The sequence below is a fragment of the Sitophilus oryzae genome, unplaced genomic scaffold (assembly GCF_002938485.1).
Source record: "Sitophilus oryzae breed Bouriz unplaced genomic scaffold, Soryzae_2.0 scaffold_1498_pilon_pilon, whole genome shotgun sequence".
In the NCBI taxonomy this organism is placed as follows: domain Eukaryota; kingdom Metazoa; phylum Arthropoda; class Insecta; order Coleoptera; family Curculionidae; genus Sitophilus; species Sitophilus oryzae.
In genome coordinates this window covers 2,881,483-3,017,330 of record NW_022146167.1, presented here as the reverse complement: position 1 = coordinate 3,017,330, position 135,848 = coordinate 2,881,483, and the positions used below count along the sequence as shown (strand labels likewise).

Genomic DNA, 135,848 nt, shown 5'->3' with positions numbered 1-135,848 from the left:
TGAAGTTACGTATTGTTTATTGGTTGACTTACTAAGTCCAAGTACCTACACTTTGACCGTGTCAACCAGGCTTTAAAGGCGGGGTCTGATCAGTATTCTCAGCTGTCAGTTTCATTGAAGCTAAAATTCATGAAAATTTTATTCTACGGTGATGTATATGAACTACTAATTTCAAATATAATTTGCTTTTTGCCATTTAAATTAAAGTTCTTTTTTATGAGCAGGAATACTGCCAATAGGTATATATTTACAAAGGCTAATGCGAATTGAGGTCGCGTTAACGAAGGTTAACAAGAAAAGTTAAATATAATAATTGGCACAAAAATTGGAGCAGCGCTTTAACAATTTCGCTTTAAAACCTGCAGCTGCGTTTAACTGATAAACGGTTTTCTTTTTCATTGTATGGTACTACGTACTTTTTTATAATGTCGTTTTGGGGTAATTTTACTGGTTGGAGTTAATAAGCCGCCACGGGTAATTTTTTGGGTTGTACTTATGCAGGTCAGAATTAGCATTTTATCTTAAATAAAATTGACTAATTGTATTAGAGTAAGGATGTAAATATATCGATGATTGCAACAGAAGCGATTATTTTGCTAACTATATTATATACTGGTATTTGCTACTTTTATATATAAGTAGGGTGAGTTTCCTACGATGTTCTCTATGGGTATCTTGGAAACTACTGAGATGAGAGTCGGTTAAATGGGGAAAGAATTGCAGTTTTGTGGGTCATAAACATGCCTTTCAGATTTATGAAAAGTTCATGTATTTACTAGATATTTTGAAAAAAACAAATTTCGGCTATTTTAAAATTGTCCTAATTCCATTATAATTTATTTTAGACAAAAAGTTTTCCGATAAAAGTTATAGATAATCACATCCTTAATGAGATCGTGTCCTCTGTTTTTTTCTAAAGCCTGTCATTTTTGACATATCACACAAAATTAGATATGTTTTTAATGAATCCATAGTTGGCTATGACTTCATAAAAGCGGCATTTTTAAGTTTTAGCGATATAAGTTATAATATGTTTTCTTCGAAAAAATTACTGAGTTATAGCCAAACCAAATCTTATCATTTTTAAACACTTTCACTTAGTTAGCCATGGAAACAAGTTCAATCAAGCCGTTACTCTCGCAGAAATGTGAAGCTGTCATGACTGAACTTTATAAATTAAAATAAACAAAAATTGTAAATATGAATTTTCAAATGAAGAAAAGCGTGTAGATACTTGCGCATCAATAGAGTGTTTCAAAAATGACTTTCATTATGCTCTCCCTCCCCTGCATAATGAAAGAAAATGTTAAAAATTATTGATATCATAATAATATAAACTCAGGGATAGAAGAGGTGGACCAATTAAATGGGCCTCCTCGATCACCTGACTTATCCATTTTAGATTTTTTTTATGCGGTATGGTTAAAAATAAGGTTTGCAAAAGAACTCTATGAATTACGAGAGAGGTTGCACTTGAAGTGGCGGTACGAGAGAAGCTTAATTAAGTCAACCGGTCCTTTTGTGAGAATAGGTAATAATTCAGTTTTTAAAAGATGTAACTCAAAACCATGGAATTTTTGAACATTTTTTTTTTTTTATTAAAAAAAAGTGTATGCAGTGACTCGACTGCAGCGATATTATTTTTTTTAAGTTTTAGTTTGTGTAATGTAAATTTAAAGAACCGTTTAGTACTATTCTTGACTTTTATAAGTTATAAATCACAAAGAATAAAAATGCTATGCAATCTAAGTGAAATTAGTCAAGAGAAATAACACCCGAACTTGGTAAAACTAAATTTAACTTTTCAACGAGTCTTGAAAATTGTTCTCTAAAAACATAACATTCACCGGTCAACGTATCCTCAAAAATGTATGGTCAAGAAAAGTTGAACCAATAATCTTACACGCTTTTCTTCATTTTGAAAAATTCATATTGAATTTTTGTTTATTTTAATTTCATAAAAGTTTGATGTGGCAGTTTACACATTTATAAGAGCAAAGACGATTGTTTCCATGGCTAACTAAGTGAAATTATTTAAAAATGATAAGGATTGGCTATAACTCGATAATTTTTCGAAGAAAACATATTATAGCTTATGTCGCTGAAAAGCTTAAAAATGGCAATTTTTATAAAGTCATGGCTAACTATGGTTTCCATTTAAAAAAACATATGTTTGTGTCAAATGTCAAAATGACAGGTTTTAGAAAAAGACGGAGGACACAATCTCATTAAGGATGTGATTATCTACAATTTTATCTGAAAACTTTTTTGTCTAAAATAGCTTATAATTGAATTAGGGACAATTTTTAAACAGTCGAAATTTTTTTTCTACTATCTAGTAAGCCATGAACTTCTTCAAAAATCTGAAAGGCGCATATTTATGACCCCACAAACCGCAATTCTTTCCCCATTTAACCGACTCCTCATCTCCAGCAGTTTCCGATATACCCATAGAGAACATCGGAGGAAACTCACCCTGTATATACAGGGTTGTTCACCACATACGACACGGAGTATTGTAGCTAAACGATTAGATTTTTACAAATTGTAAGTTTTTGGGGTTCGTTGAAGGACTATTAGGAGCTACAATTTAAAAATTATTTCAAAAGGTACAGAGTGTCCCAAATAAATAATAAATATCAAAGTTGGTTTTTTTTAAATGGAAAAACACCCCGTATATTATAACATTTTTTTTTTTTCTATTTTGAAATAAAGGTAATTTGATTAAGGTTTATTACACTTAAACCTTACTGTTTTTGAAATATGTTCTTCAATTTTAGAATTTGCAGTCAAAATTTAACCATCTCTCCTGCGTAACTGCCAATCAACAAACACACACAATATTTTTCCATGACATTAAAAAAAACAATAAACTCTTTTTCATAGGTGTGTTTATGAAGACCACAAGCAAAAGCATGTTGTTCATAGATTGTATAATAGACAGATCTCAAATAATGTAGCTACAAATTGCTTAAAAAATCACCAAAATCGACTCACTAGAGCAACATATATTGAACATTAAATTACCTGAAAATTTTAAGGTATCGGTCGGTGTATTGTCAGTATTATCACTTTCTAAAATATCTACTCATTTAACTTACATGTTATATAATATTCCATATGCTTTTTTTATTGCAACGAATACTGCAAGTGCAGTAACCTTTGTATCGACAATTAGCTGGAAGCTATATGGTTGTAAAAGTGCAGCCGTGCCATTCATTGCCGTTTCATACGAAACAAGAAAGTGACGACAGATTGAGAATGGCAATGAGTTAGTTCTTCGATATGTTTTACGTAGTTTTCCTCATAGATATTCATAGGACGTCCCTAGATCAGACATAGATCGACTAAGGTTTTAAAAATGAGCTTAAGTATCCGCAGGATATTGCCATTTTTAAGAAAAACGCAAACTTATGGCTTTAATTCCTGTTGATGTGGAGGTGTATAGTTAATAGTTATAAATAAGACATTATACTAAATCATTTTATATTAGACCTCGTATGAGATTAAATGCCGTATAAGCGAAAAAATGTTCCGTCATCACAGTTGGCCTTTGAAAAAAAGGAACCAAGCAAAAATCACTCTGTAAGCCTGCCTGGCAATCTTAATGCTTTTACCTGTCAGTCTTGGGGTGCCGTCATCACCCCAGAGTGCCATTTTCTATCAACAAAGTAAAAATATACGGAGGGTGCCATTTAAAAATTAAAAGTTATCATTTCCGGTAAACAGGAAGCAAATCTAAAAAACAATTGAATACTACCAAACCATAAATACAATATTGTAGTAAAATTTCATCTTTTTTCTTTTCAATCTCCCTGAACCAATGACTAAAGAATACAAGGACTAATAATACCCGAGATCCAAATTGTTACCATACCTCCAAACAGTACCGTGGCACATATTTTTCTTAACATAGCTGTATTAACAAAAAAACGTATTAAAATGTTAACAAAAGGTTCAAAACTAGTATCGACGTACTATCAAGTTACATATAATAATATCAGAAAAATATATCATTTTACGTTGGTTTTCTTCAAAGAATACTTCTTATGAACCAAAACATGTTATGCATGTTTCTTTTTGAAATAGAATAATTTAATTGAAATTTGTAATCTTTATTAGTGTTAGTAATATAATAAATACTAATTAACTTATTAATTCCAGAATATTGATAAATGTAAATAAGTAAAGAATGTAATAGCCACACTCAAATAATAATAATTTTCAGAAATTTGACTAAAATAAATAAGTAATTTCAATGATATTACTCATCAGAATTCAAGAGATGATTATTAAAAAAAGGTGTTTGGATACTGATTCCTAAAATGTGCTTAATTAATAAAATATACAGATTGGTTTCTTATTATCAAATAATTTGTAGCTAATTTGTAATCATACAAAACGATAACACATATTTATTGTAAGTAATTGTTAAAGATCATCTTGATATAAGTACACAGAATGATTGAGAAAATTGATACTAAAAGAAACATTTTCATGCCAACGCAACTTAAACTAAAAATACCTTTTAAATATTTTTATAAACTATTAAGTTCATAACATCACAGTCTTTATGATTAATCAAATCATAATTAACTTTCGACGTTTCGTGCTCTACGAAACCCCTTCATCAATTAATCAAATCAAAATATCGTCCGATTTAAATAAATTCTTTTGTACAAGCGATAGATGGGACTATTAAGGGCAAAAGTTTCCATGCAAAGTTTTTCTAAAAATGTAATGGGAAACATTTATTCATCAGGAATCAGTACCCTATGATCGCGGATACAAGCCACAAGACGCAAAACACACGGTATGTTAGAGCGTCTCTATTCTCTATGCTTTTTTATTTCTTTGAGCTTGAAGAAGCAGTTTAACGGTTTTAGACGCGTCTGTTTTTGAATTTTGGCACAGTTTTGACTATTTCCGCATCTCTGAAAATTGTAAATGTTAATATTGTTTGCTTTTCAGCTAAATAACTTAAAGAATTGAAATAATAATAATAGAATACCAAATCATGATCGGTAAAAAGTTGAAGATCTGCTGAATTGTTTTGATGGCTTTTCACCGCAAAAACCGAGTGCGCTATTTTCCCAGAGCAAAATAACCGCAACTTCCACCGCACACGGTACTTACCGTTATAATTGTCGTACGCCGTGGGTACGTATTCGTTAGGAAAACTATCGTTGCTGTAGGACACTGCCAGAGAAGTTTTTCCCACCTGTTTGTCGCCGACGATCACGCACTTGATCCTGTTTTTCCGCTTTTTCCGTTCGGTTTTCTGCAGTTTCTTCGTCGTCGACGAATTCAGCACCACCACCTGATTGTTTTGCGGCAGAAGCGGCTGTTTCGTGTAATGCAACACCGGATTGCATTGCGGTGTCATCTTCATCAAGATTACCGTGATGTTTTCGTTTCAGTAACGGTCGCGATTCTTTTGTTTCGATCTGTCATTAATCAATTATGGACGATTCTAATTTATTCTGTAGCTAAACCAAAAATCGCGGCATTTTTAAGGGATGAATTTATTAGCGAACGAAAAAACGCGAAACAATAAACTGAAAGCGCGGAAGGACGGGAAAAACGAGATCTGCTCGCGTCGATAGGCTTAAATGTAACTGGACTGAGTCATTTCGAAGTTCGCGGCCGCAGACTGAATCGAGACGAGCGGTCGACAGAGAGAGGGATATACAGATTACGAATTACTTTTACCTATGGCTTTTACCCGTCGGTTATGCACGGGCATTGCGGCCATCGACGGTGGAATTTCGGTGGGATCGTGCACTTCACCTGCAATTTTTCTTTTGAAGTGATTTTTGGCGCGTAAAGGAGTAAAAATTCAAGGCCTTGTCACACGAGCTAGCGAGTAGTGATGGGCGTACCGTGATGGGCATTACGATTCTTTTTAGTGAATCGAATCAATGATTCAATTTCACATAATGAATCGACTCTTACGATTCGTTCATTTGTCTTTTTCAACGAATAACATGCACAATTTACGTTTCATAAAAAACAAGAATCTAACTGGCACTACCGGAGACCAGAAAAAGAAATATGCAGTTCTCTCATTTGTTCAAAGACTTCTTAAATTCTTAATATTTAATTTTTTTTTGAGTAATATTTTAATTCCGATTTAGTAATCATAATAAATAGTATATAATAAACCGTATGATCGAGAAAAACGGCGTCAGCGATGGCTATGGAACGAAGATCGCTGTCATTTTATATGTAAATTTGGTAAATGCCATTGATGTTCATTTCCCAGCCAATTCTGACGCTGATCTACATGGTACTAAAAAAACCAAAAACCGCAGATAAATACCGCATGATCGAAAAAATAGCGTTCAGTTGGCTTGGAAATGAACAACATCGATGACATTCCCCCATATGATTTTACATATAACATGACAGCGATCTTCATTTCCATAACCATCGCTGACGCCGTTTTTTTTTTATCATATTGAGCAGAGGCCAACAATATTATTTATTTGGAGTTGTATAAAAACTCGATTTCGTCTTTTAGTCCAACGACAGCTTAATTGTTTATAGTCGGTAATATAATTTAAAACATCCAGTATATAGAAGCCTCCCGAAACACAAAATCATAACCAAACCGGACTTTTAGAATAACTGAAATGAGCTACATGAAAACGTGTTCCTATTTTACGTTCCTAAACACTTTCTTGTGTAGTATGAACTTAACCTAGTAGATACTGTAATTTAGACATTAAAATCGTACTGAGAAAAAACGAAAATTAAGAAAAATGACCATCAAACCAAATCAAATAAAAAATACCTCACCAAAGCAATCAAAACACGTTGTAAGCTAAAACACGTCTGTTTACGAATTCCAATTGCCGAGCACTGTTCAAATCTTGCTATATTTTTACATAAACATTTTATCAGTAAATGAAAATGGTACACTTTGCAAGAAGTTTTTTTGCCTGTCTATGTTTAAAAAATTTCTAGAATGAAAACAGAAACGTTGTTTTCATCTAACTGGTTTCAGCTCTTCTAAAGTTGAAAAACTACGTGACATACTATCTTAAAGGCTTTAAATACTAAATAAACAAATATCTCTTACATAACTAATTTCAATTAAACGAAACTTGAGCCGTAAGAAGATTTACTTCAAAAGCACACAATTTTTTTTATTATAAAAGGTGTGCGACGTCCAACCAAATTTTTACACTCGATGGATGCAACTTTATCTCTCGTCCTTGTTTTCAGTACTTATATTCAATATAAGTTCAAATATTTTATTATTTTATAAAGTTTGTTTTGAAATCGTATTTGCGGATATCTGATATCTACGTCAACAGTTTTAATAATCACTTATTAGCTCTAACTCAATGGCGCTAAAAGGTAAAATTTCAGAAAATAATATTATATTTTTTGAATTTTTAAATTTATGGGTATAAACTTCTATATTATGCAGGTGCCAAGCAAGACTTTATACAGAAAATATTTTTCTATCTTACTAGCTCCTGTGTTCTAATAAAATAATAAACATGTTTTTTTTTTTTTAAAACTAATAAAATAATTTAAATAAATTGAAATTTAAATTTCAAATTCTTATTCTATACCATAGGCAACTAAATATACACCAAAAGGTACAGGGCCGTATTGATAGATTTGGGAGTTTTCAATTTATGAACTTTTTATTAGAAGGCAGAAAAATACTTTTGCCTTTCTATAGCATAGAATTTTTAGGTAATTTAATCATCGTACCAAATATTATTATTACTCGCACTTTCCTCTTTTATTTTTACTCATTTTATTTTACCTATAAAACTTCTTTGTAAGAAAGTAGGTATTTAACCTGGATGACCTTTATTGATTACGATTCTGTTTCGCTTTCCTGCTCTAAATTAGAAAGAGAACAAAATATAACGAGTAAACAAATCAACAAATCGAAAGAATCCTTTTAAAGAGCGTTGTCTTCTGTGGTTTTTATGCAGAGTTTTTATGTCTGTTTTATTTTAAAAAAATAAAAGATCTTTGTTTTGCAAAAAGAACTTCCTTAAAAGATTTACGAACCATGGGCCCTGTTTGTGAAGTTAAAACAAAGTAACAGTCTGAAGATATTTGATAAAATACAGTTTAATACATTAATTCTGCTTGTTGCATCGATTTTTTGTCAATATGAAGTGGTAAATGTTAAATAATTGAATATTTATGCTTAAGTATCTTTGTAACTGGTACAGGGATTATATAACTATATAATATCCAGTACAAAGATGTGAATTTCAAGTGTGGGTATTTTGTAGAAGAGAAAGGTGAGTAAATTATATGTGGCAAATGTTTTTAATAAAGGTAAATAATATGGGTAGAAATTGTTCTTTCATTTTGATGTTATAACAGCTAATTGTGCACTTTGTTATTAACAGTCTGTAAGACCTTTTGTATGGAGTCAGAGAAGAATAATATGAACAATTTTGTATATAGAGTAGGTTTTACAGCATGGAGAAAGAAAACCACAATTCTAGTCGGTGCAGGTCTTTTAACCCTGATCCTCTTTGGATTACAATTCTCTGTGATCGACCATAGACCCATTAATTTACAACCAGATGAAAAAGTAACATAAATATATATATAAAGCTGGCGAATAAGAAGTATTAAACTAATTTTTCTGTGATGAAGCTTTTTCTACAAAGTATTAAAGTAAAATTTATCGAAGCTGCCAATCTGAATAGTAAGGATAGAGGGAATAACATTATTCCTCACGCCCAGGCATTTAAGGATAATGACATGGATAGATTAAGGCATTTAGATCAGCCAAGTAGAGATGAAATAGCTAAAAGGCAAATGCAAAAATCTATAGAAGGTATTTATTTTAGTTTTGTCGAATTTATCTAAAGGTTTTTCGTTTTTGTAATATTAGAAACGGACGAGCAACTAGGAATCCCCTATGTAAATGACAATTCGAAAAAGCCATACGTTCCAAATCATAGAATAGTTCATTTTGATTTAAAAGGAGCACCGCCTACCATAATGTACTTTAAGAAAATAATGTCTTTGGCCAAAAATGTCGGTGCTACAGGACTTTTGATAGGTATGTAACAATAATTATTACAGGGTGACCCAGGAAAGACCAGAAAATCTGGTATGTTCACTCTGACTGTGTGTCAGGCATCTGTAGTTCCTATATTTAAAAACTTAGGAATTTTGTTAAAGAATGTACTAGGATGTGTTTCAGGAAAATATTTTAACTTCTACAGAGTGGCTCAAAAAAGTGTGTTTGGATGGGGATGTTTTTTTAAATCAAACAAAAGGATGTTTTTTCTGATCACTGATTTACTCACACTTTAAGTATCTATGCACTTAAATATAATTTCTAAATTCGTTTTTATAGGACCTACATTCCCGACAGACTGTTGTAGGACCCTGTATAAATGTACTTATTAAATATTTTTACAGAATATGAAGATATGTTTCCGTATATAGGGATTTTAAAACCTTTATCAGCCAAAAATGCTTACACTGTTGAAGAAGTAAAGGACATATTAAAATATGCTCAAAATCTCAAATTAGAAGTAATACCTCTTATACAAACTTTTGGGCATATGGAATTTGCCCTTAAACATAAAGAATTTGCTAACATAAGGTAACATGAACATGTTTTATTATTTTTTTATTTATTTAAAATTATTTTAGGGAAGTTCCAGGTAGTCCTCAAGCATTATGTCCTAGCAGGAATGCTTCTTTTGATTTAATTAGAGAATTAATAAACCAGGTTTATTAAATTCATATTTCTAATTGTTTTTATTAGCTTAAAATATTTTTTTAGGTAGTTGATATGCACCCTACAAGCAAATACCTCCACATTGGATGCGACGAAGTGTTTGAAATGGGTGAATGTGAAGTTTGCAGGATGGAGCTACATGAAACGTTGTTTTTGAGACATGTACAAAACGTTGCCAATATTGTTAATGAGAAGAAACCCAATCTCAAGGTATGTATTTTCTAAAAAAATATATTTTCGATATTTTAAAGCGTTTTTTTTAGATAATCATTTGGGATGATATGTTAAGGCATATCTCGTCACAAAACCTTCAGGCTGCCAATTTAGGTGATCTAGTACAACCGATGGTTTGGGTGTATGCTGAGGATATTTATAGATTTGTTCAGCCACCTATTTGGGATAAATATGCTGCAGTGTTTAAAACAGCATGGACTGCATCAGCTTTTAAAGGTATTATAGTTTTTCTCATGTAACTTTTCCAAGTTTTGATATTTGACATTATGTATGTCAGTGTATAATAGGGCTTTGGCTCAAATGAAAAATACTTTATTATAAGTATTTCAGAATATTTTTGTTTTTAAGATATAAGATATATTAATATTTTATTATTTAATCTATTATTACACTTTGTAGTATATACATTTTAACAACATTTAAAAGAGCAAATTTAATTTTAATTATTTACACAATATACAGGGTGGCCCGAATTGTATTTATTTTTTGTCAATGATGACATGTATTCATTATTTCTATTCCATATATCTCGAGAACCATTATTCCTAGCGATTTTTACCAAGAGACCTTTTTTATATAAGAAACGTCGTAAATGTATATTTTTTTACTCAGTAGTTTTATACAGGTACGGACGAAAAGTTATTACTCTTCAATATGTAGGTGGCGCCCTCTGCAAGTAGGAGTCATATTGACATCAAAATCAAATTTCACATGTCAAAAAACTCCCAGATACCAATTTTTATCCAAATATTGACATTAGTTCAGAAATTATTTGGAAAAAATCGAAATAAAAATGAAACTTCTACCCCTTGTATCTCCGAAACTAAGCATTTAAGGACATAGATTTATACGAAATTTTTATCTGGAGAATATGCTGCCAAAGTTTCCGGAATAAAGTTCGGACCACCCTGTATTCAAAGTGGGACATTTGAACTACTTTTCGTTTTGGCTCCAAAATCATAAAAAATTTGATTTTTTTTAACTTTATACTGGTTTACAGAGATTATTGAGAATATTCTTATCATTACAGGTGCTTTTGGAGAGACTCTATACATACCAAACGCTAAGCGACATCTTGAAAATAACATGAGGTGGTTAGAAGTGATGTCAACTCAGTCGACAATATTTAAGCACAATCTAGGAGGGATAGTTTTAACAGGTGATTTTTTTAAGACTTTTTTTAAGTTAGTTAAAGTTAAAAAATATAAATTTACTTATAGGTTGGCAAAGGTATGATCATTTCGCCGTCCTTTGTGAACTTTTACCTGCAGCCATACCATCATTAGTTCTTAATTTACTAGCAACAAGCAACGGGTTTTTCAACGCCACTTTAAAGGTAAATTAGTAATACTAATTTTAAACTATTAAAATGAATATTATAGAGAAACTGTTACTAAAATGGATTTCTAAAAAAAGTTAAAAAAAAGACAGCACGGTCGGCTTTATGTTGGTAGTCATGGCAAATGTTGGGCGTTATCATAAGATTTGTCTTTTAAATCTGACATTTATCATTTTTAAGTATTTTTTGACAACTGCACGTCAACTTTTATTGATTTTCCTATAGGTATCTAAACTGCGCGCCAAATTAAATACCACAGCGATTTTTTTACTAATTTTCAACGAGTTGTAACTTTGAAAAAAATGCACCGATTTTGTTGATTTTTTTAGCATATTAAAGATCGTTTTTCTTAGATTGATCTGATTTTTCTAAATTTTGTATGATATTTAGTTTTCTATGATATACAGGGTGTGAAAAAAAGGAATGTAATTTTTGTGTTGCTGCCATTTTGCCAAAAATAATTAACTAGAATTATAAGTTCTGGGTATAGCTAAGACTAATATCTCGGGACGTATTTGGAATTTTTACGATAAATCATCTGGAATAAAAGATAATCAATTTTTACTCTAACTTATATTTTTTTTTTTTTCTACCTTTCTTAAAAGATATGCTAACAAAACTGAAATTAACTTTAAAATTGTAGGATATTCGTTACTTTTACAATGTGAAATTAAAAAAAAAAATGATTTAACTAACGCAGTTTAACACAGGATCTCTTAAAAATACGACCAGCGAAAAAGTAAAGTTATTTTTTTAATATTCTGAACTTAACAGCCTATAAGGTTAATAAAAGCTCGACACGTATTTGATATTTTTGTAAAAACTCTTTTTGTGTCTAAAAATCTGTAGTTTAGCTGCAACTTAAAGTGCTTAAAACAATTAAAAACAACATTATAAAGTTAATTTCAGTTTTGTTAGCACATCTCTTAATAAAGATAGAAAAAATACAAGTTAGAGTAAAAATTGATTATCTTTTATTCCCGATGAGTTATCGTCAAAATTCCAAATACGTCCCGAGATATTAGTCTTAGCTATACCCAGAACTCTCTCTTATAATTCTAGTTAATTTTTTTTTTGCAAAATGGCAGCAACACAAAATTTCAAAAATTACATTCCTTTTTTTTACACCCTGTATATCATAGAAAACTAAATCTCATACAACATTTAGAAAAATCAGATCAATCTAACAAAAACGGTCTTTAATATGCTAAAAAAATCAACAAAATTGGTCCATTTTTTTCAAAGTTACAATTCGTTGAAAATGAGTAAAAAAATCGCTGTGGTATTTAATTTGACGGGCAGTTCAGTTAAAAAATATCAAATGATGACAAATATTTGTAATTTCTGTTAGCTATTTTTGTATTTATATATTTTTTAATCAACATATTGGACCTTTAGGACCAATTTTTAAGTAATCTAAACTGCCCACAACCGGGAGACAGAAGATCCTCTCCATTTTTAAATCTGGAAGGAGATCCAAGGATGTGGGAAAAACTTTCCAGATGCATGTTTCCAGGGAATGGATTTTTCAAGTGATTATTTTACTTTTAGAAAATTATTTACGTATTTAAATATATTTTATTATAATTTAAGATTGATGTACAGACTTCATAACATAGAAAACGAAGCCAAAGAATACATTGACATGGCTACAAAACATAAGGGTTGGTTGACTGATTACAATGCCAAATACAACTACAGTCTACCGCTGCGTGTGGAAGAACTTACTCAGGACTTGCCCAGGGTTTACCATGGTATGGTATCATTAGCAAGGTAAGAGTATTATAGTAGAAGCTGAAACCTTTGATGTTATAATTATAACAGAAAATAAAATACATTTCACACACTGATTCACCACTATACACTAAAACACGAAGTCAGATTATTTTTGATATAAGTTTTGATATTTGACATTGTGTCTGATAGTGCTTTGGCTCAAATGAAAAATACTTGTTACACTTTGTAGTAAATACATTTTAACAACATTTAAAAAAGCAAATTTAATTTTAATTATTTAGCCAATATACAGGGCAAGGGTGGATGGGCCATATGGGAAAACGGGAAAATTCCCGGTGGGCCGGTGGGCCGGTCCCGATCAGAACTCAAAAAAAGATTGATTTAGCAAAAATTAAATGGTTAATCTTCTAACTAAAATTACGTAAGATTCTAGTGACTGCCTAACTAACTAATCAGTTTGCATCAATATAATGGTTAGTTGCTTTTAAACATAAACATCAATTTTTAAAATAACTAGGTATTGTTAGATGTTTTCCTCTGAGACACTTATAATTTTAATAAACATCTAATAATTTTGTTTGTTGTTCCATTTGAAATGTTTTTTTTTTGTTTGCTTTGTACAAATATTTTCAGGGCTGGTAGATATGAATGAAAAAACATACTATATTCTCTTTGCCGTGTTTCAAATAAGTCCAAAATAACCGAGTTATTAAAGTTTGAATTTAAAAAAACTGATTTTTTTAAAAATTGCCGCCTAAATCTTTCTGTATTTGCATCACTTTTGTGCCGTAATATCAAAGATTAAGAAACTATACCGTGGAAAAATTTGCAGTGAACAGGAAGTTCTAAAAATGTTCTAAAATATACAGGAAAATTTAAAAGAAAAAGGACGATTTTCAACATCTTTTTTTTTTTTACAAAAAAAACTCATAGACGTGTCCTGGCCCCTGGTGGTGATATAATATACCACCCCTGAAAATATTTGCGCTTATTTAAGGCTCATTCTGTATGGTTTTACCAAAAATTCTTTTATTAAAACACATTTATATCCACTGCTTAGGTATTGCCTAGGTTTTTTTCGTTTGAGTCATGCCATTATCATACAAGATGCCAAATGTAGAAACTAGGAAAAGTTACGTGATGAGAATTATACCAAAATTAAGACACGTATACATGACGAGGCTGCTGCTGTACCAGAAAAGAGACGCTTTCTTTCTACAATCTGTAAGAAAATATATACCTGAAAATCTAAAAATAATGTATTTCATAGAGGATTGGGCCAGCTGATGAACTGAATGAATCAGGAAGTCTTAAAGTTTCTCAAAACCGTGATTCAAAATCGTAGCATATTCAAGATCAAATGTTATCGATAATGGAAATAAAACAGTAGAACCCTGTGAAACAGCTATTTTCTAGTAAGAATTCAGATGTCCGACCCGATATTGATCTTTATAAAAATTTGGATCAAGACAATCACCCTGTTATCACCCTTACTTGGGGTGATTTGACCCTTATCTAGGGTGTCCCATAAATAAGTGCAAATATTTTAAGGGGGGTAGATTTGGTCAAAATAAACATTTTTTCTCTTTACCGTTTTTCAAGTAAGCCCAAAATAACTTTTTTAACCAAAATTTTACTTTGAAAATTTAAACAAAAAATGCTTTTTTGCTTAAATTTTGAGAACCACTGGATCTTTTCTGTATTTTCTTTCATGTAAATTTAATCTACTACCTATTGTCAGTTGTCAGATTATCAAGAAATTATGTTCTCTTAACTTAAAACTAAAAAAATTCCAAAAATTTCTTCAAAAAATTCCAAATTTTCGCAAAAAACTGATAGGCGTGTTTCTGAGGCCGAAATATACTACCAGTTAAAATACTTGCACTTATTTCTGGGACACCCTGTATATTAATAAATAAAATATGTTTCTTCGTTATGGTCATTTTGTTTTTGCGGATGCGGGCCGGTTGCCTGTTATTCCCGGGCCGGTTTCCACTTCTCCATCCACCCCTGATACAGGGTGGCCGGAATTGTATTCATTTTTTGTCAATGATAACATGTATTGAATATTTTGATTCCAGATATCTCGAGAACCATTATTCGTAGCAATTTTTACCAAGAGACCTTTTTTACGTAAGAAACGTCGTAAATGTATATTTTTTTACTCGGTAGTTTTATACAGGTACGGACGAAAAGTTATTACTCTTCAAACCAGTTAAAAAATATGTAGGTGGCGCCCTCTACAAAAATCAAATTTCACATGTCAAAAAACTCCCAGAAACCAATTTTCATCGAAATATTGACGTTACTTGAGAAATTATTTGGAAAAAATCGAAATAAAAATGAAACCCTGTATCTCCGAAACTAAGCATTTTAGGACTTAGATTTATACACAATTTTTTACTTAATTTTATCTGGAGAATATGCTGCAAAAAAAATACAGTTCACACACGCAAATTATTTATTATTTTTTTTATTTTACGCGTAGTTTTATACATTTTTCGTTTTATACATACATATTTGTTACACGTAAAACTATTTGTTACACCCAAAAAACTATTTTTTACGTATAAAAAACTATTTATGTCACTTAAAAAACTATTTTTTACGCGTAAAATTGGACTATTTTCACTAACATTATCCAAAAATTGACAGAAAAAAATCTTTTAAGAAAACGACAGACATTAACTGTCACTGTCTAAATTCTTTAATTTTAGAAATGCTGCCGATTCTTTAAATGGTTTAGTAGACAACTACACCATCTCAGAGTGGATAGAGCAAAGGATCTATCCATACATGGTCGAACTAGAAAAGATACAGAACAAAAGTACCAACTTAAAAGGAGTGAACTACTGGCCAGCTAGACCGCTACCGATGCTGAAAGAGTTACAAAAACACGGTATAGCCATTGGTTAAGTTTGTCAAGACTTATATGACTTCATTTGACCAATATAAGTAATGAGGTAGGACTGAATAAGTTGTTTTTGAACATTTTTACCGATACTGGATCTTAAAAGGAATCTTGAATATGCTGTGAATATTTTTTTATTCTCTTTTTGCCATTTATTTTAATTTATGTACTCTATGAATATAAATTACTATAATTAAGCGAATTCACGCATTGTCAGTTACATTTATTTTCAGTTGTTATAAGTATATTTATTTACAAGTGCGGCATACCATCGAAAAAAAAACAGCGTCAATTAGCCTAAAATAACATTGAATGGTGATTTCTGTTGGGTCGATTCCTGTATGCCATTTGTTAAAAAATTGACATATAAACTTCATAATAATTAATATTTGAATGGAAAAAAATCTTAGTTTTATTCTATTTTTTAACCAATGCCTACTACTACTACTAATACGATGTCTAGGAGTTGATTCGACAATAAGACATTGTCATTGGCCATCAATTCAAAGGCTACTCTGACCCTTTTTTCTCTCTATCATTTGGTACTTGTATTTTAAGTCTTGTTTGTTATTTTAGGATATGCCTTACATAAAAGACCAACCAACTGACATAAATATCATTTATTTTGAGTTTTACTATATCAGTCTGACAGCTATTCTTTAGTTATTTGTTCTTGTATTTTATTAATTATTTATGTTTTTTTAAGAATTCGCAATAGACGTAGTCAAACTCAAACTAAAATGATATTTCTGTGGCTACTGTGACAGTATTTTTTTTAATCTCATTATATACTAAATCTGAAAAAAAAATACTTCTGTTTTATCTGTCATTTCTAGAACTCGCTAATTATAATGATTTATGTTCATATTGTAGGTACTTCTTGCGTTTAGTATCGTATCTTTAATGAATTGTTTAGAAATGTAGAAGCACAAATAAAGTCGACTTAATATGAATAGACGAACCTAATTTAGTTGTTTTGAAACCTATGGTAGTTTTACCTAAAATTTCTAAACATTTAGTTCTAAAAAAGCACAAAAATAATGTTTTTTTTTAATGAGACTGATTTATATGTATGTTTTTTACTCTTTTTTTGGTATTTTATTTTACTCTACTGATTTTGATAATTTTATGAAGTTATAAAATATAATAGAATGTAGTTGAAAATATAATTGTAATTCTAGTTTAAACTATGATGAGGTTAGTGCAAAATTATCACATTATTTTGTGAAACATTTTTTCGAGTATATACAGGGTGTTTAAGTGTTTCATGTCGACTTCCGATCGTTCATTGCCATAATTTTTCACTCAATTGCACTGTTTACTTTTAAATATAAATTTATACAAAACTTTTCTTATATTAGGGCTGTGTTTTTTTCTATAATTTCATATCTAGTTATCTCGTAATTATTGGATTGGCTATTTCACATTGAAATACTTTTTTCACGATACGTAGAATGAGAAACTTACGAGTAGTTCAAATGTACCGTCTCGAATACTTTTCGTTTTTCGTCTGGATGTTTTTTGAATAATATACATGTAGTGTAATTAAATGTGGTTATATCATATTCTAAATAGGAAAGAATTGTTGGGGTTTTGATTATATCATTATAAGAGACGATAAAATGTTGAAAATTACAAAATTATATGTTTTCAGTATTAGATGCAAAATACGTACTGTTAGAATCATTAAAAGGTTTACTGTTATTTTTAGAAACATTAACTGTAGCTAACCGTAAATGAATGATTTAAATACAATAAATAATTATCACACGATATGTTTGTTTTATTCGCACAAAGGAAGATAATAATACATTTTTTAAGTGAAATAAAATCTGAATCTATACAGGTTGTCCCAATATTCCGTAGACATAGAACTACTGCGTATTTTTGGAATCAAAATAAGTTCATTGGACATCCTCTATAGAAAAGCGCTTCGTTTGTCCGTTAGAGGGCATCTCTTAAAAAATAAACACACTTAAGATATTTTAAGAACCGATATTCCGATTTGAATGAAATTTGGGGTATATATATTTCGTATGGCGTATTAAGAGTACATATGATATCAATAAAATTAAGGAAAACAAAGCAATACAAAAATACAAACTATTCAAAAATCAACAATCAGATGTGTAAGAGACATATCACAATGTTACAGTAAAAACGAACAACTATAAATTTACACTACAAGATTTCTCTTGTAGTGTAAATTTATAGTCTCTATCCATTCTATAGCATCCAGGTCAGCCTCATGAAAACGATTTAAAGAGAACTGCGCCTTTGTTAATGGGCACTCTGTTGCGATATGAAAAGGAGTGTGTTCAGAATGTCCGCAATCGCAGTTAAGGCTGTCGGTTAGTCCCCATTTGTGTGTCCAGTAGCGGGTTCTGCCATGGTTAGTTCTGAACCGATTGAGTGTTGTCCACGTTTTTCTTGGCAAGTTGAATCCGGGACGGCAGAATACTGGGTCAGTTATCAAGTGATGAAGGTCAGGATTATTTTGTAACCATTCATCTCGCCAGCAGTCTTCAACCCGAAAGTTGGAATTTAGTAACTGCTGTCCTAATACCCATGGGGGTTTTCTGGACTTCAGACGATGCAAGAAATTTTCGCAATCATCATGGATGGGAAGATGAACATTGCTGATGCATTTTTCCACTCTCTGACTAGAACCGCCTGTCTTCTCAAATGAGGGGGAGGAATGTTTGATAATACGGGAAGCCACTGGATCGGAGTGCTTCTAATAGTGCCCGTTATAATTCTCATCGCGCTGTTAAGGCGAGTGTCAATAAGATGGATATGATTGCTATTTATCCAGACAGGGCAGCTGTATTCTGCCACCGAATATGCGAGGGCCATTGCAGTTGTTTTAAGTACCCTGGCGTTTACTCCCCAGCTGCTACCTGCGATCTTGTGCAGTATATAATTTATAGTATTTATTTTTGCAGCCGTCTTGGTGAGGCGTGGCTTGAACGTGAGAGATCGGTCCAATGTGACTCCTAAGTACTTTGGGTGAGAGTTGTATTTTACCAGTTGATCCCCAAATTTGACTTGCGGTACATACTTGGCTTGTAAGTTGTGAAGATGAAAGCACGAAACCTGTCTTAGCAATGTTTGGGCGAAGCCTCCACTTGTGAAAGTGGTCATTTAATTTCTGCAAGTCAACTGATGAGTATTTTCGCCTCTAGTAAAATCAGTTGTTTGACAGGAAAGTGCAATGTCATCTGCGTATATAATTTTTTTGGAGACTGTAGCAGGGAGGTCGGCGGTATAGATATTAAAAAGAATAGGGGCAAGTACCGAGCCTTGCGGGAGTCCATTGTTGATGTTGTACGTACGACTTTTTTCTCCCTTCAAATGCACTTGAATATTTCTGTTCGAGAGCATGTTGTTTATTAAATTGGCCAACTTTTTGCAAGGGAAGATTTTAATGAACTTTGATACCATTCCATCTCTCCAGACCGTATCATAAGCCGAAGTCAGATCGACGAAAACTGTGACAGTTTTGAGACGGGCTTGGAAAGCCTTCTCGATATGCGTAGTGAGCGAGAGCACTTGGTCGTAACAGCTTCTATCCTTTCTAAAGCCAGGTTGTTCGATGGGGACATGCTCATTTACTCGCTCTGAAATACGATTAAGGATTAACCTTTCGAGTATTGTATAGCACACACTCAGCAGCGCGATGGGCCTATAGTCAGAGGCTAGCTTTCCTGTTTTACCCGGTTTTAATACGGCCACGATCTTAGTCTTCTTGAAAGCTTTAGGTAAATTCCCCGATTCTAATATATCATTGAAGAATTTAGTAATCCACTTGACTGTAGCAGGGCCGCAGTGCATAACGAATTCTGGGAATATCCCATCCAGACCCGCTGCCTTTTTTTGGGGTGCCTATGTTTTACTAAGTGCTTTAATAACATTTGACTTTCACAAAAATTAAGAAAAAGTACGGGAAGGGCGAAAACTACCCCCAGGTAGTAGGTACCCCAAATCTCATTCAAATCGGAATAACAGTTCTTAAAATATCTTAAAAATTGTGTTTTTTTTTAAGTTTGATGTCCTCTATCGGACAAACTTTTGTATAGAAGCAAATTGTGTGCAATTAACTTATATAGTTCTATATCCACGAAATATTAGGACATCCTGTATTTACACTTGTATGTTCTAGGTAATGTTATATTACTGTTTCAACAGTAATATAACATTACTTCATGTTACTTCACTGTCTATTGTAACTATTGATTAATAATTCCTTATTAACATTAATGGTAGTTCAAATGTACCGTGTTACAATTGTCTCTTCGTTTTGTTTGAGCAATATATATGTAAGCTAATAAGTATATTTGTATTATACTTTAAATAGGACCGTTGTTAATTATAAATACAGAGTATTCAAGATAATTAGATGCATTGAATTGAAAATTAGATATAGAGTTAGAAAAAAGAAACTTTTCCTAAATCTGCCTTAAACCTCGGGACTGATCAGTGTGCTCATTTAATTTGCATTGAGACATCATATGAACAGTTTTAGTCAAAAAGTGCTTTTGACTAATACTATTTTGCTCTTTCTGTGTGTGCCCTCTACCCAGCCTTATATATACAGGGCGAGTCTTAAATAAGTGCAAATATATTTAGGGGTAATATATTTCGACCCCAAAAACACGATTTTGAGGCTTTTTCGCAAAAAAAAATTGAAAATATGGAATTTTTTGAAATATTTTTGGATTTTTTAGTTTTTAGTTAAAAGACGTAATTTCTTACGGCAACATAGTGAGTAGATTAAAGTTACAAGAAAGAAAACCTAGAAAATATCCAGTGGTTCTCAAAATTTAAGCGAAATACCATTTTTTTTAAATTTTCAGTGTAAAAATATCTTGGTTATTTTGAACTTATTTGAAAAACGGTAAAGAGAAAATAGGTTTCTTTTATCGAGATCTACCAGCCCTGAAAATATTTGCATTTATTTAAGACTCACCCTGTATAGTCTTTCTATTCAATGATTTAAACCTATAACTAATTTTTTAGGGGCCAAGGTTAAAAAGAAACCACAAAAATAATAAATAACTTATTATTTAAAACATTTTCGATCGTATCTGATATTTAAATATTAAAATTCTTCATGTACCTAATTAATTACCTTGGAACATTCAAAAACAAAATAAAAATAGATATATACAAAATAAACGATAACAAAAAAGGGGCGATAATACTTATTTACAAAGTATTGCGAAGGAATTAAGCACATTATGATTTTTTTCTTAAAGAAAATGAACGATTTCGTATGACTTCGATTTAATCCTAATTATCGGAGATATTCTTCCAATACTTTTGGAAATAAGTATGTGTATTGCTTTGAGTGAAGTTAGAAGTTGATGGGCTTTCCAAAAGCGGCGCTCACGTTCGCTTCTCTTAAGGCTTCTGCGCAGGTGGGATGCGCGTGGCATACCCTGGCGACGTCTTCGGATGATGCGCCGTACTCCTTAAAAAAAAGGAATTTTGATGTTGGATGGATCGAAAAATGGAATAATAAAGATACTGACGGCTGCATTACATTTTATTATACTGGGTGCGTCTCAAAAGTGGCCCATCCCCTATAACTTATTTATTTTTTCAGATAAAAAAACGAGATTTGGTATGTTAGTATATGACATAAATTAGGATTGATTGACACATTCAATTGTTTTTGGTCGCTTCCTGTTTCACCGAAAATGACTACAACTTTTGATTTTTAAATGGCACCGTTGGTATATTTTTACTTTATATGATAGAAAATGACACTCTAAATAGAATGACATATCATATGTCAATTTTTGACATTTTCACTTTAAAAATTCGTATTTTAAATTTCAATCTAGAGTGTTATGCTGTGTTAAAAACACTAATTTTTAATCAAGGAGCTTTGGAAAAATAGATTTGATCGTCTAATGTTTTTCGTGTCTTGTCCTGGCCCAAAAGATGCCCAAATTGTATTTTTAAAAATATCTCAAATTTTTCAAATGGAACAAGATTGGCTCATTAGCATATTTGGAAAAAGGATTTTTTTACGAATAATTTGGTACCACACACTTTACTCACTGCACGTTACAACTTCAAATAAACCATATGCGAAAATGTCAAAAGTTGATATATGATATGTCATTCTATTCAGAGTCTCATTTTCTATCGAATAAAGTAAAAAAATACCGAGGGTGTCATTTAAAATCAAAAGTTGTAGTGATTTCCGGTGACACAGGAAGTGACCAAAATCAATTGAACACGTCAATCAATTCTAATTTATGTCATGTACTAATATACTAAATCTCGTTTTTTTTATCTGGAATAAGAAAGTTATAGGGGTGAGCCACTTTTCAGACGCACCCGGTATAATTTATTTTAAAATGTATGTAATTTAAATGCTGGATACAGCGCAGTATTCTTTTAAAATCGAGATTTTCATGTTGCCATTAAAAAAAATGAGGGTATGTATGTATGTATGGCGAAAGAATATATCCTCTCGACAGATAACAACCAAAAATGACAGAAAATAAATATATTTCCGAATCAAAATGACAAAACAACAACTGTCACTGTTATATATTCTTTCAATGGACAGACTATAGAAAGTAGTTCAAATGTACCTGTGCTAGTACGGCTTCGTTAATCAGTTCTCCGGCGCTGGGACCGACGATATGAGTGCCCAAAATTCTGTCTGTAGCTTTGTCTGCCAAGACCTTAACGAAACCGTCAGTTTCGTTGTTGGTTTTCGCTCGAGAGTTGGCCAGGAAGGGGAACTTACCAACCTTATAGTCTACACCTAAATAAATAGAAAAATATTATAAAACTATACAGTATTTTTATAGACAATCGTCACCTACCTTCACTCTTGAGGTCTTCCTCTGATCTACCTACCCAGCCAACTTCAGGATGTGTATAAATGACCGAAGGTACACAGTTGTAATCTATGTGAACTGGACCTCCCAAAATACCTTCTATACAAATGATTCCTAAACAAAAAAGAACAAATTTATTACAGTTTAGTAATTAGTGATGGGCAAAACTGTTATTTTTACAGTTGAAACTGTTATAGTTATAGAAAGATAACAGTTGAAACTGTTATAGTTATTTATAAAAAACAGCTTAACAATAACAGGTTTCTTTATTTTATTGCTAAATATCTGAAAGAGTATGAGGCGGTCACCGCCAGGCGTATTAACGCAGTTGCAAGTTGCAACAATAACGTGCTCGGTGGTAGTATTTCTAGGGTGTCAAAACATTTCTAAATATCGATTATTATCTAAAATACCTCTCTAAAAACGGTGGTTGTTTACAAATAAGAGCTGTTTACAAATTGCTATATAAAAAAAAACAAAAGTCCGCCACTCATCTATACCTATACATTCCGATCTACCTACGCCCTGCCCCTCGATTCGCGTAGATCCTGAATTGCGTAGCAGTGTACAGAGTGCATCTCACTCGACGGGTGAGAAGCTCTTAGGTTTTACCATTTGCGGTCAAAAAATAGCAATATAAGAAAATGTGTAGTATATTCTTCATAAGTAAACCAACTACACACTAGAGTTCGAATTAATTTTACACTTAAACTAGCGTGTACCCGCGACTTCGTGTCGAATTAATAATTGGTAATGGTGGTGATAAAGCAAAGCAAGAATCTCCATTAACATACAAACTGGATAAAATTTTCTCACATTTGCCAGAAATAAGCTTTAAACGTCGAGCAGTTTAAGCAGAATCGTGGTTAATCAATTACTCAACTTTTTGGAACACCCTGTATGATTTTTTAAAAAATTTCAAAATATGTAAAAAAACAAAATAAATTATGCGTGTCCAAGCGTTTTCCCGAAAGACTAACCGTTTTTAAAATAACAAATATTTAATATTTGAGGGGCGTTTTCACCCTCTTGGAATTTGAGATTCGAGAAACCCCTTCTTATCGAACCGCAACCCCATAGTCAATCCGTTTGGCAAAAATCAGATTTAAACGTCAAGCAGTTTAAGCAGAATCGTGATTACTCAATGGTCATATTTTATGAAACACCCTGTATATATTTTTTAAAAATCTTAAAATATGTAAAACAACAAAATAAAAGATACGTGTTTAATTAAGAGTTTTTCCGAAAAACTCACCGGTTTTTAAATAAAAAATATTCTAATATTTGAGGGTGGTTTCACCCCCTTAGAATTCGAGTTACGAAAAATCCCTTCTTATCGAACCTCTACACCCTAAAGTCAATCCGTTTTCCAAAAATCAGCTTTTTACGTCAAGGGGTTTAAGCAATATCGTGATTAATCAATGACCAGATTTTTCAAAACACCCTGTATACATTTTTAATTATTATAATATATTAATTATTATTAATATATAATAATTATTATTCTGAAAGTTTTTCAGAATAAATAAATACCTAAATATTGAAACTTAATAAGTAAGTACTGAAACATACAGGGCCATAATATCTCGACCTCCGCCCGTTATGCTCGTAACAGGTTGAAAAACAATGTATCTAAAACAACCTGTTTCGAACCTCCATCGACAATCGACCGATGCAGCAACGTTACTTTCCCACTCCGATTATCTCGACCGCCGCGCCGCTCTGTTATGCTTAACAGGTTAAAAAACAACGTATCTAAAATGACTGCTTCTCCAACCCGTTGTGAGCCTCCATCGACAATCGACCGATGCAGCAGCGTTCCTTTCCCACTCCTGTTATCTCGACCGCCAGGCGTTATGCCCTCAACTGTTTCAAAAAAGCTGCTTCTTTTATATCCTATTATTTTTAAGCTGTTGCAAGCCCCACACGACCGATGCAGCTACGTTCGCCGCGCCGCCGCGCCTTCCCCACTCCGTTGTCGGTTGTATCTCGCCGCCTGTATCGTTGGTTGTCGAAATAACATGTTTTCCATCCATAATCCATACTAGTTGTTTTTTGGAATTGCTTCGAGCAGCATCGAATTTCGTGGCGGTGCAGATCGCCGACTTCGTTTCACGAACGGCCGATCTCTGCGTATCGTTATTTTATATCTGTTATTTTTTAAAAGTAGTAACGGTTGCGTTATGTTATTTCTAAATAATTGTTATAAAATAACAGATAGTTAAATAACAACTCATCACGTATATTAAAAAAAAGTTTATACCTTCATCTTCAGCTTTGTGAGCCAACATGGGTCCGTGAATGCAGTCACCGATGGCATATATGTTTGGAATGACAGTTTGAAATACAGAGTTTACTGGTACCCTTCCTTTTTGGTCCCTTTCAATACCCATTTCTTCTAATCCCAGGTTCTCAGTGTAGGGTCTCCTTCCAACGCATACCAAAAGAACTTCGCATTCAAGCTATAAATTGATATATTAGAAAAAAAACTTTTCAGATATTACAACACTTACTTCATCAGTTTTGCTGCTGTCTTTTACATCTTGAACACTGACTCTCACTACACCACCTGATTTGGTTGCTCCAGTTACTTTAGTTCCCAGCTTAAAGTTAAGTCCTTGTTTTGTCAAGATTTTCTGTAAAGTTTTTGAAACTTCTTGGTCGATACCGACGCCACCAATTGAGGGAAGGAACTCGATAGCTGTTACTTCTGAGCCTAACCTTGACCACACTGAGCCCTAAAACATTTATTTATAACATTAAATAGATTCTTCAATAGATGAATGTAAAGTGTACTTACCAATTCAACACCAATAACACCAGCCCCAATGACGATAAGTCTTTTGGGGACTTCTTTCAATGACAAGGCTCCAGTTGATGACACAACTTGTTCCTCATCAATCTTAAAAATAAAGTTAAAAATTTTGTATTAATAATGTATACCTACAGGGTGTTTCAAAAAACATTTGCCATTTCTTATGGGTTCATTCATCCTTTCCATGATCTAGGTACGACATATTTTAAAGGTAAAAAAGTGTCGACATATTCACCAGAGACGTGCATATCGGTTATCGCTGGATAATATTTTTAAAAAAAGCATGTACGCTACTGACTGTTTATTCTCTTGTTAGCGAAATAGTGTAAGCAGTTTAATGCCGATTAAAAGTTGTCTCTTGATATTTTGTCGATTTCGGCCTCCTTGATGAGATAAACGCAATTTTGTTAATTTGCTTTGATCCAAGTCTAATAGCAACCTTTTAAAAATTTTAATATCATTAACTTACGAAAGTTTTTTTCAGTCAAAAAACAGGAAAAAAGTTGCTAGAAATACAGGGTGGCGCACCTCATTCGCCTCGGTTGATTATACGAAAACGGAAAGATGTAGAAACAAAATATTTTATGGAAAAATGGCTCTTTACTCAAAATCTGAGCTAGATAGGTATAGGAAACCCTAATATAGTTTGAAACAGCATTTGAACCTGCTTCGATATATTTAAAAAAATATATAGGTTGTTGTATTTGAAATAACAAAGTTTTTATGTAAAATAAATATTTATAATAGACCAGCAATTTTTGATACCCCTGTATACATTAAACAGAGCTATCAAATTTTTCAGTAAAATTTGTTTCTCTGGCTTAAAAGTCAGCACAAGAATTAATTCTGAAAAGCAATGTACAGGGTGTTAATAATCTATTCTATTGTAGCCTGCATTTTCAAATATCTTTAAATATCTCAAAAACCAAAAATTTTAAACATATTTAACCCTTATAATAAATACCTTTTTTTGGGCCCAAGAATCCAAAAATGAAATAAAATACAGGGTGTTCCATAAGAAAAAATATAGCTTTGGTATGTATCTTAGTTCTGAAGCACCCTGTACATTTCAAAATAATTTTAAATTGTGTACATTGCCACCCCATATATACTCATGTAATATTTTGTTTCTGCATCTTTCCGTTTTCGTATAATCAACCGAGGCGAATGAGGTGCGCCACCCTGTATATGTATGGAAATGTATAGTTTTAGAGTTACAGGATGTTAACACTTTTTAAAATTAGGTTTTTTGTAATTATCTTATTATCTTTTGTAATTATCTTATCCATTATTTTTTTATTTGAAATTAGGTAAAATATATAGTTTATTAATTTTATTTTCATTTTATTAATTGTGATTAATAAAATTGCGTTTATCTCATCAAGGAGGCCGAATTCGACAAAATATCAAGAGATAACTTTTAATTGGCATTAAATAACCTACACAATTTTAATATCAAAAGAAAAAGGCAGTTGCGCATATGTTTTTTTCTGAAAAATATTCCAGTGATAACCCATATGCACGTCCCTGGTGAATTTATCGACACTTTTTAGCATTAAAATATGTAGCACTTATAGTTACTTTTACCCTCCAAATTTTATTCGAATCACTAAAAGTACTTGGAAGAAAATTATAACAAATCGAAAAATTATTAAGATTTTAACATCCTGTAGCTACGAAACAAAGCAGAATCGGACCTATGTTGATATGAAAAATAAATCTTATTTCTTCGTGAGGAACCCCCACAAGAGATGGCACGTTTTTTGAAACACCCTGTAGATGGAGCAATTCATTCATAAAATCTGGGAATATATCTAAAATAACTTAAAGATCAAATGTTGAAATGAAATAAAAATGTAAAAAGTTCCCTTTTGGTTAAAACCTACTCTGCATTCCTTATTTTGATTCTTACCTCAATCCCTGGGAAAGGTGTTACTTCTGACCCAGTAGCAATCAAAATGTTTTTAGTGTTCACCACTTCGCTTGAACCATCTTCCTTCAACGCTGTCACCTGATTCACTCCAGTAATCTTACCATGACCTTGAATAAACAAATATTTTTGACACCCTGTATTAAAAGCATAAATAAAAGAAACACCTTTGATCAAGTCCACTTTATTCTTTTTAAACAATTGTGCAATTCCTCCAGTCAATGCAGTCACAGCATGCACCTTTTGTTGCATAAGTGTGTCAAGATTTAATCTTATATTGTCACCTGCAATATAGTTATTAACAAAATTTTATGAAAGAATATATTGCTAAATTTACTTTCTATTCCTCTTTTTGCAAGATCTCCTGAATGGGCCATATGGTAATAGTGAGAATTGTTTAGTAAAGCTTTTGATGGAATACAACCAACGTTTAAACATGTTCCTCCTAACGTAGGGTTCTTTTCTATGCATACTGTCTATTAAAGAGTTAAATTAACATTGTTAATGTATATTTCGTGTATAAATAAACAATTTTACTTTGAGTCCTAGCTGGGCAGCTTTGATAGCGGCCACATAGCCTCCTGGGCCAGATCCAATGACCACAACATCAGCATCGTTCGATGAGGAATAATATCTTTGTAAAAGGCTTGCGTAAACATTTTTTTGTAGTCTTAATGCTGAGGGCTAAAGAAAAAGTTGATTATATACGTTTAAACTTATACATAAACAAATATTTGATAATTTAGAGCCCCATTATGAAATAGTTGTGAAATATATGACATCTAACTTGAAATAGTGATTTTAAACAATTTATCCAGGCTCTAGCATATAAGCAAGGAAAAGAATACGTCTCCTTGAACGAAGATAATGATATAACATTAAAAATTTCGCAAAACTATTTTTAACATTCTTTAAAGAGCCGAATTATAAGGTTAGATTACGTAAACCTCTGTTTTTCGGCAGATTTGTACTAAATTCTAATTAATACCGACCTTCAAAGAATTAGCCATGGTATTCCACACTTGAACCTGCATTTTTCGAAATATAAATTGAAATTGTCACTCACAAATAAACCTTTTAAATAATTTTTTGAGAAAAATTCAAGGATTTTTGACAAGACTCCGATGAAAAAAGGACGACGGAATGACAACTTCAAGGTGACATCTGTCAAATTTTTTAAACACGTGATATTTGGTAATTTTGGATTTGAAATTATTTTATTTATTTAAAATCAATGTTTATGATCTTTTATAAGTTTGCGCAAATGAAAATAAATGTATTTTAAGCTACAAATTCAAAATAAAATGTTACGTATCCTTCAGTCTGTCAGTAAAGAAAGGAATTGGTGTCTGAAATTAATTGGTAAAACAGCTAAAACAAACATTTAAAATTTTATTATATTTATTTAAATTTTCACATTTACATACAATTTCGCTATAACAGCCCCGCAAATATTACAGAAGCCTTAAATAAAAGTACATTTACTAAGTATGTACCGAACAACACACAAGTAAAAGTTTTAAGCAATAATTACATAGAACCCATCAATAATTTTTTAAAATAATGGAATGTTACAATAACAATTTTATAGTGTAATGTTTTTATTCTTTAAGCATATTTGTGATATAATGTAGTCTGTCTCATGGCAATAATTGTTGATATCCATCCATTCAATAAATATTTTTATCTATCCTTTACCACTTTTAAAGCCAAAAGCCATGCTATTGTTAAGTGATTTTACATAAAATCAACACATTATATTAAGTCTTATGAAAATATTCCTACTTTTTACAATATATTTAACATTAACCATATACAATAATATATATTTAAATAAAAATAGTATAGAATTAACCAATGAATTTTAATATTTACTTGAAAAGTTGCGTTTTTCAAGTTTTTCTCTTAAAATTCATCTAACAGTTGATACTAGGCAAACAGTAGCCAAGCTATGAAGATCATTGCTAGCCATAAGAATACTTTTGAGAGAAATTGCTCTTCCATATACATCGGAGTTCCGTGTGTAGCTACATTGGGTCTAGGTTCACCAAAATTAAACGTCGAAGTGAAAAATCCAAAGGGAAAAGCTCCAATTCCAAAGGACATATGGAAACCGCTATCACCAAAACCGAACCCTAATCAAAAACAAATAGAATTATATAGATATTTTTGAAATGAAACTATAAAAATTACCTGAAAAGTTATTTCCTGGTTCGGGTTCAGTTCTCTGCCCGGCAGGTCTGGGTGGAACCTTGTCTCTAGGATCCTCTTGCTTAGTACTGCCTCTTCCATACAATGGAACGACTTTTTCTTTACTTATGGCTGCTTTGCACACAGGACAAACTTGCCGATTGGGTCTTGTTTCTAACCACTGATGTAAGCAAGGCCAGCTAGAAAAAATATCTATTGTTTAGTGGATGGTAGGTACTTTTATATCAATTCTTACCAAAATAAATGCCCACAAAGACTAACTACTGCATCTTTGGCTGTATCTAGGCATATGTTGCACTCAAGGAGATTTTCATCTTTTTTCTCTTCATCCTTGGTATTTTGGGTGTCACCTCCATCTCTTGGCTCGTTTATATCGTGTGAAGTACTTGGCGATGGTGATGCCATATTTCTAATAAAAGAAACTCAATAATAAATTGAAAAAACCAAAGCACTATGTCGCAATGATAAGAAAACTTTAGATATTTACATATATTATTCTGATACCTTGTGGACTACTGACGTGTCCTTTAGTAAAATCACTTTTTTAAAGGAAAAATAAATACAAAATCAATATTGATTTAATATTTCTACCCTTTATACGATTCTAAATACACAGTAATTTTACACACAGTTTGAAAAATTCTAAAATCAAAAATCAGGTGACAGATTCAAAACAAACGTCACTTTTCTGGGGCACAAAATGTCAAAGTTTCAAGTTTCCTAATTTTTTCAGGTTTTTCGAGTTAAAAATCTGAATTATGGAGTCTAAAAAGTTTTTAAGCCCTCCATAATCTGAATATACTCCTTTAATCTGTCGTTTTGCTCTTTTTTTATTTGATAATATGGAACCAGTAATACACAAATGTTTGACATGCCCATCTATTGGAGCTTTGATGAGATTTTTATTAATAATCTGTTAATAATTATAGATATCTGTAAATAAGAGGATTTTTTTTTCAGGAAACAAAATGTTTGCATTTTTTTATTATATATTTAAAAATATCAGTGTATAAAACTATTTTGTAAATTTAATTATCTAACATTCTGTTAATTGAAAATATAATTCCTAATTTTTATTGCAAAGTTCATTACCGAATTATAATTTTAAAACTAATCATTTTTGCAACTAAAACAATTTTAATTAAAAATGGTTACATCAATATATATCCTTGTTTTGCGTAATAGAAAATAAAATAAATATTTTTGATTATTTTTATCAGAAATTACATTATTGCTAGGATTATTGCGTTCTTTGATTTTTAAATTTAAAACGGGTGAGTACGTTGAGTACGTTCACCGGTTGCCTAGATGCTGAAAAACAATTCTGACAGCTGCCATAACCTAAAAGGTGTTTGTATTTTATCGAACCTGGATAGTTTTATTCAATTTTCTGGAAAAGTCCGATTTAAAATGAAACTTGGTGTTGTGGAGTGTCGTCGCGTGTGTACTACTTCCTTTCTGGCACCCAGCTAATCGTCCAAAATGCATCGCAGGCGTAAAATGCGCCAAGTGTGCGTCGTGCCATTGAACTCGAATAGAGTGTAAAAAAACTCTGGAAAACCGTTTTTTCCTGCGATGGCCCTACCAAGTTGGATGCTCCGCACGCAACTAATGGGTACCCAGGGCCGTAGGCTAAATTTTAGGCCAAGTAAGTGTCGCACTTAACCTGTGCCATTATGGGCTCTAAACTGTCCTCTTTTAGGTAACAGAAATAGGGAAGAGGATCTATTTGAGTCGTACCTAAAGCAAGGTGAGGGACAAACATGACTCACGTATTTTGTTGTTTTTGAGTCTATTGATACTAAATTTAGACCGACACATCAAAATGTGTGGGCTTAATTAGGACACAAACAAGTCAATATTTTTTAAAGCACTCCATACCTTATTTTATCAATTTTATTTCATTTTTTTACAAATCAGGACTGTTATTCACCTATTTTATTAATCCTTTTTGATATCTATGTATGATATACATTTTTTAGCACTCAAAACATCACATCGTTTGATAAGCTATGCTTTTTTATCAAGGTTCGTTTTGTAAACTATAAACTATTTTTACAGATTCTCATGAATGCTTTAGAAATATATTAAGTAAGATTTTTGAACAAGAAATCGAAGAAAAAGCTCTTCTTAGTAATTTAAATACTTTTGTAAAGCTCGTACGTCATTATGAGAAGAATTCTATTGAAATAAATTTTAGCAGAAAGGATATTTTATGTTGGTAAGTAAATACTATGAAAGCGTAAAGCTGGCATACCATTGTTGAAAAACATTTTTAGCAAAGTTTACAGTTTTTCTGTAAATTTACACATTTTCTGTAAATTTACAGCTTTCTGTAAATTTACACTTTTTCTGTAAATTTACACATTTTCTGTAAATTTAAATTTTTTCCGCAAATTTACACTTTTTCTGTAAATTGCATGCGAAATACACTACCCTGCAAGACGACGAGAATTTAGAGAAAAGTGTAAATTTACAGAAAAAGTATAAATTTACAGAAAATGTGTAAATTTACAGAAAAACTATAAATTTACAGAAAAAACTACAAATTTACAGAAAATGTGTAAATTTACAGAAAAAGTATAAATTTACAGAAAACTGTAGCTTTACAAAAAATGTCCAAATTAGCAGAAAAAGTGTAAATTTACAGAAAAGCTGTAAATTTATAGAAAATGTGTAAATTTACAGAAAAAGTATAAATTTACAGAAAAAGAATAAATTTACAGAAAACTGTAAATTTACAGAAAATGTCCAAATTTGCAAAAAAAAGTGTAAATTTACAGAAAAGCTGTAAATTTACATAATAATTTTTTACATTTACTTTTTCATGTTGCGATGACTTTTTTTTAATTTATTTTATAAACCAGTTACAAAACTAAACTTGTTATTTTTTAGTTTAAGAATATCTTTATTACACGAATCTACTATAATAAGATCTGCAGGTCTAAGATGTATACGACATACTATTAAGGTTGAAAGTGATGTTATATATGTAAATAAAATTCTAATTCCATTTCTTATAAACAGGTATGTATTTAAAAAGGATAAACTATTTTTTTATGTAATTTTAATACTTACAGGTCACTTGATTTGATACAAAAAAATGATGTGGAGCGTATAGAAGCAATGAAACTGATGAGAAAATTACTGTCATTAGCTCCAAATATTTTTGATATGTCGATGGCCAGAAGTTTAGTGTCGCTTGCTAATGAAGGCACAGAGGGAAAAGATCGTCTGTTAAGGATAAGTTTGGCAACTCTTTCTGAAATAGGTGTGAAAATATACAAAATTAACGTTTTATTATTTTATCTGTTTAATTGTTTAATTCTGTCTATTGTTCAATTTGTCTTCCCTTCACTGACAGAGCTGTTTCAATTTGGTGCTGTAGAAAATTGTTCTTACATCAAAAAAGTGTTGGAGGTTATTTTCAAAAATACAACTATTATATCGTGTATGGTATGGACCCTATAGAAGTACTAAAAATGATTTTTTACTTGTAGGCTTACTAAATTCATCTCTTTTTATCGAGTCCGGTGGTGTGGCAGCTATAACTCGCAATTTAATAGACTGCCAAATACCGAAAATAGCCGAGTCTCTCTGTGGTATCCTGTTGTTGCTCTTAGATCGACCGAGTACTCGCAAAAAAGCAGCGGTAGATTTGCACAGTATAGCAGCACCGTTTTGCGACTTCCATTACAAGCATGGTTGGAAAGACAAACCCAGGTTTTTGTTATAATTATTTTTTTGTCTTGTTTTATCTTTAAATCAATTGTAGGAGAGATGAAAGGGAACTTAGGTTGAATTGTAGCAGGTTGGCTTTATTGACGATTTTAAGAAGCTGGCCTGGAGTGCTGCATTTTTGTAGTCCCAAAGATCAAGGCGGTTTTAAAGCCATCGTGGATGTGTTGTATTTAAATCAGCTTGAAGTTAGAGTGAGTATATGTATATCGAAAGATTGAAAAGAGAAAACATTTAACAGACCATTTTTTTCCAAATTTGAAATCTTAGATTTGAATTTTTTTATAAAATTGGACTAAGATAAAATTACAGGTCATAAAAATGTATGAAGATTGATTATTTATAATTATGAGCATGATATAGTTTAGTTTAGTTTAGTTTATTTATTAGTAATAACATACAAGAGAAGTATTTTTACAAGTCAAAAAAAAATATATATATAAAATTATAAAAATTGATAAAAATTTAGTTTCTACAGTTTTTTTTTGTTGTTTTTACATTGCATCATTAATACACAAATTTTATATAATAAAATGTATACAATTAACCAATAGAAAATCATTAAAACCTTAAAATTAAAACAAATATGTATGTCAAATATATGTTATAAATGAACAGATACAACACACAAACACTAACATAGACAAAACAAATGAAATACAGACTAAAGCTGGAACTGAAGTACTCCTCAAAAGAAAAAAATGCATTAATCACAAGGTAGTTTTTGATTTCTGTTTTGTACTGATTAAAATTAAGAGCCTTAATTCTAGCTGGTACCAGGTTATAAAACTTTATGCTCAAATATCTTGAACCATTCTTGGATCTCTCAAGCCGGCAAAAGTCCGGTACAAGATTGCTATTATTTCTTGTTGGGTAGCTGTGAAAATATTCATGTGACCTGTATAGATCAAGATTTTGCTTGACGAACAACAAACACTGCATAATGTACACACAGGGCAAAGTTAAAATCTTAAATTTTTTAAATAAATTACGACAATCCTCCCTGTAACCCACCCCTGCAATAATACGCACGCACTTCCTCTGCTGCGCAAAAACCTTATTGACATGACAAGAATGACCCCAGCAAAGAATAGCATAAGTCAGATGGGAATGAAAGTTGCCATGATATACTGTGAGAAGAGTTTCTCTTGAGGTTATCTGCACAAGATTTCTAAACAGGAAAAGTTCTTTTGATAATTTTTTTGACAGGTTGACAAGGTGGTTCTCCCAGGTCAGTCCTGTGTCTAAGTGCACCCCAAGAAACTTGGCTTCTGTTGCACAATGATGAAGTACAGGGTGATCAAAATTAATATTGTTTCTTAGAGTAAAGTTCATACTTTGCGATTTAGAGTGATTTAAAGATAGACGGTTAGCTAGAAACCATTGATTTAGGTTTTCTAGTGAAGTGTGATAATCAAGATTGTCAATCTCTAAGGGGTGGTAACTTATGTAAAAGGTTGTGTCATCGGCAAACAAAACAGTGTTGACTCCCCCTCCCTGGCAGTATGCTAGGTCGTTTATATAAATAAGGAACAAGATGGGGCCTAATACAGATCCCTGAGGTACACCATACTTCAGGGGTTGTTTTTCTGAGTTGCATTGGTTGAAATGAACATATTGATCACGGTCAGAGAGATATGACTTTAGTAATTGAACAGCATCGTCCTGAAAGTTGTAGGATATTAATTTTTTTAACAATATGATGTGCATAACACAGTCAAAAGCTTTGGTAAGGTCTAAAAATGATGCAAGAGTATCAAGCCACCTCTCAAACCCTTCCAATATATATAAAAGTATGAGTTCTGAATTTTAATAGGAAGGTCTTACGCCTTTCAATTTTTGTATTTTTTTCTTATTATTAAAAAGAAAAAATATCTCGGTTTCTACTGTTTGGAAAAAATATCTCGTCTTATATGTTTGTAGGAAATTGAATTCTCTACAAAAAAAGGTCTTTTACAATTTTTTTGTAAACCTCACCGTTGGAAAGTTATTAAAGGTTGAAGTTTGATTATTTTAATGCAGTTTTCCTTTTTCGTTTGACGATAAATATCTTTTAAACGGTTAATTTAATCAACTAATCATAAGAAACCATTTTTATAGAGCAGTGAATTTCCTACTAAAACACGAGTTGCGCGTATCATAATGATTTTTTTTCTAAATATTGAAAGGGAAAAGATATAGTAAAGCGTACAAAACAATTTAAAAAAATCATTCATAAACAAAAGATTACTGATTGGTACAAGGTTTTTTTAATAAAATTCTTCATCGTGGACAAAATAAAGTCTTTCTTAAAGTCTATCTTTGCCCAGATAGCTTCTTTGAGGCTATCGGATGGCTGTAATGTTCTACAAGCAGAGGTTTACGCCATAAAGGAAGCGGCTAGATGTATACGAGACTGCTGATAGACCAATAGGGATATAGTGATATACTCTGACAGCTTGGCCGCTTTAAGAAGCATCACCATGCAATCAGTGAGATCGAAAACTGTGATGGAATGCCGAGAAGCACTGTCCTGGCTGCGTCGGAGCGAGGCTACTCTGTGCTGGGTGCCAGGCCACAGCAATGTGGTGGGCAATCAGGAAGCAGACAGACTCGCCAAAGGCGGGGCCAGGGGAGAGGCCCTGACAGATGACCCACCACTTGTGACGATCAACACACTGAAGGGGGCTATAGGAACTACCATCAAAGCCAAGCAGCAAGAGATGTGGCAACACCGTGAGGACTGCGCTCGAAGACTATGGCCAGTGGTAGATAGCAAAAAGACAAAACAACTACTAGAGCACAAAAAGGACCTAGTACACATAATTGTAGGTGTCCTCACTGGAAACTGTCCCACGGGGGTAAACCTCGTAAGATGGAAAGTTTCCGACGACGACTACTGCAGAGAATGCGGAGAGGAAGAAGAAACCATAGAGCACCTGCTGTGCCACTGTCCGGCACTGGAATACCGACGCTTTAAAACTTTAGGGCAAGGTTTTTTGTAGGGACTAGAGGAAGCAGCAGAAGCCAACATCAGCGACATCGGGAACTTTGCAAAGAGCTGGAAGTGCTTTAACGCAAAGAAAGAATGAGAGGAAGGTTTGGTAAAACAATTCAGAGGTATCGCAATGGGCCCAAGGCCTCCGAGTGAGGGATCAAATATGATCCCAAACCCCAGCAACCTAACCTAACCTAACCCTTCTTCAATGGGAGTTATTCGTTTTTTTCAGACTCGCTACTTTAAGCATATGAAAACGTTTAATAAGTTCATAGTCACTAGGTTCCTTAATATCTTTTTCTCTTGCAAGCTTAACTTTTGCTATGACTTCATTATATCTTAAAAATGAAAAACAAGCACTATTATATTCTTGCGAGTGTTTAGTTTATCTTAATTTTTCACAGAAAATTTCTTCCATAGGGAAAATAAGACACAGCACTTTTTACAACGATAACAAAACAATTATACATAACCACAAAAAACAAACCGAATTTACGCCATATGTCTGTCAACGTTGCCAACGTTGAGCCCAATTTAATGTTATCCTTATATTGCTTGTTATTCAACTTATCCTTATTCATTCTTATATTTTACACCATGTGGCAACCGCGCTAACTGAATCTTTCAAACTCACTGCTATCGTCCAGGGAATGCTAGCATTCACTAGTAAAAGTTGGTTTCAAAACTAGCTGTTGAACTTTTTCTGGCGTAGTCTTAGCAAATCAGTGAATGTGAGCTTTTACTAGTCATTGTTAACAATCACTGATTTCCAACTTTTACTGTAACATATATAATAAATAGGATATTATAGGAATATTGTTTATTATTGTAGAAAGCAGTGTTGGATCTATTATACGATCTCCTGGGCTTACAACAACCAGAATGGTCAGACGAACTATCCGTAGCCCTTAGCGCTATCGATCCCTGCGAACCCCAGTCATCCTGGCGACTGAAAGAAGGCTTCGTGGCGGCCGAGGGCCGCGCAGTGTTGCCGCATTTAGCCGGAACAGCTCCGTCTCCTATCGAAATGCATTTAGCTCTACTGCTGCATTCCTTTTTAGAGTGCGGCCTCCTAGGGGCTCTGACCGAAGTTATTATCACTAGTGATACATTTATCAGTGTCAGAGCTACTATATTGTTAGGTAAGATAGTGTAGTTGGTGAGGAAAGGAATATATTTAAAGAATTTGAATGTTTTAGCGGAACTGTTAAGATTGATTCAAGTATTGTTGCCACCGGGATGTTGTAATCTATCGCCTCCTCTTCCTGCTTTGGTGGATTATGCTACAAAGAGCAAGCCTCAAGCGATGGCGGCTATAACGGCTTTGCAACAGTTGCATAAGTATGATTTAGTAGTATTTTTAGTATTGTTGGCTAAGAAAAAAGCTGAAACTCGCGTCGGTTGGGAAAGAAAAAATCATAAAACATTTAATATGGCTATTTCTAACTATTTTGGCACGTCTATAAACCGTTGATTTTCTGATATACTCTCATTGTTATTACATACACAAATTTTACATTAACAGTTAAAAGGTTTACTAAAAAGTTTCAAAGTGTCTATATATGAAATATTACCATTGGAAAAAATTCAGTTTCTACCTTTGAATAAATAGATTAACGAAGGAATATAATGCTATCCATGTATTCATGCATGGTCGGCGGAAAGAGGACTCTAGGCTGGGGATCCTTGACAGTTCTGTTTGACGATTCATTTGACACATTTGAATTTGATTTGAAATTTTGTGGATTTGTCAGTCTTTACTGAACTTATTGTATGTTATTTATTATTCATTCTTCTACTGATAGTTGTTTAAAGGTAGTAAATCTAGAAGGAAATTGTGGCAGAACTTAAATTACCAGTGACACTATTGCGATTTATTGAAAAAGACTGTAAAATAGTTGGTTGTGTAGCGTGCGGTGGATCTCGGTCAAAATCGAGGGAAAAAATGGAATATTTTTCGCTAGTAAGTGACAATATAATATACATACGTGTAGTAAAACGATCATTTATGAAATTCGCTTAAAATTAATTATATATTTTTTTTTCTTGCATTTTTGCTTTTATTTACTACTTGTCAAAGATTAGATGTCAAAGAATTTTGATATGTCAATTTGACTTACCTGCTTCAGTAGCGTATCGGATGTTTGTGTTAATAAATCATTATTATAACTTATCTATTTTTATTAGAATTATATATTTTTATAACAATTTTAATAACTACCAACATTTATTCACAACGTAAAATAAAACAACAAATTATTGAGTCTACCCCATGCGATTGAGTCTACCCTACATCATAGTTTTACACTTTTTAAATAAAATTAGAACGGCACTGATAAACCGGAATTTAAGTCGGCCATATTTGAGTTCCATCGCGGTGGATCTAAAATTTTTGATATGCTCCTTCCCTAATCTTTTTATTCAAAGGTTTATACCAATAACTGTGACATTTGTCGGTGTATGGCATTTTTGGTAATACATTTTTACTTGACTAAAAACTCTGCAATTTGTCTCTTTTTGAATTCAATCTCCAAAAATAAAAAAGTTATAGTCTGCGTAAGACAAAATAAAAAGTATAAAGAGTGTATAATCAAATCTTGTATTCCCACAGACTAATGAAGAAAAGACCAGCGTCTTATAGTCTTCATCTGGATTATATAATAAGAAATAGTTCTAACAAAAGGTCAAGACTTAAACAAGAAAGAAGTTTGAGACATAAAGGGTTTAAGTCCAAGCTACATCAAGTTAAGGTAACTAATTTTGAATTTTGGTTTAGTTGTTATGGATAAATAAATAATCATTAAAACGTCAGCCTTATCTTATGTACTTAATTCTTTTTTTCAATGAAAATATAAAATATTAAATTTTCAATGTTTTTACTACTCATAGAAATAAGTAAACCTAGAGGGTGTTCTAAATTTGTAATCAATAATTTACACTTAGGAGAATCTAAACAACACTTACAGATGTTAAATTAATTGAATTTTCCATTTAATTTACACATAAAACACATTTTACTTGGTTTTCGATTGTATTAACAAATACAGGGTGGTCCGAACTGTATTCCCGAAACTTCGGCAGCATATTCTGCAGATAAAAATAAGTAAAAAAGTTCGTATAAGTGTATGTCCTAAAGTGCTTAGTTTCAGATATACAGGGTGTAGAAGTTTCATTTTTATTTCGATTTTTTCCAAATAATTTCTGAAGTAACGTTAATATTTGGATGAAAATTTGTGTCTAGGAGTTTTTTGACACGAGAAACTTGATTTTGATGTCAATATGACTCCTACTGGTAGAGGGCGCCACCTACATATATTTTAACTGATTTGAAGCGAAATAAATTCTTGTCCGTACCTGTATAAAACTACGGAGGGAAAAAATATACATCTCTGCGACTTTTTACGCAAAAAATATCTCTTAGTAAAAATCGCTACGAGCAACCGTTCTCAAGATATTTAGAATGGAAATAGTCAATACATGTCATTATTGACGAAAAATAAACACGTTGAGTAGATATAGTTATTTCACTGAAATAATAAATTTGGAAAATTTTTATTTTTTAAAATTAATCATAAATTTTTCTGCAAAAAATGATGGTAAAACAGTTTCTGTTGAACTTTTGGCACAAAAACTTTCAAATTTATGATCTCAGTCTAATAACTATTTTAGAATTAGAATTTAGAATGAGTGGGAGGGGGGTTAATCACTTCGACCTTACAGATCCATTGTGTCCCCCTTTCTTGAGTCATAACTCATCATACAGTCCCAGGGCTTTGACAAAAGCCAGTATCTGGGACGGTTTTATAGAGGGTAGTTCTCCATCTCCAATATCAGTCCTACCAAAATTCATGGCACGAATGGTTGTCGTCTCGGCGCACTCAGTGATGAGGTGTACTGGTGTTTCCCCATCTTCCCCACATAATCTGCATTCGCCGTTCGTTTCTTCTTAGTTTCAATCTACTGAGGTGTTCATTGAGGAGACAGTGTCCTGTTAAAAACCCCGTGACAATCCGAAGATTGTTCTTACTCGGACCCAGGAAGATCTGTGATTTTTCTTGATCATAAGCCCTCAGAAACTTCTTCGGGTGTCTTAGACCATTGCAAGATTTCCATTCCAGGTTGCGGATGGAATCTTCCAAGTTCTTGAGTTCCGCCTTGAGTTGGTTACCACTTGGAAAGCAGAACGGTTCTGGTCCAGTTAGTGGAGTGTTCGCTCCTTTCCTAGCTAGATTATTTACTTTTTCATTGCCTTCTATTAATTAATAACTATTTAGTCAACATATGTTTAATTTATGTCAATGATGACAGGACTTGATAATTTTGATTCCAAATATCTCGAAAACCAATACTCGTAGCGATTTTTACCAAGAGACATTTTTTACGTAAAAAACGTCGTTAATGTATATTTTTTTACTCAGTAGATTGATACAGGTACGGACGAAAAGTTATTACTCTTCAAACCAGTTAAAAAATATGTAGATGACGTCCTCTACTAGTAGGAGTCATATTGATATCAAAATCAAATTTCTCATGTCAAAAAACTCCCAGACACCAATTTTCATCCAAATATTGACTTTACTGCAGAAATTATTTGGAAAAAATCGAAATAGAAATGAAACTTCTACACCCTGTATATCCGAAACTAAGCATTTTAGAACATACATTTATACGAACTTTTTTTACTTATTTTGATCTGCAGAATATGCTGCCGAAGTTTCGGGAATACAGTTCCTGTATATTAGAACTCATCTAGGTTTACTTATTTCTCTAAACCTTTAGTGTAATTCTAGAAACGCCACAAGTTTTTTTCTATTTTATTATGTATTTAAATTCTTAGGCTGTTTTAAAAGACGGCGACGATATGGTGAAAGACACAGGCGTTCTATCAACTAACGATGCCTTAGCCTGGAACTGGAACCTTATAAAGATGATATTGAAGGTAGTGTTTACCGAATTTAACCGTAAAATTAAGTGAAACTGATTTATGTTTTATGGTTAGGGCGAGAGAAATCCAAAATTAGATCTGTCAGATTCTTCCCACAAGATTTTCGTGAAGAGACTGTTAGATTTCTTCACTCCTTCTCATAACAAATATTCTCACATGGACCTAGGAACAACGCCTGCGGATTCTTTGGATTTAACCACTAGCGGAATTGAATTGGTGAATTATTTGGTGGAACTTAAACAGCCTGAATTCCAGGTAAGAATATTTTATTATTACAGAGCGTTGGGCCTGTGAATGTGAATTTTACCGTTTATGATCATTTTCGTGTTTAGGTTATGGTATTTTCATGAGGTGATTCTGTTCATATTTAACCTGTGACTTTTTATTTGCTGCTAGTTCATTCACCATTCTCAGTGAAAATACCACGGATAGTGATTTTTTGCCCATCTCTAACCACAGATAAAGATTGTATTCTATGGTATTTTTTATTATTTGATTTTTGTATACTTTTATCAAAATCAAATAAGCGTTTGAAAAGTATACAGGGTGGTCCGATCTGTATTCCGGAAACTTCGGCAGTATATTCTCCAGATAAAAATAAGTAAAAAAGTTCGTATAAATCTATGTCCTAAAATGCTTAGTTTCGGAGATACAGGGTGTAGAAGTGTCATTTTTATTTCGATTTTTTCCAAATCATTTCTAAAGTAATGTCAATATTTGGATGAAAATTAGTGTCTGGGAGTTTTTTGACATGAGAAATTTGATTTTGATGTCAATATGACTCCTACTGGTAAACGGCGCCACCTACATATTTTTTAACTGGTTTGAAGAGTAATAACTTTTCGTCCGTACCTGTATAAAACTACCGAGTAAAAAAATATATATTTACGACGTTTTTTACGTGAAAAAGGCCTCTTGGTAAAAATCGCTACGAGTAATGGTTTTCGAGATATTTGGAATCGAAATGATCAATACTTGTCATTATTGACATATATTAAACATTTTGACTAAATAGTTATTAGACTGAAATCATAAATTTGAAATGTTTTTGTGCCAAAAGTTCAACAGAAACTGTTTTATCATCATTTTTTGCAGAAAAATTTATGATTAATTTAAAAAAAATAAATTATTAATTTTCCAAATTTATTATTTCAGTGAGATAACTATCTACTCAACCTGTTTATTTTTCGTCAATAATGATAAGTATTGTCTTTTTCCATTCTAAATATCTTAAGAAGCTCGTAGCGATTTTTATAAAGAGATATTTTTTACGTGAAAAGTCACAGAGATGTATATTTTTTCGCTCGGTAGTTTTATACAGGTACGGACAAAAAGTTATTACGCTTCAAAACAGTTAAAACACATGTAGGTGGCGCCCTCTACTAGTAGGAGTCATATTGACACCAAAATCAAATTTCTCATGTCAATTCAGACACCAATTTTCATCCAAATATTGACGTTACTTCAGAAATTATTTAGAAAAAATCGAAATAAAAATAAAACTTCTACATCCTGTATCTCAGAAAGTAAGCATTTTTGGACATACATTTATACGAACTTTTTACTTATTTTTATCTGCAGAATATGCTGCCGAAGTTTCCGGAATACAGTTCAGACCACCCTGTATAATTTTCTTCCTATATGTGTTCAGTATTTTTAGACACACTATATATTACCTTTTTAAATATTCCAGTGCATGGTTCTGGACCTGTTCAAAGACATCAAAACGCAAATTCAAGCCATAACCAGCAGCAGAAGCGTTCACGACTGCCTGTTCAGTCCTGCTCACATGGTGAACACTCATTGTCAGAGTTATTTCCTCTTGATTGGTCAATTTTCCAGAAGCGAACCTGGCTTGTGGTTGCTCGACACCATCGACATGTTTTCTATGTACGTATATACAGGGTTGTACATTTTTTGTAGCAGGAGCCGTAGAAATAATAGAAGCAAAAAAAAATAGAAAACATTGAATAAAAAGAATAATGAAGGGGTACTACTATATCAAAAAAATTAGTCAGGCCGATAAGGTACTTTAATATGGCTGACAAATTCAGGTTTATCAGTGGCTTTCTATTTTTTGACTTGTGAACATTTTTACCAAGAGATCTTTTTGATATAAAAAATGACGGAAATGTATATTTATTCACTCAGTAGTTTTATACAGATGTGGACGAAAAGTTATTACTCTTCACTATAGGAATGATTGCACTCTGCATAAGCAACAATTTTTAAAGCCTCTTTGTAAGATTCACTATAATCTCATTGTAATTTAAATCCTAACACGATGTTTTTCCAGATTTATACACCTTGCATAAAACTATTTATGAAATAACAAAAAATAAACATAGTAATGCACATGTTTCAAACTCTAAAAATTCAATTAGTCATCAAGCTTAATGAAACTTAACAAAACCGAGCTTTTCATGACGTTTAGCTTCCATCTCTAATCTATAAACATAAAAATAGTGTGACCCTTTCCTTAGTTCTTATTTATTCAATTATTTATACTTAAAAGGGGAACAAAATATAATATTTCTATCCCATTTTATAGGTTAAAGCAACTTGCAACAACAACTCTTCACGATTCCTACGTCAAATTGATAATATCCAGCCTGGATTATAGTATACCGGGACCGTCTAGGGATATCCTCGAAGCGGTACTTACCTGTGAAGTGGAAAATTCTCGATTGTACGCGACCCAGTTCATGTTAGTTTTGCTCAGAGTGAAAAGTCCCAACTTTGCTAGTTGGGCTATAAGGCTGTTGGTCAGACAGCTGGATGATGAATCAAGGTAATTTTTTTTGTAATACAACTTTAATTGAAGATAAAATAATTTCTTTTTTTACATACATTTGTGTCTCTAGACTAATTTAGGGTGTATTCCGTTGCTTACCTTGGTTATGGTTTAATGTTCCGTTTCTATCGGTTTCCTGAAAGTTTTCTTATTACGGAACACGGTTCCTGAAAAATTCGGTTATAACTGTCATCAAACTAACCAGCGCGAGAAGGCTGGTTTTTCTGGTTTTGTTTGTCAATCAGTGTCATTTATGTGACAGAAATCAAGCAAATATTGGAAGTTTGAGTGAAATTCTCATTTAATTTCTAAAATTTGAAATAATATTTTGTATTTACATCCAAAAGCAATGGAGGTAGGCAGTAAAGGTAAATAAATTTCATTAACTAAATAGAATTACTTTTTAGGACCATTTAAACTTATCATGCAGCCATTGTTTCTTAAAGTCAGGAACATTTAAAGAAAACATGAGAAACAAGACACCAAGTAATCGTGAATGTTTTGTAAGCTATAAAAATATAAATATTGATTAGATTTGTTTATTTATTATTGATCTGTTTTAATATTGGACCTGCAAATCTTCACTTGAGCTGTCTAACGAGTTTAACAGTTTATTAATAAAGTACTTTTCAATATTAAACTCCATTGAAAAGATGAAGCAAACGTAAAAGCAGAGAATGGATACATTAAAAATGCATATTTTATAATAGAAGTATTGAAATTTAGAAAACGTCAATAATTTGACGTTTCCAGTATTTTACCAAACCGTTCCATATCAAACCGATGTTTTTCAGGAACCGCTCTTTACCGTATTTTACCGGTCTGGTTCACCTGGTTTTGCAACGGAATACAGCCTTATTTTCTATTTGCCATTTTTAAAATACATATATGTAAATTGAAAATCTTTCATTTTTTTTTTAATTCTGTTAATATCAAGGTCCTTTTTATTTTAGAAAAGTCAGTTTATCTGCTTTATCCACTCTCCACGAAGCCTGCGAGCTTCCTGATTGCCTAGAAGCTTTAACAGACCTAAATCCAAACCTGAGCGACTTAGGAGAAAAGGGTGAACTCCTTTCTATCAGAATGTTGTCCACCGAGAAAGGGTACAAAAAAGTAGGAAAAGATAAGGTTTGTAATATCATATCGGTAAGTTTAGTGATATTTAAAAGATTCTTTTTAAACAGGTTCTAGAATTAATAACGAAATGGAATACCTACATGAACTTCAGGTATGTCAAGTTAGTTGAGGGAGATATATCTGATTCTCTCACTTTGCATCAGAGGAACGAGGATGGGAAATATGATAGACGCGTGTCTGGAGCGACGGGTAGTAGAACAAACAGGTTAGATGAGTGAAACATACATTTTTTAAGTATATAATCTAATTTTTGTGTTGTGTGATTTCAGGAAAGATATATTTTTACCTCCCCATCTTTACGGACAGCTGAATGAGCATTCTGAAGGTTTTCAGTTACTCATAGCCACTGGTTCCATTAACAGCATGATTGAGGTATGTTCCTATTCTAGATTATATATACTTTCGTAGTTAAAACTATAATCTAGTCTCTGAATAAAATAAAAATTACAAATTTGGAGCGTCTATTTAAGTTAGTTGATTTTTTATAGCGTTTAAAATGTAATTTTTATATTTTTATCAACATCCCCCTACTATAAAGCGATATAAAGTAATGTTTGAGATAAAATTGAATATATTTTAAAATCCATTAACATTATGGCACTAAGTACCTTAGCCATGCAGAAGCGACAGCAAGCGTCGGCTTCTTTGGAGTAAGTGTGGCATTTTTTTTCACCTTGAGAAGTCATTTATTACTTAAAATAAAATTATAAACGTCATTACCAGGGGTTAAAGAACCTATACACATATTAACCAGGGATTTAAGCGCCTGTCCTTTTTTGTGTCGTTTTCGTGTAATTCTTTATTTGGGTATAGAACATATAGTTTGTCCAACGAGTCAGGGAAGATTTCGAGAGACGACATGAAAAAATGACAGAAAATACAATTTGCCTGTGAATTAAAATGACAGACACAACTGTCACTGTCAGGGATCCTCATTTTGGACAAACTATATTTTAAAAATTATATATTAACTCTAAATCATTATTTTTTTTAGCTAATTCAAAAAGGAAATTCAAATACAGAAGACGAAATACTAAAACTAAAATCAGCAATTTGGGCTACCAGTCACATGAGCACCACAAGTCGCGGTATAAGTGTCTTGAATACCTTGGGTTTCGTGGAGAATATGATAAAGTTGGTCACCAGCAACCCTGTCTACGCTATTCGAAGCACTGCTTTTTACGCTCTAGGTCTAGTGGCAACGACACCTGGTGGTGCTGACGAGTTGTATTTGAATGGTTGGCTAGCCACGCGTCACAATAGGTAAGGGAATAATGTGCACTAGTTCAAATGTCCTTTGATTTTATCCATTTATTTGATTTTATATAACAAAGCTACCTAATGCCTTTTCTGTCTTGTATTTTACGGTTATAACACTACCTAGGACTTTGAATAAGAAGACTAAGGAAGGAGCATAATGCTATCCATGTATGCATGCATGGTGGGCGGAAAAAGGACTCTAGGGTAGGGATCCTTGACAATTCTGTTTGACGATTCATTTGACACATTTGAATTTGATTTGAAATTTTGTGGATTTGTCAGTCTTTATGGAGCTTATTTTATGTTATTTATTATTTATTCTACTGCTGATAGTTGTATAAAGGGAGTAAATCTAGATGGAAATTGTGAAACTTAAATTAACAGTGACACTATCGCAATTTATCGAAAAAGACTCTAAAAGAGTTGGTTGTGTAGCGTGCAGTAGATCTCGGCAAAAATCGAGTGAAATAATAGAACAGCTTTTCGCTATTAAGTGACTATATAATATACATACGTGTAGTAAACTGATCATTTATGAAATTCACTTAAATTAACTAATTATATATTTTTTCTTGCATTTTTGCTTTTATTTACTACTTGTCAAAGATTAGATGTCAAAGAATTTAGATACGCGAATTTGACTTACCTGCTTCAGTAGCGTATCGGATGTTTGTGTTAATAAATAATTATTAAAACTTACCTATTTTTGTTATAATAATATGTTTTATAACAATCTTAATAACTACCAACATTTATTCACAACGTAAAAAAAATATTGAGTCTACCCTACATCATAGTTTTACATTTTTTAAATAAAATTAGAACGGCACTGATAAACCGGAATTTAAGTCGGCCATATTTGAGTCCCATCGCGGTGGACCTAAGATTTTTGATATGCTCTTTCCTTAGTCTTCTTATTCAAAGGCCTAGGAGCATTATTTTGTTGCCATAGATTACGTCGAATGTCTAACAGTGAAAAATTCGTAATTTCAGCAGTTTTTATTTTTAAGGAGCTCTTAAAAGTTCCGGTAGTTCAAATATACCAAACTCCTTTTTTGTTTTCTTAGGCACGATCGATGGCCGGTGATTCAGGAAGAGCTGATAGACGCTTATTTCATGTCGTGTTTCGCCGCTTCTTTGGGAGGCCGAGGTAACAATACTACTCTAGGAAGCGACAACTTCGAGTCGCAAGACGACGACATAACATTGAGCGAAGGAGACGAAAAACTGATCGAATACCCGACCTCACCTTCCACCATTCCAGGTTAGATATTATTATTTATTTGTAAAATAGAAAATAAAGACGTTCAAATGCTTATAAGGTTTGTCCAATGAGTCGGAGAAATTTTGACAGACTACATGCAAAAAAAAGGATAATTTACCTGTAAAGTAAAGTGATAATCAACTGTCACTGTCTAATGGAGTGGTCAGAATTAAAATGGATCAAGTCCAATTTCCTACTATTTTAAGATAATCGTCTTTATACTTTTAAAAAATATTGTTTTTTTCCAGTAGATAAATGAATCAAGTCATACTTCACGCATTAAGCAGCTATAGCCTCTTTCTGTTTGGTTTCTGAATATTCTGTTGATTTCTTTCAGAAGTGAACTGGATCAAGTCCATAAAATTTAACGCTGTGCGCGATTTTAACGCACGAGCTAAAGTTTAGAGCTAAAAAAAATATATTTTTTGATAAAATGGATGACATTGAAACCATTTTATCAAAAGTCTGAACCATTTAGACCAAGTGAATCAGATTATCAGCCATCTGAAAGGTCTGATTCTATCGATTCTGAAAGTATACTTTGATTTATCATTATTTTCACTATTACCACTAATAAGTTATGCTGTTTTTCTTACAAATACTTAAATAATTGTACTTATTATAATACTTAGATTGTTGATCTGAATAAAACTGCACGGGGTAGAAAAATATTATTTCATATAGACGTAACGTAACTCACTCTAAAAAGCAACACATGAAACCTATTCTTCCCTTTATCCCACCTATATACCATAATCTTTATAAAAAATCGAAGAAAACACTATTAATAGACAATGCGAAGTCAACAAATCCCTTAATGACGAAGAAGAATGTGCCGACGAACCAATTTATATCTAAAATTTCAAATATTTTCAAAGATAAAATGGTTCAAGTCCAAAAAAGCATAAACAAACGTTCTTAAAAATGACCACAGTTGTATTTTGAGTTACTTTAGTTTGCAATTATACAATTTAACATAAATATAATAAAGCATTGTGTCAAGTTTTCTTCTCCAGCTTGTTTTATTTTAATTAAGTAACATTAAAAAACTTTAACTCTCATTTTCTCCATAATTATTTTCTAGGACTTGATCCAGTTCACTTTTGAACCCCTCATATATCCTCTCGCTGGGCAGATTTTACACGTGTCACAACGTGGCACAATAAAGGAAATATTTCTCATACTTTATTTGTTTAATTGACCAGCCCTCCGAATCTTTCTTTTACATCTTGGCCCCACGTTGGGCACCAAAAAGTAACAGATGTAACACTAGTTGAACAGATTATTCCTAGTCAACTAACTACTGTTAAAATTAACTATTTGGTTGCTGAAATAGATGTTCCTCATTTCAGATGTCCGCAAATTGAAACAGTGGACGTTGCCGGCTAATCGGACCCCGCCAGAAGTGTTCCATAAACGGTCTATGTCGGAATCCAAGACGTTCGACACGAGCAACGGCATAGAAGACCACAGGTATGGTCCGTACGAGCACGTCATCGGTAGACAGAGAAACAGTTCCATGACCGAAAGTACTACCTCCGGTGTTAGTTCCTGCGATTCGTTACAAAATAGGCAAGGGGGAGGGTAAGCACATTCTTTTTGGTTTAATTTCCTCAAATAAATTAAAGCCTTTTTCATAGTATTGCAAAATATATTTTTTTTACGATTTTAAGTCTATGAACTATAAGATTATTTTTCTATTAGAGCCAACTATTTGCAAACTCTGAGCCCCATACCTAGTTCAACTAGTTTAAGTGTACTCAAACTACCTCCGCAAACAAAAAGACATTCTCACAGGGTCTCCTCCAACAGTAAGTAGTTGAAAACGTTAATTAATATCACATTTATCCATAATTGTTATACACGTTTATTTTACCACAATTTTATCTCAATTTTTTCGATACTTATTATACGCTTATCGATAAGTGTTATACGATTATCGATAATTCTTATAAGATTAATGATTATTGTTATACGATTATCGATAATTCTTATACGATTATCGATAAATGTTATACGATTATCGATAAATGTTATACGATTATCGATAATTGTTATACGCTTATCGATAATTGTTATACGCTTATCGATAATTGTTATACGATTATCGAGAATTGTTATACGCTTATCGATAAATGTTATACGATTATCGATAATTATTATACGCTTATCGATAACTGTTATACGATTATCGATAAATGTTATACGATTATCGATAATTGTAATACGATTATCGATAATTGCTATACGATTATCGATAATTGTTATACGCTTATCGACAATAATTTTTATACTCTTATCGATAATTGCTATTTAGGTGCTGGTTCGGAGGCTTCGACTTCCTCTCTGACAGGCAGTACCTCTAATGAACTCAGCGTTCAAAACATGCTGGGTTATCAAACTATAAGGTACATTAGACGGAGAGATTCGCTCAACTTTCATAGAACTGAGAGAGATGATTATTTGTTCAGACCTCCACCACAAACGTAAGTCTTTCAAAAGTATTACAATTAATTTTCTACGCATTTATATCTTTCCAAACATGAAATCACAAATTCACGATTCTTCTTGTATCAAAAATATTCATATTAAAGCTAATGAGCTTGACTGTGTTCATTTTTTTTTATTAGGAGCCGAAAATCACTCACAGAAAGCGTGTACAACGCGGAACCGAGCACCACGGTACACTTTTCCAGTTTTCAAACTCAGAAATTCGAACCCGTTTACGAACCTTCCAGGAACTACAAGCCCAGAGACGCGGTCTACATGGGCATATGCTTGCCCAAAACCGTAGCAGATATTTATCCGCCAGAAGTAGAGGTAAGAAACGGAAAATCCACGTAAAAACTCTATCACAAACCGGATTTTGTTACAGATAAATTACGTGAGGCCGATTATTTTTGATGATGAGCGGAACTTGAACGCTGCGATGGATTCGAAACTTTCTGAGAAGGAGGCGAAAAACTCTCTGAGGGTGTGGCAACATTGCAAGGAAAGCTGTCTGCATTGTAGTCAGTTACAGCTAAGTCCGATGGTGTTGGATTTCGGAAATGGTAAGGAATTTTGGGTTATATTTTAATTTATATCCTTGATATACAGGGTGGTCCGAACTGTATTCTAGAAACTTCGGCAGCATATTCTGCACATAAAATAAGTAAAAAAGTTCTTATAAATGTATGCTCTAAAATGCTTAGTTTCGGAGATACAGGGTGTAGAAGTTTCCTTTTTATTTCGGTGTTCTCCAAATAATTTCTGAAGTAACGTCAATATTTGGATGAAAATTGATATCTGGGAGTTTTTGACAGAAGAAATTTTATTTTGATGTCAATATGACTCCTATTTGTAGGGGGCGCCACCTACATGTGGTTTAACTATTTTGAAGAGCAATAACATTTCGTCCGTACCTGTATAACTGCTCATCGTCATAAAAAACAATTTTCGTACCACGAATTAGGGAAAAGATTTTTATCTGTATACATATAGTATACCTAATTTGTGGTATTATTCTTTGACTAGTTCGAGTTTAGTATGTAACTAAATTCAACATTTCAGATGCGCTCAAAACAGACGTGCTGAAAATTTCGGAACGCCTCTCCAACCCAGTCCTGAGCAAACTCTACAAGAACCAGCTGGTACGACTCAAGCAAAAGGACACAAAACCGTTCAAAGACGTTTGCGTGTACTCGGAAGTGTGTAAACTCTTTTCCGAGACCAGTTATTCCCTCGTCACGCGCCGAATCTTGCACGAACTCTTTTTGGAGGTGAACTACGAAAAACTGTTGGATATACCGCAGAAAATCCTGGGGATGGACCCGAAACAACGTGCTACGGGGGGTAGAAAAAGCACCGGGGATATAGTAGTGAGTCCTACGGAGTTTAAAACTGTGGATTCGCTGAAACTCATTTGCTCGGAGAATAAGTTTCCGATAAGGACTCGGAAAAATACCAACTGAGTTTAGTGTGCTAAGTTTTCAAGGTATTTCTTCTTAAAAAGGTCTGATTAGTGTTGATGTGATGGGTATGCAACTAACAACACTTTCAGTCCTAATAATATTATGTTCTTTCTGTATTTTACGTTTTAATTTCAACCTTAAACATAGTAAATAAAGTAGAGAATGATGTGGTACCAATCTGGAATCTTATCTTTACATAAAACTTTATGTTAGTGTGGAGGCTAGACCCATTGCTATATGAATTATTGGAATCCGGAGTTTAACCATAGTTTTTTTATTGCAAATAATTAATCTTCATACAATTTTATGACAACCCGTATTTTTTTATTTGACTTCAATTTCATCCCATTTTTTTTTAAATTAATCAATATTAAGAATTTCAAATTTACACTTTTGCAATCTCTGACGTCACCTATCAAAAGTGTCACGGTTTGCCGTTAAAATGATCTTCACAGCAAAATCTCGTACTTTGCTGACATATTTTTGTCTTGCCGGTTCAAACCAGGCTCTTCGACGGCTTTCATCCAAAGGAACAGTTATAAAACCTTTTTCTGGAGGGCCTTCAGAGTTATTTAGATAGCCCTTCACAAAACAAACTTTAACACCCTTCATTACAAAAATAATAAAGAGAGTACAATAGAACAAAATTGAAACTCAAAGTATTTTATTGCGCCACACGCAAAATCCACAAAATCCAAATCTAACCTCGAACCCCCGAACGCCTCGAACATCCGAACAACTTTGGTAGTGTTTAGTGCTTCGATAAAAATGGCAGTAACCTGTTAATTATAAAAATTTAAGTTTTAATTTCTAGTAATAAAAAATATAAAAGTAAATTTAATATTGGTGTAATAAGGAATAATCCCACATAAAAACGTATTTTTTAACGATCTTAATAAAAATAGAAAAATCTAACGTGATTTTAAGATACGGTAGCAGAGAACTAGACACGCCATAATATTATTCTTCAGAGGCTCGCGCCCTCTGCCAACTATTCAGTCAAATGCTGATAGGTGACGTCACAATTTTCTACGCGTCATTTGAAACCAGTGAAATTCGTATTGAATTTGATTTATTATTTATTCCTTATTGTAACTTCGTTGCATTTCTTTTTGTATTGAGGGAATACTTTTTAATCACTTCATTTGAATTTTATATTAAAAATAACAAAAATTTACTATGGTTAAACACCGGATTATTGAAATACTTCGAGTATATCAGTTTTGTCCTCTGCGAAAAAGAAAAAACAGAGACGTTAAATATCACTTTGAATTTGTTTTTTACAGAGAAAAAAGTTATAGATTTGTCATAATTACGCAACACAGAAACTTAACAAAATTCTTTTAGTAATTCCATTTATACACTAAGATGCAAAAAAATTGCAACGGAAATTTTTTTATTTTTATGGGAAAACATAACAATATATTTGCAGCCTCATTAACAGTATGAACCGACGTCTACAGACAGGGGAGGCAATACAAAGTATTAAGAGTATTTTTTACAAGTTTTTTGTTTATTTGTACAATTAGTTATTACAGTTATTTTTTTTTTAATATCCTTACTTCTGTTAAGCCCCGTTCTCAGAACTTTGTATTGTCGATTTGCACAAAATTCAAAAAAATTGCCAGCTGTTTGAATTTTGTACAAATCTGATTGGTTTGTTTGAAATGTCAAACTGTGTCGCCAGCGACACGACGTCGTTCTGAGAACGGTGCTTTAGTGTTACTAATATTTATTAAATCCAAGCCTGTATCGCTACTTTTTAACGGTTTTTAAATTTTAATGTAGAGTTCTAATCATTGTCGATATGACATTACGACAATAGTCACCAAAGCCACCTCGTGATTTTGAAAAATACCATCATAAAGTAACAAGACCTGAAAAAATTGCAAATTGTTGGTGGCAAGTTTATTTCGCTCTTAAAAATTAACCAAAGCAAGTGTTGACATATAAGTCAAAAAACAAAATGCTCACGAGACATGGTTCTGATCGAAAAATAATGTTTTAGGAAAAGTTACTTACGAAATTATTGCACAGGGTATTTAAAGTAAATGATAAAAAACAACCCTTCAATTAACCCTGTATGATAAGCCAAATACTAAAGTTTATATAAAACTGAGTTTATGAATTGAAGTTGATAGATTTCTATACAGTTGGCTAAAAAAATCATGGAAATAGGGCTAAAAGTAAATTAATATAACACTTTAAACTTGAACAAATTTTCCGTTGCGTTTTTTTGCATCTGATTGTGTATGGATTAGCCTCAAGCCTGTCTTAATGCTTTAAAAATATATATTTTAAAATATTGAGATCATTTCATTTTATTCTAACACTGCAATAATTTTAATTAGTGATTTCAAGGAAGAATATCTCTTGTGAGACAACAGAACATAGATTTTAACTGAAGAATACATAATAGGCCAGTCGTCTTAATCGAAATAGGGTAGGAATCTCGGAATTCAAGCTAACCGGCTGTAAACTCGTATAAACCTTTATTTTAACATCCTAAAATATGTCTCAAAACCTACATATGTTAGCGTGTGCGTGACTTGTAGATAATTGAGGCCAAAGGTCAAAAAATCGATTTTTTGCAAATATCTCGTTCCCTTTCACATTTACGCTATTTGTATTCATTATAAATATTGTAGAGGATAAAATTCTCTACAACTTTTGTTTCAAAAAATTTTTTGTACCTCAAACCGTTTTTGAGATAGAGGGCGGTGAGCGCGCAGTCTTTCATTATGTACGGTATCATTCAAGTTCAACCTGTAGTCTCGGTCAAAAACACGCCGTATAAAGCCTGTTAATTATTGAAAAATATATAATTAATTATAAATAATTTACATTTTTTCATAAAAGATCATATTGAATATAATAATTTTTTTCATAAATTAAGTGTATCTTCATTTAATAAATACTTACTAGAGGTGGGAATTCTAGTTCCTTGGGAGGAACTAGTTCCTTAGTTCTAGTTCCTCTAAAGGAATAGTTCTTTGAATTAGGTCTTTAGTTCACAATAGCTCCCGACTAATTGACATCCCCCTTGCTTGCTAATGCGTTTCGTTGTCAGTCAGAACTATTCACAATATGATCTGTATAATTTTTATAATGTACGGAGATATAACGAGACGTGTAATTGTGTATGTTAGAAACATATAGGTAAGTTTTATTGCAGATAAAAAAAAATAAAAAAACTCAAATCATAATTTAAAAAACTATATCTCAAATCAATTGGAGCAAATATTAAAAATTTTACTAATAGGTCCTGAGGAACTAGTTCTTTGAGAAACCAGGAACTAGTTCCTTTCATTCCGGGGTCGGAATAGTTCGTTGGAACTAGTTCGTTCACGAACTACACACCTCTAACACTTACCTCTTTGTACAATTAGAAAATTATTAACAGAAATACTTTAATTAGATTTTAATTATAGTTGGATTTATACTAATTACATTTTAATTAAATAAAAAAACAAGAAATATATTTTTAATTTATATGTTTATTAAAAAATACTATTTCATACATTTCTCATGGTTGAAATTAAAAAAATTGAATAAAAATAAAAAGAACTCCATGTTCTTATTTTTAGTTTTCTTCTTCTTCATCATCATCGTCGTTTGGTCGTTGTGGAATTTCAAATTCTTCTTCATTTTCATCTTCAACGACATTTGTCTCCAAGTCTTCTAGGATTTCGGGGTCAAATGTATCATCTTCATTGACATCACTCTGATAGGGTGAAACATTGAGACAAGCTTGCCCATTACACTGGCCACAAGCTAAAGAGCACGGCAACCCTGATTTCCTGCAACCACATCGCGAACCACAACCATTCTTGCAGTTGCAGAATATTGTGTTCAGCAAAATTATTATATTCAATATGATCTTTTATGAAAAAATGTAAATTATTTATAATTATATATTTTTCAATAATTAACGGACTTTATACGGCGTGTTTTTGACCGAGACTACAGGTTGAACTTGAATGATACCGTACATAATGAAAGACTGCGCGCTCACCGCCCTCTATCTCAAAAACGGTTTGAGGTACAAAAAATTTTTTGAAACAAAAGTTGTAGAGAATTTTATCCTCTACAATATTTATAATAAATACAAATAGCGTAAATGTGAAAGGGAACGAGATATTTGCAAAAAATCGATTTTTTGACCTTTGGCCTCAATTATCTACAAGTCACGCACACGCTAACATATGTAGGTTTTGAGACATGTTTCAGGATGTTAAAATAAAGGTTTATACGAGTTTACAGGCGGTTATCTCGAATTCCAAGGTGAAACCCCTAAGATGACTGGACTATAAGAGCTGTGTTAAGAATGTATGTTTCTTGTGATGTTGGTTGCATATTTATCAGTCACACTAATCACTCCTACTAAAAAAACCTGCAGATAATGTGAGTTGTTAATTCTTTGGTTCTACTAGTTAAGCAATGTATTAGAAAATTTCTTGTTTTATCGGTATTGATAATTATGAAAATTAAAAAGGAGAAACCGTTTAGATATATAATTATTACTATTTGAAATAAATTAAATTGTATTTTTAATGTTTTATCAAATAAATATAAAAAATTGCCAAATATTTATTAAAGAAATATTGAATCCTGCACTTTTTACAATTCCTAATGTTCTACAAATATAACGTTTAAAGTTTTACATTTTAAGGTAAGAAACGAAAAGCTAATATAACGTAGGACAGTGTATATTTTACTTTTTATTTTTGTTCCAGCGAGATTTCTAAGTAACTTATTTATAGAAAAAAATAAAACTATATATAATTTGTTAAATCGTTTTATTTTTGTAAGACAACGGGTAACAAAAATGCTTAGTTCAATTTCGGATTGCTGGTGATACATTTTTCACAAATATATAGGGTGGGATCGAATAAAAACGACGTCACGGTAGGCATAGAAAGTATCATTTGTGTTGGAGCTCTGCACAATCTAATTTCTGATAGTTATATTCTAGTTTTATTGTTATATCAGCTGTCAAGAAATTCACATACAGGATCGAAGCACAGTTTAAAGAATATAAATATATCTAAATATAGAATATAGATATCAGTTGGCCCACTCTAAGGAATTCTTTTGTTATTTTGACTTCAAAGGCGGCCCTTCGAGGTGACAAAAAATTTGTACGTTTACCGGGTACAGCGGAAGTGCTATTTTACTTCAGTCAGAACCGCTGGCCGTATACGAGGGATCAACTAAAAATACTAAGGAATTTTAATATAGCAAGTAGAAAAATAAAAATACAGTACTAGTTTTATTGATTAACAGTTTTGGGCGTCTTTAATAATTGATCAATATTTATTAGTATTTTTTTAATATATATAATAATAATTTGCATATTTCTTAAATTATAGCATGTTTTGCTTTATAGATGTTTGCATTTTACTTTAATTACCTACTCGGAAAGCGCAAATTTTATCGTAAGTTAATAAAAGTACCTTTGCATACAACTTGTGTTGCCATTGTCAATTTTTTTGGAATTTTTTCTAAATTTTATGATTATCATGAACAGTAATTATGACTGTTAGTAGTTAATTGTGTAATAAATTTTACTGTTCGATAAAATTTAGTAAAAACTGAAAAAAAAATTGACTATGGCAAGACAAGTTGTATCCAAGTGCTTTTTATTACCTATTAATAAAAAGGTAGATAATTCAAGTTAAATGCAAACAGCTAAAAAGCAAAACATGCTATAATTTAAGAAATATGCAAATATAATTTATTACAGTATTTACTACTAATGGAAGAGCACACGGGAAAAATAAAGTACCAAAAAGCTACACCTTTTGGTACCTAAATAAACGGGAATATCGATCACGGCCACATAGAAACAGGCATTTAAAAATGGGAAAAACGATATAAACTCGGATATGAAAGTCCATGCGTAATTTCAATTAAAAAAAACCGGTTTCCTGAACATTTGGATACTCATCGTTTTTCCCATGTGCTCGTCAATTGTTATATTTACTGTTACATAAAATTTAGTAAAAACTCTAAAAAACTTGTCAATAGCAGAAGAAGTTGTATGCACGTATTTTTATTACCTGACGATAAAATTTGGACTTTCCAGGTAGGTAGTTAAAGTTAAATACAAACATCTAAAAAGTAAAACATGCTATTTAAAAAAATGCAAATATCTTAAATAATAATTTAATATGCACTTTGCAAACCGGTAAATACTGCAAAATCCAAAACATAATAGTAAAGTATCTACTACTACTCTAAAATATCTACTAAAATAATAAACTAATTGTTAAAAATAAATATTTTGTGCATATTTCGAGTAAAATCTTTTCTTAATTTATATGTATATTTTTAAAACCATTTTTTCATAGTTAGGTTTCCATAATTATAATATACTTAATATGTCTAATACTTTAGTTATTATATACTTAATATCCTATACTATATAAACACATACCTTCCTTCATCTTTTGGGCACCTAAAGAACGATATATTGTCTGTCATACCACTTTCACAACCATCCACTGCACAAATATTTCTAGTAGACATTTTATTCACAATTTGAACAAAACAACTAAAACACTATTTTTGGTTCACCCTATGCGTCGGACCGAAAACAAAACTAAAATAAACTTGGAACGCTGTGTACACGTCGAGCAACGGATGTAGACTGACCCAAGTCTACAAGACAGGCGGGGAGCGGCGGGAGGAATTTAATACGGGCGAAGAGTGGGTCAACTGATATATTTATATTCTTTAAACTGTGATCAAAGTCCAATATCGTCGTTGTCGACAAAGATATGAAAAAAGTTTTACACCATCCTGGACACTTCATGTGCGTGGTCTGTATTTTAATGTATGCGACAGAGATAAATAAAAATGACCGGTTGACAGACAGAGAGGCAAAAATAAAAGCGGCATACAGTGTAGCCGGTTTGTGTACGTGTGTAGGAAAAAAATAAACTATTTTAAAAACTTTCATGTACACTATTGAAATGAAGATAATATATCTAAGCTAAATATAATCTATTACAGCTGTAGCAAAATGTCAAGCTCTGTTAAGCTAAATGTTAAGCTCTGTTAAGCTAATTTAAGCTCGAACTGAAATGTTATTTTCTGCGCCTAATATGACGCCGTTTTCATTCGATTAAACGGTATTTAGCTAAAGAAGACACACATTTATTTAGTTAATATGTATTAGATACAGGGTGATTTCAATAAAATTAAAAAATAACAAGTTTGTACTATGAATTTGATATACATAGAAGAAAAACTATGTTTAACACTAATTCTGTGTTTTTATTTCTTGAAAATAATTTGTAATGATAAATAGTTAGTTTATTAACAACTAAATTTTTTTTGGCTGATTTTTACGGCATAGTCCTTCAATAAATTCTATATAACTATTTTCTTAATAATAAAATGTATTTTTACTAATCTAAATGAGGCAAGAATGGAAGAAACCTTTGATATTTGATGATGCAATTTTTTAAATCCTCCAAATGTTATGCACTATTATTTTCTTAAAAATAAATAAAGATTCTTTTTGAGTCCCTTGTTTAATAATAAATATTATGATATTTTCTCTATTTTGTATATAGTAAATAATTTAAAAAATATAAAAATACCAAATAAACTCAAATTTGTACACGACCAACGAAATATATATACTGGAATATTATGTTCAATCTACTTTTCAAGCTAATAAAATAAATATAAACAACCTTATTGCAACGAAGACTCATATAAAAATAAGATAAAGCTCATATACATACAAATAAAAAGGTACGTATTGCCTACATGTGTTTAATATACCGTGCGATCGAAAAAACGGCGTCACGGTGGCTTTTGAAATTCAGTAATTAATTTCAAAGGCCATCATGACGCTTTTTTTCTCATCATAAGGTACTATACTAATACTATTATGATTCTAAAATTTGCCTATAGGAAATGTAATATTTGTATCGTTACTGTCGACTTTAGGAAGGTGTCTTGGACTGGAATTTTTCGATTTCCCAGGCGATGCGATGTTGCCTATGTAAAATTCCGATACAAAGACGTCTTCGTTCTTACCTTCCGCCTTGTCCGGCCTCAGATTCATGTCCTTTAATATTGCTTTCACCTGAAACAAACATCATGTATTCAAAATATTATTTAAAACCAGAGAGCGATTCGTTTTTAGGTTTAGTTAAAAAAAAATGTTGTTTGTGTTGTGAAAATTACATTGTTCGTCTTTCCTCTTCAATGAACCGTGTGGTTTTCACATTAAAGACTTCTCAACTGGATAACAGTGCAATGAAAGAAGTTTTATATCTACATCTTACGTATGTGGCTAAACCCTTGACTTGTTATTAAAGGAATACCGTTCACAGAATGAACGTGTAGGTTTAATCCCACTTCTGAATGCAGTCCCACATGAGTGAAGGAAATAATTGTACAGGGGTGGTCGAAATTGGTCTCTTTTAACACAGAAAACCTATTTCCTGACTAGAGAGAGCAAAACTGACATAGAAGTCATGGGCTCGATTTCTGAAAAACGTTTAATGGCGCAAACCGCCTGTTGATATTTTCACTGCCAACCGAGATACATGGTCTTTTTGAATTTTTTGCCATTTGGAAAATTGCCTATAACTTTTGTATTTCGCGGAATAATACAATTCTGTAAAAACGTTCTTAAGGCATTTTTTAACCACTAATAGTCAGTTTTTTTAACCACATAGTCAGTTTTTTTCTATGTTTGCTCTTTTTATCATAAATAATGAAAAATATAATTTTTTAAATAGAAATCATAGTTGGCTATGAACTTAAAAAAATGCTGGCGTTTAACCCTTTCCAACGATATAAAGTTAAGGGTATCTATTTCTAAGAATGAGAGAAATTAGGTTTTTTATCTTTATATCGGAGCGGGCCTTGATTTTCGGTAGACATATTTGCCTAATTATTTTTTATCATTTAATATTCTATATTATTATTTATCTGCACAATTAAAGACTTTTGAAAAGGTAAATTAACATTTTATATTAGTATTAGTAATTACAATTGAAATCGATACAATAAACAAAGAACAAAACTAAAAAACGTATTTTTTGAGTGACGAATATAGTTTTCTAAAAAAAATCATCGCAGATGTTCAAACTGGGCACCTCCTTGTTGAAGGAGTTGAATACACAATAAAAATCTTTTGCGCACAGAGTTACAACAATTTATTAGGCGAACTGGTGTAATAAGTCCAAAAGCTTGCCTAGTAGCCTTCTGTAATTCTTCTCTCATCCCAATGATTCTTCCCTTATATACAGGGTGTCCCAGAAATAAGTGCAAATATTTTAACATGTAGTATAGTTCAACCCCAGAAACACGCCTGAGGGTTTTTTGCGAAAAAAAAATGTTGAAAATTTAAAATTTTTCTTGACATTTTCCGGGAAATTTGAAAAAACTTTTTAGTGTCACTTGTTTATTCACCTAAGATTTCCCTACGGTGTATCTAAACCTTGCAGTGTTGCAACCTCCTATGTTATCCACATTCTACATAGTTCGGCGGAACATAGTTCTACATTTATAAATTCATAAACAAATGTCTACTCAAAAAATTAGGAATGTTAAATTTAATCTTTTATCAGTGCTCATTATTAATAATTATAGAAAAAAAACACATTAATTATTTTTAGTACTTACCCTTTCAATGAAAACTTAACAAAAACCACCGAAAATTAACTAAAACATTACGTCTATGACGTTTACGAAAATCTTTGTTATGCTGCAAAATAACTTTATTTTGGAATAAATTTAATAAAATGATTCATATTATTCACAATCAGGTCACAAAAAGAAATTCCTAAAATGTTTATCGTAATTTAGAATTTAATTCAAGAAATTTAGAAAACAGCCCAACGAATAATCGATTCATTTTTGTTTTGTTTGTTTTCTTTCATGTTTCTCTGTTTTATTTGAACCACTGTTTTACAAAACACCTTGAAAAGCGCACATTACTTTGAATACCTTACTGAATGAATAAATGTTGAGAATTATTGTCTCTTATCGCCACTTTACGAACTATTTTCAATCTAAGAAAATACATGTTTCACTCAACAATTATTGACAACGTATTTTGTTTTTTCGCTATTTTTTCGATGTATTTCGACAATTCCATCGACAGCCTTACCATCAGCCAAGAACTGCCGCTTGTAAACTGGTCCTTTGAGTTGCCGGTCGCCGCGCCGTCGTGGCGGGCTTGCGTCAGACGACGATGTTAAGCAACGTTGCCGTAGTTACAACAATTTCAAATTCAAGACATTCGAAGCAATCAAATTCGTATTAAATTTTAAAAATAAAACAGAGAAACATGAAAGAAAATAAACAAAATAAAAATGAATTGGTTATTCGTCGGGCTGTTTTAGATGTATTGAATTCTGAATTACGATAAACATTTTAGAAATTTCTTTTTTGTGACCTTATCAATAACCAATTCATTTGTGTTTTGTTTGTTTCCTTTCATGTTTTTCTGTTTTATTTTTAAAATTTAATAAGAATTTGATTGCTTCGAGTGTCTTGAATTGTTGAAACTACGGCAACCTCGCATGACGCAAGCTCGACACGGCGGCGCGACAAAGGAGCAGTTACCACTAATCCGCGGCTCTCTTGGCCGACGTGACGTTTGGGCTGTCGATGGAATTGTTGAAATACATAGAAAAAATAGCGAAAAAACAAAATACGTATTTAAAATTGTTGAGTGAAACATGTATTTTCTTATATTGAAAGTAGTTCGGAAAGTGGCAGTAAGAGACAATAATTCTCAACATTTATTCATTCAGAAAGGTATTCAAAGTAATGTGTGCTTTTCAAGGTGTTTTGTAAATCAGTGGTTCAAATTGTGATGAGGCCTATATGAAAATAATGTGTTAAAAATGGGGACTGTTATTTTAGTAGTTATTATAATAGCATGTACAAGTAAAAGCAGCACAGTGAAGTGTATTTTAGTTAAGTGTATATCGAAAAAGAGAACTGCCACAGTTACATCGATCTATCATAAGTATCTTTTTTAATGTTGGGTAAGTTTTTTAATTTAACTTCTTTAACACATTTTTTAACACATTATTAAACATTTAACTTTTAATTTATTTTATGTAATAATATCACAATCTTAAAAATGTAAAGCATTTCTGCAAACTCCTCAGGTGTTGTGATTTTATGACTGACTTTTTAACATATACTTTCTTGTCCCTATGGCAACACAGTGCGTCGAATTAACTGAAATCCGGGCTTGATCCGGGTAATTGGATGTAGTTGGCGATATCTGCCGGCGGTTCTCAAAATGTTGCGATTATTTTTTTAAATTTTCAAAGTTAAATAACTCGGTTATTTTCAATTTATTTTAAAAATGGTAAAGAGAAAATATGTTTATTTTGACCAGATCTACCACCCCTTAAAATATCTGCACTCATTTCTGGGACACCCTGTATAAGGCCTTTTAATTTCTCCCATAAAAAAGTCAAAAGGAGTTACATCACAGGACCTAGCAGGCCAAGATATGGGATACCTTGTTCTAATTCAATTCTCTCTAAATTCTCCATTTAATAATGCAGTTGTAACACTGGCTTTTTAATTGTAAATGGTAATACTAATAAAGAATGTCGATTTAGCTTTTCAAAAGTCTTTAATTATGCAGATATATAATGATATAGAATATTAAAAAAAGTGATAAAAAATAATTAGGCAACTAGGTCAACACAAAATCAAGGCCCGCTTCGATACAAAGATAAAAAATCTAATATTTCTCTCATTCTTAGAAATAAATACACATAAAAAAAGGAAATAAAATAATAAATATAATAATAAAGTTTAAGAACTCGTTTAAAAAAACATAAGAAAGGAGAACGTTTAAATACACAATTAGGGTTAAACGCCAGCATTTTTTTAAGTTCACAGCCCAACTATGATTCCCATTTAAAAAAATACATTTTTTATTATTTCTGACAAAAAGAGCAAGCATAGAAAAAAAACTGTCTACGCCACTGAATTTTATTATTCCGCGGAATAACAAAATTATGGGCAATTTTCAAAATGGTAAAAATTCAAAAAGACCCTATATCTCTGTTGGCAGTGAAAATATCAATAGGCGGTTTACGCCATGAAACGTGTCTCAGAAATCGAGCCCATGACATCTAGATAGAGCAAAACCGACATTTTGCTCTATCTAGTCAGGAAATAGGTTTTCTCTGTTAAAACATACCAATTTCGACCACCCTGTACGTGAAGGGGGTCCTTAATATTTAGAATTTACTTACTTCTTCCAGATCAGCATACACGTTCTCCGACGGATCCTTCTCGCTCACCGCCGAACTGGTCGTCGCCACGCTGCAAACTTCGCACCTATCTAGCTCCGCCGTTATATCCGGCAAAGAACTCATGTGTTTCGGTCTGCGAGTGGGCGTTTCCTCGAACGACGGGTTCAATTCGGCACCGACTCCGGGTTCTCTGGGTCTGGCCAACATATCTTCGTCCATATGTTTGCCTGAAAACGAAATTTCGATAGTGGTACATTTGAACTACTCGCCTTTTCTTACCTTGGCGCTTCATGTGGATTTCGTTGGAGATTTTTTCCAGGTTTTTCAACGTTTGCGAGTAGAAATTCTTCGTTTTGATTATTTCTTCTTTGATGGATTCGATTCGGTGTTTCTGAGTATTCAGTTGTTCCTAGGAAAAAAGATATAACAGAAAAATCGGCTGTTTTATGTAAAAAACACCTCTAAAATGTATAATTTTATGTTTTTAAAGTTTTTAAATTTATTGCATTTTATGCCTCCGTTCATCGGATATGCGATTTGTTTGTGATTGGTGTCATTTTATATTTTCATTTCCATAACGATTTCGCTGTCTTACTTATAGTCTAAGAACTGGCAACGTTTTCGAGAGAGAATTTTAAGAAAGCTTGCTCTTTAATATATCTTTTGCTATACTCCCCTGAACAGAGTGCGGACCGTCTGACGGCAGTAGACGTTGCGTTCACTAGTGCGCATCATATCTGTATTCAACATCTGTTCACTACTGCGCATCACAAATTCGCCCTGTATTTCAGGAACTAAAAAGGCTAGGACAAACATATGTGTAGCATATTTAGTTCCATAAAAAAGTAGCAAAGTAACGTGAAAATTGCATCATTGTATCTCTACTCATAAACGAGAAATCCCATAAAACATACAAACATACGAAAATGGGATACCCTGTACAGATGTGATGCGCAGTAGTGAACCGCAGTAGTCTACCGGCAGCCAGACAGCCCGCACTTTGGTCAGGAGAGCATAGCAAAAGATATATTAAAGAACCAGCTTTCTTATAATTCTCGTTTTCCCGACAGTGCTAGCTCTTGTACTATTATATTTTTATTAAGTTAGATTAAATGTGTCAAAAAGTGCCAACACGTCCGTTATCGTACGATCTTTCTCCGTTGACGGGCTGGAGTAAAAAAATTAAGGATGAAAAGTGGCGCGAAGACGCTATGACCAATCAGACCGCCGTCGGACCATCGTATCAACGTATAAGGGACGCATAAAAATCAAGCTTAATTCCCTGAATACTTATGAAGCTTAAAGTAGACGTAAAATCAAATTCTGAACAACTTTTCTTTGTGAGTTTTTTTCCATATTTGGTCACCTAACCTCACTTTTTGTAAACGTAATTTTGTAATTTGTATCAAAAATATTTTCCTTGTTCAACTCTCTAAAGTCTGCCCAACGAGTCAGAGAATATTTCGATAGACTCGATCTAAAAAATGACAGAAAATACAATTTACCTTTGAATTAAAATGACAGACACAACTGTCACTGTCATAGATACTCTCTGGTTGGACAGACTATATATGAATAAAATATTTATTGTAGAAAGTTACCTGACAGAGAGCTTTTTCATCGAAATACATCCTAGATTTTACAATAAACTTTTGTAGTCTTTCTTCAAGCTGTTTCAAGTGTTCTTCAGTTTCTTTATAAATACAGGCTTTGATTTGATGTTCTCTGCCTCTTTCGGCTCTCTGAGTCTCTGCTTCCATAACCTGGAAGAAAAATAGTAATTATATGGATTAAAATTCATTAAATAGGCCTATTAATATGACGTCATTGAATATGCGTCCTTCCCATTGAGTACCTGGAATTATAATATAACCCTCATTTATTTGAAATGTTTCGGTAAGATTCCTCTATAATTTTATCCTGTACTAGTTGAAGCCTGGCGCATCCGCCACATCAGGAAAAAAATACTTTTTATTTCTTTTTAATTAAATGAAAAACAAAAAATCCGGCGACGACAGTTTTTAGAAGAGCCAATTAGCTATCTTTTAGTAAAAAAAGCAACTTTCTAGAGCAAGTCGTTACTTCAGTAGAGACGACACAGATAAACATTAGCATTTTATATTATGTAGATAATTTTATAAGAATATGAAAGAATATTATCGAATGACCATATATTTTTGAATGAGAATATGTATTACCTTCATTGTAGCATGGTTAAGCATTTCTTGCCAAGCATTATCAAACTGCCATTCATGTTGATTAGTCAGAAATCTTTGTTCAGCTAATGCTACGGTTTCCTTTGCAGCTGCATGTATTCCTATAAAAAATAATTATACTCAAATAATTACAGAACTTGAACTGACTCATTTTTATTTTGATTATTCATCAATATGTAATATATGATTAATACAATAATTATTGTGCTAACCATTGGCTTTTTGATATTGTAATGCCGCTTCTTGGCATTCTTTCTGTTGTTTCCTGGCAATATCCAACAAATCATAGTACGGTCTTGCTTTCTCAATACAACTTCCCAGTTTCTTTGTTAACAATTTCAATCTTCTGGTGGATTCATTGAGGAGCATGCGAAATGTTGTATTTGCTTCCTTTCAACAAAAAAAAACACTTATAAAATATTTTAAATAACATTAAATATCAAATAGTCATGTTAATGTAAAATTTTTAAGATCGTTGTATTACTTATTGTAAAAAACGAGATAAAAAAAATGTTACTAATGAGTTAAACACACCTGGTTATTCATACAACAATTAAATTTAAAATTTTCAAGGTTTAATCAATATTATGCTATTTTAGTCAATATTATTTACAACTGATTAGGAATACTTCTTAAACATTTCCTTTTTTTTGCAATAATAAGTAAATTTTAACTTAATATACAGGGTTATTCATGATACCTATACGACGCGGAGTATTCTAGCTAAAAAATACATTTTTAGAAATTGCCAGTTTTCATGACATCCTTATGTCTGTGTCATTGAAGGATTACTAGATATTTATTATTTACTTTTCCTAAATTCGACACTTATTTTAAATAATTCTGAAACGCCAAGTTTCTATAAATGATCATAAATCAATAATAGAAATTTTAAAAGAAATCTCAAAGAACAAAAATATGCATTTTCTACAAAAACCTGAAAAATTACGTATTAAAAAAAATATAATTCAATAGATTAGATACATACTTAATTAAATGTTGAATCTGATGTTGGCAACATATTATAAAGGGTGTACAATTTAAATTAAACAAGATAATTTCATTTGCGAAGCTAGTAATTATTATTTAAAATTAATTTTTAGACATCCTGTATATGTATAAAAAAAGGTTTTTAAAGCATATTAAAAATACCGTATGATCGAAAAAAAAAACGGCGTCAGCGATGGCTATGAAATGAAGATCGCTGTCATTTTATATGTAAAATTATATGGAGAATGTCATCAATCGTCATTCCCAAGCCAACTCGACGCGGTTTTTTTTTTCGATCATACGGTATTTGGTAGTATATTGGTAACTAACTTTTTGATATGATGGTACTTGAAGAAATAAAGCATTAAAATTATTACGTATGGAATTTTCGAATAAACTGAAAACATTTAAAAAAAAATTAAATCAAATTTAGCTACATATGTATGTATTAATTGTAGAAATAAAATATGCAATAATATACAGGATGTTCCATCCGATAAAAAATAATTTTAATATACTGTTTATATAATATATGTATGTATACATACTGTATATTTTTTTAATTATATGGGACACTCTGTACCTCATGAAAATAATTTTAAACTGTAACTCTAATAGTCTTTCAACGCCCCAAAATAACCCTGTAGAAAAGCTGTTTCACTTAATACCCTTTGAAGCCTTACATAATATCCTTGTACATAAAAAAAAATATAAACAAGGATAAATTAATATACAAGGCTTGTACTTATATAACAAATAAAAATTTGAAATACATTAAATAAGAATACAACGCGATCAAGGAGTTTTATGACCAAGCATGCTTTGTATGATGACCGAAAAACAATAGAATTATTCTAACTGACAAAGTCAAAGCCCACTTCTTTGATCTTCATGTATAATTATACATATAAATTACTTTTAAAACTTTATTAGATGATGATATGATCAATATGCCAGTAGGTATATTAAGTTTGATTGATGTAAATATTATGATTAACAGCCCGTGATAAAAATCTATAGGTAATAACTTAATGGAGATAATACATGTGATCTAATAATGCTATTGTAGTTTTGAAGAGGTAAGCACTGACGAAATTCAATAAAAGGGGTATTAAAAAAAGGTAGGCATGATACTGCAAAAAATAAAATACAAATTCACTTACATCGTATTCAATCTCTAATTTATTAATTTCATCAGTAGTGGTGTTCAATTTTTCCAATTCTATCTGAATTCTTGGATCCAATTCCGAGTCTGTCTCATCATTATCACTCATATCTAGAAAGTTTGACTAAATTATATTCCTTTCTCTGTTCAGTTTCCAATTCCAATAGTGAAAGAGACAATTAACACAAATTTGTTTCACTGACAATGCATTGTTATTTAAATATACAATTTCGCTCTTTGTGTATGTTTATGACCCCATGAAACAAAAAATGCTCGTCGACTATACACAAATTTTTTGACCTATTTCTTTCTGCTTATTGTCGATAATTTTCTTTCGTCATTTTTGTTTGTAGCGAGCGTTCTCAGGTGTTATTATTATTGCTTATTGGGAAGAATTAGAAATTCCGCTCTCATTCCTCAGTTTCTATTAATATTCTATGACGTCCTGCGGGTTTTAGTGATTTCCGAAGCCTTTTAACAATGTAAACAAACTTGAGTAAATAGATTCACTTCGGAATGATGTCGGGAAACACTGTGCACTAACAACACAAGTCAAAATTAAACAGAACACGGACATTTTTCTAAGTTGTTATACATTTTTCATGAAATAAATGAAAAGGACACAGCGTACCAGGCGCGAACCTCCACAGGACACAAAAAAAACTCCTGCGACCTGGGGTTGTCAATTAAATGGAAATTTAAAGGGCGCATGTGCGTTTTTGATTTCAGAATAGACAGCTATCGCACAAGTGATAATTTCTAGAACGATAACGTTATAATTTTAGGGTAATTTTTTAATATTAAGAAATGCAACTTTTATATTATAAAAATCTGTTTGTTTCTATCATATTATGATAATTTTATTGTGTAAATTTTGGTGCATAATATTGCAATTTGAAGTTGTCTGTCAAAGTTACATAATATCTCGCTAGGCATATCGTATAATGTAAACTATTATAATAAAATGTTACTTTTAAACAAATTCAAAGTATTTTATTCATGCAGCATAAAATAATAGTAAATAATATAATAGATTTTCCAAAAAAATAGGCATTTTATTACGATTTTTGAGCTGTCGTTTACAGTTGTGCAAAAATATTTTTTTAAATAATCATAAATTACAAACATATATTTATCCAATATAATTAAAACTAACTTACTTAAATATACATATATAAAATAATTATGTATGGCAAAAATATAAAGAAATATTAATATCAATAACAAAAAAAACAATAGTAAACTATATCACAAAACAACTAACACAAAAAATAACCAGTGTACAATAGTTTTTGTACCTAATATAATAGCTTTAAAATAACAAAATTGTGCTTAAAATCTACTTAAAATTAATGTTTTATGAGTATGTTTATCTAGGAATTTTGTCTCTTAAATATGCTAATACTGATTCAGTGCCTTGTTCCAAAATGGCGTATCTTGGCTGTTTGAAAGGATTCCCTTTGATTTCTAAGCATCTAAAAGATTCAACCACAAAAAATAAGATACTGGAATATACAGGGTGTCCACAGCAAATGCAAAAAACATTGGTTTTTGGTTTATATGCATCTACGTCGACTGTATGACAATTAGTTTGTGTCATACTGACGTAGTCTGTCCAACGGGAGAATTCCTGGCAGTGACAATTGCGTCTGTCGTTTTAATTGACAGGAAAATTGTAATTTTTGTATGTAGTCTGTCGAAATATTCCCAGAATCGTTGGATAGACTACGGTATGTGTAATGAGAATGAATGAAATCATAAAATACCTTATATGGGTCATATTTCCTAACTCTGGAGGAACAAAATTAATGTTATTATTTGTCAAATCCAAAGTCGATAATCTAGTTAGTTTTTGTAAGCCAACCACATCAATTTCATCCAGTTTATTGTCATTTAACATGAGTATTTCCAGGCCTGTCATTCCAAACACACACTGCGGTATTTTTGAAAATCTAAATTTATAGAAAAAACATAGGATTATCAAAAAAAAAAACGGCGTTAAAGTAGCCTTCGAAATTTCAATTCATATTAATTTCTTTCAGATCGACTCCTATGTTGTCATTTATTAAATTCCGATTCATTTTTTTTTTCATTTAAATATTAATTTTTGACAATTTTTTAATGTCAATTTTTAATAAATAACATATAGGGGTCGACCTAGCAGAAATTATAATGTTTTTTTCATTTCAAAGACCATTGTGACGCTGTTTTTTTTTCGATCGTATGGTTATTGTAGTATTTTACAACTGTAAATTCTCATTTAGTACACATAAATTAGGTACCTGTTATTAAATAGAACCAATTCTCTGAGATTGGAAAGTGAAATATCTGGCAAATCATTTAAGGCATTATTGCTCAAATCCAAAAACTTCAGTTTTGTAAAACAACCAACAAAATCGGGAATTTCTTTCAATTGATTTGCTGACAAGTTCAACTCTGTAAGGTAATTTGATAGTTTTTGCAAACTGCAAAGGAAAAACCAAATAAATATTAAGTTAAGTAATAATACGAGTTTTTTTAATACCCAGAAGGCACAGTTGTAAGTTTATTTTTACACAAATCCACTACAGAAACTTTTGCTTCCTCTGCTTCAGAAAATACTTCATCTGGTATAGTTGCTAAATTTTTCATCGTTAAATTCAATATATTACCATTCCGCATTTTATACCTAAAAGTTTGATATGGTTCATTTGAACTACTGCATTTTAAATCATTTTATTTTATCATACAATGAAAACGATGTCATACTAGGCATAAAAATATCATTTTCGTTCAAACTTTACTAGGTTTATCATAAAAATTCATGAGAGTAACAGTAGAACTTGAGCTATTGAAGAACTTTTTAAATTTAAAAAATCTGGACATGAAAAATATAAAATTATTGATTTATTAATGGAAATATTTTATGGTATGGTCCATCTGTTGTCCGTCCTTCTTGCAAAAGTCTTAAAACAAAAAAGTACAAAAACAAATATACAAATAATTAAAAAAAATGTCATACAATACAAATCAATTCAAAAAAATTAAAAAAAAAGGAAAAAAGTTCTTCAGGACTATTGGCAATGGAGTATGTCATCAGCGAATTTTAGCTGGTTAAGATATTCCCCATCTATTTTTAATCTTTTGGTGGTCCAGTCCAATTGACGGAAGATTTCTTCTAGTGTTGGGAAAATTCGAATTAAATAATACGACTATGGAGGCTAGAAGGAGGAGGCGAATCGACAATGGGCATATTTGAAATTTCTGTCCCTACTTTAAAGCAAGTTGCTCGGTTTGACACCAGAGGCACTGTAAGCGGGTTAGATTGATCGTTTGCATTGTTAGAATACGATTTAACTGTGTTTTTACTAGTTTTCTTTAAATTTATATTTATTTTATTAAACTATTCGCAATGTAACAATGAGTGTGATTAAAAAAACCCTATATAATAGATCTTGCTTCGTACCTGGCTGTATAAGTGGGACTTACAGTGGAAAAAAGGCAAATAAAGAACGGGGTGAAAGAAACCCAAGCCTTTTCAAAGGTCCTAATGTAAGTGGTATAACTATTTATTTAAAAAAATATAGATAGATGTTAAGAAAAACATTCAAATTATATACTATCAGTGTACAGATTAATTTTAAATTCAAATTAATAGAGAATATAGCCTAAAATCAACATCTGCGTAACATAACCTAGGAGGCCTTATTATAAAATAAAAATAATTTACCTACTAGCTGGTGGCTAAAATTACCTGTTGATATGTATTAACCACCATTTGAACAGTGCTATTGAAAGTGAATTTACGCCAAAGCAATATAGTATTCTAATATAAAATAATTTACTTACCCGAGATGCTTCATTTAAATTGAAAAATAATGTACAGTGGTTGAAGGACTTTTGATTGTGTATATAAACCATTTAGAATAGTTTTTTATGAATAAGCTCTTTAAATTAATATGTAGGTATATTGTAGCCAGGTATTTATTTAGAATGCATATTTTTAAATTATAATTCTTTGTGTTCTTGATATAACTTGCTCCTGTTATATTTTTTTGGTATAGGTGCTAAATTGTATATTAAATTTATATACTGTATATTTTATTTATTAAATTTAGTGGAATTAGTCAGTTAAAAACAAAAGTTGTAAAGTATTAATATTGCTAAATAAATAAATATATGATGAAATAAGTCAGGGTATATACATATTTACAACTCTTTTAAAATAAATTGAGTTCATTATTTATTCATTAATATTTTATTTACAAAAATTTACCTTTACAATTATTAGGTGACATTGAATATAATACATCTTGAATTTAATTGTCTACGAAACAGTGACAATTTGCAAAATTTTGCTAATGACATTAAAACTTAAATTCAGAAAATCTAAAGAAAAAACACTATTGGACACGGGAAACATTTCAGCTTAATGTACCTATTTTCTGGTTTCAGCTATAAAAAGCTATGAGATAGATAACACTGATCAAAGGGTGCAACAGTAGTGTTCATCTTCACTTTCCATTGAAGTTATTCCTGATAAAATACTTTTAATTTTCGTGATTCAGTTTCTGTTACGAAAGTTTTTAATGTTTATTAAAATGATATCACACTGAACTGCTTGTAAACATATCAATTTCAAATGTTTTTATGAAAAACTATTAATAAATCACTAACACAATCACACCATAAACTATTTAATTCGCATTTGTGATCAAGAAACAATTACTGTTAACATCAAATCAAAGGTTGAACTGGTGATATTTGTTGCTGGAAATTCTATCTTTTTTGTACAACAGTTATAGGGAAGATTTATTTTAGCAGCTTATATTTTTCTTCGGTCGTGTATGCACTAAAAAAAACCATATAATGAAAAATTTTATAATAACAACTTAAAAAAAGAATATCTAAAACCGGCATCTGATATAACCTAACTTCTAACTTACTTTTCAAACTCAAATTTAAGGTTTTGTATTCACAATTTTAGCCACGCACATTGTTCAATTAGAAAAAACACGTTTCTAAAAGCTAAATCTGGTAAAAATATGCCCAAATATTAACTGAACTCTATAATTTATAACAAAATAGTAATTCTTGCCATAAGAAGCTTTGTATTTCTCAATCTGTCGGATCACATGCGCCCCTAACGGCGATTTTCGAACTTCATTTAGATCTCAAAAACTGGGCCCATAATTTTTGCGCTCGATTCGCCTCCTCCTTCTAGCCTCCATAAATACGACTAATTCAAATAATAATAAATTAAAACTAACTAATTCGATTATCTTTTTCGATATAATCGAGATAAAAATTAGTAGTATTTAATATTATATCTGTGGTAACCGAATTATAAATGAACATAAAGATAACCTCTTATGGACGAATATTAGTAATTAGTACTATTAGTATTAGTAGTATTCTTTCGTTCTGAACGAACTGAAAATTTTCACTTAAACTGATTTATAAAGGGAATCGACAAAGAAAGGAACGATCCGATATAGAAAAATCCAGAAAACATTGTTATTTCCTATTAACACGTGTTAACACGAATTTTTATTACGAAGATACTAGAAGTATCGATACCCATACCGATATTAGATTATAATCATAATACCAGTACACCAATATATTCAGAATCGAATATCGATATTATTAAATCAATCTTTTCGGGATCAATCTTTTGTTGCCGATTTTTTCTGGATCTATCTTGTTATATCCGATGTTGAATCGATTGAAAATATCGATTTATTTTATTTTTGGGGCATTCCTACATCAACTACAAAAATAGATAGCTGCAGGGCTAGAGAGGCAAGCGGGAAACAACACGCCGTAACACACGTCGGTGAGATCTGGGACCTACGAATCGACCATCACACGTGTCATAGCGTGTTATTGCGTCGGATGGCGTGGCGTGTTGCCTAGTGTGTACGCAATACATGTAATTAAATGGAAAAACATACGCACTGATCCACATGACGTGGGGTAGCATGGCATCGCGTGGCGTAGCGTGTTGGCTAGTGATGGGCAAAACTGTTATTTTTAGATAACAGTTGAAACTGTTATAGTTATTTATAAAAAACAGCTTAAAATAACAGCTTAAAAATAACAGGTTTCTTTATTTTATTGCTAAATATCTGAAAGAATATGAGGCGGTCACCGCCAGGCGTATTAACGCAGTTGCAACAATGACGTGCTCGGTGGTAGTATTTCCAGGGTGTCATAACATTTCTAAATATCGATTGTTATCTAAAATACCTCTCTAAAAACGGGGGTTGTTTACAAATAAGCGCTGTTTACAAATTGCGATATAAAAAAGCCAAAATGCCGCCACTCGTCTATATCTATAAATTCCGATCTACCTACGCCCTACCCCTCGATCCGCGTAGATTCTGAATTGCGTAGCAGTGTACAGGGTGCATCTCACTCGACGGGCGAGAAGCTCTTCGTTATGATTTTACCATTTGCGGTCAAAAAATAGCAATATAAGAAAATGTGTAGTATATTCTTCATAAGTAAACCAACTACACACTAGAGTTCGAATTAATTTTACACTTAAACTAGCATGTACAGTTTGACAAATATAGGAAGAGACTTGGGGATAGCACCGGTCGCGCACACGATAGAGAGAGAACGCATTCGGCGGAAGAGAGATGCAGTTACGCTACGAAAAATCTGATTGAAGCAAATTTGTGGGATGTCCACTGCGCATCGGGGGGCGTCTCTTATTTTATATTTCTCACGTCTCTAGCTATACTTGTTAAGTTGTACCCGCGACTTCGTTCGCATCGAATTATTAATTTGTAATGGTGATGATAAAGCAAAGCAAGAATTTCCATTAACATACAAACTGGATAAAATTTTCTCACATTTGCCAAAAATATGCTTTAAACGTCGAGCAGTTTAAGCAGAATCGTGGTTAATCAATTACTCAACTTTTTGGAACACCCTGTATTATTTTTTAAAAAATTTCAAAATATGTAAAAAAACAAAATAAATTATGCGTGTCCAATCGTTTTCCCGAAAGACTAACCGTTTTTTAAATAATAAATATTGTAATATTTGAGGGGCGTTTTCACCCTCTTGGAATTTGAGATTCGAGAAACCCCTCCTTATCGCACCTCTACACCCCACAGTCAATCCGTTTACCAAAAATCAGCTTTAAACGTCAAGCAGTTTAAGCAGAATAGTGATTACTCAGTGGTCATATTTTATGAAACACCCTGTATATATTTTGTAAAAATCTCAAAATATGTAAAACAACAAAATAAAATATACGTGTTTAAGAGTTTTTTCGAAAAACTCACCAGTTTTTAAATAAAAAATATTCTAATATTTGAGGGTGGTTTCACCCCCTTAGAATTTGAGTTTCGAAAAATCCCTTCTTATCGCACCTCTACACCCTAAAGTCAATCCGTTTTCCAAAAATCAGCTTTTTACGTCAAGGGCTTTAAGCAGGATCGTGATTAATCAATGACCAGATTTTTCAAAACACCCTGTATACATTTTTAAAAAATCTTAAAATATTATTCTGAAAATTTTTCAGAATAAATAAATACTTAAATATTGAAACTTAATAACAAAGTATTGAAACATACAGCGCCATAATATCTCGACCTCCGCCCGTTATGCTCGTAACAGGTTGAAAAACAATATGTATCTAAAACAACTGATGCGTTATTCTCCAACCTGTTTCAAACCTCCGATTATCTCGAACGCCGTTCTGTTATGCTCGTAACAGGTAAAAAAACAACATAGCTAAAACAACTGATGCGTTATTCTCCAACCCGTTGCGAGCCTCCATCGACAATCGACCGATGCAGCAGCGCTCCTTTCCCACTCCTGTTATCTCGACAGCCAGGCGTTATGCCCGCAACTGTTTCAAAAAAGCTGCTTCTTTTATATCCTATTATTTTTAAGCTGTTGTCAGCCCAACACGACGCGCCGCGCCGTAGCGCATACCCCACTCCGTTGTCCGTTGTATCTCGCCGCCTGTATCGATGGTTGTCGAAATAATAGGTTTTCCATCCATACTAGTTGTTTTTTGGAATTGCTTCGAGCAGCATCGAATTTCGTGGCGGTGCAGAGCGCCGACTTCGTTTCACGAACACTCGATCTCTGCGTGTCGTTATTTTATATCTGTTATTTTTGAAAAGCAGTAACGGTTGCGTTATGTTATTTCTAAATAATTGTTATAAAATAACAGATAGTTAAATAACAACCCATCACTAGTGTTGGCTAATGGGGTCCGGGCATTACTCTTGCTTTGGTTTCTTTGTATATATTGGCGAGGGTTTCTATATAAGGCCTATCAATACCTTGTTTTGCTAGGGCTTCTACTATTGCCTTAGGACATATTGAAGTCCATAAAGGTTATGGCTAGTGAAAGTTCGTATTCTTTTGTGAGACACCCTGTATATTTACAGATATATTCTTTTACTATTTCCAGTGTGATATTTATTAGATTAGTTTTTCTGTCTACCAGTATAATACTCCGTATAGCATCATATATATAATGTGATTCTAAATGAAAAATACAACATTAACCACTCCAATAAATGGGAATTTTATGTCAAATCCCAAAGCGCAAATAAAATATACAGCCATCCCATTTAAAAAACTAAAACTTCAGTGTAAAAAATACATTTTAATCACCCTATATATCTATAAAAATATTTTTAAGATTTTTTTAATTATGTATTTCTATTCCCTGTAAGTTTTGTAGAAAAATTAAGTTAAAATCTTAAAACAGGAAACCAAACATGGATCTTTTATGAGACATTGGGAGATCCCTTATTTTTTTGCCTACTATGACACATTTTTCTCTGAATCAAATGACATATCGTAATCGCAAAACATTTTCCGATGCACGTCATCAATCATATCGACATTTGACACTAAAGTCTATAAACCTGACTAAATAAAATTTTGGCAAAAATGTTAAAATTTGTTATAATTTAAGATACCGAGCAGCTCTTCATTTTATTTTATAGAGCAAATGATTGTAACAGATATTTTATTTAGATTAAAGCTGCAAAAATTAGTTTAAACGGAATTTTATTATCGCTATGTTGGTCACAATGCGCCGCACAGTGGGCAAAAATCCAGAAGTATGTTGCAAAAATTCTTTTTTTGTACGATTTTATTCAAATTTGGTAAAAACATTCTATGCCCGTAGGCCGTGAACCCTGTTAGTTTTGGCTGACTTGAGAGTGGTTGGGGGTGGTGGAAGGGATTCATAAAATGGAAAAATCATCTTTTGACTAATACAGCTACCAAAATGCGGTAAGAATATTTTACATTTCACTAAATTTCACGATTTTTGACAGAGCCAAGATGAAACAGGCAAATATTGAGCAAATATTACTCCTCCGCCATATACAGGGTTTGTTTTATATATTGACATCCTCTGTATCTTTTTTATTCGACGTTTTCGAAAAAAGTGTCTTGAATAAAAGTTTAATGGTCTCGAATACATTTTTCAAAACAGTCTTCTTTGCATATACAGGGTGCCTTAGAAATCCTGTATGTGGCCCAAATTTCTTATTTCAAATTAGTACCCAATTTTTTATTTTATTTTTATTTTCTCCTAAAAATCCTAACTACTTTGTAGCATAGCCTATACCTAATTTGAGGTAAGATAGATGAACCACGCCCCGACTTTTTGAAGCACTTTGTATATGCGAAATATACTTTTTTGGCAAATTTATTCAAAACCACTTTCATTTGAGACAGTTTTCGGAAACGTCAAATAAAAAAGATAAAGGGGGTGTCAATGTATAAAAGTAAACCCTAGTATACTAATCCAATCGAACTTTTATTCAAGATTGTTTGTCATTTGAATAAGTTCGGTCTCTAATAATACCAGACAATATGTGAACAATATTTTATTATTATATTTTAAATAAGTAACGATATTCTGAGAATTAAACAATGACGATTTAGAAAATAACAGAACTTATACCTATTAAAAATATCTAAATTTTATTTTACCACCTACTATTTACTGATATTTTGTTTTATAACAGCTGGAAGCAATGGTCACGAAGTATACATTTTTAAATCTGAAAGAAAAATCCATTTTATTTACTTTAAAAAATTAGGTACTGTCAAAATTTGTCAAAAAATGTCATTTGACATTTATGACATACTTCTTCGGAAATCTTGAGAAAAGTTACGTAACGTTATATTTCAAGTTCTTCTCTAGCTCTAGCTACTATAACAATTAATTTATGAGAATTATCCACATAAAGGATGTTACTATACACATACGCATGGAGACTTACGCTTCATAATTTAATGTTGCGATTTTTTGCGATTTTTATGACTTAACTTTTCTAAGAATATATGCCACTATCAAAAAAACCTTAAATGATTATGTTCTACTTTGACCTTTACCTAGTTTTTATCCAAAAAATCAAAATAAAAGATACTTTTTTACTTACCTTCACATTAAATTTACCGCAACCGGGAATCTACGTAAAACACGTTATGACAATTTTACAATAATTATTGACAGTAAGCTAAAGTCGTCCGATTCAATTGTTATAATACTGTGTCACTTGAATGCAACGCCTACTATTTAAAAAATTGTAGAAAAAAGGCAGTTATTGGACACAAATTAACTGAAAATGTAGGTTTTGCGCAAAGTTCGTTTTACAGCCCCTCCAAAGAGACTCCGAATATGTTTTTTTGTTAGTTTTATGTGGTTTCCTCTTAACTAATATGTTTCCAATCTAATGTTATTGCCATAAATGCTAACTGTGGATGTTATTTTTTGCAACTTGGTTTGGACATATTGCCTACTGTGCGCCGTGTTCAGAAATGTTGTCCTTTATTATTTGACAATAATTATCCTAGTGTCAGTCATTATTTTGTATAATATTGTGTTCTTGTTGAATCTTTGCGAGTAATTCTCGTTTTTTTGCCTATTTTCATAATCTTTTTTTTTAAATTGTACTTTTAAGCACAAACAGTTCTTTTAAGAACTAAATTTTCGAGTTTTTCTATTGCATTTCTTGAATTTGTGTGTTGAAAATATGCCGAAGCATTTAAACAGTCGAGGCACAGAGCTTGTAGTTTCCCTGTTTTTTTTTAACTATTTTGATCCTTTATTACCCTTGACTGCAGTCAGAAAAGTAAGTTTGATTGATAAGCACATTATACCACTTTCAAAGTTAGTTTTAATTAAATTCTGTGATTATTAGTTTGTGCATTAATAGCACCCTCTTACTTGTTATTACCTCTTACCTTGTAAGATATGCATCAATAAATAAATAACCCATAATAACGCTTATAATAATCTTCATAATGGACTAGTTTTTGCCAATATGTAATAAGTAAAATAAGCTATAAAACAAATAAATCAATTAATCACTAAAATATTAGTTATGAAATTAAAAATAAAACGTAAAACTCTTTAAAAAAATGATATAATAAATATGTTGTTTGTCAATTTTAAATTAAGATTCATCTCATAAATTCATCATAATGTGGCAGCGCTGTCGCCATCGCTTGTTCGTTAAAGTTGATCACGTGCATCGGAAATTGTTTTCCGATTACCATACATATAATTATTTTAATACCTGTCAGGAAATACACAAGCATCACTCGGTACAAGAACAACACTGTCTGTCTCAGTAAGATCCTCTTCTTTTAACTTTTCTCGAAGAAACTGTAGTATTCTTTGTGTCCCTGTATGTATTATATCGCCCCTGATCTGCTTCAACTTATTACCTTCCAATTTTAAAGAGTGCAAATGTGGCAACAAACCCAAAAACGGAGTTATTCTTTGAGAAAAAAAAACATTTTAAAACATATAGTTAACAAGAAATAATCAAACCTTACTCGGTTAATTCATTGTTAGATAAGTCAAGCTGGGTTAGGTGAACCATTTTGGCAATTTCTTTTGGTAAAATTTCAATTTGATTATCTCTCAATTCTAGGATTTTTAGTTGAAGCAAATTTTCATGCAGTTCTGGTGGAATTTCCTAAACAAAAATGTGTAATTAAAAAAACGCATCAAAGTGGCCTTTGAATGAAATGACAGTCAATGTGAAAATTCTTGTCAGGCCAACACCTATATGCTATTTATTCAAAGTTGACTTAAACACTTGTTAAAAAATAATATCTAATTTATAAAAAAGTATCGTATTTTAAAATCGATTTTTATAGTATACCGGGAACCTAACCTAACATTTTATTTTTTCAGATAAAAAAAACGAGATTTGTTATGTTAGTATATGACAAATTAGGATTGATTGACATATTCAATTCTTTTCGGTCACTTCCTGTTTCACCGGAAATGACTACAACTTTTGATTTTTAAATGACACCCTCGGTATTTTTTTACTTTATTAAAGTGTCATAGCTGCGTTAAAACACTAATTTTTAATCAAGAAGCCTTGGAAAAATAGATTTGATCGTCTAATGTTTTTAGTGTCTTGTCCTGGCCAGTTAAAAGATGCCCAAATCGTATTTTTAATCATATCTCAATTTTTTCAAATGGAACAAGAGTGGCTCATTAGCATACAGTATTCGCCGAAAGTGGATGAACCAATACCAATAATTGCGAAGAAAATCAGATTTGAGGTGTTGAATATCAAAATTATTTTATGTACCTTTGTATGTTAAAAGTTTAATACATTCTCACCAAAATACTACAAACAAATATAAATTCTTCTGTTAGTCTTATCATTTATAGATAAGCATTGGCAAATATTGCTTTTTTGTCTTGGACAAAAGTAGATGAACCAAATATTTTTAAAAATCGTTAGTTTCATTTGTTCTGCTTTTATGAACAATTGCGATTTAAAAACATTTGAGCTCTTGTGATATATCATGCCACGTGGAATTAACTTGTCTGCAGATCTTAAGTTGCGAGTAGTGAATGCTTTTAAGGATGGTTTGAAGCAATCGGAAATCGCTAAGCAATTACGCCTTGGAAAATCAGGGGTACATTATATTTTAAAGAGATATAATGAGAGAGGAGATGTCTCTATAAAAAGAAAACCAGGACGACCTAAAAAAGTTGGTCCCAATATGATAAAAGCCATAAAACGAATTTCTTCACAAGATCCATTTTTCCGTCAACGAAGATAAAAGCAAAACTTGAAAAAATGGGCTATCCACCAGTGAGTACAAGGACGATCCGACGTAAATTAGTTGACCAGAAGTTGTTTTCCCGAAGACCCGCCAAGAAACCACTGCTATCAAAAAAAAATTTGAAGGCCCGATTAGCATTTGCCAAGGAATATCAAAACTGGACTGTGGCACAATGGAAAAAAGTTTGTTCTAGTGATGAATCAAAGTTTAATTTAGTGTCATCAGATGGAATTCAACATGTAAGAAGACCTCCCAACACACGATTGCTACCAAAGTACACGCGATCCACTGTAAAACATGGTGGGGGCTCAATCATGGTATGGGGGTGTTTTTCTGGGTATGGGATGGGGCCTCTCCATAAAATTGAGGGCATAATGGATCGGTTTGGCCACAGAGACATTTTACAAAACCTTTTAGTGCCTTATTTGGAGGAAAACACGATAGTTGTACATTACTTCCAACATGATAACGACCCTAAACATGCCTCACAATTGGTTAAAAGGTTTTTGGAAGATGAAATGGTGACTGTTCTCAAATGGCCATCGCAATCCCTAGACCTGAATCCAATAGAAAATTTATGGGAAATTTTGGATCAACACATTAGGACCAAATTCTACAAAAATAAGCAAGAATTATTTGCAGCTTTGGAAGAGTCTTGGAAAAATACCGATTTTTCTATAATTGAAAATCTTCTGGGATCCATGCCTAAGCGATGTCTAAAAGTAATTAAGAATAAGAGTTATTACACTAAGTACTAGTAAATTATAAGTTAATTTTTCAGTTTTTGTTAACATAAGATTTTTTTTTTATTAAATATATATTTTGTTCATCTACTTTTGTCCAATAGTTTTTTCAATTTAAATTTTTTGCTACCTTATTAAAGCACATTTTAAAAAAACAATGCTATTTATTTTTATAGCACTGACACTAGACTTCAAGTAAATATAGCTCAAATTTTAATTTTAAACATATTAGGAAAAACCCATTATTTTAACAAAGTTCATCCACTTATGGCCAATACTGTATTTAGAAAAAGTATTTTTGAAGAATAATTTGGAACCACACACTTCGCATTTTGAGTCAAATTGTCGTTATGAACCATATTTATGTTACAATTTAAAATAAACCATATGCGTAAATGTCAAAAGTTGACATATATATGTCATTCTATTCAGAGTGTCATTTTCTACCAAATAAAGTAAAAAAATATCGAGGGTGCCATGTAAAAATCAAAAGTTGTAGTCATTTCTGGTGAAACAGAAAGTGACCAAAAACAATTGAATACGTCAATCAATCCTAATTTATGTCATACACTAACATACCAAATCTCGTTTTTTTTATCTAAAAAAATAAAAAAGTTATAGGAGTAAGCCACTTTTGAGGCGCACCCGGTATTTTTAGTTATGAATGTTTGGAGTGTGTGTATGCATCTGAAAAATCTTATTTTTTCTATTTTAATATTAATCTTTGCGAGCTCTATATGTCAATTTTCAATATATCTATCTATATGTCAATTTCAATAAAAAAAAAATTTCAATAAATAATAATAAAAGATATAAAAGCAGCTGATTGTATTATCATTGATTATGATTTCAAAGACCACTATGACGCCGTTTTTATACTACGTTATTGTATTTATATAAAATATAGACTTTGTAATTGACATATTATATACCTTGATAAAATTGTTGCCAAGGTATATTTCCTGCAAAGATTCACAACCAGTGAAATCAGGAACTTCTTCTATGTCATTATGTTGAGCGTATAACAACTGTAGTTTCCTCAATTCACCCAAGCTCTCAGGTAAATGTTTAATATTGTTATAATTTATATCCAGCCTTATTAAGCCTATAAATCATATCAATATAAATGTATACATGAATATTACCAAATAAACCAATAAACATACTTCTTAAATTCACTATATCTGGCGGCAACGTCTTTATTTTATTGTTTGAAACATTCAAATCCGTAAGTCTTACTAAAAACCCTATTCCAGAAGGTAGTTTTTCTATAGAGTTATACGATAAATCCTAAAATATGTAGTAAATAATACAAACTTAAAAAGAACTATGTGCCATAAACATTAATATTTTAGTAAAATACCTTACCAAGGTCTCTAACATTACCAAATCCACCAAACTATCAGGAAGTTCTTCCAGTAAGTTATGGCTAATTCTCAAAACTCGCAGGTCAATAAGCTTATCGATATCATTCGGTAGTGTATTAATTTTATTATGATTTAATATCAGTCTAGTTAATTTAGTTAATGTAGTTATTTCTGCAGGCAAACAGGTTAAAGAATTATCTTGCAACTGGAAATAGTTAAAACCACCTTATGTTTTAGTTTATTTAAAATACTAACTCTTACATTAATTATTGTTAAGTCTTGGAACGTGGCAATACGACCGGGCACTTCTGTTAAAACATTAGAACTTAAATCTAAATTTGTTAATGGTTTTAGGTTCCACCATAACTCATCGTCTCTATCTGGTCTGTTAAAATCAAGGTTTACTACATTTTCATCAGTAAAATCATATATCGAAAAGAGTTTTTCAGGCACTAAAATTAATGGTTAATATCTAAATAATAATACAATTACTAATTTATTATTTTGATCTCATAGTTCTATAAGTTATCAATCATAACAACTAAATAGATGGCATCCCTTTAAACAGTTAATAACTTTATTTAATCTTAAAATAATAAATCAACTGAAACATATTTACCAGAAGCCAAATGCTTTCCACTTAAATTTAAAACTCCGGTTTTCCTGACACTCTTTACGACCTCCTTGGAGAAGTGCTTCTCATCTTCAGCTTTGGTTTGCAAATGAAAAACCGGACTTATTATTTTCCTACGATTTTTTACTTTGGAATGTTTATCCATTTTTTGTTTTTGCGATTTAAAAATTTTGTATTGATTGACAGAATGACATAAGACATAATTGGACTAGGCATGGGACTTCGTAACGATAAGATATATAGTGTATCGATAAATACTTTTTTTAAAAAAAGAAAAATTGGGATAATTTTTATTAAGTAGGTGTGATAGCAAAATTGAAAGATATGCGTTGTGTATCTTGAAAAGTTATTAAAATTTGTAAATATTAATTCACAACGTTAAATCGTAAATAAAGACTATCGATAATTTTTAATTACAAAGTTACCATCCCTATAAGTTATCTGTCACTTCTCTGTCAAAATTAATAGGGAGCTCCTGCAAATATTTTCTTATTCGTTAAACTTGACTTACTTGACCTTATTCATTTGTGTTTTTGTTCAGTGTATTTTTTACAATTGTTGATTATTTCTTTCAGTAAATGAATTATTAAACATACCCTAGGACACTTCTAGAAGTCTCAGATCTACTAAAACTTCTTCATATCTATAGTTTTTTTAATAAAATAAGTAGAATAATAACAATCTTTAAACAAAAAGAAACAATGTTTAAAAGATTGCGCATTTGTTTACTACAAGAAGGCTACAGGTCATCCAGAAAGAATGTTTTAAAATAAATATCTATATATTTTTTAAACTATCTGCTATTATACTTCAATTATTTTTAATTAATATAAAGACAAACATCTGAACTTTGATTTAAAAAAAAATGAATATGTAGTGGGCAAGGGGCAATAAGATACCTATAAAAAAATTCATATTGAAAATAAGCAGTGTTTGTAATGAGACACATATTAGTAATGAAGCAAAAATTTTAATAATTAATATTTATTTGTTTCATTAGTTACGCTTGGTTTATTTTTTAATGAACATAAACATTATAAAAAAACACGAAACTGTACAGGGCGATATACATTACGTGTGTAATTGTAATTCGAATCAAAAAATATACCCAAATAACATCTCGCGCGTCCCGCAAAATAAAAAAATTACATACCAATGTCGCCGACTATTTTTAAACAGCGAAAAGAAACATGGCGTCGGCCGTGCTATTCGTTCTCGTGTTGAACGTGAAAATTTCGCTTTTCCGCTAAGAACGACCATAATGTGAGGTGAAAATCGGCGGAAAAAGACTGTTTCGAGGTATAGAACAGTGTTTTGTACAGTTTATTTATTTCGTTTAGTTTTTTAGTGAGTTTTTACCTCTTTTCGCACCTTTTGGGTGGACTTGCCTCCCTCGCCTACTTAGGAAATAAGCGAATTTCAGGTAAGTTCGAAATCGTTTGTTTATGATCTTGTCGAGCTCTAGATAAGGGCGATTTTCCAGATAAAATCCCCCATTTTATCAACAAAACCTTTTGACGCAAGACGTCAAAAATTCTATATTTAAAAATCCTAGTTTATAATTAGGTTAGGGGACATTTTCGTTTGGGATTGGACGGGAACGACGAGACGTACCGTAGTTTTATGCATTTAATTCTGCTTTGTTACGTCTAGAATGCATTTAAAACCTCTCAAATTTCATTTGGTACTTCTCTGATATTTCCTAGACGTTTTTTTTGGATTTTTTCTGCTCTAGAATTTTTTCTACAGTCATTTTCAAAATGGGGTCCTCTACGCCCACATATATTCACCGCACGTGGGTTTTTAATGAGGTTTTGTGGGTATTGACTTGTAACAAGTAACACAAATCGCATTGCATAAAGAACGTGGCCCTATATGGAAACTGGTCGCAAGGAAAAATGAAAGTTTACCACAGTTTTTCTGTGATTTAACCCTTGGAGGTCATTGCCAGTTTTTTCTGTTGACCTCTAGACTAATTTTCACTCCATTTATTTACGTACCATCAGGGAAACGGCCTTTCGAAGAAGAAATAAAAAAGCGCATCTTTCGGTTGTGCATCTGTTTACAAACGTTTACGTGCAATTTTAAATAACGGAGTGTCTAGCGATCCGCTAAACGGATAAATAAAATAAAAAATAATCGTCCGGTTATACAGGGTAAAAAGGAATAAGTGCGAAAAAAATTGGGACATGATGGGATACGTTTTCAAAAATATGGAGGTTTTTTTGATTTGATTGTACAGGGTGGGCCATATTGGACACTTTTAAACGAAAACACTCTTTTCTATAGGAGATAGACGAAAACTAATATCGGTGTCTGGACTGTCTGGAGCTCAATTTTTATCAAAAACATGATGGTAAAAACCGCACATCGATATTTGTTACCGTTTCGGAGTTACGAGGTGTTATTCAAAAATGTGCATTTTTAACAAATCGTAAATTTTTCGCTATGCATTTTTTTTTATTTTTATGAAAATAAAAAATACCTTTTTACGTAAAATTTAATGGTTTAAGTATAACTTTTTTAATATTAATAATTTAAGAGTTGGGACACCCTGTGATACTTTAACATCAGCAAAATATATCAGGTATATAATATGCCGTTAATCCATCGTTAATCAAGATTAATAATAACAATCTTAATTTGTCAAAGAATCAAAATCTGTCAAAGAATGACTTCGAAATTACATAACCTTATAAAACGTCTTTTGGTTTTTAGGATTTCTAGGAACAAAATCAACCAGATGTTTTTTTTTATTTTAACAACAAAACTCACCTCCTTAACAACACTTAACGGACATAAAGGGCCATTACTACCGCTTTCCCGTTCAAAATATTCTAATAAAGTTGTGATGAGTTTTTCACGGCTATTAAGCTACTTGTACCCTTCTCGCACTATAAGAGGTTCTAAAAAGAACAATGTTTGACTGCAAGGTCTGCTAGTAAACATTTTTAAGCGTAAAGTATCACAACACTGTTTATTTAAACCAAAAACTCGTAATACAAAACTAAAGTGTCAAAACGAATGACAATGTCAGGAAATAAATAAATAAATGTTGCCACTTGTCATTTTTTGCAGCAGAGCTACCACCTGAATCCCCAGCGGGAAATTTAAATTCCAATTAGTCAGCCAGGCGCCGAATATGTCCATGGTTGGCAACAATGAATTTAAAAATCGCGCCCTCGATTACGTAACTAAAAATTTAATTGATATCAAGTATAATAATTAATAAATTGTTCTAAAGATGTTGATGTAAAAACCGGACTATTAATTTATTTTATTTATCCGTTTAGCGGACGACTAGCAACTAGGGATGGGATTTTTTTCGATATATCGATAACTATCGATTGTTATCGATATATCGAATAACAATAGGTGACTTAAAAATTTTCGTATGTATCAATATATTGATAGCATTTTGATTAGTATCGGTTATTGTACATCATTTAATTTACCCTTTTTAAAAACTTGAATATTTGTTAAATCTTTCAAAATTGTTATATGAAATAATATTTTTATTCAAAGAAAACGAGGCATATTATATTTTTAGTTTTCTTTGACATTTCATAAGACGACTTTTTATATTAGACAGTTACGATTAGGGATAGATTTTTTTCGATATACAGGGTGTTTCAAAAAACATGTGCCATCTCTTGTGGGGAGATTCTTCACGTAAAAGTAAGATTTATTTTTCATATCAACATAGATCCGATTCTGCTTTGTTGCATAGTTACAGGGTGTTGAAGTCTTAATATTTTTTCGATTTATTATAATTTTCTTTCAAGTACTTTAGCGTTTTGAATGAAATTTTGAGGGTAAAAATTACTATAAATGCGACACATTTTAAAGCTAAAAAAGTGTCGACATATTCACCAGGGACGTGCATATCGGTTATCACTAGAATATTTTTCTAAAAAAAGCATGTACGCCACTGACTTTTTTTTCTCTTGTTAGCGAAATAATGTAAGCAGTTTAATGCCGATTAAAAGTTATCTCTTGATATTTTGTCGAAATCGGCCTCCTTGATGAGATAAACGCAATTTTATTAATTTGCGTTGATCCAAGTCTAATAGCAACCTTTATAAAAATTTAATATAATTAACTTGCGAAACTTTTTAATTAGTACTCATTGATTTCTCATCAAAAAAATATGAAAAAAAGTTCCTATAAACATGGGTATGGAAATGCATAGTTTTAGAGTTACAGTTACAAACAAAACAGATCTTATTTTTAGCAGCGAGCAATCTCTTCACGAGAGGTGGCACATCTTTTTTAAAACACCCTGTATATATAACTATCGATATATCGAATAACATCAGGTGAGTCCAAAATTATCGATTTTTATCGATAAACCAATAACTATCGGTAATTCGATAGTTATCGATATTTTTCGATAGTTATCGTTATATCGATAGGTGAATTGCGATACTTATCGATATAGTAAAATCTATTATCGCCCATCCCTACACAAGCAACAACATTTACACCTTTATTTACACAAAGATGCATATTTTTCGTATACGATCTGACAATTAAAATACTGTTCTAGTGAATGATTCAGATGATTCAAATGCAAGGCCCACTTGATAAGTGATGACAAATATGCGTTTTTCAAAATTCCGAGAATTTTATTCTTGTTTTCACTTATTTTACTGATATGTTATAAAGAAGACAGTATATGTACTTGATTTGATCTCTAAATATAAATTATTAATATCAGTTTATTTGATTGATATCTAGCTATTGCACAGGTGCAGAAGTGTTAAAAATTAATGGTATTTACTTAGACGCCAATGTTTTAAGCAAATGGTGAGATTAGTTTAAATTTAAAGATTTTCTTTATTTCTGTGTTTGAGTTTAACTGCCAGCTTATAAAGTTTATAAAAAATGTGAGTACTTATTAGAAAAATGTTATATTAATTGTTGTTTTTCACTTTCCGGTAAAATAATCTCTAATATTTCCTGTTTTTGTTTCTTAGAAGGAAAAAAAATGTTATAATTAGTGGCTTTGGCCCAATAATTATAAAATGAAATGCAGTTATGAAAGATAAAATTAGTGCCAAGAAAAAAATAACGTAATTAATTTTTATAGATATTTGGCTGCTAGAAATTTATTTAAGACTGAATTCAGTGTAGAAAAATATCACCTCGTGGTTCATAAGTCAAAAAATTTTAATGTCTTCTGTTAATTTTATTTTTTTTTGCTAAAATATTTTTAAAAAATGCTTCTTTCAGTTCTTTATTTTTAAAAATGCGCGCAGTAGTAGCGCATTTTATAAAAAAATTATAAATAGGTATACAGGGTGATTCAAAACTATTGTAGTTGCTTTATTTTTCTCCACTATTTCAAATATAATACTCTGTATTTTACTAGATCACATAAATGAACGAAATTTTATATGTACTAACTTATAAACAGTATACCGGGTGCGTCTCAAAAGTGGCTCATCCCTATAACTTTTTAATTTTTTCAGATAACAAGACGAGATTTGGTATATTAGTATATGACATAAATTAGGATTGATTGGCGTATTCAATTATTTTCGATCACTTCCTGTTTCACCGGAAATAACTACAATTTTTGAATTTTAAATGGCATCCACGGTATTTTTTTACTTTATTTTTATTCGATAGAAAATGGCACTCTGAATATATGGTCTATTTGAAATTGTAACATGCGGTTCATAACGACATTTTGACTCGAAATGCCAAATGTATGGTACCAAATTAGTATTCGTAAAAAGCCACCCTTGTTCCATTTGAAAAAACTGAGATATGATTAAAAAAAAACGATTTGGGCATCTCTTAACCGGCCAGGACAAGACAATATAAACATCAGACGATCAGACCTATTTTTCCAAGGCTCCTTGATTAAAAATTAGTGTTTTTAAAACAGCCATGGCACTCTAAATTGAAATTTAAAATACGATTTTTTTAAGCGAAAATGTCAGAAGCTGAGATATGATATGCCATTCTATTCAGACTGTCATTTTCTATCGAAAAAGTAAAAAAATACCGAGGGTGCTATTTAAAAATAAAATGTTGTAGTCATTTCCGGTGAAACAGGAAGTGACCTAAAACAATTGAATACGTCAATCAATCCTAATTTATGTCATATACTAACATACCAAATCTCGTTTTTTTTATCTGAAAAAAATAAAAAAGTTATAGGGGTGAGCCGCTTTTGAAACGCACCCAGTATACAAGGGGACTACCCAGTGTTTTGAGAAAAACATCTTATCTAGTTTTGTAGCATCCTGTATATACCATGAGATTTTGTTTATTTTAGTATTATTAGCTATGAACAAGATACATACTTACATAAAATACTGTATGATCAAGAAAAAAACGGCGTCCAGTTGCTGACTTGGAAAAGACGATCGATGACATTTCCCATATACTTTTATATATAAAATGACAGCGATCTTTATTTCATAGCTATTGCTGACGCTGTTTTGTTTTCGATCATATTGTACTTCCGGTTAAAAAATATCTGTAATCTGCGATTTTTTAACAATAAAAGCATTAATTGTGTAGAAAATTTAATCTAAAATTGGCCATACATATTTCAAAAACCACTAGGTATAGATTATGACAAGATAGTATTTTTGAAGTGTGAATTTTATACAATGCAGTTAAATACAGTGGTAAACCAATTAGAGCCTTTCTTGGCATATTTAAAAAACTACAACTTTTTTGTAAAATATTTTGAAATCGCCTTGTATATCTACGAAAATATAGTATTTTCTGAGTGTACAGTGTGTAAAATATCTTAACTGATGACATTTTCTTCTGAAACCAAAAACTTTGAACAAGCTTTGAACCCATCATGTTTGTACAACTTGTTGCCCAACACTTTTTTCATTTATGGACCGTTTTAGATTAATGAAATATTAATAAATTTACAATCAGATGTATGTTTTTATTCATTAAAAAATTTAAGATTTTCTTTTTTAAATGTATTAAATACAATTTTTAAGTAAACAAACATTTTTCCTAAATTTGTATTAAACTTTTGAGGTGTAAACAACTGTTAATTGATTAAATTTGGAATTAATTTGAAAGAATTTAAAAATCGATATAACTCATAACAATGGTTTCATTTTGTAAAAAATAATCAGTTCATTTTGTTTTGGTTACGTCATTCTGTTCAGTTGTTTTTCTTACCTATATGTAACATTTTTTAAGTTTAAATTAGTTAGCCTGCTACGATAGTAATGTTTAAAGTGATTTTGGTTAATTTCTTTGTTTACCAATGCCAGAAATGTTGAATTTATACAGTGGTTAGTCAAAATCAGAGAAACAAAATGTCAAAACGCAATATTTTCAGTAAAATTGCTAAAATTAAATCAATGCTTTCAGGGTGAGTACCTACATAACTATGTTTATTTTTTTGAGAGTGCTGGGAGTACTTATATTAATATTCTACTAAACTCTACATACAGACAGATACAGATATTCATTTTGTATGTAACACAGGGGCCCCAAAAGAGGACACATTTCATTTAATTTATTTTAGGGTTAGGTATTAATATTTGTTTTTTTTTATTATAGAAAAATTAAAATGGGTGTGGAAGACAGTGCAGTTAACAGCATCATGAGCGGAATAGAAAATACGGGAGGAGTTAAACAACATAACCACAAGAAAAAACTAAGACAAAGGTACGAAATATCTTTAGTGTGGGGTCAGCATTAGGCCTGTTTATTATTCAGCACATGTACAGGGTGGACCAATAATAGTGGGCGACTGTAACTCGGGAACCGTTTATATATCAGAAAAAAATAAAATCCTTATTTAGATTTAAATTTAATCCTAATTTATGTCATATGCTAACATACCAAATCTCATTTTTTTATTAGAAAAAAATAAAAAAGTTATAGGGGCGAACCACTCTTGAGGAACACCCGGTATATTATGATCTTGGACCTAGAAAATAATACCTTCTCTATAAATAAATAAAATCAGAGAAAAAATTCAATCGCACTTTACTATAAAATGCTTCAATGAAAAGAAATTCTGAATTAATGTACCTACATGCGACCTACTTAACGTACGACATGCCGTACGTTAAATTGTAACGTGTGTAACCCGCGTTACATTAATAATACACGAGCGATTTGAATCAGTTTTGAATAGAGCTGAACGCCATCTTCTCTGGACCGCGCATCGTATATCGTCTACACCCGATAAACAATTTTAAGCGTTCGTAATGTTCGGCAAACCCGTCTAATCGCGTATGACAATAAAAAGACGAGGTTTTTAAATACTTTTGGCAGTGCGCTTTGACACAGAACGATTCCTGGACGGTGTCCAATATCGGTGGGGATATATCAATGTAACTAGTTCTCCATAGAGTCGTCTCTTTCTAATGTTGTCAATACCAATTGGGTCATCTACCTAGAAAAAAAGTGGATTCTATCGTATGATCGAAAAAAAAACGGCGTCCAGTTGGCTGGAAAATGATTAGTATAAAATCTATACTAATAAGTGACTGACTGATTAATCGCGATCCTGCTCAAAACCACTCAACGTAAGAAGCTCAATTTTGGCATACAGGTTGATTCTAGGGTGTAGAGGTTCGATAAGAAGGGATTTTTCGAAATTCCAGTTCCAAGGGGGTGAAACCATCCCTCAAATATTACAATATTTTTTATTTAAAAAGCGGTTAAGTTTCCGAAAAAAACGCTTAAACACGTATATTTTATTTTTTTAAAAATGTATATAGGGTGTTTCGAAAAATCTGGTCATTGATTAATCACGATTCTGCTTAAAGCGCTTGACGTAAAAAGCTGATTTTTGGAAAATGGATTGACTTTAGGGTGTAGAGGTTCGATAAGAAGGGATTTTACGAAACTCGAATTCTAAGGGGGCGAAACCACCCCTCATATATTAGAATATTTTTTATTTAAAAACTGGTGAGTTTTTCGGAAAAACTTTTAAACACGTGTATTTTATTTTGTTGTTTTGCATATTTTAAGTTTTTTTATAAATTTATATAGGGTGTTTCATAAAATATGACCATTGAATCACGATTCTGTTTAAACTGCTAGACGTTTAAAGCTGATTTTTGGCAAACGGATTGACTGTGGGGTGTAGAGGTTCGATAAGGAGCGGTTTCTCGAATCTCAAATTCCAAGAGGGTGAAAACGCCCCTCAAATATTACAATATTTGTTATTTAAAAAAACGGTTAGAGTTTCGGGAAAACGCTTGGACACGCATAATTTATTTTGTTTTTTTACATATTTTGAATTTTTTTAAAAAATCATACAGGGTGTTCCAAAAAGTTGGGTAATTGATTAACCACGATTCTGCTTAAACTGCTTGACGTAAAAAGCTTATTTTTGGCAATTTTTCGAAAGTCAAATTCCAACGAGATGAAACTACCCCTCAAATATTACGAAGTTATATAATAATATCGCCATAGGTATTGTTTTTTCTCATGCTGACATAAATGTGAGAAAATTTTATCCAGTTTGTATGTAATGGAAATTCTTGCTTTGCTTTATTATCACCATTACAAATGATTAATTCGACGCCAACGAAGTCGCGGGTACACGCTATTTACATATAAAATGACAGCGATCTTCATTTCGTAGCCATCGCTGACGCCGTTTTTTTCGATCTTAGATACGATCTTGGATACGAACGATTTGTTATGAAAATAAACCGGGATTTATATCAAAAATCGAATTAAATTCTTAAAGCTCTTTTACTTAACAGAAATAAATTATGCAAACAAAAAAAAAGTTGTTCTAACAAGTAGTAGTAACTAGACAGGTAGTCTTTTGTCTGACTGGTAGTCTGATAGAGTTGTTGTCTGTCATTTTAATTCAGAGGAAAATTGCATTTTCTGTCATTGTTTCTATACTGGCTCACCCCTATAACTTTTTTTTTTTTTGGATAAAACGAGATTTGATATGTTAGTAATATGACATAAATTAGGATTGACGTATTCAATTGTTTTTGGTCACTTCCTGTTTCACCGAAAATGTCTACAACTTTAAATTTTTAAATGGCTCCCTTGGTATATTTCTACTTTATTCGATGGAAAATGACACTCTGAATAGAATGACATATCATATGTCAACTTTTGACATTTTCGCATATGGTTTATTTGAAATTATAACATGCGGTTCATTATTCGACAAAATGCTTTTTCCAAATATGCTAATGAGCCACCCTCGTTCCATTCGTAAAAAATTAATATGATTAAATATACAATGAGCCATCCTCGTTCCATTTGAAAAAATTGAGATATGAAAAAAAATACGATTTAGGCATCTTTTAACCGGAAAGGGGCGCTATTCTGTACAATCGTCGGTAGTCGGTAAGTTACCGACAGCTATCGGTACGTATTTGTATATAGTAACATGTGTTGATTATTTGTTGTCATAGTTACCGATCGGCCCTATGGCAGATATCGCAACTTTGTACCGATGACTCTCGGTATCTCTACCGTGAGGTTGACAAGGGCACGGTAGAGATACCGATTTTCGTCGGTACAAATTTGCGATATCTGCCATAGAACCGATCGGTAACTATGACAACAACAATTAAAATAGCGCCCCAGGACAAGACACGAAAAACATTAAACGATCAAATCTATTTTTCCAAGGCTCCTTGATTAAACCCTTAAATCAAAGTGATGGAGATCAATTCTATAAACATTTTAGAAAAAAAAAACTTCAAAATAAGCTTAAAATTAATTGATTTGTTAGCTGAAGATTTTGGCTCGAGAAAAGAATCAGACAATATAAGCTTTTAATTTTTTTTCTCTCTAAAAACTAGTTGTTTTCCGATAAATCTATATTTATTTTATGACCTGTCGAGCGTTTAGCGCATCCGTGGGCGTCGATTAGCGCAAAATTCGCTACTAAATTTCGTAGATTGTTTGTATTTTTCGAAAAAGTGAAAAAAACTGAATATTTCTTTCGAAAATAGAACGGAACAACTCAGTAAAACACCAAATATTTTATAAATTGAATGATTAACAATATTAAAATATCGCATTTTTGAAACTATTTAACTGTCTTGTATTTTTTTATTTCAATTGTAACAAAAAAAACATACAATGCTTTTGATCAAATCGGTGTGAGGAACTATGAAGCTGGGAAACTATGAAGCTGTGAGAAATATCCGGGAAAGTTGAATTATTGAATGTTATTGCTTTACGCGTTAACATTTTCTTGGCAATTTTATTAATATGAAATTGTCACAACTCACAACACAACAAGACGCCTAGTTCGAAATCTGTCTAAAAAAACTCTTCTGGTTTTCTGCATGTACAATAATTTGTTCATATTCAAGTTATAAATTTTGTTATAATATAACTTTAATGAACTCAACAAAATAATTATTTCCCGAACCAATCATGTTATTTCCTTCTTTTGTGATAATTAAGCATAACTTTTGCTTTATTTTTTCTTAAATATGTAGGTTAACTAACCTTCGAACACCTTTGAAGTAATATTTCACCTAGTTTTATTTTATTTTTTTCCTTTATTTATTTTTAGGAATCGAGTTAAATTTAGTACCAGAGGCTCGCCTAATGACATCTGTCCCATTATTTATTGTCATATTTTTTTTATTGTCTGCTTGGAGCATTTTGAATTGTATGAATAATATGTACAGTGTGTCCCACGTGTCCTTGACGGATTTATGTATTGTTTTTGAAAATAAACAATTGTGGTCTTTGGGGAACTTTCTACAATAGGCTAATTCATATTACATCATAATTACCATATTCAGCTTCTTTGTATCTTTGTTATCTTTAACTAAAGGGTATAGCCGGAAACTGTTTTTTCAATTTTATTTTTATTTTTAGAGTAAAATTCAAAATTAATTAATGACGATTTTTTGTAATTTTTAGAAGTCTAAGACATGAAAAATTAAGATGATAATGATTCTTAAACGAAAAGCCCATTTTTAGCGGAGGAAAGAAAATTAAAATCTTTATTTTTTTAACCTTTGTGAAATATGTCACAAACTAAAAATCGCCAGAAAATGTCTTTTATGCTTCTTTACACTCAGGAATTTTTTAGAATTTTTTGAAGTGGTGGAACAATATGAAAAAAATTAAAAACTCATTAAAATTTTTTTTAAATGTTCTGTTTTAACCAACTCATATTTTTGTTTAGTTTAAAAAAGTGCGTTAGAAAATATTTTTTCATTAAAAATACATCCTTGCCAGAAATAAACAAAGATTATTATAAAAAAATGAGTCCGAGATTTTAGAGTTTTTCTTGTGAATTAAAATGACAGACACAACTGTCACTGTCAGGGATCCTCCCCTTGGACAGACTATAGTGTTATTATGATATTGTTAATTCTATTTTGAATTTTATTTCAGGTTTGACATAATAAAGAAACTAGGACAAGGAACTTTTGGCAAAGTGCAGCTAGGAATCAACAAAGAGACTGGACAAGAGGTTTTTATCCAAAATTGTATTATTTACAATAAGAACTTTGAATTAAAATATTTCTTGTTTCAGGTCGCAATTAAGACTATAAAGAAATCAAAAATTGAGTCTGACGCAGATCTTATTAGAATTAGGCGAGAAATCCAAATTATGTCTTCAGTACAACATCCTAACATTATACACATATATGAAGGTATAAACAAATCAAAGAAAATACACTCTTTGACAAAATTAATGCATATTTTAGTTAGTAATGAAGGACAGAAAATATGAAGCTGCGTCCACATTGCTTGCGATCAGGCCAAACGAACACGTGAAAAACGAAAAACATGGCAAACAGTCGCAGCGAGATGTTCGCGATGCTCGCGGTGCTGCACGTACTTGCGATCTCATAAAATGCCTGTTTCGACTGTTCGGCTCTGTCGCGGTACATCAAAGAGACGCTTCGGACCCATGCGAGCATACCTTACGGCGCGCGGTGCAAAGCGCTCGATGTTTGTTAAGTTTTTAGTTGGTTTCATTCATAGGATTCGGTATTTACTGTAGTATGATGATACTACCATGATTTTTCTAATTTTATTTTGTTCAAAATTACAAATATTTATGTTTTGTTCTTGGATTAATAATATTAAATATACCTTTAATAAAATATAACTCTATATTTATATTGCCTACTTATCTTAATCTGATCTTTGAGAACTTTAGTTATATTTTGGCATACGCCTGGTATTATTTTTGAAATGCTTTGCTTGGAAACTGAATAAATAACCCAAACTAGTATGTGAGTCTCTAGTTGCAAAGAATCTTAATGTTATGTGGCCAATCTTTATTTAACTCTTTCTTTAACCGGAATACAATTAAAAGTTGTATTTTTCTTTCTATACGGGGGCCAATTAAGGTAATAAGTCTTTCAAAATCAGTAGTGGACATGCGATAAAAAAAATATTAAAAAACATTCTGTCTGTTTGTAAATCGCGTAGATGTTTACTTTCACTGTGCTGGGATCTACTTTTGAAATTATTAGACATCCAACACCGCCATTTTTTCTCTTTGTCTCCTTCGTTTTGTAATAATGATCGCACTAGCAGCCATTATTAAAAATACTTCGGTATCATCAATGTCTGAACAGCACGAACGCAAGCACTTCATTACAATCTGGACTCCGTTGCTTGCGAGCCGAAGCTGAAAGATCTTCAGAAACACAACGAACAGGAAGCGCAAGCAACGCAAGCACGATCAGAAGCAAGAGCGCGAGCAGGATCACGAGCAATGTGGACGCACCTTGATATGTTGGATTTGATACTACTTTTAATATATAGCGTTAATTTTGACGTGAAGTGTATAATATATTTATGCAGACATGTTAATTTTTTTGCAGTTTTTGAAAATAGAGAAAAAATGGTATTGGTAATGGAATATGCGGCTGGTGGAGAACTATACGACTACTTATCGGAAAGTAAAGTGTTAGCTGAAGAGGAAGCTAGAAGAATATTCAGACAAATAGCTACGGCGTCTTACTATTGCCACAAACACAAAATCTGCCATAGGGACTTGAAGTTGGAGAATATTCTTTTAGACGAAAATAAAAATGCTAAGGTAAAAATAATAATGAATTGGGGGGACGATACATTTGAACTAATTGTATAAATTCAGATTTTTTGTGGACTATTTATCGTAAAATATCTTGCAATTAGATTGATTTGAAAGACAGTTATTTAAAATATTTTTTGGTACATTTGAACTACTTCTAGGATTCTCATCATTTTAACATCTGATTTTATACAAACAATGTAGGATAATACATTATGAACTACACACTTTTTTTTTAACCTGTTTAGTAATTGATTTAAAGTATTTGGTATCATTAATTTGAGTTTCTTAATAGTAGCATTAATATACCTACATATCTTTACCAATACAGATTGCTGACTTCGGATTGTCGAACGTCTTCGACGATCAAAGATTGCTCAATACATTCTGCGGTTCTCCTCTGTATGCCTCACCGGAAATCGTAAAAGGTACTTAGAATATCTATGAAACCACCTGAAACACCAAAAATAATTTTTAATTTTATAGGAACGCCATACCATGGCCCAGAAGTTGACTGCTGGTCTCTGGGAGTCCTACTTTACACCCTAGTATACGGAGCTATGCCCTTTGATGGTAGTAACTTTAAAAGACTGGTCAAGCAGATATCCCAAGGGGATTACTATGAACCATCCAAGCCTAGCCGTAAGTAGATCTTAAAATATGTAAAATAAAATAATATAGTAGATATACCGCATCGGCAAGCGACAGTTTTGGGTGGGTATTTACATGTCTAGGAGTGAATCGTTATGGCAATATTGTAAGTCGGAGAGAGAAAAATAATTTCCACTATTTCGTTCTCCTTTTGAAGCATTTCTGAAAAGGGCTTGTTGGATACGTGGTATACCTGGGAGATTTTGAGAATTCGTCTGTATAGCCACATTTCAAAATCTTCAAGTTTCTTTGTGGACACTTCTGTCAATGTCGAGGACTCGGCACCATACAGGAGTACAGACCAGACATCGCATTTAAGTTCAGTACATCTTATTGTACTAAGCGTATTGACTGTTTATATATATATATATATGACTGTTATAACTCTTTGTACACACGAAAATCTGCACCCAAAACCGTACCTTGCCGACCCTGTATATAGAAACTTTAATAATAATTATTATTTATTTCAGCTGCATCTCCACTAATTCGTGATATGTTGACTGTCAACCCCGAAAAAAGAGCCGATATTGAAAAAATATGCTCTCATTGGTGGGTAAACGAGACTTATGACGTCAACTGCTTGGACGTCAGTGCAGCCTTAGCCAATCAAACTCCGGTAAGATGTTTTTTTCTTTATACCGTTTAATCTCATAAACGCAGCGTCATTCTAGGCATAGTAATATCTTTTAAGTTCGAAACGAGTACTTTAGAAATACGATTTTAACAATAAACATGGGAAAGTTGTTTTCACTTGATCACTCGATGTATTTTTAAGCAACAAGTGACATTTCTTTTGTTTCCAGGTTAGATTAGATTTATTACTGTCACTAGCGCCTCCTGCGCCTCAGCTAGAAAGCGAGAAACTAGTAGTGACAGGTGAGGTGGCAGAGGAAGCTGTCAAAGGCGAGGGTGCCATACCAACAAGATCTCAAAGTGCCGGTAGTCTTATGAACTTGTCCACAACAGAAAGGTATTGTTTTTATTGATTTTTGTATTGAGTTTTAGTAACATATTTTTTTATATTTCAAGGAGAATATTGGAACTAATCAATGAAGAGTTTCCACTAAGTAAACCAAAAAGGAAACTGGAATCTACCCTGAGCACCGACAGAATGAACTTGGACAAACGCAAGGATAAGATTATTAAAGAAAATACTGTGGCGGATATATCGGTAAGTACCGTACCATGGAAAATAAGGCGTCATAGAGGCCTTTGTTAATCTGTGATAATTTTTGTCTTGACATTGGAGGTCCTATACCGGGTTGCATCGTCGGACGGAACATAGGAAATCCCATGTAAATTTTAATGGGGTCAATTATTGGCTCCCCTAATTATTTTAGAGAATAATTCTATTTAGGTTTATTGAAGAGCACTAAAACCCACATTCAAAAGAATAACTTTAGATATTTTTGATTAGCTCGTTTGCGAGTTATCGCCGATTTCTTTTTAAATATTTCTCCTTTCTTATGGCCCTTTATTTACTTATGAGCACCGGTCAAGGTAAAAGTAAACTGTCAAATGAAGTTGTCATTTTAGAAATTTACCTATTTAGTGCTTTATTATTATTGAAAACTCATGGAAAACTCATTCCTACATCGGAAATCCTAAAAATGTATTTATAAATATAAATTAATAGGAATTAAAGTAAAATAAAGTAATCAATTACAAGGTTAATTATAGTATTATTATAATATTCAATAACTTATTAATTTAGGTACTATTAAATTGTTAGAACTTTAGGATTTAAGAAGATGTTCAAATATTCCTCCATCGACTGCTAGAGAATAACCCAGGCGATCATAAAATTCTCTTACATTCGCTAGTTGGTAAACTGAAATTTTATTGCATTCGGCAGAAATAGCATTTTTTAACTCGTCTAGATTTGGGTATTTTTTATCCTTGTATATATATCCTGTTTTTTTAAATGGCCCCAGAGAAAGAAATCATTTGGCGAAATATCAGGAGACCTTGCTGGCCAATTTACTGTATGATTTAGGCCAATAACGTTTCCGTTAAAACTATTGTCTAAATATTCCCGAACAGCCAGGGTACTATGTGCCGGGTAGCCATCCATTTGGTACCAAACTTCCTGATTTTCCCTAGCGGCATCATGTTAAGAAATAATGGCCCGATAATATTGTGTCCGAATATCCCTGCCCAAACATTTACTTTCTGTGGATATTGCGTCCTTGTTTCGACAAACCTGTGTTGGTTTTCTTTGTTCCAATATCGATAATTTTGAACATTGGGTTCATTATTTAAGGTAAACGTGCATTTATCAGTGAAACATGTTTTTAAAAAATTCCCTATCCGTGTTTGCTCTTTCCATCATATCAAAACAAAACGCCTGCCCCCGTATTTCGTCCCCATCTCTTAGCTCTGGGTGCTTTTCATATTTGAAGGAATAGTATTTATGTCGTTTCAAAATTCGAAACGCTGTAGTGTGATCTGTTCCTATTTCATTCTCAAGTTTTCTTGTGCTGATCTTTCCATCGTTGTCTTCCACGCACAATAAACTTACTACTAATTAATACCAAGTCGGTATCATTTCTTGCATCTTCTCTTTGTTCCTGGCTTGCTTCACATCTGCAGTTATTTATTACGGTACCTTTGGTCTCAAATCTCTGGATATTCCTTTCGATTGTAGAGTTTCCAGGTATCGGTCTATTCGGATACAGAGCAGCAAACATGTCCGACACCTTTTGATAACTATTTCCTTGATAATACCATTTAATCATCAATACTTTTTCTTCGGTAGTGTAATTCATTGCTAATATTTTCGATGTAGGTATGAGTTTTTAATAATAATAATAAAGTACTAAATAGATAAATTTCTGAAATGACAACTTCATTTGACAGTTATCTTTTACCTTGACTGGTGCTCATAAGTAAATACAGGGGATACAAGGAGAAATATTTTAAAAAAAATCGGCGATAACTCGTAAACGGGCTAATCAAAAGTTAATATCTAAAGTTATTCTTTTGAATGTGGGTTTTAGTGCTCTTCAATAAACCTAAATAGAATTATTCTCTAAAATAATTAGGGAAGCCAATAATTGACCCCATTAAAATTTACATGGGATTTCCTATGTCCCGCTCGACGATGCAACACCCGGTATAACTGTTTTAAGTGTTATTTTTTGTATTTATTAAGGTTCATGGAATAATTCATGAGAACGAGCCTCAAGAAGATGATGCCAGCATGTCAGAAGCCTTGCCTCTTAATAAATCTCTCACACAAACGATTTCTAAAGAGATGGATGTTGAGCCACTTGTGGAAGGTAAAATTCTAGGTTATAATAAAATTACTTCTGTTTTTTTAAATTTTCAAATTGTCGGTGATTATAATTTTTGCAACTATTGATTTCTTTATTTGGAATATTCTTTTTATCAATGAATTCTTGTACTCTTAAAGGAGCTGCTTGTCAAGAAATCATGGAAGAAATCAAAGAGAAAGAGAACAAGAAACAACCTGCTTCCAAGGTTAAAAAGACACAATCAACCATCGCGGGAAGTAAAACACTGGAAGGTAAATATATTTCGAATAATATTTGATTTTTATTTTCAAATTTGGCTAAACTTATTCAGTCTACAGTAATCATATCATCCACTTTTTATGTTTTTTTAATTGTCAATCGATCTTTTGTGAGACTTCCGAAATTGGAAGAATTTCAAATGATATTATTATAAACTTTGAATAAAAAGATTATAGGAGTATAATGCTAGCAATGTATTCATTCATGGTCGACGGATAGAGGGCCCTAGTGTGAGGATTCTTGACAGTTCTGTTTGACGATTTATTTGACACATTTGAATTTGATTTGAAATTTTGTGGATTTGTCAGTCTTTACTTATTTTATTTATTTTTTTTTTCTACTACTGATAGTTGTTTAAAGGTAGTAAATCTAGAAGGGAATTGTAGCAGAACTTAAATTAACAGTGACACTATTGCGATTTATCGAAAAAGACTGTAAAATAGTTGGTTTGGTGATAATGGAATAACGTTTCGCTAGTAAGTGACTATAATATACATACGTGTATTAAACCGATCATTTATGAAATTCAGTTAAAATTAACTAATTACATATTTTTTCTTGCATTTTTGCTTATATTTACTACTTGTCAAAGATTATTACTACTTGTCAAAGAATTCAGATACGTCAATTTGACTTACCTGCTTCAGTAGCGTATCGGATGTTTGTATTAATAAATAATTAATATAACTTATCTATTTTTATTAGATTTGTATATTTTTATAACAATTTTAATAACTAGGAACATTTATTGACAACGTAAAATAAAACAACAAATTATTGAGTCTACCCCATGTCTATTCTACATCATATTTTTACACGTTTTGAATAAAATTAGAACGGCACTGATAAACCGGAATTTTATGTCAACCATTCTAGAACCCTATCACGTTCGATCTAAGATTTTTGATATGCTCCTTCCTTAATATTTTTATTCAAATATTATAAATGTGATTACAAGGGATAAAGGGAGAGTACCACCAGGGATGGGCATTTAATCGTCTTGATGTAAAATACAGGTTGTAAGAATTGTCAAAAAGTAAAAAAGAGGAGGAAAATTACCCTTTATTTCTTCCCAACCTATACTTTCAATTGATTTTGACATTAATTTTGATTTCTAAACAAAACAAAACAAAAATAACAATGAAATATATTAAATTTTTCTATAGATATTAAGAGAATTTGTTTTTAAAGGGGCTTTACTTATTCGTAAAAACTGTTTTGTTTTGCTTTTCGTAAAATGTTTTTTCCACGCAAAAAGCTAGTTTTTTACATGTTCATCTCTGATATTAATTATCCACTTATCAAAACTTTACTAGCTTTCGCAGAACAATAAGTTACCAACCCTGTAAATAAATTATTAACAATAAATTTTATTTATTCAGGTATTAACGAGATACCGAGCCAGGAAAACATCGCGAACAACATAGATAAAGAGAACAAACTTCAAAAACCTACCACGCCCAAGGAACAACAAGAACTTACCAAGAAAACCGAAGAAAAACCTACAGCAAAGAAAAAGATTGTCAAGAAGAAAGTTTTGACGGACAAAAACGAAAACGAGACCAAAGCAAAAGTGGAGGAAACTGAGAAAGAAACTACAAAACCTGAAAAGAAAGAAGAGGAAGTTAAAGAAAACGGAACAGCCACGCCCAAAGAAGAAAAACCAGCTTTGAAGCAACAGAAGTCTGAAGAAAAACCAGTGGAAAGGAGAAAATCTAGAATTTTCGAAGCTGCGGAGAAATTCCAGAATTTGATCAGTCCGACGGAAAGCAAACCAGTACCAATAGAAAAGCCAAAGAAAATATTAATACCAGGTACAGAAAAAAGTTTTTTAGCAATAATTGACTATTATACAATATACACTTAACTAACATTTATATTTTATTTTAAAAACAAGACTATTAATCTTGGATGTGTCGAAAATTGTTCTTTTCTTTTGACTTTCCTTTTTTTTTATTTTGTAGACAGCATGGTTACACAACAAGGTATGTGACGTAGAGAGAGACCTGTGTTTTTATTGCTTTAAATCATTCATTGATAATTTTTTCATTCATAAAATACAGGATTTATAAATAAATTCATAAGTTGAAGTTTATGTCAATTAAGAGCTCACTGCTAATGCTGTTTAGTTAATTTAGGGCTTTCAAAAGACAGATTTTTACTTATAATGATATTTGATTCTTGAAGTGAATTCTTTACGCGCGCTGGGAGTAAAATTCAAGGCCGTGACACGAGCTAGCGACACGAAAAGTGGTAAGGACGTGGGCTGCGAGTAAAAATTCAAAGCCGTGTCACACGAGCTAGCGAGACACAGCCTACTAGCTTAGTACGTAGTGACGCGACGTGTATTTGTGAGCAGTCAAAAATATTAATATTTTAATACAACCTTTGTGAAAGCGTTATTCGTATTTGTTCAACTTCAATTTATATGAATCTATAAATCCTTATTAACGCTCTGCCGTCGACTTTATGCTTTGCTTTTTCTAAATGCTGTTCATTTTTGTCTTTTGACACTAAATTTTTATTCTAATTGGCACAATAGGGTAACAGGTACACCTTTATAATTTTTAAAGTCATATAACTTTGAAAATAGAGCCATACTTACTATTCGCTCATCTCATTCGGTTCGTCAATGCGGCAATTCGGCGAAATGTCGGTTTTTGGGCGAATCATCAAAAGAAATATCACATATAGAATGGATGAATCTCCAAACGAACCAACGAATCGCATCGACAAACCGAATCAGGGAATAGAGAGTAAACATATTTAAAAAAACATGTTAAATTACTTATTCATTTAATATTGTTCTATAGTTTTAGGATTTACTATGACTAAAAATTGTTTACTTGAAAACTCTCTTCAAATTTCTAAGATCTTAAGTGGAAACAAACTTAAGTTAAAACAACATCAAAATAAAACACTAATTCACCATTTATTCGCCACATTATCAGCAGATATGATTAAAACATATACAGTTTTAATCGTCTTAATTCATGATGCTAACGTGTTAGCGAAACGCGAGTCCAGTTTTAACGTAAACAGATTTGGTGTATTGTGGATATTAGTGTTTTATTTTGCTGGTTTGATATTCTTAAGAAAAAAACCAAATATATTGATTGGTCTATCTTGGTTTTTCATTATGCATTTTTAACAATAAATCTTAACATGGGTATTTTGGAAACTGTAAAATTTAAAAAAAGAGCATAATTGTTGTAAGCTTCTAAATAATAATAATTGTACATTCATTTATTTGGTAGTTCTGAATTCTGAAGTTTTAATAACAATATAATTTGAAGGGTCCAGGGGAAATACTTGATAACTGCTAATTTCTTAATTTTAGTATATGTCTAGTAATTAATTAAAAATAATTTTAATATATGTCTAGTAAAAATCTGGAATACACGGAAAAAGAACCTGAAAAGACCAACAGCCGTCATGGGCTCTCCTGTAAAATTAGTAAAATGGCGCTTATCATGTTTTCCTCATGGACCCTTCATTTTTAATTATTTAAATATAAATTCCACTAGTTAATAAATAAATAAATATATAGGTATTTATTATCCATTTTTAAAACATTGGTTTTTCATCTAATTGAAATACATATTCCTCCATACGTGTTTTAGGTGTTTCAGTGGATGGTTTCAAGAAGGAATTCGAACGTAAGGCCAGCCTTACTTCTATAGTTCCGCCTAAAGTTAAGACTTCTGCAGCTCCCAAGAAGACGCTGATTGACAAACAGAAGTCTGAAGAAGAACAAGCGGTAGAAAAAGAAGCCACTAAAGGGCAGGAGGCAAAGAAAGCCGAAGTGAAGAGCAAAATTGGTGGAAAACCTGAAACGCCAGGTTAGAAATTGATTCATTTCTCAAAATATTTAAGGTTTATTCCAGGTCTGTTGGTATTTAAAATTCCGTTGGTCCTTGTGTTTAAACACACGATATTACACTTCACTAATTTATAAATCTACTAAAAACTACACAAAACGATACTTTTATTAGCACCCAGCATGGTTTCATATAAATCCATTCAACTAGCATTTATTATGCAGGGATTTAGACAATTAAAACTAGAAAAACAAAACCAAATTCGTAAACTAAACTTTGCTACAGACCACAGTATAAATGTTACTTTACCATAACCAGAAATAATAAGTAACTATACGAGTCTGTAATAATTTTGTGTATATTTTGTTCATGAGGCGCAATACCGTGGGTTATAAGCCGATAAATTTTACTATATTGTAATTAATAATATTAGACAATGATTAAAACTAAGTATTATTGTGTAACCTTCCAGGAATGGCCAATTTAATTTACCATCGGTAACTGTTTTCATATCAGTTTTTCCATGTTTACTTATTTTTCTGAAGCTATCACAACGTTTGACCTTGATTGCCTCGTGCTATTTCACAAAATAGTACGATAAATATAAGCCCGTGTTATAAAAATTAATTCCCATGTTTCCTAAAATTGATCGACACGCGCCGTGATTGGTTGTTTGTTTTTAGGGTTCCGTACCCAAAGGGTAAAAACGGGAACCCTATTACTAAGGCTCCGCGCGCACTGCATCGGATCGGACCGACCAGCAAAAGCGACTGCGACCATCGTACATATAGACGGCGCCGGCGTCCACTAAAACATTTCGGCCTGTAGAGGCCAGATTCCTACCTCTACCTATCTACGATAGTCGAGTCACCGCCTTCGCCGTTTCTCGCCGGACTGGTACCGATTCAGTGGGCGTACACCTTAAAGGAAGGCGCGCACTGCATCGGATCGGACCATATATATACTAACTAACTATATTGACTCCAAACTGCATTCTGTGAAGCCGAGCCGGTGAAATGGGTATATAAATCTTCTGAAGGAATTTGCATAAGTCGCTCAGTTAGCGGAGCACAATCGTAGTGCGCAAGACTGGATTTTGAATTATCGATTGGATCACTAGACCAATAAGAGACTAGACGCTAGCACCAGCTGTTCATTCGTACGGCTCCGTCCAACTTCGTACGGCTTTCGTTTGCGTTCCCGTTCGACAATTGGCTAATCCTCAGAGCAAGGGCTAATCGATATTCGGAATTTTGGAGTTGCGCTGTTGCGCCAGTGTCTCGCTAACAGATGAACTTATGTGAAATATACATGAACCGGTTATCTAGTTGTCTCTAACTCGGCTTCAACTCCAACACATTGCAGAGATAGGCGATAATCAGTATATATTTGATATGTATATGGATCGGACCGACCAGCAAAAGCGACTGCGACCATCGTACATATAGACGGCGCCGGCGTCCACTAAAACATTTCGGCCTGTAGAGGCCAGATTCCTACCTCTACCTATCTACGATAGTCGAGTCACCGCCTTCGCCGTTTCTCGCCGGACTGGTACCGATTCAGTGCGCGTACACCTTAAAGCCGGAGTCTCATGCATCCGAAATCCGATGGTACGACATCCGAAATTTGAAGTTATCGTGTGAAATAAAAAAAGCCTGTCACATACATCCGAAAGTTCGTTCCGAAATTTGACAGTTTTAACATTTTTCTGCTGCGCTGAATAGAGATTCATGTCATGTTTTATTAGAGAAACACTTATAAAAATAACTTCCTCGCCAAATATCCCGAAATTGCCCACTTCCCACTAAACTTGTTTTTAAAAACAAATGTTTTCAAAAAAAGTGTGGTTAAAAAACACACGATATCGTACAAAAGTTAAACAAAATTTAACTTTATACGACGTCGGATGATTAGTTAAAATTATCGGATAAAAATTGTTGTCAAAATATTTCGACCCATAAGAGCACCGTCGGATCGTCGTGTCATCGGATTTCGGATGCATGAGACTCCGGCTTAAGACTTCGCTGTCCGTCCGTCCGTCCGTCTGTCACAAAGGTCCATCTTAGAACCATTATAGCTAGACAGTTGAAATTTTTACTGATAATGTATCTATGTTGCCGCTATAAGAACAAATACTAAAAACAGAATTAAAGAAATGTTTATAAATAAAAAAGTACTTTCACTAAACATTATCTTTTAAGTAAGAATTTTACATAGAATCCCTCAAATCCTCGGTGGCCGTGTGGGTTAAAGCGTTACGGTGGAGCCGTAGTAAGGCAGGTTCGAATCCTAGTCAAGGCGACTTTTTTTAATCGTTTTTTTAATTTTTACATATTTATTTTTACTTTTTACATATTTATTATTGATTAATACAATTTTTAGTAATGTGTTTCTTCATTTTTTTTTAATTACTTATACGCGCATTCAAAATTTCAGCTAAATCGGAAAAAAAGTTTATAATAATATAGTGCCTAATGTATATATAATAAATGGTACGGAACCCTTCGTGCGCGAGTCGGACTCGCACTTGACCAATTTTTTATTGTTAATCTGGGTTAACACGGACTTATATTTTCTTATATCTACTAAACACGGGCTTATATTTATCGTACTATTTCCAGAAATGGTTTGTGAAATGTTTCACCAAAAAATATTTCGTAAAAACCTTTCGGGGATAGTGTAGCGGCTGTTTTACACCTTTGCGCGTTTTCAGCGTCAGGTGTCCCGGAACTGGAACTGCTGACTGTACCTTTGCATTTTAACACTAAAATGCAATCGATTTTCAAAATATTAGCCTTCAGAAAACTCTTGCATGGTTTTGCTCTCAGACTATTACTGACTTTATTATTATTAGGTCTAATAGTACTTTATTTTCAGAACCTACCAAGGCGGAGCCCGAAGCCAGCAAGCAAGACGCGAAGACTGAACACGACGACAGAAAAGAGAAGGTGAAAAATGCAGTTAGTATCATATCGAGCGCGTTAGATAAGGAGGGTACTAGAAAGAGTAAATCTAGACCGTGTATGATGCGGAAACCCCCAGTACCATTTGGAGTAAATAACTTTTTCTCTCTTTTTTCTTGTGTCTCGTTATTAATAATGTGTCGTTTTTCATTTATCATCGTCAGGGTTCATCGGCATTACAACATAAGTAGAATAACGACAGCGAATTGAAAATTTATAACAGTGATATTTTACTAAAATCACAGAATTACTTACTTAACCATACTGAAACCATATGGGCGATTTTTTTTTCGGCTACCAAATTTTAAGTGAATTTGTCATATTTTTATGCTATATGTAATTATGATTAAAGACGGATTTTAAATTAAAACCTCAATAAACCAAATAATTTTTCTCAGTGTATTTGAAAACTTTTTTCATAAAATTCTATATTTTTCAACGTGCAAGCGAATTTCTTATTCTTTTTCTTCTACTTATTTGAGATCTAGTCGATCTGTTAGTTTTAAGTTTGTCTCTGTAGGAGTTGATGGACTGCCAACTGTCTTTCCATCTTTTTGGAAGTCTTTCCGACTGTCTCTTACCCACGGGTTTTTCTTCGAGATTTATGCGTGGTAGCCCGTTTTCTTTCAGGCGTTTTACGTGTGCGAACCGTTGTCTTTTTCTTTGTCTACCCCATTTTACTACGTCCTGTATTCCACATTGTTGTCTGATATTTGTGTTTCTAATTCTGTCTCTTCTAGTCTTCCCCAGAGAGAACACTAATAATAATTAAAGTGGAAGAGACCGATCAACGTTAATTTTTGAAGACTGTGTTAGTGGCGCGGCCTTTGGCGTCTAACCCAAACTATGAGCGCATTATCGATATAGTAGGTTGCATTCATGTCTATATACTGGCGGCAAAAATTTAAAATTTGTATATTTGAACCGAATCTTAATTTTTCAAGTTTATAATAAGAAATCTTCGTAGTTTTTTTAGATTATTTTCTTGACAACGAAAATTTATTATTAGACTTTAAAGCATTAAAACCTATAAATAAAATACTGTGTAGGAACATAATAATTTATTTAACTCCGTACTCCTTGCCATACTCCAACTCAAGGCTGCAATCTTCAATATCTTTTTTATCTAACTTGGTTGGGAGTGAACAGGGAAGCACGGTTGGGAGCTCGCACAGAGTATCAGTAGGTATCCCGTAGGTATTCAATGTTTTCGATAGTCTTTATTCTATAACAAGAACCTATCAGTTGAAGAAAATAATTTGTATTACTGGTAATAATACCAGCTATAATAGCTAGTCGTTCCATAGGTATCAGAAAAGAATGTGATGTTTTACTTTTACAATCGGATTTATCCTACAGGTTAAGCTTATGTAAATTAGCAATGTACGATTATTATGTGCACTTACTATTACTATTAGGTATATTAAAATAATTACCTTAAAAAACCTTTAAAGGAAACGTTTTGTCTGGATCTCAACCACAAAACAAAAATTACAAAAACGCCGAATAACGTGGAACCTGAAATAATCAATAATGACAATAATCTTCTCTTCTGACAAGCTAAAAGAACAGGCACATTCAGTCAAAAACAATTTATTACTCCGATTATCAACAGATTTTAGATATCTCCTTCTAGAGCTAAGAAATAGAAAAAGCTACTGACAATCTAATTAATCCTGTCAAATGTTTAACTTGCAAAGTTGAAAACTTCCTTTTTTGACCGCCTAAACGCTATGCGCGTCTGGGAAGCGCGGTGACAAAATAAACTTATCTACGAAATGCCCTATTCCACAAGCCCTCTCACTTTAGTTATTAGTTTCTCTCTGGTCTTCCCCATTATGGTTCTTAGGCAGGGTTGTTAAGTAGTTTATGAAGCAAAAAACTACGCCAAAAACTACGCGTAGTTTTTTGTTATTAACTACGTTTTAAAATTTTAAAAACTACCTTCAAAAACTACGTTAAAAACTACCTACAAAAATATAGTAAAACATAAACAATTTAGACTTTAAACAAAAATCAAGCCAAATTCTTATCATGGAAGTATGAAGTGATATTATATTTGTATAAGTTAAACAACATCAGAAAAAGAGACAATTTTTTTTCAACAAAAGTGTATTTTCTACGAAATACAAAGTAACATTGAACACAAAATAAACTATAAGTTCTTATGGAGAAATTCTCCGTAGACATTCTCCAGGAGAATATATGATTTTTTACATCTAAACGCCCAACTTCATAATTCTCCTCTTCCCAGAAGGTATGGAGCAAGGTATGGAGACATCGACGTCTTCCAAGCATTTTTAACTACAAAGTATACAAAATATTTTTTTTATTTCTTTAAAAGGCTAAGGCCCATTATTATTCAACAAGATCTTCTTGTCTAGTGCCTCCTGGTGTTAGTATGTCTCGTATTTCACAATATTATCAGGCACTTTTTTATCTTTCATTATGCGAGTTTAATTGCCAAAATACGCGACATGAAGGCATTAGTAAATGAAACAAGTTTAGATGGGAAAGTGCCCATAAGGACAATGTTAACACTATTTGGCGCTATTCTTGCAACGGTCGCGACCCAAACCTTCTGAGGATTTCGGGTCAATTCGGCTTTTTCCGGAATTATGTCGCCAAATATTATTTATTCAAATTTATTATTATTTTCTTTTAATTTTATAAATAAAATACAGTGTGTTGCATACAAAAAACTTTATTTTATATAAGGACATATGTAAAATACCTATGAACATTGGAAACCGATGTTATGCCACGATTCACGATGGTTTTTGCAGTTCACAGTTCACAACACAGTTTTTTAGTTTTTAATGCCACTTTTTCACAATTATCACGGATTTGAGTAAGTAAACTTTAAATTAAACTCACAAGATAGCAATAATTACTTTGAGAATGGACGCTTTAAGCACTTTTTTCAATTAGGGCGGTTTAAATTTTGAAAGATTTTGTAATTTTTGAAGATTCTGACTTTATATATTTTGACGGGCTTTCCAATCTGAATTTATTTCCTTTATCTATGCATGAAGGTCAAAAAATTCAGGACACCTACTACAAAACTACTGTCGCAAAATACTGTCGCTTTTGTATAGCTAAGGTTATTCTGTGCTCTAACACTAAAATCACCTCAATCGTTATTCTACTTATTTTAATGCTCATGGACATATTCTATAACGACAAATAGCTAAATATTTGTTTGTTCTTAGGCCAGTGGTAGATCGGCGTCTGGAAATATCGGAACTGTAGCTCCTCTAAGTCCACCCATTCAAAACGTCAGTCCGAAGCCATTTATCAGACCGTGTTATGAAAATAAATTAGTTACCACTGAAGCTAAACAGGTATATAGAGAGTTTTAAAATATTTCTTTTCAATTTATTTTTATTTATTTTGTTTAAGGTGAAAGAAGAACCTACTCCACCCAGTATAGACGAGCCACAAGTCAGCAATGCAGAGATTACACTAAAAAGCGCTACCTTACCTAGAAGGTTTGTATTTTTTAACATTTTTTATTTGAATTCTTAGTCCTCTGAATCAAAATTACAAATTATATGCTATTTTAATAGATTTTTTACATGAAATTAAAGGTGTTTGTTTCAATTCGACAGTAGTCTATAGGTACTCATAAAATTCTGTTTTTTCTTTTATAGAAAAACAACAAAAGCTCAAATTCAACTAAACTATCCATCTCCCAAACCCGCTCAAATGGAATTCCGTACTGAATCTTCTCATAACGTCGAAGCCCCACCTCAAGTAAGAAGTGAAGTTGTCGTTCCTGTAGGATCTCCCACGCCTACTATCGATTTTAGGTATACATTTCTCCCTCAAATCATGTCTATTTTATATGATTTTTGAATAAAACATGTATTTTTTCAGAGCGAACGAAAATCAAGATATCAGATCTTCCAAGGAACGAATTATACCAATCGCGTTTGAAAAGAAGGAAGAAAATAAGGAATCGGTACAGTCTCCTCCTGCAAAACCTCCGATATCCAGACCTTTCCAGGCTCAAAGATCAAATATTTCTCAAAGGTAAAATATAACAGGAACACACAAAGTATAAATGTTAAATGGTAATCTAAATATATCTAGTAATTTTACCAAACAAGTCTAAATCTTATTACAACGGGCTTGTATAAATTAAACTTTTTAGTTTAGTAGATTTTACTATTAACCAGATATCTGTCTTAATTGATTACGCGAAAACTTATTTCATTGTACCGTATGATCGAAAAAAAAACGGCGTCAAAGACGGCTGTGGAATGACAATCGATGATCGTTTTGGCGAGGTCAGTCTCTAGAGGTTATTCTCTGGCAGTAATCTCCATTAACAAATAAAGAAGAGTATGGACCATAACGACCTAAGGCTCGACCTCGCCAAAATTATCATCGATTGTCATTTCCCAGCCGTCTTTGACACCGTTTTTTTTTCGATCGTATGGTATTTCAGTTCTCTTGTCTGAAATCAATCGCATGCTGTATAAGTAACAATTTTTGATACCTTTTTCTAAGATTCACAGATTCACAATGTCACTGTAATTTCAGTCTTTTGCATAAAACCAATTTTTTTTTCTTCAATTTAAATGAACAATAATTATTATTTATAAAATAGAAAACAAATTTCTTGCAGTATAGGTATATAATAAAATTATATAAGGATTCTTGCCACTTAACTGCTGATATAGAAATTTAATTCTACACTGTGTTTGTCATAATGTGGATCAATCTGCTCTCACTACCGGTTTCGGAGCCCTACTCCATCAGGTGAGCTTGGGCAGATCCACAAAATGACAACCACAGCGCATAGATAGTTAATTCCGACTTGTCGGAAAGTGTGGGTTAGATATTAAGTCCCGAACGGGAGATAGCGGCCTGCGTGCAATGGTAGTACTTTCGTACCACCGAGGCGCAACTATCTTTAATATCTAACCGACACTTTCCGACAAGTCGGAATTAACTATCTCTGCGCTGTGGTTGTCATTTTGTGGATCTGCCCAAGCTCACCTGATGATGGAGTAGGGCTCCGAAACCGGTACTGAGAGCAGTTTGATCCACATTATGACAAAAACAGCGTAGAATTAAATTTCTATATCAGCAGTTAAGTGGCAAGAATCCTTATATAATATTATTATTTATTATTTTATTTAATTTTTTCTTGGCTTTAGGTCAGGTAAAAATGAGAAAAGCGGTTTTTTATATTAAAAATTTCATTGACGTTTCGACCTGGTAGGGTCTTTATCAAAATTTATTACTTGAACGTAGATTGTTTACTTATTACAATTTTATCATTTTCATTCTGATCAGAAAAATTAAATAAAATATATATTGAGAGGTCAAAGAAAAGAATATAAAAAAAAAATATTATTTATTATATAAAATTGGATAACAATATTTTTATTGTCATATACATTGGGTTTTTGTGTTGTTTGAGCTGTTTAGAGCAACTCAAATACTCAAATAAAAAATTTGAACACTGAAATATTATTAGATACTTTAGTTTTCAAATTTGCAGCTTTTGAAGAAAAAAAAGAATGGAAATGAAGAAAAAAAAATTTCTAACACTGTCTAACTAAATACATTTTTGAAATTCTGTAGGTCAAATAGTCTGTCAAGACAATCCACTCAAGAATCTGATTCGGAAACGACGACCTCTACAGGCGATCCCATCAAGAAATCTCCAAGGGAATATATTATACCCATTGCAGTAGAAGGAGGAGGTATATATTTCTATATTAATTAATTTCAAGTTAATTTCTTTATTCGCTATTTTTATACAGGTTATGTAACACCCAGAGCTAGCAGCTTAGAGCCGAACGAATCTACCAGTAACGCTAGCACGCTGACAAATAGAAGTAAAAGATGGGGACCTAGAAGACTAAGGTAATAAAACCATAAAAAATAAGCTAACTTTTTTTAATTATATTATTTTGCTTTTTATAGTTCATTATTAAATGACAGAGACTCTGAAGACGAATCTCCTTTTGCCACCCTACACAGGCATAGTTCGTTTGGCAAAGACAGCGATACCGAGGATTCTAGGAAGGATAATTTCCATCATATGCATAGATTAAGGTAAGACCGTAGACCATAAAACACGTAGATACGTTTTTTCGGGGGGAAAGTTTTGTAGCCAACATAAAATAACGAAGTGCCGTCATTTCAGGGCAGAACAATAAAAGTAATGCTTTTTCTGTTAAACATATTTAACATAATCCTTTGTTAATTAGACATTTTACTTGAATAATAAAGAAAAAAAGAGTGAATAAACACTTCTGTAATTTCTTTTGTTGTGAGACGATGTCTATTAGCTATTTAGCTAAATTCTAGTGATTTTCAAAATGAATTTATTATAGGACAACGAGACCTAAGAGGGCCACTCTAGAGCACAACGATTCATTAAGCTCGGGTGAAGAGGATGATGACGAGGGATTCGAAACGCTGACTGCGGAAAATCTGTTCTCTACGCTACTGTCTAGAGTATGTGTATCAAAAGTTGTTACGGGTATATTTTTTAATTTTATCATAATTATATATAGGTTCGGGATTTAACTCAAAGACTTAACGTTGACGATAACGTTAGGCCAGGATTTCCCAGTTCCAGGCTTTTGGGTCATTTCGATCACGGAACTAACTTCTGGAACAGGATGGAACATCCCTTAGCTGGGTAAGAACGAATAATGATGATAACTGATTTTTTAACATATATTTTTTGGATAAATGTTACATGGTACATTTGAACTACTTTAAGGAAAATTTTTGTTTTTAATACTATTTAGTTTAGTTTGATTTCTGATTAAATTAAACAATATTTGTTTTCTTTCCGAGTTAAAGATATTGGTATTTATATTTTTAATTAATAGATAAAATAAACAAAAAAATACTTTTTGCAAGCACACAATGCCAAATCGTTTATAGAAGAAAGGTAGAAAAAGTGACGTAAGTGAGTCGTACTTAGAGAAATAGAATTGTTTGGTAGGTTTCTTAAGTAGTTCTTGTTCTGTTCAGTGTTTATCAATTTCTTGGATACTGGAAACTGTATTTTTATTAGTAACGGGAAAAACCGATGAATTTCGATAATCGAGTACTCGTCCTTTTTGTCCGAAAAAATGTACAGAGTATTCAAGAAATACTTTTTATAAATATGTCTTATATTTTTTAATGTTCTGTTTACAATAAAAAAGATTAATTTTGTCTGCTGAAAGCATGGATTTTATTATATACTTTCGTAGATACTTCTACGTCATTACATTTTTATAATGACTGTTTTTTACATCTTCTTACATACTTTTTTATACATCTCTAGCACGACTATGTTTAGATACCTTTTTGGAATTGGAAAATATGGATTATATTATCACTTACTTTCTCTGGATTATGATCAGGCAATTTTTTTATGCAAAATATATAGGGTTTTTGGTGTTCCTATATTCCGTGGATATAGTAGGTATAGACAAACGACTCTACCTGTGCTACTACGTATTTTTAGAATCAAAATAAGTTAACACAATTTATCTCTGTACAGGGTGTCCCACTAAGAATAGCTCTCGGCTGTATCTCGGAAAGTATTAGCCGTAGGGGCTGCGGAAAAAAATATTTATAACTAAAGAGGCTATGGGAAATTGCTGGAAATTATTTTCAAGTTTTTAGAACGACCGCTAGGGGGCGCAACTGCAACAATAAATAAGAAAATGGAGTTTTTACACAATTTTGCCTAGATAAGGTGTACTATAAGTAATAGCTTCATAATCTTCAGTAAATTTTGAATATTTTTTGTTAAAGCCATTTTCCCCTATCTACCAAAATAAAGTGGTGGGGGAAGGTTAGATCTGTTTTTATTTAAATATTAGTAACTCTGGACTGGGTGATCGGAATCCAACAAGCGAGGGCTCGTTTAAAAGAGCGTTTCTTACTCTATATTGTACCATATAAACAATAATAATAAGCTTTTGAACGTAGACGCTAGAGGGCGTTGTCTTACAATTTAACAAACATTGCGCGCTTTTTCAAAAAAATTAAATGCAATAGTATATGTAATTTTAGCTGATAGTAAAGAGTAGTAAAAACTTAAAAAGTCAGCGAAAACCGCATCTTGATATCTTCTTTCAAACCGGAGATATTAGCAAAATTAAAATAAATACCAAAAAATAAGCCCTTAATTACCTTAGTTTTACAACACTGTATCAGTAGCCCTCTTAATTATGCCCGTTCTAACAAAAAATAAGATAGAAACAGTTAGTTTATTTTAAAATCGACGAAATACCGGAATACCATAATACCAGGGGTATTAATATCTAATAATTAAGATATTAATAACAGTGAACTAGAAACGATGATTCAGTGAAGTCATTGTAGGCTTTGGAAAAAAGTTGCTTTTGACGTAATAGTATAAACGTCAAATTGTTATTAGATCAACATTTTGATAGTCTTATCAGCGTTTTTTATCTTTTGATTTCTTTTTCAAAATGCCAACAACTTCAACTATTTCAGATAATAAAGGCATTTTGAAAAAGCAATTAAAAGATAAAAAAACGCTGATAAGACTATCAAAATGTTGACTTTTAAAATAGGCTCATTAAGGAACACCCTGTATAACATTATCTACGAAATTATATAATATGATCTAGGACCATTACTGTATTCTACCCCATTCACAATATTCTTATTTCCTATAATCGTAGATTTGTTATGCTTAATTCATTATTTTGAACGTAAAAAACTTTTGTTTTATGTAACTTTTAGTAGACATTCGTCGCTGGGCAGGAGCTTCGGCCGTCCATTGAACTCCAACTCCTCCCAAACCAACAACGCTTTCGGTGTTCCCTGGCGTAGGAGCGTCAGCAGAGACCTAGCCTCGGACATAGAGAGCGTTTTCAACGACCCCAATGCCACCCCAAGTGCTACCGCCACCGCCAGAATACCCCCAGGAGGTAAGTCGCTCCCTGTGTTCAGTGTCACGGTTTTTTCAGTTTTTCCAGTTTAATTTTGACCCCACACCCTATAGTTATCTCAATGACTAAAGAATACAAAGACGTTCTCATATGGTTTATTTGAAATTGTGTAACATGCGGTTCATAACGACAATTTGACTCGAAATACCAAGTGTTTTGTACCAAATTATTAGTAAAAAATGCTTTTTCCAATTATTATACTAATGAGCCACCCTTGTTCCATTTGAATAAATCGAGAAATGATTAAAAATATGATTTGGGCATCTTTTAACTGGCTAAGACAAGACATGAAAAACATTAGACGATGAAATCTATTTTTCCAAGGCTTCTTGATTAAAAATTACAGTTTTAACACAGTCATGGCACTCTAGATTGAAATTTAAAATACGATTTTTTAAAGCCAAAATGTAAAAAGTTGACATATGATATGTCATTCTATACAGTGTGTCATTCTCTATAGAATAAGGAAAAAAAATCCCTAGAATGCTATTTAAAAATAAAAAATTGTAGTCATTTCCGGTGAAACAGGAAGTTAATACTAACATACCAAATCTCGTTTTTTATCTGAGATAATAAAAAAGTTATAGGGGTGAGCCACTTTTGAGACGCACCCGGTATACAGATCATACATATTGATTATTGTGGTACATATTAAGCATAATAGTTTTAAGACTTTTTTCTTTAAATAATTGGCATACCACCAACTAAAAAAGCAACTTCCACTATTAGGTGTAGGCGAAACTTTTACCAAACATATAAATAAATAAAGATTATTCATAACTAAATACGTCTAATTATTCGTAAGTAAACAGTAAGTATTACCTGGCTCACCTGGTTCCATTTGCAAACTAATTTTGTGAACTAAAAAATTAAATAATCTATTTTATCCTTTGAATAAGAAGACTAAGGAAGGAGCATAATGCTATCCATGTATTCATGCATGGTGGGCGAAAAAAGTTCTCTAGGGTAGGGATCCTTGACAGTTCTGTTTGACGATTCATTTGACACATTTGAATTTGATTTGAAATTTTGTGGATTTGTCAGTCTTTACGGAGCATATTTTATGTTATTTATTATTTATTCTACTACTGATAGTTGTATAAAGGTAGTAAATCTAGATGGAAATTGTGGCAGAACTTAAATTAACAGTGACTATCGCGATTTATCGAAAAAGACTCTAAAATAGTTGGTTGTGTAGCGTGTGGTAGATCTCGGCAAAAATTGAGTGAAATAATGGAACAACTTTTCGCTAGTAAGTGACTATATAATATACATATGTGTAGTAAACCGATCATTTATGAAATTCACTTAAATTAACTAAATTATATATTTTCTTGCATTTTAGCTTTTATTTACTACTTGTCAAAGATCAGATGTCAAAGAATTTTGATACGTTAATTTGACTTACCTGCTTCAGTAGCGTATCGGATATTTGTGTTAATAAATACTTATTATAACTTATCTATTTTTATTAGAATTATATATTTTTATAACAATTTTAATAACTACCAACATTTATTCACAACGTAAAATAAAATATCAAATTATTGAGTCTACCCCACGTCTACCCTACATCATAGTTTTACATTTTTTAAATAAAATTAGAACGGCACTGATAAACTGGAATTTAAGTCGGCCATATTTGAGGCCCATCGCGGTGTACCTAAGATTTTTAATATGCTCCTTCCTTAGTCTTCTTATTCAAAGATTTTATCATTAAAGGCAGACTTGTAAAAAAATAAAATTAAAAACCATCGAATAATAATTTGAAAAAAATATTTGTGAAACAATTAAAATCGCAATTTTTATTTAATTTTTTTTGTATTAACCCTCTGGCACGGCACTGTTGGGGTCAGTTGGTAACAGTTATTGGTCTTTATATTCTTTAGTCATTGAGTTATCTCGTATTAATGCCCTTCTATTTTCTATGAAGTAGTAATAGTTTGTGTTGTGACCGGTACATATCGTTAAGTGTATAACAGGATCTGGCACGTGTATTTAAGTTTGGGCGATGAGATGATCTGCTGGTGTAGGAGGTGTTTGGAAATAGAATACTTTTACAAAAGTATTATTTCGACATTATGGAGGGTGTCATTTAATGTCATATAAATAAGTATATACAAGTATTAAGGGAAAATAAAAAAATTATCTGTTTGTTACAAAAACTCACAGAAAAACTCAACAAGTTAATAGTTTTCAATCTCTTTGCCCAAAAAATAATTTGAAAGATCCCTCGAAAAATCCAGATACATTAATCTCAATTCGTTTCAATTTTATTCTGAAATAGCATTCATATGCAGTAGTTTTTTTATAGTAATTTTGAGAATTTTTAAATAGACGTGCTAGAAGAGAGTTTTTCACACTGTGTTTTTTTAGATAGGATTTAAAATTTGTCACATTTTACAAATAACTAGCGTCCTCTTGGTCCTACAAAGTTTTTTTTTCTGTAGAATTACTAAATACTGTTTAGTCTTGCCAGAGTAGTAGATCTTTTTGTTTTATGACCATGAGATGTTTTTTCTTTCCTTTTTGATTGATGTTTTTTTATGGGACCTAAAGATCTTAGATCATTGTGCATATGAGGTAGAACAGAAATGTTTGATTTTTGTTAAATTTAGTATTATGAATGTTGCATTTTTAAGTAAAATATGGTGTCAAAATAAAACAGTCAATTTAGCAACTTGAAATGAATACTAAATTTAAATAAAAATACATAGAGCGGGGGACAGAATAACATTTATTGTCTTGTCACATCTTGATTTACATTGTCTATTGTTAAAAATGTATATTTACTATTTTTATATATTTATTATTGCCATGTAATATAATTTGCATCCACAAAAAATATCTCTTATTGGTGGCCAAAATAAGAACCTTTAACTTAGGACTGCAGAAATCACGTTCGCAAACCGCTTATTTTTAAAAGACTTTTATTTTCGAAAAGATAACTAGATAAAATCATTAGATATGGTTCTGAGCATCTGAAATGGAATTATAAGGATATCGTTAGGATGTCCATTTTTTTATAACGAGAAAACGTCAGTAATCGCGATAATTTAAAGACTCAACTTTTTAACACATAACACGCGATAACTCAAGAACTACTTTAAATATTGAAACATTTTTTATATTTTGAACTTCGGATCTTTTACAAGATGTTTAAATAAGAATATTTTGATAGGCTTGTTTTTTTTTCATTCAAAATTACTTTTAGTGCATTGCAATTTTCAGCAATCGTGTAACTTTTTTATTTATAAAGATTTTCATATACTGTCTGCGAAGAAAATATAGCAGAAATTTTAAGATAGTTTTTGAAAAAAAACTACAATGAATTATTATTAATGGATTTCGAGATATCAATTTTTGAATTCAGAGTTTTAATAGCGCGACCACTGTCGAACACCAACTCAGTTCCACTTATTTTTACCAAAAGTGCAAGTGTTTCTAACTTGCACTTAAAAATTTACAAGTTATAAGGAAAATTATGACTCGTTAATAAAGTATCACGAGACGTAATTAAATCGTGAAGTTGAACGCATGTTGTACACAGTTTTCCACGTCTCTTAGCAATGTGCACAGTTTTTCGGTTTATTTCATACGTTTGACAACTTTTTTACTGTTCTCTCTTTGTTCAGTACAATATGAACGCATTGTACTCTTCTTACATACGGAAATTTCGACCCAAGACTAACCTTTGCCAGCCCTTAGTATAAGACTTCCACGTCAATTTAAAGAAATAATTAAAAATTGGGCATGCTACAACAGCCATGCAACAGAAAGTCGTGATCAATTAAATCACTAATATTAAAAAGCCTAATATTCGTAATTTCTGAACAAAGAACGGGCGTTTTTTTATAATTTTCGAAAAGACTTGTTGACACTGGGTACGTCAAGATGTGACGGGGCTTTGCCGGCATGTCGTGGTGACCGTGTTGCGTGTTGCAGCGCGCGTGCGCGTCACGGTGCATGTGCCCTGCGGACCGGCTGCCAACCAGCGGACCGGCACCCACTAACCTCCCGCCCGCTACCTCTGCCGCCACAGCCACAGCCAACCGCCCCCCAAATCGACACAACTACTACTACTAGTACTATTCGAACGACCACCACTCGGTAGGCTCACAGATATTTGCATGCACCGATATACAATCAGGATTATGTTTTTTTTAATTATTATTATACCTAATACAAATTAGGAATTTTCTTTTTTTTTTGGCGTTACAATCATATAATGGACCTGTCAATTTCTATAGAATTCAAATTAGCGCTAGGGATCATTAAATAAAAAAGAATAAAGAGGGAGTATATTGCCAAACTTAAACTTGATTTTCATGCGTCCGTTATCCGTTGATACGATGCACAGTGCTTCGAACATATGGCTCTAGAGGACAAAAATACAAAACTTCTCTTTTATAGTAGGCAATTTATTCAAACTAGGTTTATTTGACACAAATGATGAGTACTCTCATTGTACTAAATGATGATGTTCTTAGTCCCACGTTTATAAAAAAAATCTTATAAATAATAAAAATGTTGGAGCTGTGTTCCATCTAAGGAAATAATAATTTATAGTATGAAAACGGTGTAAGTATTAAATAAATCCCTGTGATAAAAAAGAATTGAAATAACATGAGAACATGATTCCTACAATATCAGCCTAATATAAGATAAAAATGTTTTTCTTTAATGAAAAAGAAACATTAATGTTATATTTAATTAAAAAAAAACTTAAGATACTATAAATTTACTTTAGGACAACAAAATGCATAGATCCTAACTACTCTGATTCAGAAGAATCACTGCTGACAGAATCTTCCAAATTTATAGTATCCAAATCACACGTAGATGAAGTATCCTCACATATAAGATATTTCTGTACGTCATTTTCTAATATGTTACTTTTTCGCGTTGTTACTGTTCTTTTTGTTGGTATGAGGGGTTCGGATGTTAATAGTTACCTCTTTAATAGACCATATCCATATATTATTTTTTCCTTTTCTTTGGTATGAGGTTTTATAATAAATTGAAAGATGGAAACTTTTTTTATGCGACGTTTCGCTCCAACATAGTGGGCTTTTTCAGGCACAAGTGGTGTCTCATTTGACTGAAAGGTTCATCAATATCTAATAAAGAACACATTTTTTGAAATACAAATAATTTGAGTTCTTGTCCTTATGATTAAGCCAAGTATTAACCAGATCGGCATTGCTTATCAATTTTACTCCATCTGAAAAGTATTATAAAATAAAGTTCGTCGCAAGCAGACGCAGGTGAACTATACAAAAATTAAAAGTGTATGAATATGACAACAAAAATATTCAATAAATACGATATATGTTTTGATATGTTTTTTTAAATGCCTTTTTGAAGTTTGAAAACGTAGAATTTTTATACCCATTTAAGAATCATCTTAAAAAATAAATAAGAACTAAACAATCATGAACTTGTTTAGAAATAAATTTAAAGTACTTGTTTAACAATATCCATAGTGGCTTTCAATTAAGTACGTACCGTTTAACTCCATAATATATAGAACTACTATGAATGCTATAATAATAAGATAATGATCGCAAAATTTATTTTTAGTGAAAATATTTGCTAACAAAAAACGCTGTTTATGAAAAATAATATACAGGATGATTGAACATTGCTATAAGTATAAAATTACATATTCAGATATTAGTAAATTGTAACTTTTTTTTTCGATTTTTGTCCATGGAATGCGGCGCTCTGATTGGTCATGCATAGCGTTTCCCCGCTACTTTTCATCCCTAAATTTTTTACTACAGCCCGTCAACGGAGAAAGATCGTACGATAACGGACGTTTTGACACTTTTTTGACAAATTTAATCTAACCTTAATAAAAATATAATAGTACAAGAGCTAGCAACGTCGGGAAAACGAGAATTTTAAGAAAGGTTCTTTAATGTATCTTTTGCTGTGCTCTCCTGACAAAAGTACAGGCCGTCTGGCTGCCGGTAGACTACTGCGGTTCACTACTGCGCATCACATCTGTACAGGGTATCCCATTTTCGTGTGTTTTATGGGATTTCCCATTTATGAGTAGAGATACAATGATGCGATTTTCACATTACTTTCCTACTTTTTATGAAACTAAATATGCTACACATGTGTTTGTCCTAGCCTCCTTAGTTTCTGAAATACAGGACGAATTTGTGATGCGCAGTAGTGAACATGTGTTGAATACAGATATGATGCGCAGTAATGAACGCAACGTCTACCGGCAGCCAGACGGTCCGCACTTTATTCAGGAGAGCATAGCAAAAGATATATTAAGGAACCAGCTTTCTTAAAATTCTCTCTCGAAAACGTTGCTAGGTTTTAGACAATAAGTAAAACAGAGAAATCTCGTTATGGAAATGAAAATATAAAATGACACCAATCACAAGCAAATCGTATATCCGATGAACGGAGGCATGAAAATGCAATAAATTTAAAAACTACGTCATTTTCTAACCAATCGAAGTCTTTAAATTCAACCAATAAAATTAATATCGTATCGTCGGATAACGGATGCATGAAAATCAAGCTTTAACCAGATGGTGAACGAGTTGACGGTGAAAGATACTAATATATCTAAATATTATTTAAAAAAAAATTAAATAAATATGAAACTTCTACACCTTGCATGAATTACGATATAAATTTATTCGATTTTTTTTACTTATTTTTATTTGCAAAATATGTTTTGCCTAACTTTCCCAAATACAATTCGGACCACCCTGTATACATGGAGTGCAGTGAATAATTTGAGTCTAGGAATGAACAATTCAAATTGATTTAAAACAAAACATTTTTTAATAAAAATAAATAAATTAGTGTAATTGTTTAATAACAATACAGATGCGCTACACGAACAAAGTAAAAATCATAAAAATTATATTTTTAAAACTTCTCTTTTGTTATTATTCTATGCATATAAAAACAGTATTTAAGTCCTTCCTTAGTCTCTTTTTATTCAACGCTAGGGATGGATGAATTTTCTAATAATATTCATATAATGTATCGAACAAAATAGTTTTAGAAGGTATGGGTTCAGTAAAAGTCGATGCTCAAAATATCGATACTTTCGATATAGAGTCTGTCCAACGGGTAAAGGAAGGTTTCACATCCAAAAAATGACAGAAAATGCATTTTTTTTTGTAAATTAAAAGGACAGACCAAACTGTCACCATCAGATGTACTCTCGTACGTCTGTACATTTTCTTTATTTTGTAGAATGTTTGAAAAACTTAAGTACAAACATATTTAAAGACAAAATTTTGATAGAAACATATCCTATAATTCATTGTTATTTTTCGTATTGCTTCATAATAAAATATTATGAGAAGTCTAATCAGAAATATTTATTTTTCTAAATAGACAGGTCCATTTGCTATTGCAATTGTTTTGTTTTTATTTATTGAGTGGCAGCCATATCATTCATCGCAATTTATTTTTGTTAGTTAAAACGTATTCTAAATAAACAAGCTTACTTCATCTACGTAACCGTAGATGGAGCTGAAAGCAAAAGTAGGTATCTGTATAGAATAAAATACTATGCAGTGTGCGAATTTCTGCTTAAATTCACTAGCAGCACACTTGTAGGGAGCAAGGCCTTTTAACTTCTCTGTTTACTACCTTGATTCTATATCAATCTATATATTAAAATCCAGGAACATAGTAACTACACTATTGGAAATAAAGACTTAGATGCATTGATTGTATTCAGTAGGTACTTAAAACTAATAAAGTCAAACCAGAGTTAAATTTAACATACTACAATCAGAAACATGGTGCTATCTACATCTTTAAAAATATTTCTCGTGACAAATATTTTAGTAAAACCAATTATCAGCTCTCATATTATTATTCCCGTTAAATCAATTCTTGCAATATATTTCTCAAATTATTATTAAAGTTTTTTTAAATCAATTCAAACCATCTGTCTACAAAAACCATCATTACTCTGACATCATCCATCATTTGCACGCACCCACCCCATAATACAGCCGATTTTAATTTTTGTGGAGTTTTATTTTATATTTTGTTGCGATTTCTTACTAATTTACGTTGTTTTTTTATGTGTTCTTTCCATGCCGCAGCCGATGTATTGTGCCAAAAATTCACACACTAACCCAAACCTAAGGTAGGTGTTTTTTATTTATATATTTGTATTTGTTCTTTTTTTTGATGATGTTCGATTGTATTTTTTTTTAGAGTTTGTGTATTGAAGTTACTCAGATAATAATACGCATGGTTTTTACAAATTAAAACATTTTTAAAAATATATATTTTTTTATAATGCCAGAACCGATTTTAGTCTTATTCAATGTTGTAATAAGACGCAAAATCGTTTGACGTTAGAATATTTACGCCAAAATATCTTTATTTCAGATGACCGTACGTATCGCGCGCAAGAAGACCTTAATCTAACAGACCTAGACCTGAAAAAGCTCAATCTCAGCGAAGAGGACCGCATGGCCCTGTCCTACCTCACTCCAGGATTATCCAGACGCATCCAGAAACAGCTTTTAGCCCAACTAACACCCGACGAAGTGAAAAAACTTCGCAGAACGCTCAGCTCCAAAACCAGCGACGAATTGGACAAACCACAAGTTGACAGGAGACGTTCTATTGACAGAATATGCTCCACGCTTCCTAGAAAGAGCTCGGTAGACAAGGAGGAGAAGAATTTGGTTAGGAACGCTCCGAAATCATTTTTACCTGTTATAAAATACCCGAACAACAAGGAAGAATACCGTCCTTATGAGTTCAGCGTTCGATCTTCAAGCAGCGGAGCTGAACCCAGAGGAAACTTCAAGTTTACGTTCTCCAGACCTAAAGTAGCGCGTTCAGTCAGTACCAGAGAACCCAGGATGTCCAGGATTGACTTACATAGTCCAGAAAGTAGCATTTCAGAAAGCCTGTCCAAAAACGACGACACTTCCAGTTCATATAAAAAGGACACCGACAGTTTCAGCTCAAAATACTCAGATTCTAGTTCATCCAGACCTTATTCTAGATACTCTAACGATAGTTCTTACACTAGGTATACTCCAGGTTTGACATCACCTCATGTTTTATCTCCAACATCCTCAGAACCGCCTAAGATTGACAAGAAACTTTCGAACGCGTCACCTAGAAGAATTTCCAGGTTTTTGAGACCGGATTTCTTCGAATCCAAGGAAGACAATGTTTATTTGAAAGAAAAGAAGGAGAGGGAACGTGAAACTCAGCAGGTTTTGAAGGAAATCCGGGACAAAAGAAAGAGTAGATTGAGATCTAGGTCCAGGGGGAGGTCTGATACTGATGATACCAGAAGTAAGACTCCCTCAAGGGATTTAGAAAGCCCGGCAGTAGAGGAGGTTATCCTGAAATCTACTTCAAACGAACAGGCTTTGAATGATTACAAGGAAAAGATACAGTCACCTTCGCCGACTAAAAACATACACGATTACGTAAATGTACCTGCTCCGAATACCTGTATTTCCCCGAAAAATCTCGAAAAAGAGCTTGAAAACAAGACTGAAGAGTCAGTAAAACCTTTACACGATTATGTGAACGTTAGTGTAAAAGACAACACTGTAACTCCAGTCAAAAAAGAAAGCAGAATTTCTAAAATAGCCAGACCAAAAAGTTACCCGAACGAAAATATAGAAAGGACAAAGGTTAAACCTGAAAACGTAGCTGAAAAACCTGAAAAGCCTGAATCTAAGATCAGTAAATTGAAGAAAGGGTTCGGTAAAAAAGACAAACAGAGTAAAGAAGATAAAAACGAAACAAACAAAAACATAAACGAAGAAGATAAAGCGCACAAAAATAAACTTCTTCAGAGTATTGAAAAGAAGTTAGAGAAATTCAGATCCAATAATATAACAGCTGTTAAAGATCCGGATGAAGCTAAAGCTCTTCTGGATAAGAAATCTATGGTAGAGAGTGCTATAAAGCGTTTAAGAGAACAAAGCTTGCCCAGGAACCTCGAACCTTGTACCGAAAGTGGTCTTATCAAACGTGCAGTGTCTGTAGAAGATCTTGCTGTAGGTACGAAATCTTTACAAGCCAGTAAAAAGAGCGTTACTAAGATTTTAGGGCTGTTTAAAAAGTACGAAGAGCAAGACAAGAAAAAGGAAAAACCAACTAAAAAAAGTAAGAGCAAGGAAGAGAAAAAATCTAAAGAAAAACGCGAAAGTGTTGAAAAACAATCGGTCGAGGTAGAAAAGCCGGAAAAAAAGGAACGTCCTAAGAGTTTGTTCCTGGATAAAATGAAGCACTTCCAGCAGAGTTACAACGGTGCTAGGAGCGACAGTGTTCTGGATCAGGTGGAGACTAACAACGTCAAAACTAAATCGAAACTACCGGTGAATTCGTTCAGGCGTAGTTTAAACCTGGATAACTTGCCTGAACCGCCCAAGTTTAACAAGAACCCGAGTAACGAGAGTCTGGAAGTTCAGAGTAAGCCAGATAGGAGGAATTTGAGGCTGGATTTTTCCAGGATACCTTCAAGGAACGCTGCACCGGTATGTATTTATTTTTATTTAACTTATGGTATACAGAGCAGGCATTTAATAAAAAGACTTAAGAAGAGGTATATCAATGAAAGTTGAGAGAATGCGATGGGGTTTAAATATGGCTAACTTGAATTCCGGTTTATCATGTTATAAACACAAAAATATACAATTATGCAAAGTGTATAAATCTAGAGAAACATTATGTCAGGACTTGAATTACAGTGAAATTATTGTAAATCTTAGAAACAGACTTCAAAATTGTTATTGTCACTGTATGGTATCATCATTGGACAGATTTTTACCGGGCTATGTATAAGCTTAGCTTATACAGGGTGTCCCAGAAATAAGTGCAAATATTTTAAGGGGTGGTAGATCTCGCTAAAAGAAATATATTTTCTCTTTATCGTTTTTCAAATAAGTCCAAAATAACGGAGATATTTTACTTTGAAAATTTCCAAAAAATAAAGATTTTTTGCTAAAATTTTGAGAACCACTGGATCTTTTCTGGATTATTTTTCTTGTAAGTTTAATCTAATACCTATGTTACCATATAATCAAGAAATTATGTTTTTTAACTAAAAACTAAAAAAAATTTCCAAAAAATTTTTCAAAAAATTTCGAATTTTCAAATTTTTTTTTCGCGAAAAAATCCTCATAGGCGTGTTTCTGGGGTTGAACTATACTACCAGTTAAAATATTTGCACTTATTTCTGGGACACCCTGTATAGGAAATTACATGTAAATTTTAAGGATGTCGTTTTTTAGCTCCACTACTGATTTTAGAAGAATTTTTTAATGGAACTTTTAAGAAAAAGTTAGTTATTGACAAAGATAGTTAAAATATTAAAATTCAGGAACATTAAGTTATAATAATTAGTAATTAGACAATTTTAATATATTTTATATTATTTCAAAAACAAAAATATAATGGTACAGCGTAATTTTGGTATACATGTTTAAAACAAGAAGTGCTGTTATATTTTTTAGTTTTCGTTGTCAGCCGCGGAAGTTTCAGTGATTTTAATGTTGTCGGATATTTTTATTTGTGAAAAAGAAATATATATTGCGTTTGGATTGCAAAACTAAAAGTGGCAGTTTTATTGCAATGTGAGTAAGCGTTTGTCCATTTTATATTTTACTTTTTTCATACCTACGATAAATATGCATATATTGGAATTTTATAATTCGTTTTATTTAAAAAGAATTAGATAACAAGCCTGTAACTGGCATACCTAATTGTTAAGTAATATATTCCATTTAAATATAATATATTACTTTACAATTAAAAAAATGCAAATTTAAAAAATATATTAAAAAGTTATACAGGCATTTAATTGAAATTTTTAGTATGCGAACAAACACGAGAGGCGCTTTATTTACTTTCATTTCTTAACATGACAGATATCTATCAATAAACTCCCAGAACTAACTTATGCTGAATAACTAGTTAATATATAAACAAGGACTGCATGAATACATGGATAGCCATTGTACTTCTTCGTTGATCTTTTTATTCAAAGACAAAAACCTTACAGGTCATCGTCGAGCCTGCCAAAGACAAGATCGAGGAACCGTCCCACGATAACCGCCTGTCTTCCACAACAGACGACAGCTCAACTATACTCTCCCCCACCGAGGACTACCTCTCCTGCGACTCGTGGTCAGCTTGCTCGGACTTCCACCACCTCAGCGACCTTCACTCGCCTCAATCCCACAACGGTCACTCACTATTGTACTCAGGGGATGAAGGAGAGTCCGTGAGTGACCGGATCCGAAGAAAGAGCTTTTATACGAGGTTCAACGAGAAGAAGAGGCCTACGAGGAAGCCTAGTCTGGTGGGAGCTTATAAGGATCTTGATTTGTACAAGGATTACGGTAGTGCGAAGCCGGATTATAATTCTTTGGATCGGTATAGGAGTCCCAGTGTCAGTCGGAGGTATAGTTGGTTTTGTTTAATATACAGGGTGGTCCGAACTGTATTCCGGAAACTTCTGCAGATAGGAATAAGTAAAAAAGTTCGTATAAATGTATGTCCTAAAATGCTTAGTTTCGGAGATACAGGGTGTAGAAGTTTCATTTTTATTTCGATTTTTTTCAAATAATTTATGAAGTAACGTCAATATTTGGATGATAAATTTGATTTTGATGTCAATATGACTCCTACTTGTAGAGGGCACCACCTGCATATTTTTAACTGGTTTGAAGAGTAATAACTTTTCGTCCATCCCTGTATAAAACTACTGAGTAAAAAAATATACATTTACGACTTTGTTTAAGTAAAAAAGGTCTCTTATTTTATTTTTAATTTATGATTAATTTAAAAAAAATAAAATTCCCCAAATTTATTATTTCACTCAAATAACTATCTACTCGTCGTGTTTATTTTTTGTCAATAATGACATGTATTGACTATTTCCATTCTAAATATTTTGAGGATGGTTGCTCGTAGCTATTTTTACCAAGAGACATTTTTTACGTAAAAAAAGTCACGAAAATTTAAATTTTTCCGTCCAGTAGTTTTTTTTTTCACCCAGTAGTACAGGTACGGACGAAAAGTGATTACTCTTCGAAACAGTTAAAACTAATATTTCGTATATTTTTCATTTTATTGATTTTATTGAAAGCACTGATCATTAAAATGTTGTATCCTATGTTATAGGGCTTGTTTCTCTCTACAATTTTCTGTCTCACAATGTACCGTTTGTGTCCAGGAAGAGTTCATAGTTTCATAGTTGTCGATTTTCGAAAGAAATCAGTACATGCATATTATTTCGTATATTTTTCATTTTATTGATTTTATGGACAGCACTATTCATTAAAATGTTGTATCTTATGTTATAGGGCTTGTTTCTCTCTACAATTTTCTGTCTCACAATGTACCGTTTGTGTTCAGGAAGAGTTCATAGTTTCATAGTTGTCGATTTTCGAAAGAAATCAGTACATGCATATTATTTCGTATATTTTTCATTTTATTGATTTTATGGACAGCACTATTCATTAAAATGTTGTATCCTATGTTATAGGGCTTGTTTCTCTCTACAATTTTCTGTCTCACAATGTACCGTTTGTCTCCAGGAAGAGTTCATAGTTTCATAGTTACAGTTCTACAAATAGGAGTCATATTGACATCAAAATCAAATTTCTCATGTCAAAAACTCCCTGACACTATTTTCATCCAAATATTGATGTTACTTCAGAAATTATTGGGAAAAATCGAAATAAAAATGAAACTTCTACACCCTCTATCTCCGAAACTAAGCATTTTAGGACATATTATACGAACTTTTTTACTTATTTTTATCTGCAGAATATGCTGCCGAAGTTTCCGGAATACGGTTCGGACCACCCTGTATTATTTTTTTTTTGGTATTTTGATGGTTCCTCAAATCTCATTCAAATCGGAACATCGATCGGTTCTTAAAATATCTTAAAAAATGTGTTTATTTTTTGAAAGTTTGATGCCCTCTTTGTTTTTATCTTAAAAAATTGAACTGTAAATAAACAAACGGTTTGTATACAATTTGCACGTATATGTTAGGTGGAAACCCCTCTTTTATACATTTCTTAAGAGTATCAATAATGAATCAGTCATGTATGAGTATTTTTTTTTCTTTATTAAGTAAAAAATGTAATGTTTTATTGTCTTTTTTTGTTACTAGGCCTAGTTTCAATTCATACATACCCGAAGTGAACTCACCTTCATCATCAAGTACTCCCAGAGAGCACAAGACTTACAGTCGTACCTCCTCGAACGCTTCTGTACTGAACGATTACGTCAATGTACCTGGCGGACATCAGCTTCTCACTCACACCTACCAAAACGTCCCCAATACCCATCAGAGTTTAATTGGTAAGCACTTTAGCCATAATATCTAATCATCAACCTAGAAAAAGACATTCAGTAGCCATATAGATGTGTTTTCATATTTATCCTCAAGAGTACGTATATATCATTCTGCTTAGGTTCTTACCAGAATTTACCTGGATCTTACCAGACATACAACAGTCGAATTGCTAGACCGAGCAGCGTAACTAGAGGCATCTATCCAGACTCTGAGAGTCATTTGGATGACTTACTGAGCAGTGCAAATTCAAAAAGGTAGGCAGCGGTATTACTATCTTTTTATATTAATACTAATTATTAAAACCCTTAAAAATAAAGTAGAGGCTATCCAACGGGATGGCACCTGTCAATGACAGATGTCTCTGTCATTTTAATAAATAATTAAGGGTGTGTATTCCGTTGCTTACCTTGGTTATGGTTTTATGTTCCGTTTCTATCGGTTTCCTGAAAGTTTTCTTATTACGGAACACGGTTCCTGAAAAATTCGGTTATAACTGTCACCAAACTAACCAGCGCGAGAAGGCTGGTTTTGTTTGTCAATCAATGTCATTTATGTGACAGAATTCAAGCAAATATTGGAAGTCAGAGTGAAATTCTCATTTAATTTCTAAAATTTGTAATAATATTTTGTATTTACATCCAAAAGTAATGGGGTAGAACAAACGCCACGAATGTTTGGGAGTGATTCATCCCTTGATGAAGTTAGAATCGACACGCGCGCTATCATTTTTACATTAAAAACGTAAATTTTTACCGCAGACGTAGGTTTTTAAAGGCCCGGTCTAATCATCTGCCTGCGCTCCTCCTACTTATTCTAAAATGTTAGCGTGATTGACAAAGACGATACTATATCGCGTTTCTTTGATTGATTCGTTTTTGTGCGTCAGTCCATTGGTGTGTTTGCAGTGCGACGAATGGGGCATTCCATTTTATATTTATAACCAAATATATGTTTTGACAAGACTTTGACAGTTAAAACAACAAATTACAACAGATTATATATTGATTATTATATGACTTGAAAGACGGCACTGGAATTAAGTTTTATGTGACGTTGAACAGATTAGTTCACATGGTAGCGACCGATGAATCACTCCCAAACATTCGTGGCGTTTACTATAGGCAGTAAAGGTAAATAAATTTCATTAACTAAATAGAATGACTTTTTAGGACCATTTAAACTTATCATGCAGCCATTGTTTCTTAAAGTCAGGAACATTTAAAGAAAACATGAAAAACAAGTCAACAAGTAATCGTGAATGTTTTGTAAGCTATAAAAATATTGATTAGATTTGTTTATTTATTATTGATCTGTTTTAATATTGGACCTGCAAATCTTCACTTGAGCTGTCTAACGAGTTTACCGGTTTATTAGTAAAGTACCGTATGATCGAGAAAAAACGGCGTCAGCGTTGGCTACGAAATGAAGATCGCAGTCATTTTATATGTAAATTTATATGGGAAATGTCATCCATGGTCATTTCCCAGCCAACTGGACGCCGTTTTTCCCGATCATACGGTACTTTTCAATATTAAACTCCATTGGAAAGAAGAAGCAAACGTAAAAGCAGAGAATAGTTACATTAAAAATGCATAAAAGATAAATTTTATAATATAGGTATTGAAATTTAGAAAACGTCAATATTTGACGTTTCCAGTATTTTACCAAACCCTTCCGTATCAAACCGATGTTTTTCAGGAACCGTTCTTTACCGTAATTTACCGGTCTGGTTCGCCTGGTTTTGCAACGGAATACAGCCTAAGTTATTTTTTGGATGTTGTCTTCTGAATCTTTCCTTACTCTTTGGACAAGCTTTACTAAATAAACTCTCATATAACAACATTAAATAAGATTCTTTAGCGATAATAGTCTGTTTAGCGAAACAATATGTAAGATTGGCATTTGTCTGAGATTTTATATAAAAAATAAATTGTTTTTTTTTGTAATTCATCTTACGAAATCATATATTATCTCACTGAAGGACACTATTTAGTTTTGAATAGTATTTTTGCCAAGTTTGTAATACATTTTTATTTGTATTTCAGACGCAGTCCTTACAGCCACAGATCAGCATTAGACAGGGGCTCAGTATCACCATTAAACGAATCCTACTACTCAGACAGGGCTTCTCACATTATCCAGTCTCCAACGACTTCTGAACCCATCTAAATTTATTTTCCAGATATTTTAGAGTTATGTAACTGCCAGTAAAGTACAAGCGACGATTTATTGATTCTCTCAAAGATTATTGGGGTTCATTTGATATTATTTTCCTCTTTCCTCCTTCAAACTATTACAGTGTAAAATAAAGCGCATAGGTACTTTATTATTGAGTTAAATTTTATATTTTTGAATATTCCCTGTACAAAATGAGAAATAACAATAACAAAACAGGCTTAAATTTTGGCGAGAGAATGCAGTGTTTTACAGAAAATAAAAAATTCTGTGAAATTTAAAATCAAGTTTTATCTAAGTGACCGATATTGTTTGGTCACATTGTATAGAATTCGTCGTTTATATGATATGCCTTGACCACGATACATATAGGTACTACCGGTATGCAACATACAAAACCGAATTGCATCCATTCAGCACATTACATCATTGATAAAGATTATCTAAAATATTTCCTCCTGTTTTTTCTTATTTTCTCAATAACTTCGTTGTTTTGTTATATATTTTAAATATTCGATATGGCAACAATGTGCGGTATTAAGGGAGGCGTTATTATAACAACATTGACAGTTAAAGTGTCATAGTAAGCGCTTATGCACTAATAACGTTATTACGTAGAGAAGACGTCATGCAGTATTTTAACATTTTGAAAACGTTATGTTGTCAACTGAGATGCTTTATTTGAAAAAATATAAATGAATGTTAATCAACTTAAAATATACTTTTCTTTTAAATAAAGTTATGGTTTGTAGTAAGTTGATTTTATTATTTAAAATTTACCATATTTCTAATCGGAAAGTTATGAATTCATTTGCAATACAGAAAGGAATTCATAATTATTACTAATTCAAGTTCTTGCTTGCTCATTTGGTTATAAGTATAGCTTAATTGTCTCTAAATAAACAAACATAAATGTCAAAGTAACGCATGCGCTAATATCTTTAGCCATGTTAGATTTTTATTATGAATTATGATAAAAATTATATTAATAGAAAATGTCAACTCAAACTGTACTGTATACATATGTAATAACTACAAAGAGAATGCATATAAATGCCATGTATGGTGCTTTT

General features: G+C 32.1%; 7 protein-coding genes across 14 annotated transcripts in view; 3 read left to right on the top strand and 4 right to left on the bottom strand.

The window, feature by feature from the left end:
* The window catches only part of LOC115877765 (hexosaminidase D-like), a 37,331-nt gene extending 19,592 nt beyond the window's left edge, over positions 1 to 17,739 (top strand). Inside the window, exons 1-11 of one of the 2 annotated variants that reach the window (XM_030894076.1) lie at positions 8,652 to 8,827; positions 8,885 to 9,055; positions 9,421 to 9,607; positions 9,658 to 9,736; positions 9,791 to 9,955; positions 10,009 to 10,195; positions 11,010 to 11,138; positions 11,200 to 11,315; positions 12,717 to 12,850; positions 12,912 to 13,091; positions 15,773 to 17,739. In XM_030894076.1, coding sequence (XP_030749936.1) covers positions 8,752 to 8,827; positions 8,885 to 9,055; positions 9,421 to 9,607; positions 9,658 to 9,736; positions 9,791 to 9,955; positions 10,009 to 10,195; positions 11,010 to 11,138; positions 11,200 to 11,315; positions 12,717 to 12,850; positions 12,912 to 13,091; positions 15,773 to 15,971 — 1,623 coding nt within the window. In that variant the 5' untranslated portion in view covers positions 8,652 to 8,751 and the 3' untranslated portion in view covers positions 15,972 to 17,739. Of the gene's footprint in view, positions 1 to 8,651; positions 8,828 to 8,884; positions 9,056 to 9,420; positions 9,608 to 9,657; positions 9,737 to 9,790; positions 9,956 to 10,008; positions 10,196 to 11,009; positions 11,139 to 11,199; positions 11,316 to 12,716; positions 12,851 to 12,911; positions 13,092 to 15,772 lie in introns of those variants that run through there. The other variant, XM_030894075.1, reaches the window with a different exon arrangement.
* Positions 17,740 to 21,014: 3,275 nt separating this feature from the next.
* On the bottom strand, positions 21,015 to 28,737 carry LOC115877763 (dihydrolipoyl dehydrogenase, mitochondrial). Its single transcript, XM_030894072.1, has 11 exons — positions 28,567 to 28,737; positions 28,112 to 28,258; positions 27,912 to 28,050; positions 27,742 to 27,858; positions 27,557 to 27,684; positions 25,630 to 25,731; positions 25,343 to 25,567; positions 25,093 to 25,291; positions 22,815 to 22,943; positions 22,578 to 22,753; positions 21,015 to 21,439 (listed from the first exon to the last, which is right to left on the bottom strand). Exons 1-11 carry the CDS (start codon positions 28,606 to 28,608, stop codon positions 21,323 to 21,325), a joined length of 1,521 nt encoding a protein of 506 aa, XP_030749932.1. The 5' UTR covers positions 28,609 to 28,737; the 3' UTR covers positions 21,015 to 21,322.
* A 420-nt stretch (positions 28,738 to 29,157) lies between these two features.
* On the bottom strand, positions 29,158 to 30,571 carry LOC115877764 (E3 ubiquitin-protein ligase RNF185-like). Of its 2 annotated transcripts, none has more exons than XM_030894074.1 (4): positions 30,273 to 30,571; positions 30,021 to 30,194; positions 29,768 to 29,964; positions 29,158 to 29,709 (listed from the first exon to the last, which is right to left on the bottom strand). In XM_030894074.1, exons 2-4 carry the CDS (start codon positions 30,188 to 30,190, stop codon positions 29,504 to 29,506), a joined length of 573 nt encoding a protein of 190 aa, XP_030749934.1. In that variant the 5' UTR covers positions 30,191 to 30,194; positions 30,273 to 30,571; the 3' UTR covers positions 29,158 to 29,503. The 2 variants fall into 2 exon arrangements, with proteins under 2 accessions (XP_030749934.1, XP_030749933.1); XM_030894073.1 differs by having other exon boundaries at positions 30,290 to 30,570.
* A 522-nt stretch (positions 30,572 to 31,093) lies between these two features.
* On the top strand, positions 31,094 to 53,402 carry LOC115877762 (rapamycin-insensitive companion of mTOR). The gene is made up of 25 exons (XM_030894071.1): positions 31,094 to 31,433; positions 31,488 to 31,535; positions 31,847 to 32,006; positions 32,681 to 32,812; positions 32,866 to 33,056; positions 33,286 to 33,508; positions 33,561 to 33,717; positions 37,333 to 37,642; positions 37,700 to 37,841; positions 39,112 to 39,250; positions 41,338 to 41,439; positions 41,500 to 41,700; positions 43,139 to 43,335; positions 43,997 to 44,236; positions 45,193 to 45,367; positions 45,424 to 45,581; positions 45,646 to 45,748; positions 46,371 to 46,639; positions 47,704 to 47,900; positions 49,253 to 49,484; positions 49,605 to 49,711; positions 50,218 to 50,386; positions 50,531 to 50,720; positions 50,776 to 50,953; positions 51,453 to 53,402. Exons 1-25 carry the CDS (start codon positions 31,361 to 31,363, stop codon positions 51,851 to 51,853), a joined length of 4,494 nt encoding a protein of 1,497 aa, XP_030749931.1. The 5' UTR covers positions 31,094 to 31,360; the 3' UTR covers positions 51,854 to 53,402.
* Positions 53,403 to 59,013: 5,611 nt separating this feature from the next.
* Positions 59,014 to 69,182, bottom strand: LOC115877761 (SH3 domain-binding protein 5 homolog). The gene is made up of 7 exons (XM_030894070.1): positions 68,486 to 69,182; positions 66,545 to 66,722; positions 66,315 to 66,433; positions 65,718 to 65,879; positions 64,396 to 64,525; positions 64,117 to 64,343; positions 59,014 to 59,957 (listed from the first exon to the last, which is right to left on the bottom strand). The coding sequence occupies exons 1-7, from the start codon at positions 68,594 to 68,596 to the stop codon at positions 59,766 to 59,768; spliced, it is 1,119 nt and encodes a 372-aa protein (XP_030749930.1). The 5' UTR covers positions 68,597 to 69,182; the 3' UTR covers positions 59,014 to 59,765.
* A 478-nt stretch (positions 69,183 to 69,660) lies between these two features.
* Positions 69,661 to 84,504, bottom strand: LOC115877760 (leucine-rich repeat-containing protein 40-like). Its single transcript, XM_030894069.1, has 11 exons — positions 84,294 to 84,504; positions 83,936 to 84,126; positions 83,676 to 83,879; positions 83,474 to 83,597; positions 83,240 to 83,412; positions 80,308 to 80,450; positions 80,046 to 80,249; positions 71,012 to 71,155; positions 70,770 to 70,952; positions 70,254 to 70,439; positions 69,661 to 69,962 (listed from the first exon to the last, which is right to left on the bottom strand). Exons 1-11 carry the CDS (start codon positions 84,451 to 84,453, stop codon positions 69,857 to 69,859), a joined length of 1,818 nt encoding a protein of 605 aa, XP_030749929.1. The 5' UTR covers positions 84,454 to 84,504; the 3' UTR covers positions 69,661 to 69,856.
* Positions 84,505 to 85,466: 962 nt separating this feature from the next.
* Positions 85,467 to 135,317, top strand: LOC115877759. 6 transcript variants are annotated; one of them, XM_030894068.1, is made up of 31 exons: positions 85,467 to 85,731; positions 91,863 to 91,970; positions 96,660 to 96,738; positions 96,802 to 96,922; positions 98,108 to 98,325; positions 98,651 to 98,747; positions 98,806 to 98,961; positions 99,444 to 99,589; positions 99,777 to 99,943; positions 100,003 to 100,144; positions 102,128 to 102,254; positions 102,389 to 102,502; positions 103,892 to 104,323; positions 104,474 to 104,494; positions 106,133 to 106,351; positions 109,211 to 109,281; positions 112,509 to 112,640; positions 112,699 to 112,787; positions 112,950 to 113,108; positions 113,176 to 113,331; positions 114,895 to 115,016; positions 115,077 to 115,179; positions 115,240 to 115,371; positions 115,653 to 115,776; positions 115,836 to 115,963; positions 118,039 to 118,226; positions 126,642 to 128,764; positions 130,291 to 130,691; positions 132,415 to 132,605; positions 132,719 to 132,854; positions 134,646 to 135,317. In XM_030894068.1, exons 2-31 carry the CDS (start codon positions 91,873 to 91,875, stop codon positions 134,767 to 134,769), a joined length of 6,516 nt encoding a protein of 2,171 aa, XP_030749928.1. In that variant the 5' UTR covers positions 85,467 to 85,731; positions 91,863 to 91,872; the 3' UTR covers positions 134,770 to 135,317. The 6 variants fall into 6 exon arrangements, with proteins under 6 accessions (XP_030749928.1, XP_030749927.1, XP_030749923.1 ...); XM_030894067.1 differs by having other exon boundaries at positions 109,211 to 109,293; XM_030894063.1 differs by having other exon boundaries at positions 109,211 to 109,386.
* The last annotated feature ends 531 nt before the right edge of the window (positions 135,318 to 135,848 follow it).

Coding starts and splice junctions, on each gene's coding strand:
- LOC115877760 (XM_030894069.1), bottom strand. CDS start 84,453: ATGGATAAACATTCCAAAGTAAAAAATCGTAGGAAAATAATAAGTCCG. Junction 83,413..83,473: donor AGATATAGTGAATTTAAGAA/GTATGTTTATTG, acceptor TATGATTTATAG/GCTTAATAAGGCTGGATATA. Junction 70,953..71,011: donor CTTACAACTGTGCCTTCTGG/GTATTAAAAAAA, acceptor TTTCCTTTGCAG/TTTGCAAAAACTATCAAATT.
- LOC115877762 (XM_030894071.1), top strand. CDS start 31,361: ATGGCCCTACCAAGTTGGATGCTCCGCACGCAACTAATGGGTACCCAG. Junction 49,485..49,604: donor CAAAATAGGCAAGGGGGAGG/GTAAGCACATTC, acceptor TTTTTCTATTAG/AGCCAACTATTTGCAAACTC. Junction 50,954..51,452: donor GGTGTTGGATTTCGGAAATG/GTAAGGAATTTT, acceptor TCAACATTTCAG/ATGCGCTCAAAACAGACGTG.
- LOC115877759 (XM_030894063.1), top strand. CDS start 91,873: ATGGGTGTGGAAGACAGTGCAGTTAACAGCATCATGAGCGGAATAGAA. Junction 98,326..98,650: donor ACGAAAATAAAAATGCTAAG/GTAAAAATAATA, acceptor TTACCAATACAG/ATTGCTGACTTCGGATTGTC. Junction 130,692..132,414: donor AGTCCCAGTGTCAGTCGGAG/GTATAGTTGGTT, acceptor TTTTGTTACTAG/GCCTAGTTTCAATTCATACA.
- LOC115877761 (XM_030894070.1), bottom strand. CDS start 68,596: ATGAGTGATAATGATGAGACAGACTCGGAATTGGATCCAAGAATTCAG. Junction 66,723..68,485: donor AATTAGAGATTGAATACGAT/GTAAGTGAATTT, acceptor TTTTGTTGAAAG/GAAGCAAATACAACATTTCG. Junction 66,434..66,544: donor ACAATATCAAAAAGCCAATG/GTTAGCACAATA, acceptor TATTTTTTATAG/GAATACATGCAGCTGCAAAG.
- LOC115877764 (XM_030894074.1), bottom strand. CDS start 30,190: ATGGCATCACCATCGCCAAGTACTTCACACGATATAAACGAGCCAAGA. Junction 29,965..30,020: donor CTTTGTGGGCATTTATTTTG/GTAAGAATTGAT, acceptor TATTTTTTCTAG/CTGGCCTTGCTTACATCAGT. Junction 29,710..29,767: donor ACCAGGAAATAACTTTTCAG/GTAATTTTTATA, acceptor GTTTTTGATTAG/GGTTCGGTTTTGGTGATAGC.
- LOC115877763 (XM_030894072.1), bottom strand. CDS start 28,608: ATGCAGGTTCAAGTGTGGAATACCATGGCTAATTCTTTGAAG. Junction 25,732..27,556: donor CACCTTTCCCAGGGATTGAG/GTAAGAATCAAA, acceptor TTTATTTTTAAG/ATTGATGAGGAACAAGTTGT. Junction 21,440..22,577: donor ACGAAGCCGTACTAGCACAG/GTACATTTGAAC, acceptor CTTTTTTTTAAG/GAGTACGGCGCATCATCCGA.